This window comes from Bemisia tabaci, chromosome 2 (assembly GCF_918797505.1).
Source record: "Bemisia tabaci chromosome 2, PGI_BMITA_v3".
Taxonomy (NCBI): Eukaryota; Metazoa; Arthropoda; class Insecta; order Hemiptera; family Aleyrodidae; genus Bemisia; species Bemisia tabaci.
The window spans coordinates 62,830,897-62,934,314 of NC_092794.1; the positions used below are offsets into that span (position 1 = coordinate 62,830,897).

Sequence of the window (103,418 nt, forward strand, 5' to 3'; positions counted from 1 at the left end):
ACGTGAAATTTCAATATTTTATTTTTCATGAAATTTTGCCGCCCTGAATAAGCCCCAACGCCGGGGAGGCGCTCAGTACAAGTATTGAACGAGCACTACCTACTCCATAAAGGGAAACTAATGTTCCTGTGAAAAATTGTGAAAACCATGTGTACACATGGAGATCTTGTGAAATTTGCGATCTTGCCAAATTTCACTACGAAATTACGCTAAAAATTAGACAAGAATGACTCATTTTTAAAGTTACGTAGCTCGACGAGCAATTAATTACTGTCACTCAAAGAGGAACACATTCATTTTGCTCGCCACACTAAGAGAAAGAAGTCTTTTCGTTTATTATTTCCACATGATAAACAAAGGACTGAGCGGCATGCTCTGACCTGAGGAAGTTCCTCACTCATAAATTTTAGGGCACTGAACTCTCATAAACTTAAATCCAAGTTTTAATTAGCTCCCCTCATTCCGAGCGTCGATAGAAAATATCACCCTACAAAAAAACTTGGAATTTCAACCGCCGGATTCTGCTGAAGAATGGAGTTGTTATGTCTGTTCATTTTTGTTGCTCCTGCAGCGTTCGCTTAACATTTGATCCGGCAGGTAGTTTTTTCCTCTCTTGTGTTTAGGTCATTCTTCAACCGGTGCATTCTGCAACATTTCGATCTCTAAAATACAGAACCACGTATCTCAATTGGACGTATTTCTATTAAACGGAACTATGTGCATTATGACTTGAGCCCTGTTATGCATATATTCTTATGGGTCTCAGGGCTCATGTCTTACCTAATGCATATAGTTTCGTCTGGTAGAAATACGTCCAATTGTAATGTGTAAAAATTTCCTGTCATTGGGGGAATCAGTAAGCTGATTTTCCCGAAGTTTTCTTCTGATATATTCTTAATTTAATGAAGTTTTTATTACCACCTCCTCCTCGGCCAACAACCGCATTTATCCCAAACCTTCTATACATACATCTAGCTCGGTTTGAAGTAAGGGATCAATGTGGAATTGGACCATACAGGGTGTTTCAGACCACACCCGTAATGGGCTTTTTTCTTGGTTGTTGTAGGTTGTACGAAGTCAGTCCGCAGTTTTGGAGGTGGGGGTCAGGAAAACGATTTTTCACATTATGTTTGACCATCAGGAATCCAAATTTCACAATCCAGAAGTGCCTCAAACATTTTCTTACGTGATATAGAGGGTCCGCAATAGTGTTAATCTTCCAAGTTCAGGGGTCCCCTGTAGCACATCAGAAAATGTTCGGGGGGCTGCGGGACTACCAAATTCGGATTTCTGGTGAACGCAATAAGGCTAGTGAGACATTTTCATCTTAAGCCTCTACGTTAATTCAGTCATACTGAATTTTGGGGAGTGGGCCCTGTTCCTCGCCTTTGGGGGTCAATACTCTGAAAAGAACAAGGTCCCATTTTGGATCTCTTGGTATCGATTTGGGGTGGAATTTTTCTTACTTTGTAAATTCGACGAAATAATTTAAATATTTTGAAGGGAACCCCAACTTTTAAAGTCACGACCGACCCCCCCCCCCTTTTACCCCTCGAGGGTGGCCGGAACCATGAAAATTTAGAATTCTTCTGGTCGATTCCATTTTCTAATTTCGGTGAGGTAAAATGTCTTTCAGGGGTCTAACTCTTCCCTTGTCTAGTGGTGTGTTTTCTGTGTTGTATTCCTTGGCAAATTCTGCTAATTGAATGCTAATTACTTTAATTAATGACTTCAACGTTTGAGGCATCGGTGACGTAGATATGACGTAGCTATGACGTAGCTATGACGTAGCCAAAGCCAGTCTATTGTGAATTTTTGAGGGTCCATGGTGGACTTTCAGGGTTGGCCGGTGAGGCGAAGGGAAGTAAATCATGGAGAGGGGGCCGGGGGGGGAGGCGTAAGGACTCGCAATGTTTACATAATATTTAGACCCGGTGCGGTGCGCGGCGCGGAGCCGTGCCGTGCCGTGCGGCGCTCAGGTGCAGGGAGGAGGTGGGGCGGGGTGGGGTGGAAGGTGGAGAGACGGGGGCCACTCTCTCTGCTGCTAAGTTACAAGTTACATATTCAGCGCTGGCCGCAGTCGTGTATTGCAGCATCGCCATGCTGCAGCTGGGTTCTGTGTTGTGTCAATTGTTCGTTCAATTACTCGCATTTGGATACTTCGTTTCTCAAGGTTTGCTCATAACTCTGTCTCCGTAATTTTTAATTAATTGAAATCGCAATTTTTCGACGATGGATCGAAAAAGCTGCGGAAGGACACGAATCACGTGAAATTTGACGGCAAATGTTGCGAAGGAAATAAGGGTGCTTTTGATACTATACAGGGTGATCCAGGGTTAAACGGCCAGACTGCAGGTGCGCGTTTTATGGGTTGAAATAAGACTTTTTTGTTTTATAAAGTTTTTTCAAAAAGTGCCCCTATTCAGAGCTACAGCCCCCCCCCCCCCCCAAATTTCGGAAATTAAATCGTTTCTCCTAAATTTTGGCAACGATTGTGGTAATCTCATGAAAATTTGTACTCCCCCGTACTTTTGTATGCTCTGAATTCATGAGTGATCTAAAAAAAATCTAAATCTCAATTTAAAGAGAGGATATGGGGGTGTTTTGGCCTCTGCAGTCTGACCGTTTAACCCTGGATCACCCTTTATTTCGGTGGAAAAGTATAAGGTATGGCTCAAGCCTCCAGCGGTGAGCGGATGAAATGGTTGGGTAAGTGAGACAGAAGGAGAAAAAATCCTAACCTCAATTGTGACTAAAGCACGTTTATCCAGTACCACACGTGGGTCAAACAGTGAGCTCAACGATGAAAATAAATACACATGAATCGCGTGAGATAATAACGAACCAAATGTTTTTGCTTTTGTCTACGACATATCTATCATTAATTTCCCGATATTTTTTTGAAATTTTTCGTGCATTGAGTAAATTTTTGCGAAGATTTGGAAAAAATAATCTTGAATAGAAAGTGTGTGGGGCACAGTCGATGTTTGGTTGATGCGTGACAGTGGTGGTAGGAAATAACTGGTTCGATGGTGCAAAATTCCTGAAACTGGTAGATAATATCTTTAGTTAGAAAGACTTTAAATAGTAAAAGTGACGAGTTCGAATCCATCCTGCGGGCTAATTATTGGAACTAATAGAAAAAGCTATAGATAAAAATACAAAGAGAATTTGAAGCAATTCTATTGGTGGGGGCGGGGTGGTATCGATGGATAGTTGAGTAATCGACTGGCAAACGGCAACCCACGAGAGACCCCTCAGTTAGTCCATCATTTTGCCCCTAAGTCTATAAAAACCACCCGTTTTGACGAATAGGATCGCTCCATTTCCCTTTTGTCTTCTTTGTCTATAGCTTTGTATATCGATTCAAATAGTCAGTTCTCTGGACTGTTGTTTTTGTGGCCACGCTTGTGTAGCAGTGCGCAACTGTTAGTGCAGAAAAAAATCTTAATTTTGGGAAATTGTCGATATTTCAACGAATTCCTGACACCGATGCTTTCTTGAGTGCTAAAATTTCATCCTTATATACGAACACACACATAATCGTTTTACTGGCGCTGTAAACAACTCGGTCTGGGCCGAGGAGGAGCATTGTTTTTCCCCGGAGACGGACACCAGTAAAGATAATTTTTGGACTGATCAACTTCATAACAATCGGGAACAGAGCACTGTAATTTTGCGGCATCATCCGCTGTTTTTAATTATTCAAAATGCAGATAAACCATCAGAAAAAAAGAAAAAAATGTAGTTGAGACATTCTAAAAAGTTCTTCATAAAAGCTTCTTTTTATTTACTGATGGCCGATTGTTGAAAGTTTAAGGCAGCATAGTAAGACATCAAAATGATATCTATTGTATAGTTGAAATAGGGATATGTCTTGTGTTGTCGTATCGAAATAAATTCAATAAGTGTTTGCTTTATTGTGACGAGTTGGACTCAAAACGATGGATCATTTAAGAGCCTTCATTGGTATCATAAAGCAATCTTCCAGCTCCATGCCAGTTCCATTCTAAAATAATAATAATTTTTCTAAAATGATTATTTTATTGGGGCATTCGTATTTTTAAGGAAACTCATCTCATCGTAAAAGCATCAAATTCACCTCCACATGGAAAAGTAAAATGTATTCTTTTTTCTTCTAGAATGAGAAAGCTAAAATGTATTAAACTGAAATTTTGAAACGAATGGCAATAGATTCATGAATGAAAATTACAAATCTTTGGACTTTTCGTTCATGAGCTTAACGTCTGCGATACTTCGAATTATAGAAAATTTATTACTTTAAGTACACTTACAAAGTTTTGCAAATGTTCACCCCTCATATAAATAATATCAAATGAAATAAATTTGAAATGAACGTGAGCAGTTCTTAAATTCCTTGCGTGTCCTTTTTCAGCTTAATGTGTTGCATTTTTGCGTCAACTCTCGTAATTTGTCGTTTCTCAGACGAAGGGACATAACTCCATTCCGAGGTTACAAAACTGACTCAATCGATTCAATTTTCTGTAGGAATATAACCCTGCCATTATTGAAAGTAATTAAAAGCAAAATTAGTGCAATTTGCAATTAAAAACGCTCAACGGTTTTCTATCAACGTTATACATAGTTCGCCAGTGGAAATTTGATGACGTTGAAATGCAGTTACGTTTGTTCATCTGGAAAAGACAAATTTTGGATGGGTTTAATGGGATAATAGCCGAGGTCTCTTAACCGGGCGGGGCAATTTGAGGCCATAAATCTTGCAACTCGGCGAGTTTTTTTTTTATGGCGAGTCGCTGGCTGATGAAATTCGCACTTTCCGAATGCATTTAGCAAATTAATCCGAGGCAAATCGTGATGCCGTGCTCTTCACGCTCATTGGAACCTCGCAAAATCCCTCCTCCCATCCCTCTGCCCCTTGCGCTTGAGAGGATGGATTTCAAAAGATTTACACCTCATTGTTCGGAATCGTTGTAAAATTGCCCTGGGACTCCAATAACAAAATAACAGCTATACGCCATGAAAAGTTTAGTGCCTCCGTCTCGTGCTTACTTCTTATTTTCTTTCTTCTTCTCCTTCCCCTCATCCTTCTTCTCCTTCTTCTCCTTCTTCTTCTTCTTCTTCTTCTTCCTCTTTTCCTTCTTTCTTCTTTTCTTCTGGGACCAGTTGGTTCTATTGCTGCCAACCTAAATAAACTTGCTTCAATCTCAATCTAAAATCTCTTTTTCCTCATCTCTTTTTCTTCTTTTTCTTTTTCTCCTTCTTCTGCTCTTTTTCCTGCTCCTTCTTCTACTTTTCCATCCTCTTCTTTTCCTTCTTCTTCTCTTATTTCTTCGTTTCCTTTTCTTCTTTTCCCTCCTCTTCTTTTCCATCTTCTTCTTTTCCATCTTCTTCTTTTGCTTCTTCTTCTTTTGCTTCTTCCTCTTTTCCTTCTTCATCTTCTTCTTCCTCTTCTTTTTCTTCTCCTTCTTCTTCTTCTGTTTCCTCTTCCTTTTCTTCTTCTTTCTCTTCTTTTTCCTCTTCCTCTTCTTCCTCTTCCTCTTTTACTTACTTCTTCCTCTTCTTCTTCTTCTCCTTCTTCTTCCTCTTTCTTTTCTTCTTCCTCCTCTACTTCATCTCCTTCTTCCTTTTCTTCTCCTCCTGCCTCTTCTTGTTTTCCCTTTTTCTTCTTCTTTTCCTCCTTCTTTTCCTCGTCATCCTCATCTTTTCCCTTCTTCTTATTCTTATTCTTCCTCTTCTTCTTCTTCTTCTTCTTCTTATTCTTCTTCTACTTCGTCTTCCTAAAAAAAATCTTGTTTACGATGCCTTTCCGAGCACGTCTTGAGCTGGCTTTTATCTATGCTTAATATAATAAACTTCGTTAGGGGAGAAAGCGAGGCATGTATAATGGTCGAGAGACTTGAACGAACGGATAGGAACGTAGAGACACCGCGGTAATCGCTGAGTTGCCTGTCACTTTTACGTGCTTACTCTTTACATAAGCGCATATGTGCTTCCTGATAACAGCAGAGCATTAAGAACACATCCGCATGGATAAAAGTCATCTGGTCATCTAACTTTAAGCACCAGTGACGTTCGAATGGGAGTATCATAATCAAACTGAGCGGAGAGGATACGAAATCGCGGAACCAGCCTGACCTTTGACGTCAAGTATTAAGTTCGATGGTTCTATCGAATAGGATTGCATTAACAATGAATTAAAATGTCTCATAATCCGTTCAACTCAATTAAATTGGACACAAATCGGCTTCAGATGACTTTTTGCGCCGTAAACTTAGCGGAGGGCACCTCTAATCGGATTTCATGGATCTGTTGCCTATTACGCACTTTTACCTTTCAACACATATATGTTTGTCGTTTAAACACTCTCTGGCGCTCTATGACCCTTTACATCCACAATTTTCCTCGGGGAGCCCTTGGGTGGAGGGGGGGGGGGATGATGTGCAACCCCCCCCCCCTCCTCCTCCACCTGTGACCGGGACATTTTCCCAAAAAGACTTAAATTTCTGTAATTTTCAAGCATTTTTTACCTTTGAACCCCCTCTCCCATCAAAATTTTTTGAACGATGACCCCCTCTGCTTTCATGAACAATTTTTGGCTACGCCACTACTATTCATGAGATCCTAATGCGTTCCGACCAGTCAGAGAGCAGCTCCCTTTTTCTGCAGTGAAATAATTGAAATGGCAATACTGAGCCTTTAAATGTAATTACAGGTTCGCTATTGTATATTTGGACTATTTCTGTCAAATGGAACATTCAGACATGAGCCCTGAGACCCGCATAGGAATATATGCACCAGGGCTAACGTCATAATGAAGATAGTTCCTTTTGGCAGAAATACGTCAAATTTTCCTATTGAATTAGTACTTCTATGGGTTCCATTAACTTGTAAAATATTTCCTAAAAGCGGACGTGCAGTTTGAAAAGTCCGCCAGAGGCTACGGAACAAGCTGGTCGGCTGTGACAGGGTCGTTTAGAATTGTGGTGCTATTTGCTCGGCGAATACCTCTCCGAAGCGTCCCGACGCCACCGTTACAGCTCATCCGGCGCCGCGCCGCCTCGCGCTGTACCTATTTTAACCTTGATGCCCTTCGATGCCGCAGAACCGATACAAATTCGATTGTGGCTCTCTGCTGACTCACCGAAGATTCGATCGCTGCCAAACCATCCGCAAAATCTCGTCGCTCATTTTGGTCTCCGAAACGCCTGATGCTTTGCGAGAGAAATCGGACGAAATTACAGATGATTTCGAATACAGTGAGCACTGAAATTGGTGATATTACCTGGTAATTTGAAAACGGAGATTCCCCCACTTGACACTGTAGAAAGCATGGACCTCCCATATAGAAAAAACGGACCATTGAGTTGGTTCTTCAGCACTTTGGAGAACGATTAGGCAAAGGATCGATCAATTGAATTTCTGAATTTCAGGGTATTGCAGGACACTGTAGGGCATTGCAGGGCAAACAGTTTTAAAAGTACGACTCGAAAGAATATTGCAAATGGAGAGGCCATGCGCTCTGCGATTCTCACTAGGGTCGTACTTTTGGAATGATTTCGGAGTTTTTCTCGGTCAAATTTTGTGCACGAATACCTGCCAGCCTGGTCGTTGAAATTTTGTTTTTGTCGGGTAGACATAAATAACATAGGTTAAAGGGTGGAGCATGATTGGTCAGCTATGTCTTATCGCTGCTTTGTCGTGCCTATGTCGGATGGAACTCACGACAAGCTAAAAGCACCTCTTAAGTTTCCGATAGTATGTCGTCCATTCCACCTGACAAAGGCACGATAAAGCAGCGATAAGGCACAGCCGACCAATCACGCTCCACTTTTTAACCTATGTCATCTATGTCTACCCGACAAACACAACATTTCTACAAGCTGTAGAATCAGTGCCACTGACTATATTGAGATAAATCCGGTTTAAAGGACCAACAAACCGCAAGTGCAAAATAATTGTTCAAACCAGCAAAGCACGTTATTTTTTCGCAAACTCCAATTTAAAACAAAGCCCAGCTCATCTATCTATCTTTGTATGCATATAGTTCGTGATGTAATCTAAAAGTTCTAAAAAAATCAGGTTAATTTATTTTTCTCATCCCTTCTAGTCTTTAACCAGCCTTCTAGTATCTACCTTTAGTGTTTTATCGCTAATCTTTAGCTTGATTGGTAATTTCGATGAATTATCTCAAAACTCGTTGACTCGACTATGACTCGGTGAATGTGCATAACCAACTGAAATCCGGTCATTGTGAACTCAAGGAACCTGCAACGATCGCACTGGGGCCGGGGCTCTATTCCTAAACTGCTCACGGTAACGCTATCGAGCTATTAAAAGAAAGAAAGCTTACGACGCGACGTAATTTGTTACTTCTCAGGATCAACAAAACACATTTTCGTGTGAAAACAAAGTAAATAGTCGCTGCAAAACTGCTGAGCACAGCCTGCCATAAGTAATTGCAACGTAAAGAATCGTTAAAGAAAGTTGAAGTTTGTCATTCTGCAGTGCGCAGCAATTAGAACTGTATAGTCACTGGTTTAAAATGTGGAGAGATTCGACTGCGAGCTGCATAGAAAGGCCGGAGTAGATGCAGTATTTTTGCAACATTTTTGTCCAACGATTATATTGTGATCACGAAATAAAGAACAGAGAATCCCGACTGAATTTTTTATCGGGCGTGTCTCCAGAAACAGTATTCGCGGAATCGGTAATATAACGTAAGTGCAACTTTTAACTCTTTAATCAGTTCCTAAATGGGGGGAAACTATTTTCTTGAACATTCTTTCCAGGAGTTATTTACCTTAACGCACACGCAACAATATCCGACTTACTCTTACGTGCAACGCAGACAGTTCCGTAACGACGCACAACAGAGCCAGTTCGGTAACGACGAGGCTTTGGACGAGATGGGAGGGCACGGAGATGAGAGGAAGAGGTGCGCATGAAATAAATTAAACGTTAAGTCAAGACGAAAACTAGCAACGACGGTGCGGATTTCTTCTTGCGTAAGTTCGGAAGACATGGTCGCTAGTGCCCTCAGATGAGACCCTCGTGTTGCTCCATAGAGGTGTAGCCATAGGGGGTCCACGAATCTGAAACGAAACTGAAATCGAGGAAGTGTTGTCTATGCTTTAAAAAAAAAACTGAAAAGTCGCTTGCATCTAGAGCTTAGACTCTTATAAAAATCGATGACAAGGAAAAAATACTCTTGATTCAATCGAATTTTTGCTTGAGTTAAAAGGAAATCCGGATAAATTAAATCGGGAAAAATTCGGGTTCTCGATTCATGTAAAAATCCGATCAATTCAAGAGTATTTTTCTTGTCAAATTTTGATGAGTCTGGACTCTAGATCTAAGTGACTTTTTTCCCGGTGAGAACAAAAGAGGAAAACGGGTAAAAAGTAAAAACTCATTTAAGAAAAGAAAATCGTCAAAAAATATTTTTTCAAATTTTAAGCGCAAATATTCCTTTGTGAAGTAGTAGAGAAATGATTTTTAACTTAAGGAACTACTCAGTGGCGTGGCGTGTTTTGCAATATATCGATTGATCTGCTATCTAAACCTATGGAAAAAGATCAATAAACAGGGTACTCGCAACGAACACCTTAATAATCGATTCTTTACCACAGCTTCAAATGGGATCATATCGATAACGGATCATTCTCGCCTCGAACTAATTGCACTCTACCTTGGTCGCAAGGACTGAATGCCGGTTCAGACAACAGAAGTTTTCAATTTTAGGAGCCACATTTCGGTTAGCTCTCAGCTGTACTAAAGTTTGGTCTTTGAGACCGAAATTTCGGTTGTCTGCATCAAAAAACTTTGGTGCTCCATATTAACGAACTTCCTTACCGTTCATCTCTATTGGGAAAGTTATGGAAACGCTATTCGAAACGAAGACAATTGGAGAAATGCATAAACTAGAACTAGAGTACATTAGTTCCTTAAGTTAAATATCATGTCAGCAGAGTAAGGAACAAAGGTACATGCAAGCATCCTGTATAAAGGAGAAAGCAACAACAAGAGGATCTTTACATATTGAATGCACTATTCTGCCCTAGTATGAGAGACAACCGTAAGTGCTTCTTCACATGAGCTACGCCTCATAGTGAAATACACTTACTGATGACTCCCGTAGCGAAACAGTATGGTGGTATAATTTATCCTGAGAGAAATAAGTGATAACAATGACGTAATGAGATGTCAATGTTCGAGCCGCATAAATTGAATACCAACTGCTTCAATTAAGATCGAGTGGAGATGTGAAGGGGTTGTTGCAAAATGTGGCAAAAAAGGAATCGTCCAATAAATCATTAACGTCTAGAATATTTCGATGTATTGAAGTGAAAGAGAAACTGGGATTATGGGATGCAGCATTATCAGTAAATTGATGATTTGTGTAATTGTTAACATAGAATGTTTCAAGATTTCTTTGCTACAACTATGATCATGTCTATACCTAATGTCATTAGTTTAAAAATAAATCTGCAAATTTTACCATGCGGTGCAGCTTCGTAATTCGCATTCAAAAAGGAGAGAGGAAATTAAAATCTTCAAGATTATTCGTTTTGTGAGCAATTAAAATTATTGTATTTTTTTTTTTTAATGATCAAACACGGTTGATGAAATAGTCTCAAATGAAATATTAAACAAAAAAATCTCTATTTTTAACTGACATTTTATAACTGCAAAAAAAAAATCAAAAAATGTTTACAAACCACCAAAATTTTTTCTTCTTCTTTTTTTATTTTTCTTTCTTTCCAAAGCGACTTACCAAAATATCCTCTAAGTTAAAAAAAAATTTCATGGAATAATTCAAGCATGATGACATTTTCCGAGGAATGTTTTAAAATGAATATTTTATATTGCCTTCGTAAATTTAAAGAATAACGCCAAAATGTCGTAAAAAATTAAATTTTTCATTTTATTAAAGATATAAAATGTATATAAAACTTATTTATTAAAGGTAATTGATACACCCATCTTTCATATACTTTGTGAAGACATTAATAGCCTAAGTTGCTGAATGCCTTTAAATAAATAAATTAACTAACTAACTAACTAACTTTTAAATTTAAAAAATATACTTTTAATTCTTTTATGAATAAAATGAGCATGGAATTTCCCGAGTAATCTTTCAAGCCTCTTTTGTAATTTTTTGTAAAAAAAGAGAAAATATCATTGAGAACCAAATGTTCCATTTTCCACTGAAGACACACCAAAACTACGTTAAAGAAGATCAGCCCAAGACTCAGTACGTCGTAAAAGCGCCCACTTTTTACATTATATGAGTAGAGAAACCGGCAACCTTGCTGGAAGAGCAAGTTTTTTCGATCGGTGACCGGATAGTAGACGGATGGGGGGGGGGGGGGGGGGACGACGACCGCGGATGGGCTATGGGCATCGCATCACTACCGCATACTATAACCGGTGTTATAATAATTAGGTAACGTTGATCTGCACGGACTCCCGGCTCGGCGCGGCGCTACAACACTCCCATCAGCTCACAATCAGCCACGTGACTCGCAATTTAAAACAAATATTGTGGGAGAGCCACGCATGGGCGCCACAACGCCATGCGCCGCGCCGTGTCTCCTCCGATCCTTTCCGATTCCAGCGGGCTGATCATTGAAATTGATAGACAAAGCTATAGAAAAAGAAGACATAGGAAGTATGGAGCAATCCTATTGTTTGAAACGGGTCGTTGTCATAGACTAAGGGGGAAAATGATGGATTAACTACAGGGTCTCTCGTGGGTTGCCGTTAGTTAGTAGTTAGTATGTAACCTACCTCCTTTGTCCATTGCGACCTCCCGCCTCCACCAATAGAATATCCTCATATCCCTTTTGTCTTCTTTGTCTATCGCTTTGTCTATCAATTTCAATAATCGGTCCGCAGTTCTAACAGCCATTACTTTCATACTCTTGCAGCATTGTCTCTTATGAGGTTTTCAAATATCACTACTGAAATCTGAACAGTGAAAATGGTGGAGACACTGAGTGCTCCTTCATTCAGTCGTTTATGCAATTGCACCGACGTTAAAAATAAGCATATCAAGCATTATGATCCAGCAGCACAAAGCCGCGAGACAACGTTACTAAGATAGTGCGTCGTTTTCTAGACGAGAAAGCGTATGAAACTTCATCCGCATGATGTAAAATCGACTCAAACAATTAATTTTCCTGATAGAATGTGACTGTGCGATTTCGCTCAAAATGTTCCCAATTTTTTCATGTAGTCAAAGGGTAAATCGTTGAAACGCCCATCCGTTTCCTTATGAATACGATTTGCGAGTTGAAATCTTGCAACGTTGAATCATAGCTACGTTATTGCGTCTAAGAAACGACAAGTTGATACGTTGGAGTAGAGAGCTCGAGTATATTATTTTCCTTTTAACACTGTAACAATTTCAGAGAGAGACATCGTACAATATCGGATGAAAAAAATTAATTTTTTGTTTGTTCGGATCCAATACAATTTTGACTAATAGTGGAATTTTGTTTGTGTAACTGTTGCAGGTGAGGCACGCTAACTGGTTAAAATTGAATCCATCTCGGTTTTGACTTACTAACTACCCTTGCCATGGTGTAAGTTATAACCTTTTGAACAGTCACTTCACGTACTCAGTCATGCTATTGATTTTCCAAGATAGTGCATGAATTCTTGTTTCACGGCCGACCTTATCTGAGAAAATGTATAAAGCCATACACATAAATTAATCCGTGTGGCGAAAAGGAGTCATCTCTACTCTTAACTTTGAAATATTTAGGTAAAATAAAATTTTTGAAATTGGGGGGCCAGGAACTTTCTAGGTCAGTTCATATAAAAAACCTATCCTTTTAAGATGATTCTCCAGCATTTAATAGTGCTCCAAAGTGCTGAAGAATTGCCTGAACCTACAACTGAGGGGTTTGCAGAACAAGGCGCATAAGCGCAGTTTTTGCTATTTCGAGGTATACATTGTTTAAAGTTTCAAAATTACAAGGAGTCTTACGGCGAAAGGAAGTTTAAAATCACTTTTTGATGATTTAAAGTTAGATTGCACTTGTGAGTTTCCCTCAGAATGAACTTTCAAACTAGTTTTAGTTGAGTTCATGAATATCTCAATTTTTTTAAACAGCTGCACTTATGCGCCTTGTCCTCCAAGCCCCTCCACCACGAGGGTGCTTATTACTGCTTAACTTAGGATTTTTTATTGTGAAATCTTCAGTGAAACATGTCAGACACTTTTTTCAATTACAAAATCGTCAAATCAGCAATTTCATTTTTCCGTGTTGGACTTTTCAAGACGACGGCGGTAATGATGCGACACCGCGTGGACCGCGGTGCAAGTGAACCTCGGCGTCGTATCGCGACGCGACGCGACGCCACGCCGCGCGCGGTCCTACGATCGGCTCCATTCATCACTCTCAAGGACACTTGGATCACCGCGCGAAGAGCCGAGGAGTAGAGAATCTCAACACCCATTCATGATCTTGCGGCTGCGGCCAATAAAAATGGGACGCGCCTCCCAGCAGGTTGTAAGACGAGGAAGGAGGAATTGAATCATGGAAGCTAATCAGTTATGTCATTCCCTCCGTTGCCGCATCCCGCGTTGTCGCGCGTCGCCGTCGTGAGAAAACTCTGTCGGAAAATCTGGGAGGATCAAAGACAGGAGTCGGAGGCACCGTGAATACTGCCGTGATAGCGAGGGAAGGGAGGGTATGGATTCGATCGACATGAATCGATCGACACCGATTCGATCGACAAATTGTTGAAAAACCGGTGTCGATTCTATCGACATGAAACGATCGAAAAATTAAAACGTGATTCGATCGACACCGATTCGATCGACACCGATTCGATCGACACCGATTCGATCGACAGTTAATTTAAAAGCACCCGTGTCGATTCGATCGACATGAATGGATCGAAAAATGGAAACGTGAATCGATCGACACCGATTCGATCGACAAAATTCGATCGACTCACGGGTTTGTCGATCGACTCACCGATTTGTCGATCGACTCACGGATTTGTCGATTGATTCACGGTTGTCGATCGATTCACGTCGATCGATTCACGTTTTAATTTTTCGATCGATTCATGTCGATCGAATCGACACCGGTTTTTTTAACAATTTGTCGATTGAATCGGCGTCGATCGATTCATGTCAATCGATTCACGTTTTCATTTTTCGATCGATTCATGTCGATCGAATCCATACCCTCCGAGGGAAGCAGTAAGTTCCAAAATGAAGTTTAGCGAAAACGGGCTCAGAAGCTTCTGACCGGAAAATTTTATTGAAAGAAGCCTCCGTCGTCAAACTGCCACTGAGCATCCGAAGGACTCTTAGAAATCGTCTGGATGATTAAAAATCGACTTTTTTTCATCGAAATCAATCGAATTTTACTTCAATTACATAAAAACAAGGCCGGATTAACCTACTTGCCGCCCATGGGCCGCCTGTATTTTGCCGCCCCTTCTCATTTGTTTGGAAACATCAATAAAAACCATTAAGTGAACGCCAATATTCAACAGTTTCACTTTATTTTTCGAATCTAAAACTGCGCCACGCGCCACGTAATTTATGAACGCTCCCTTCCTTCCATTCAATACCTTCTTCCCTCTCCATTCTCCAAATCTCTACAACTTAATTTTATTATTAGTTTAAACGATAATGTTGAAATCACTAGCATGGCCGGATTTACTTATACTTGCCGCCCATGGGCCGCCTAAATTTTTCCGCCCCCTTCTCATTTGTTTTGAAACATCAGTAAAAACCATTAAGTGAACGTGCCGGAGGGAGAGGGGTGCGTAAGACTCGTTTACTCGTGTTGGACACATTTTTTCCGAAAGCCCTGTCAACAGTACTGGCAAAAATTTACGGAACTTGGCGCAAAAGTTAAGTTCCGTGAACATATCTCTGTGTGGACAAGGCTTTCCATTTGGACTGCATTTTGCAATTTGGACCTATAAATTCCGGTCCGGTTTAAAAACAACGTATGTGCCATTAGTATTTCTCTATGCACATAAGTGTTTTTTCACATGAGCCAGACTTTATAGGTCCAAATTGCAAAATGCAGTCCATTTATAAGAAATGAACGAGAAAATTATGAAAGAACAAACATGAATGTGGTTTAGTAATTTTAACTTCCACCGCCGCGCCGCGCTGATCGCACTATGTTTGACGCAATGCGTGAAGTATTCCTCCAGTCTTGTAGGCGCTATGCGTTGCGTTACACGTCGACCGCTGTCAACCGCACTGTGTTTGACGCTATGCGTGAAGTATTCATGCAGTCTCGTAGGCGCTGATATGTGCTACATGCCGACCGCCGCGCCGCACCGAGGGCTTCTCCTTTTCATCTCAAGTCTTCGTCCTCTTTGATCCCTCCAGGCCAAATTGCGAGTTTGATTTCTCTCATAACTCGACTAATTAAAGTTGCTGTTTCTAGTAAACCCGCAAAACGACAAAATTAGAAATTACTACACTCTCAGGAAACGAAAGATTTTGTCGTCTTTTCTCGTTTGTAATTTTGTTTATTCTCTAAAAATTCTTTAAAAACACAAACACAATTTTGTTTATGCATACATTTAAAAAAAATTGCAAAATTTGCCGCTATGGACCGCGGCCCATGTGGCCACCCCCTTAATCCGGCCCTGCATAAAAAGGGTATTTCTCATTTACATGCTAGGTTATTGTTAGGCAAGACAGCCGTAAGTGCTATCTCCTGCATGCTTTCGTGGTTGCGTTTTGGACACACAACAAACACATTTTCAGGTTAGAAATTGGCAGAAGAGAGCGGCACTTTACTTGAAAGCACTGTTTTCATTGACTCTCTGAAGGAATATTGTCACTTACTGTAGTCTTGTAGTACTACGTCATTTTTTGAGGGTTTATATGGCTTTCTCCTTTGCCTCGTTTTCATGAAAATAAGATGAATTTTGCTGTTTTAATATTTCAGTGATTTCATCGAAAAGAGATTAGACGAATTTTGAAGAAAACTCGATTTCAAAAATTTGACCCTTACTGCTCTCTTCGCTATTACGGCAGTAGAGTAGACCTTGGGAAAAATCCTGCACCTCTGGTAGCAGTTTATCTTGTTATTCTTCCACTTCCACCTCCCTGTTTCTTTTTCTTTTAATTTTTTCTTCTCCTTCTTGTTCATCCTTTTCTACTCCTCGTTCCTCTTATCCTTACTCTTGTTCTTTTTCTCCCTCCTTTTTCCTCCTTTTTATTTTCCGTTTCTTACTTCCTTTGCTCTTAGTTTTACCTATTCCTATAACTCATTACCATCTTATATGTGTTATATGAGTCTTAAGACCCAAGTCTATGAAGCTTGGGTCAAGACGGCGTTGACTGTAAGTCTACTGTTGCTCTAAGCAAATGCAAGATTTCAATCATGTAACGTGAAATCTGATCTATTTAAAGGACAGTTGAGTCTTCGAAATGTCACCATAGGGCGTGCACTCATTGTTACTTGTGCCTACACCAAATACAGTACGCCTTTGCCAAATCAGCACACAACTCAACTTTTTCCCAACATGTTTCCAATAGAGAGGTCAGCCTTAGAACACATGCTCTCAGAATTTCGGACGAATTCGTACGTTTCGGGTTGAGGGGCCCTGGAAAAAAATGACTGGCTCACAGTGGATCGAGTCAATGACAGGTCGGACATGATTTAAAAACTCTAAAAGCGTATGACTACATCAATATGTAATGTTGTTGTTTTAAATGTGGTTAAATTGGTTTTCCCGTCAAATTTTCTACACGGAACACCTCTTTTTTGGAATTTGACGAAATAGACATCGAAGTTTGCAGTTTTAAGCCAAAAAAGCATGTTCAAACTCTTCTGTTGACTCGCTCCATTGTGCGGCGCGGCGTTTGAATTGAAATTACCTTGATCAATGTAGTTTTTTTCATAGAGTACACGGAAAAAACGAGCTTAGGGTTGGGACCTACATGTTAGTGCTGGGCACTAACGAGGGTTAGATCAAATGGAGCCAGCAAGTCAGAGGAGTGCTGGGCACTAAACAGCTCGAGGCTGGGTCACTAAGGAAAAAGTAGTGTCAAGCCCTAAAGTGACTTTGGAGCGAGCGTAAAATATGAATCGCCTCCGCCTGGAATCGAACTCGGGTTGCGCCGGTGGAAGACCAGCGCGTTACCACCAGGCTATCGTGACTCCGACGTCTCATGGGTGAATTTACACCTGTTAAGCGCAACTACGTCTCGCGGCATCTGATTAGCACTACTCATGTTCAGTGCCCACCTGAACTGCCTTCCGGTGTTGAGTTGTACAGCGCTTAGACGCCAGCCCTCAACTACTCCCCACTAAACGGCCAGTAGTGCTCAACACTAGTCTTGTTTTTTCCGTGTACATAGAGTCGTAATGTAAGTGTTAGAGCTGGCGCCACTTTTAAGCATTTTCCATGTCCCGAATTCCGAGACTCCTGTGTGACGCTGGGTCACTTTTTCGATACATGATCGATTGTTTTCGATACACGGGCACCTGGCCATCCGAAGTAAACAAAAAAGATAGGAAGCACCAAGTATTCCACACCGCCATTTTGGATCGAAAATATATCGAAAAAGCGACCCGAACTCGGCGCACATCGGGCTCGGAATTCGTCGAGCAGAACATGGCGCCAGCTCTCCCATTTTTACATTACGACTCTATGTACTCTATGTTTTTTTTTTTTTTTTTCAATAATTCGATTTCGGCTCAAAAAATCGATTCCGACTTATAATCGACCTCGAAAAGTCGATTCGATTTCATCGATTTTTCAAAAAATCGATCAAAAAACGCCATCCCTAGTTTCCAGTGTCGTGCCCACTTAGCGGTGGCGTGTTCGCGTGTCACCGCGGTTGGTGGCCAGGACGCTGCCGTTGTCTTATTACCACGAGTAATCGGAATAATTGTTGCGCTTATTGCGCGTTCAATTATTTTAGCAGTTTAGCGGATATTAATTACCCTTCACAAATTATTGAGTTGAAATCATTGCCGCGCCGACGCGACGCGACGGTCGACGACTGCCGGTAATTTCATTCCAATTATCGTTGGGTCATACCTCGACATTGTCGCCTTCAGAGTAGGAATGACAATTGACCAGGTTGCGCACTTCCAAGTGCGATCTACGGTTTTTCGTCGTTACTTTCAAGCTTTCATCTTGTAATTGGAATTGAGGCCAAGATTATTACTATCAGGTCTCGTGGATTACAGGAATTGAAACGTATTTTCCCAACGCATCACCGTGAGTGGCCTACTTTGAACGCAGGAAGAGTAGCAATGACTGTAAGAGAGGGACAGAGACAGAGAGAGAAACACTTTTAGAAACTCATAATGTTTAAAGGAAATATATTTTGAGTTTATGGTTTAGGAACACTTTCTTGGTTAGTTTTCCAGGTATAATTTACCGAGGATAAGTTCAAGTAAAAAAATGCGATAAAAACCATTAAAAAATTGATTCTGGTTTTGTATGTCAATTTTACCATTTGCAAGTTTTGGTGGAAAAAAAAATGAAAAAAAGATTGAATCAAACATCATTATTGTTGACGGGTTTTAAGGTTCGTTGAGGAGGAGCCATGAAGAGTTGGGCCTCTCTGGAATTTGGAATGGTATTTTTTGCTCCCCCTCCCCCCCCCCCAGAAAATTTGGATTTCAAATATAACCCTTGATTTACTTGCTACGCATTGGAAACTGTAATCTTAATGTATGTTGTATCTACATATACGAGGCGAGGACGGCAAGACATACTGCAGGAAGCTTACATAGTTTTCCGCTCCATTTTCAACACTTTTGTTGATTGAATGGCCCGACCGCTTGCCGCTCGCGCCGCACCGCTCCGCACCGTTTCCACGCTGGAGTCCCGGCCTGAGCTAGCGTCCCGACGCACGATGGAACAAACCATTCGGAGAGGTCGGAATATTGGGCTAAATCTGCCAAGTTTCATGTTCACTCCGTCACATTATCAATTTTAAGGGGTGTTATGACACCCCTTAAAATTCGGGGGGGGGGGGCGGCTCCCTCCCCTCCCCCTCGCCAGAAAAAAAGGAGGAATAAGGACGGAAGAAATATAGGAAAGAAGAAAGAAAGACGCTTAAATTTGGTAATTCTCGTATTAATATTAGATGCTCCAAAAATTCAAAAATTTTCTGGAAGAGGCCCTTGGGCCACCCCTCCCCCAGTTGAGGTGTCTGAATCCGTTTATGCTGCCGTGCTAAGGAAAGACGCCGTATGAACCTTCAGGCCTTGCCTAATTTTCTTGGATAAAACACGAATTTGCTAGTTTTATCGATATTTTTCTTTCAGTTTATCAGATAATTTTTTTCGCAATTTTATCTACATTATCTGAAAATTTCATGAAAAAATATTGATAACTTTTCTCAAAAGTAAACATTTTATCGGTGGGAATTTGGCAATTCTCGAATATTCATACGGCGTTTTTCCTTAGCACGGCAGTATGAGTGCTGTTTTCTCCAAAAAAAGAGAAAAATTCGAAAAAATAATTTTCAAACTTCTACTTTCTGTACTAACGAGGAGATAAGTTTTTTGAAGTGTCCACGATTTGTCCATCTCGTCAAATAAACTCGCTTCACTGTGTGGCGCCAGACTGAGACGCGACGTCTGGCAGTGGTAGCGTTGCATAATAACCTAGATTTGCTGAACAAAGTAAGAAACTAGCATAACTGCAAAGAATAGTCCATTGCCGTTCCAATGGCCCATGTCCAGAGGTGCGACAATCCGCTCTGTTTCATTCCCCTCGTGCGCAAGGCGCAACCGTGAACTTTGCCAAGAAAACCACTTAACTGGAGCAAGTGTACTCAAAATTCCCTCCTCCTCAGAGAGACAGCCAAGAATCCACAGCACACCCACGCGCTACCAGTCGGAAACGATCGTACGCAGCGGCGGCGGATCCTGCAGCAATTTGGCAACACCGGATTTCCTCTATTTAAACCTATGTTAATCAATCGATTCTTGTCAGAGCACCTGATCCCTCCAAGAACCGATACATTTCCATTGTTTTAAATGGAGAAAAACAACGTTGCCAATTTGCTGGATCCGCCAATGAATTCATACGGAGGCTTAGGGTCCTTTCGTTGGCAGTTTCGTCAAGTCTGTGGACGGCTGGAGGTTGTTTACTTGTATGTGCACTAATTTCTAGTCGATGCTTTCCATTTGAATATCTCTTTGAGGAGCAGTATAGCCAGTGGGAGATTCATGTCTGATTGGCTCAGCTATATTCGGCCCATTTGAAGCTATGGTAAAGAATCGATTATTTAGGTGTTCGTTGTGAACACCCTGTCTATCGATCCTTTTCCATAGGTTTAAATGGCAGATCAATCGATATATCACAAATCACGCCACGCCACTGCGGGCTGATTATTGAAATTAATAGACAAAGCGATAGAAATAGGAGACAGAGGAAAAATGAAACTATTCTATTGGTTAAAATAGATGGTTGGATTGGACAAAGGAGGTAAGTATATGACTAACTAACGGCAACCCACGAGAGACCCGACTGTTAGTCCGTCATTTCCCCCCTAAGTCTATGAGAAGCACCCGTCTCAACCGATAGGATCGCTCCTTATTCTCTATGTCTTCTTTGTCTATCGCTTTGTCTATCATTCAATAATCAGTCCCTTGCGGGCCGATTATTGAAATTGATAGACAAAGCAATAGACAAAGAAGACATAAGGAGTATAAAGCAATCCTATTGGTTGAAATGAGTGGCTCTTATAGACTAAGGGAGAAAATGATGGACTAACTATCGGGTCTCTGTGGGTTGCTGTGAGTTAGTCTATCACCTAGTCCTTTGTCCATTGCAGCCACCCGCTTCTACCAATAGGATCCCTTAATATCTCTTTTGTCTCCTTTATCTATAGCTTTGTCTATCAATTTCAATACTCAGCCCGCCGGTGTCACGTGGAAGGTGGTGCGAATTTTAACCTGGGTTCGACACGCGGCGTGACGCGCGACGCGACGTTTCGACAGTAATTAATGACGTTAATGGCTTCCCGTTTCGGACTAATAACCCGGTGGCCGGCCCGAATGAATCGGCAAGTTTGTCTCCGCCTTATTAGTCCGGGCCGACACACCGCGGCGCGCTCTCCATCCAGGTTATCCGACGTCAATGCGCAACTCCCGTGCGCAAACACAGACCCGAAAACCCCAAAACTCTTATGGTTCCAACAGGGCCGGATTTACCTACTTGCCGCCCGTGAGCCGCCTGTAGTTTGCCGCCCCCCTCTCAATCGTTTTGAAACATCAATGAAAACCATCAAATGAACGTGCCAGAGGGGGAGGGGTGCATAAGACGCGTTTACTTGTGTTGAACACATTTTTTGGGAAAGCCCTGTCAACACTACTAACAACAGTTCACGGAACTTCCACCGTCGCGGCCGCGCAGACCGCACCGTGTTTGGCGCAGTGCGTGAAGTATTCATGCAGTCTTGTAGGCGCTCTGCGTTTCACGCTGATCGCACTGTGTTTGGCGCAGTGCGTGAAGTATTCACGCAGTCTTGTAGGCGCTCTGCGTTTCACGCTGATCGCACTGTGTTTGCCGCAATGCGTGAAGTATTTGTGCAGTCATGTAGGGACTAATATGTGTTACATGCCGATCGCCGCGCCGAGGGCTTCTCCTTTTTATCTCAAGTCCTCGTCATCGTTTCTCTCTAAGTCGCGCCGTTCCAGGCCAAATTGCGTGTTTGGTTTCTTTCTTAACTCGACCAATTAAAGGTGCTGTCTCTTGTATCACCGAAAGACGACAAAAGTAGAAATTACTATACTCTCAGGAAATTAGAGATTTTGTCGCCTTTTCTCGTTTCGAATTTTCTATACCTACATTTAAAAAAAGTTCAAAATTTGCCACCCCCTTAATCCGGCCCTGGGTTCCAATCAAGAACCTTTTACTTATGGCCCGCAAAGAAAATATGTGACGGAGTCGAGCAAAACAAGCTTCCTCCAAACTTTTCAAATGATTATTCAGTAAATATAGGAAGAACTTTGGGGTAAAGACTATCGATTCACAGTTTTTACCGCTGAACATTCCCGGCCAGAGATAGATTGGACAAATGAGAGTCGGATATTGAAATCTTTTCATATTTCATGGATGTTCTTTTGTCGACGCGGGCCTAAGGGAGCGCGAAGCGCCCTTTGTAGGTTGGGCCACGTAGCGGCCAGGGGGCACGGCACAGCCCCCTAGTTCTCTAATTCTCTGAAGAGCATAAGCCATAAGTTTCATTATTAATGATTCAGTAAATATAGTGAGTAGAATTATTTGTTTTAATGATTTTATTTGCCTCGTCAAAACGGTCGGGTTCCATGAGAATATTGCATGGGTTCCGATGATGATATTTATTGGGAATTGGCCCTGGGCCCCAAGAGGATAGACAATCAAGAAACAAGGTCCCTCTGGGAGCCTTGAGGGTTCCCTTGGGTCACTCTGACTTCTCCATGGGTTCCTCCTGGCCTTATCATCTACCTCATGTAGAGACCCACAGGTGCATCCTGTGGGTTCTAATAGGTCTCCATGAAATCTCCATGAGTCCCCCACAAAGTCCCCATGGGTCCCCTTAAAATCCCTATAAGATCGTTTTGGCACAGTGAGGAGTGTGTCACACGATGGTGGCCATTTTTCCTTGCGAGTGGAGTCGTGAAATCAAGGTGACTTATCTGTGACAAATTACGTCTTCGCCAAGTATTATTTGAGGAAGAAGCTTAAAAATGCGCACTATTTTTTATACTGATTAGGAAGTTAAATGTGAAAGGTAGAGTTTCTCAATGCCTTAATCGTGATTTTTAAGCCAAATTCCTTGAATTACAAGCAAGTCTAATGAGATTCCAGTGAGTTCCCATGAGGATTTTATGGGGACTCATTGAAACCAAATAGATGGAGATCTATGGGTCCCTTGGAAATGAGTGAAAAGACCAAAAGGAACCCATGGGGCAGCCAAAGTTACCTAATGGAACCCTCGAGGTTCCCTGAGGAACCTTGGCTATTGATTTTTTTTTATCCCCATTGAACCGTTTTGAAAAGGAAACCATCTAGTGTTCCGCATAAGCCAAACTAAGGTATGAATAAACGATTTTTTTTCAGTGCACAGTTGAGGTTAGATACATTTTACAATGCTCTTGTACAGCTCAAGTCAGCGTTGAGACATGCGTGATCGGCGGAAGGTCGTTGTCTGGAGGTCTCCGCACCAGTGAGCGAGACAAAAATAATACCTCAGGTCATACACTCTAAACGCACAAAGACGTAACATTTTCACCATATTTTAGCCGCCCAATTACGACTCGATGCGACCCAGCATACGACGCGCATCGACGTGGCATGCCGCTCAACCGCATGCAGAATAAACGAAGGGTGGTGGCTGTTTCAGTTTTGGCAGCCATCGTGAAAATATAGAAATACGCAACGAAAATAAAAAGGGATGGAAGCTGAATGTGGCTTGAATGTGGAAGTCATCGGCCCGATGCCTGAATTTTGCGCGTGACGCGCAAAATTCAGCAACGATTCTCAGCAACCATCGGACCAATTTTGAATTTGTCTGAACTATTCGAGTAGATTTGATACACATCTGGATGAAAATAACTCGAATTTGCTAAATTTCAGCCGTTGGGCGATGACTGTTGACTTCCACATTCAGGTGCTAAATTCAGCGTCTGATTGCGGCACGACGCTCTTTTATCCTCTAGGCAAAGGAACTTAATTTGACGGTGTAAGTCGGCTATCACATAACTCGGTTTGCGACGTCGCATACCTCCTATCATTCTTCATTTTTTAAACAGAAAACTTCTCAACGGCAATTCTTTAAAACTGACGTGATTTATTTTCTCTGCGCGGAGAAAATTCTGCAAAAACTTCAAGGAATGATGTCAATTTGCTCCCTTTTAAAAAAATAACATAGAGGCGGAGATTTTCAGACACCGAAAACGAGTTATGTGATAGCCGACTTAGGTACACCGTCGTTATACTTTCGGCGATCCAACATTTCCTCATGGATAATAATGAGGCAGCAACACATCTACCCTCTTGCTGGCTGTTGACTTTATTGGTATAAAGTGACTTGAGTCAGGGGTCAAAAATATTTCCTCTTGAATCAGAATCGCTTAAATGAAGTAAGTTCGCACTTGAGCTTCCTTTTGATGTAAGCATCTTTTCTTGTTGATTTAAGATGTCAAACTAATTGCAAACAATGAATACACTGAAATGGGTAAAAAAGGCTGACAAAAACTAAGAAATGCTTGGGGCATTCTTCGATGGTCCTTATCCCTTTATCAACCGCAAAATAAAAACAAAAAATGAAATTATGTAATGATAAACAAGACCCTTCAGACCCTGTTTGTGATTACAAGGAAAAACATTGTTCACCCATTTTCTCTTGTTTTTCTTTAAATTATGCAGGCTATTTCTTGCATTTTCCCTGAATAGTTGAACACGTTGCTCAGAGGCCAAAAATAAAATTTTCAGTCGTCAAAATTGAGAGAAGGCGAAATTTGCAGGCGTTCAACCCTGGTTTGTGGCTGGTCGGAGGCAGAGGCGGATCCAGCGAATTGGCAACACCGGATTTTCTCCATTTAAAGCTATGCTAAAAGATCGATTCTTGTCGGAGCACCTGGCCCCTCCAAGAATCGATACATTTCTATAGGTTTAAATGGAGCAAATACATTGTTGCCAAACTGCTCCGACCAATGGTCGGAGGATACCAAAATACTTATTCTGAGGCTTGTTTTAGTGCTTGAATGAAATCCGGCTGTCTGAATCTGCCCCCCAGGATGGTGAACAATTTTCCCGAGACTGAGCCGAATTCTGCACTACCTGCCCACGCAATGACACTGCTGTCTTTAATGGAGCGATGCTTGTTTTGAGAATTATTCGTCTGTGAAATCAAGGTCCGCCATCCACGACGGACGTCGCGACGCTGCGCTGCACTGCCATCGCGGCGCGGCGCGGCGGCCGTCCCAGCCGCACTGAACCAGAGCACCACACCAACTAGATAGCATACTAGATCATTAGTTTTGGGGTAATCATCTCTATTCTAAAGTTTGGGGATAATTATTGACGAAATCTCTTTAAAAAGTGACTTCTAAATTAATTTTCACCGTCGGAAACATAAATAATCAAGAACATGTCAAAATCTTAAGTTACAGGGACATTTCATGGACTTCTTGGATAAATCGTAGGGTAGAAAACATCGTCGTTTTCCACACAAAAGAACGTGACGGCATGTGAACATTGAATATTTCAATTCGAAAATTATGTTCCTAGTGCATCTAACTGAAAATGTCATTATTTTTTCTTCTGATTACACCCAAAAATCAGTAAAATTTTGAACCAAAACTGTACAGTGATGTTTGTGTAGAAATCAATACTTTTAGTCAATTTGGTAACTTTGGAATGGAATTACGTCCCTGCGTATGGGAAACGACGGCCTATCCTTCCCCCCCCCCCCCCGGAATTCTTAAAGCCTCCCTTTCACTTGAAATCTAAATATTTTTGATGCGGTAGATGCATTTCGGACTATCAATTATAGGGGAAAGCCACTTTTTATGGGTTTCGGTCCCAGAGATATCGATGATCCTCTTTCAAATTTTTGAGGGAGGGGGGAGAAGCTCTGAATGGGGTTACTTTTTGAAAATAACTTTGAAGGGGGAAAATTTCTTATGACGCGTGAATCAACACGGAAAAATTGAGGCTGATTTAACAATTTTGTAGTTAAAGTGTCCCACATGTTTCAATGTAGATTATACAATAAAAAAATGCTAATTTAACCACCCCCGTTGTTAAATTAGCTTTCTCTTATTGTAAATTGTACATTTGAAACATGTCGTTTTTTAACAATTTAATTGTTACAGCATTCCCCCTGAAGCTCCGGCATTCTGGCGGTTTGACCCTGAGGCATCATGTATCGTGTCCCTAGGAGGATTTTTTAACTCTCAGTCTTGAACCCACTACTTCTTGTCACGATACATTCAAGTGCTTACTTCATTGTTTGACTGAACTTGGAGAGCATATAATAGGAGCCCAAGATGGTGGGAGTGGAATCATCCCAATGCCCACGGTCACAGCCGCAAACTTACGGCAATGTCAGTCAGTGGCGTGGCGTGCTTTGCGATATATCGATTTTCATGCCATTTAAACCTATGGAAAAGGATCGATAAACAGGGTGTTCGTAGCAAACACCTTAATAATCGATTCTTTGCCATAAGTTTAAATGGCAGAACAATCGATATATCGCAATTCACACCTCGCCACTGATGTCAGTGTCCCGGTGGGAAGGGACACCCGACGCAGCCCTCTATAAATTAAATGCGTCCTGAAGTATCCCACGGTTCAGTCTGATAAGAAAGGGCATTAAAGCATGCACCCAAGATGGCCGGAATACTGCCGCGGTGCGTTTGTATAGGAAGTTGAATAATTGCGAGAAAGGCGCCGAAAAATATTGTCCTTCGCCGAGTTGCGCAAGTTCAAGCTAATTGCTCCGCGCAACGGAATATGGGCCACGCTTTGTAAATGAATTGATCATCGGATACATGCGGTGCTCACCGAGGGCTGCCAAGTACTCTCCCGCGCTAAGCAAAAACGCCGCATTAGCCATCGAGCGTTGCCAAATTTCCCTCGACAAATCGCGAATCTTCAGGGATATTTGTGAATGTTCCTCTTCCGATTTTTCGGAGGATTTCTTTCGTAGTCCGATGTATAAAGTCTGAAAATTTCAAGGGAAAATATTCAGAACTTTCGTCAAAAATAAATATTTTCTGAGAGGAAATTTGGCAAAGTTGGAATGCTCATACGGCGTTTTTGCTTAGCGCGGCGGTACTCCAGCACGAGGAGAACCTTGAGTGTCGCTGTTCAACCGCGCGGCGCCGCGAAGCCACGATATACACAACACTGCGTTCGTCGACTTCTTCGCCTGATTGTCGCGAAACGATCTTTTTTCGTATCTCTGTGGATTTTGCAAAATCTTGATTTCAGTCGCTTTTTTGTTTCATTCCTCACGTACGCACTGAGGTCAGAGATAATATATTTTAGAGACCCTGCGCTGACAATCTGAGCAGTGTAATCGGGCGAGGCGAAAGTAAAATGGGTCAGTTGCGCTAGTCACAGAATCGTGTTTTGATGGTTTAGGCTGACAGATTACCAAGAAATAACAATCTGTTCAAACGCCGTGTTTTTATACGGCCAGCGGGCTGATTATTGAAATTTATAGACAAAGCGATAGACAAAGAAGACACAAGGAGTATGGTGCGATCTCATTGGTTGAAATGGGTGGTTCCTATAGACTAAGCGAGAAAATGATGGACTAACTAAAGGGTCTTTCGTGGGTTGCCGTTAAATTAGTCTATTACCTACCTCCTTTGTCCATTGCAACCATCCGCCTCCAGCAATAGGGTCCCTCCATAACTCACTTGTCTTCTTTGTCTACAGCTTTATCTATCAATTTCAGTAATCAGCCCGCAGGGATGCAGAAGGTTCTTCAGGGTACGCTTTCACTATCACTAACACTAACAAAACACAAAGTCTACCTCCGCATATTGCACCTTGCGGTTACAGTGATCTCCGCAGAAGGGTGGATTTCTGTAGATTTTCATTTTGGGAATTTTTTTTCCTTCAAAAAAAATTTTACAGTAGGTAATCCACAAAGCATTTTTTAGAAGTAGTATACTATGTAGAATCATATTTAAGTGGAGGGGTCAACTTCTGTAGGGCCAATTTTTTTTTTTTTTGCTTGTAAGTGAACGAAAAAAGTCTACTTTGTCAACTCCAGCCAGTCTCATTTCACATCCTGTATTTAGTACTTGCAAGGCTTCTTTCCTTCAACTTAAGGTTTTTTATTGCTTTTTCAAGTAAGAGAAGTCAAGTGAATAAAAAAATGATGAGGATAATACTTTAAAATGACTTACAAATGGTCATTTTTGGAATTTCAGTACGGAAAAGGCTTAATATTCTGAAAAACACACTTTGATTTTAATCCTCCTAAGAAAAAAAACCAATCGAAGATACTGAAAATGCATTAAAACTCTCAATGATACCCTTAATTAAACTAATCTTCTCATAAAACCGATTTGATTCTTAAAAAAATAGTCTTTACAGCCGTTTTTTTCACCGATGGCCGGAGTTGACAGGTAGTACGGAGTTGACATAGATGAAATTACAAAACGAAGTTATTTGAAAAAATAACGAATATTTAACTAAAGACTAAAATCTAATGAACTGGAACAAACAATTGAACAAAAATATTACACGAATGTCAAATAAAGCTCAGTTTTACAACGTTAAACGTCATTGGGCCGGAGTCGACAAGGTCGGAGTTGACATAGACGAAATTACAAAACAAAGTTATTTGAAAAAATAACGAATGTTTAACTAAAGACTGAAATCTAATGAACTGGAACAAACAATTGAGCAAAAATATTACACGAATGTCAAATAAAGCTCAGTTTTACAACGTTAAACGCCATTGGGCCGGAATCGATAAGGTCGGAGTTGACAGAAATGAAATTACAAAAGAAAGTTATTTGAAAAAATAACAAATATTTTACTAAAGACTGAACTCTAATGAACTGGGACAAACAATTGAACAAAAATATTACACGAATGTCAAATAAGAGCTATGTTTTACAATGTTAAACGTCATTGGGCCGGAGTTGACATAGGTGAAATTATAAGACAAAGTTTTTTGAAAAAATAACGAATATTTAACTAAAGACTGAAATCTAATGAACTGGAACAAACAATTGAACAAAAATATTACACGAATGTCGAATAAAGTTCAGCTTAATAACGTTAAACGTCATTGGGCCGGAGTTGACAAGGTCGGAGTTGACGCGGCCGGAGTTGACATTTGAGTGTTTTTCGCGGGAAAGAAAGTGTCCACGATGCAGAATACAAACAAAACCGATTGTTTTGAGGTTCGATCGTGCAGGTACATCATATACTGAATTATATCACTGGCGCCACTTCCCCAGTATGAAATTTTAACATAAATGGAGTTGACAGTTTCAAATTACCATTTTTAGAAATCCAAATATTTGATGCAGAAAAGGTTTACTTATGTTTATCAAAGCAGTGTTTCCGATAGCCCGGGACCTCCAACTCTTGAAAAAACACCATCACGATGGCTACCCTGCGCGCGCACTATCAGCTATTTGCTCCGGAATGCGCGAAAATAGCTCCGCCGGAGTTGACACCAAAGCTAGCGACACAACTTTCTATGTATGGTGCACGTTCCCCTGACTTTTAAATAGTTTTCTAACAATTTTTCAGTAGACCCCATCTATTCAACAATTTAAATAAAGCATCAAAATTGTGCAGGACTCCGCCAAAAAGTCAGCAGAACAGTTCTTGTGTTCGAATTTAGCCTGGCGACATTAGCCGGAGTTGACATTTGCACTATTAAAAAAATTCCCGAAAGTATGCTTCGGCATTTAAAGTAGATTTAACAATTTTTTAAGATTGCCAAGACCTACCGAAGTGTAAAAAAAAATAAGTTAGACATATTCCGTAGATTACCGCCTCGAAATCATCCGGCGACAGCAAAATGAAAATCTACAGAAATCCACCCAGAACAGTTCTTATGGTCGAGGTAATATTGACCAACAAATCAGCGCAGTCGAAGAAACATTAACGAAAAAATAGGTACAGTTTATATCATAAACATTTTTACTATCTAAATCAAAGCCCCTGCAGCGTTCTTAGCGAAAAGGATGAACATCTATCATATGTAATTTTATTTCTCTGACGCCGCATACCTACTTGAACTGTCGTGTGTAATACAAGGCGTGCCTTCGTGAACCGTATGAAGCGCCTTCGACAACGCGAAGATACTTCGAGCGTTACACCGTCGCGCATACGTCCCAATGCGTGGAAATTGCTTATACTGCGCCTGCCAGAGTGTACGCCGTGTTTGGAGTAACTCAAATTGAGTTGAAGATCCTGCCTAAGGAAGAAAGCCAAATTTCCGTTTACAAATTATCGGACAAATTTGCAGATATTATCCATTCAAATTTTCAGATTTTGTTCGTCATTTGATCTAAAGTGTTACAAAATTTCAAGGAAAAATATTCATAAACTTGTTCCACAATAAATATTTTCTTGGTGGATGTTTGGACGTATTTCTATCAAACGGAACTAAACGCCATAGGGGGAGGAAGGGAGAGGGGGGCTTGGATTGGCGGGTGTTGCAGAACGCGATGCTCGTTCCGTCCTATACTCACTATGCTTTTCCATGGCGCTTAGTTCCGTTTGACAGAACGCGCTTCCCGGGATTCTAAAATCCTCAAAAGGAACTCAATTTGGCGCTTAGTTCCGTTTAACAGAAATACGTCCATTTGGCAACATTAGAATGTACATACGGCGTTCTTCCTCAGCACAGCACTGGAAAAAAAAAAACCACATTGGATCTAGAGTCCAGACTCTTGAAAACATTGACAAGAAAAAATTCTCTTGATTCAAACAGATTTGTGCTCAAATCAAAAGGAAATCCGCTCAAATTAAGAGGCTTGCTTCTTGATTGAAGCAAAAATCCAATTGAATCAAGAGTATTTTTTCTTGTCAGTGTTTTTAAGAGTCTGGACTCTAGATCCAATTTGTTTTCTCTTTCCAGTGCAGAAATACGTCTATTTGGCAACATTAGAATGTACATACGGCGTTCTTCCTAAGCACGGCAGCATTCTGCACGCTTTTATGCGTCTATACTAATGGAGATAGCGCTAATGGAGAAACATGGCGTATGGCTTGGTCCGTGAATAATGTGCACCACTCTCTTTCTCTTGAAGAAAATCCCCCGAGATTTTAAGGGCAATTCCAATTTTCAACGACTCGACAACCCTAACCGATTGAAGTTTTCTCCGCTCGTTTTGACACCGATCCTCGTGCCGTCGCCGGCCGCGGCATTCAAGCGGCGTGCAGCGGTCACGAACTGAGCCAATCGAAGCGATTTGACCATCGCGTTCCAGTGCGTGGCGCCAATTCTCCCTCTGTATGACCACTTTCCCACGATTTAATTCACGAACACCAGAGGCTTTTTAATCGAACTGGCAACTGCCGAGAGCTCCAGTTTGTTCTTAAACCTGACGCCGACGTTCGATCCATCCTTTCCTTTCGTATGGACACACGACCTAATACCAACCGTCCGAACAATATATTTTAGAGACCCTCCACTCACAATCTATGTGAGCAATGCAATCAGGTGACGCAAAAGTTAGTCTGAGGTCGACTTTACTCTACTTTGTGGTGCACGGAAAAAAAGTTGCAAATTTAACGATAAATTTTTAAAAAATATGTCCGATCTGTTTCAAAAGTACATTTTACCGTAAAGCTAATTTAACCACGAGGGTGGTTAAATTAGGACTCACAATCTATGTAAGCAATGCAATCGAGTGAGGCAAAATTTAGTCTGAGGTCAACTCTACTTTGTGGTGCACGGAAAAAATAAATTGCCAATTCAACAATTCAATTGTTAAAAAATATGTCCAACCTGTTTTAAATGTACATTTTACTGTAATGGAAAGCTAATTTAATCACGAGGGTGGTTAAAATACTGCAAAATCTACAGTGAAACATGTCGGACACTTTTTACAACAACAAAATTGTTAAATCAGCAATCTCATTTTTTCCGTGTGATGAATGATAAGCCGCTTGTTGAGTAAGCAGGTTAATATTCACGGAAAAAACGAGTTTAGGGCTGGTACCTGCACCGAAGGTCCCAGCCCTAACCGGGTAGGTAAAATTGCTTCACCTCCACCGCCATAGGGGCAGGCCCGGCGCGCATAGAGCCCAAATCTACCTACTTCAGGGTTCAGCCCTACCTGGTAAGAGCTGCACCCTGTCCAGGTAGGGCTGGGCCTTACCCCCGCAGGGCCTGCCCCTGTGGCGGTGGAGGTGAAGCAATTCTAGGGCCCAGCCCTAATCTCGTTTTTTCAGTGTTAATTACTTTTGGCCAGCCACTTGAGAAAGGATCTTAGCGCCGAAAAATTCAAAATTGAGATTTTGCCACCACTGCTTTGAAAGGGGCCGTCCATACACGACATCGGTGCATACATATCTAGTTTGAAAGTAAATTTTCGACGTCATCGACTGACATGTTGTTAAGGTCGTGTTAACAGGAATCGAACCTGCATATTGATGGCTTGCAGCCAAACGACGCTAGCGCTTTTTCTGTGAGGAACTTAGAAACGCCCTATCACTTTTTCCGGGATATGTCACGCTCGCGCGGGCTTTCGAAAGCTCAAGGTTGTAAAGGCCAAATTAATTACGAGAGCGCATGTAAGGAAGTGGGAAAAAATTCAAGTAGCAAAAGTAAACCGATCTGTAACAGATATAGAGTATCTGACTTTGCAGTTCCTTACCCCTAAGCTAACTCGCCCAATTATGAATGGATTACTTGACATGGTATAAGGGCTTTTAAGTAATAAAGTACATTCTTTCTCGTAAAATTTTACGCAGAACACATTGAAAACATCGAATGATTTCAAAGTCAATTCATAAGTCAGGAATTAACGTTCGTTGTTTACATTTTTAACATTAAATTCAAATTTCCCCCTCACGAGAAAACTGTAATCAAGGCAGGCCAAATAAGGATCTCGGAGAACAAGGCGCATAAGTGCAGTTTTTGCTATTTCGAGAAATACGTGTTTGAAGTTTTGAAATTACATGGATCCTTATAGTGGAAAGAGAGTTCAAACTGACTTTTTAGTGCTTGCAAATTAGAGTTTGGGGTTTGGGGGTGAATTTTTCACAGAACACGCATTGAGACTAGTTTTACTTGAAATCATTGATATCGCAATGTTTTCAAAAACTGCACTCATGCGCCTTTTCCATAGGTTTAAATGACATAACAATCGATACATCGCAATTCACGCCACACCACTGAATGTCTCTGGGCGCGAGCATATACAGCGGTGGTAGGACTGATCTAGGTAGGCTAACAATCAGTCGAACAACCTTCACCTGATTCGCTTTTACGAATTGGCTCTCTTTTCGTCGGACGTCGACGCGGAGACGACGTCATCGATGTGTGGCCCAAAAACCGCGCAAGTCCAAGGCACACCCCGTTAGTATAAGCGGTTTCTACCGAGCATGCATTGTTCCTGACCAGCGTCTCTCGGCCGCCGCACCAGCACCATGCCACCCGGACCGCACAGTAGGGTTACTCTCGTGAAAAGAATGGAAAAGACCCAAGACACTAAAAAACATTGCCAAATTTGTCTGAAAAAATACAAATTCTCCAAATCTTGGGGATTTTCATAGTCAAATACGAATAAATTTTATTAATTGTAGGGGGTTTCAAAAGCACGATTTCGACTTAGAGCTTTCATTTTCCCGCGATGTTCTACACTTTGTAGAGGAGTCAGTGAACTGGCATCTTCGATCCAATCCAACTTGGATCACCGAGACTCGAATAAAAATTTTGCGATAAAGGGCTTTAAGAGTGACACGATTTCGGCCTGAAGCGCCTTCATTTCCAGACGATGCCCTCCGCTTTGTCAAGCTGTTAGTTTAGTTACCTATCCGACGTAACCCTACTTTGATCACCGATATTGAAATTAAAGCAGTGGTACACTGGGAAAAAAAACACATTGGATCTAGAGTCCAGACTCTTCAAAACATTGACAAGAAAAAGGACTCTTGATTCAATCAGATTTAAGCTTGAATCAAAAGGAAATCTGCTCAAATTAAGAGGCTTGGTTCTTGATTTAAGCTTATAAGTCTGATTGAATCAAGAGTATTTTTTCTTGTCGATGTTTTTAAGAGTCTGGACTCTTGATCCAATGTGTTTTTTTTCCAGTGTAGGACTAATTTAGGTAGGCTGACAGTAATCAGTCAACCGTTGTAAACATCAACTTGTCACAAGTTAGTTTTGAACTTTTTTTTATTTCAAGTAGGAGCCTTATAATTTATTGTTGAGCCTTTCCCTTGCTTTAAAAATTTTATGGAAAGAGCTACACAAACCTTCAAGAGAGGGGTCCGGTCCCGGGCCCCTTGAGGTCTCCCTCCCGGTCCCCTGCAACCCCCTAGTTCTACTTATGCCTCTTTAAAAGTGCACTGTGCGCCGGGCGTACCGGCGTTACACTTCCTGCCCCTTCACGCAATGCTCCTCGCAACTGCGATATACTCGGACTTGCAGGCGCGGATAGCACGGATTACCGAGCACTCAGACATTCCGACACACAACACTCCTGCATTCGCACCCCAACACATTCATGATGGTAATGCTCATTCTAGTGACGTCACTTTGCGTGTAAACTGCATATTACCGCTGCGCTCAACGCCTAAGGTAGGCGTCTATTATACCTGTCCACCAGACGTCAGCTGATCACTCTTTAAAATCGTCTCCAGACAATTGAACTTAATTGTTCCAGGTATGCTAGTATTCGAGGCAATTTGAGGCACATTCGAGCTTAACGAGAAAAAGAACACTAAGAAGTGGCCCGAATACTGCATGTAACAAGGTGGAGAAATGGTGCTGGGTCCACACCATTTCGCGGGAAAATCAAAGCCAAGAAATTCCAAAAATTATAATTAGAGTCAGAAATAATTTTTTTTTAAACTGCCTGAGCTGTATACTCCCTCCCTCCTCAGTTTTGTACTGCTGCTCATCAGAGTTTAAACAATTTTTTTTTGCTCTAATTATAATTTTTGGAATTTCTTGGCTTTGATTTCCTCGCGAAATGGTGCGGACCATTTCTCCATCGAGCTTAACTATGGGAGTAATTTTGTCATATTCAGGACTATACGGAGGTGAGAAGAGTATCCCCATGGAGGCATGCTATAATGCCTCTCCTTACAAATTTTCATTTTAACCATCCAAAGTCATCAAAGGACGTTAAAACTAAGGTTGTCATGGGACCATATTTCGATCTTGATAAACAATTTGAAATTTTGAAATTTGCGATTTTTCCCGAATTTTAGCCAATATAGAATAGGCTGATTAATTTTAGTTTTAAAGCAAAGGAAACTATAAGGCACCGGTTTTTTCAAAAAGAAAGAGGAGTGAAAAATTTAAATTAGAAAACTACAAGGATATGTATAACTTACTAACTTTCAATACGCCAGAAATATACCTTTGTCTCAAGACTGATCACCTAGGAATTCATTTTTTTTTTTTTGGACATATTTTTCTAAAATGTCAACGGTTATTCAATTTGATAACTTGGAGGTCATACAACTTTTAAAAGGATTGATTTTATTGTTTTTATCTGAAGCTCTTTTCTCGTGCAAAAAAGCAGCATAAGCCCTGAACAGTGAACATTTAAAACATTTTTCGACGAAGAACTTTTTTGTCCCCATAATATACAATATTTTTCTAATTTAACCAAAAATATTGAAAAAGATAAGTGTTTTTCATCCGACCCATACACCCATTTTGACTCTATCTTGGAGGACGAAGATTTTCGATAATTTTTGCTGGTATTATCATCGAAAGACTACCTACTGTTCACCCTTGCGGTTTATTTGACATCCCATCCCTTGCACCCATTTTTGAATCCGTGTTAAAAATTATACCTCGTCTAATAAAGAGAATGAGCAGTTTTCAACTCGTGTAATTGTCTCAAGAGATAGTTGAACTTAATGACTCGAGAGAAAGCTCGCGTCGTGTACTTGTTTAAATGGTGCTACTCATAATCTGCTCCGTTAAGTTGACTTAAAATCACTCGTGGGCATAATATGCTACGTTATGCTCACATTAATCCCACGTGGAGCAGAGGCGTGGCGTGAATTGCGATATATCGATTGTTATGCCATTTAAAAGTATGGAAAAGGATCGATAAACAGGGTGTTCGCTGCGAACACCTTAATAATCGATTCTTTACCAAAGGCTTAAATATCACAACAATCGATATATCGCAATTCACGCCACGCCACTGACGTGGAGCGTGATCCAATGGTCTCGTCTATCCAACCATCGACAAAGAGTCTTGAGGTCCTCGCAGAACTCCTTCATAGAGAGAGGAAAGGTACCACTTTCTAGCAGAGACGTGGCAAGAATTGCGATATATCGATTGTTATGCCATTTAAACCTATAGAAAAGGATCGATAGACAGAATGTTTGCAACGAACATCTTAATAATCGATTCTTTACCAAAGCTTCAAATGGGGAAATATCGATATATATCGAAGCACGTCACGCCACTGGTTTCTAGCTGTTTCAACTTTCTAGTTGTAATGCTTTCTAACAAGCCATGTACTTACATCCCCCAAAGCCAATTAAGAGGCTAATTTTGGTCAGTTTTCAAAATTGACACCGGGACTTATTCTTGAAACTTCCCGTTGCTTCACTTTTGTTCAGCTCTTTTCCAAGGGGTCTGAAAGGATATTTTTCGAGAAAAGTTTGGAACTTTAGGAACGTTTTTCCGAGGATAAAAAGTCAAATTTTAAGCTATTTGATCAGACACTCATTCAGATTGTCAACATTTTTCTGTACTTCGTTATTTCAAAATTCATTGAGCTATTGGAGGTTTTTCTATATTTTAGTATTAGGTAGACAATGTTTTGAAAGTTTTTACAGGCGACTTTTTTGCAGAGGATTTTTATATACACAATCAAGTTATTTTCATTTGAAAAACTAGTAAAAAAAAAAGTATAATTTTAATTTAAGGGAAATAAATAACTGTCTTCTTTGACTTATGACAAAATATCTGATGTAAACTTTTTTGCCGAAAATTACAGATAAAAGAAGGAGTTGGCTCATGAATATGTCGAAGGAAAGTTTTAAAGTTATCGTGCAATTGTCAGGAAAATCTGAATGAGGTCAAGAGGCAGTTTGATTTACTTCGATAAATCTACGATCAAAAAAAGAAAAAACATAAAAATTACGAGGTAACCAGTGTATGGCAACGATCGAATATCTCATTTTCAGAAAAGCTATCGTTTTCAGGGTGCAAAGTGGGCATAATTCAGTTCATGTCTGAGACATGTGTACCGCAATCGGCCCAACCTCTCATACTTGGTTAACGCCGGCAACACCGAAGTCCGTAGCTTTCACCTGGATGCGCAAGCACTGTAACAATACGGCGCAACGATGAAGGACACGGGTCATAAGGAGGACGGAGATGCACTTGCCATGTCTAAATAATTTCCTCTTGGACCACCACTTTGTATGACTTCAGTGCCTCACCACGGTGCGGTGTTTCAGCAGAAGATAATGCGTGCGTTAAGGCGAAGATTCCACCTCAGAGAAGCGCCCTAGTCTGCCGTGCTAAGGAAAAAAGCCGTATAAGCCTTTAGACGTTGCCAAGTTTCTTCCAATAAAAACCGAATTTACTGGGAAAAATGTGAAAATTATTTTCCAAAATTTTTACACAATTTCGTGCGTAATTTCATCTAAAATATCTGAAAATTTCAAGGAAAAATATGCATGAATGTTGTCGAAATTACATGTTTTATCAAGGGAAATTTGGCAACTCTTGAATGTTCATACGGCATTCTTCCTCAGCATGGCAGTAGTGCACTGTTAGAAATAATAATATTCTGCTCGCATATCACACTCAGTAATATAGAATCATAGGAGGAATGCGTAACGTATAAAGCTTGAGATGCGTAGAGCTTCGGAGAGTTGAGCCGCAAAGCGGTCAGGGGGCGTACCACCTAATTGCGTCCGTGCAAATCGCGTCAATTGACTCGTCGATCGAGTCAAATGTGACTCCGAATGAGAGGAATTCAATTTTAAAGTCATTCCGGGTTGAAGATCCTGCCAAAAAATCGCCCCTTTTTTTGGAAACGCGGGGATCAGCTTCAAATCCATCCCTAGCGAAACCCTATGGTGACACAATCTTCCAACTAAAGTTTTAGCTTGAGTTCAAAACTCGTTGTGGCATTGCAAACATTGCACTCTTTACTATTGAAAATGTTATAATTTTGAAGTTGTTCGGTTAAAATATAGCATTAATTTATCTTTTTTTCATTCTCTTCGGCACAAATTCATCACTTTAACATACTTGGGCCATATTTAGACTGTCGGTGAGACTATGATCTGGCAATCAATCATGATACAGCGTTGCAATGTTTATACAAGGTGTCCTAGACAACCCTCTCCAGGCTTGGCGGCCGCCAAAGCAAGTTTGCCGGCAGAGGTTGCCAAATTCCTTCTAATAAACTATTATTTTCTAGGAAAGCTAGGAAAACAGGTTGACAAAATTACCCAGAATATTTTCTAAAACTTTAACTAAGAGCTCACAAGTTGTTCTCGAAGAAAATTTGGCAACACTTGAGTGTTCATAGGACGTTTCCCGTAACGCTACAGTATTGATATCCGAGAAGAGGACAGTTATATCGGGAATGACGCCCTGATGCAACTATTCGTGCTCTATGGACATCCGTGTTGCATGCGAACAATTGAAGGCGCTCCGGTCATGCTAGTCCAGTGCTCACGGCTTACGGCTACGGCGACACGATGCCACAACTCAGTGTGTCCATTGGAATATGGAATTTTGTATCGTGATATGAGGAAATGGTGCGAAAATGTCATTTCCCTTCTTTCTACTTAGTTTTTATTGGAAAATTCAATCTCGCCACATATACTTATGAAAATTATTACATTTCACCGTATTGATACCATGTTAATCCCATATTTGGACCGCGTTAAGCAGAAAGGAACCAAGCCACGGCAGATATTGCTAAAATTAACTGGGCAATTAATTTCTTATAAGAGAATGTTTGAGCGAATTCCTTTGAAAATTTTAAGGAATTTGCTTCGCAACATTTAAGCGAATTCCTTTGAAAATTTTAAGGAATTTACTTCGTAACGTTTGAGCGGATTCCTTTGAAAATTTTAAGGAATCAGCTTCGCACTATGCAGAAAATTTATTGAACTTTGTACATAAATCCACAAAACCTTTTTCATGTAAAAAATTAAATTGCCCGGTTAAATTTGGCGAAAGCTGATGCGGCTTGGTTCCTTTCTGCTGAACGATGTCCACATATACCATGTTGGCATCACCTTGCTATCATGTTCTACTCACCAACACGGTCATTCCCAGCATGGCGTTCCCTTAAAATTCCGATTTGGGTGAGATACCACTATTTGAACACTCCAGGATGGGTGAGGTATCACGCCGCATTTGAACGCGTTTTCAAAACAGCCAAGTTCCGATATCCGGATAACCGTTTTGCATAGTTCATATTATTTTGTTTCATTTCTAACCACTTGTTTATTTTTAATCCTCGTATAAAAACCTCTCATTTGCTAAATACAATTCTAGCTGGAACGCACTTCAGCTATGCATTCACCACTGCAAAAATGTCAAAAGAAATCGACAAGCCCAGTAGCGTGCATGGAGGCTATTTACACTTTAATCTTCCGTCGTATTTCTAAGGCGCAATGATACAACTATTTGAACTCTCCAGAATGCGTGAGGTATCACGCCGTATTTGAAGGCGTTTTCAAAACAGCCAAGTTCCAATATCCGGATTATCGTTTTGCATAGTTTATATTCTTTTGTTTTATTCCGTACCACTTGTTTATTTATAATCCTCGAATACAAATTTCCCATTTGCAATATACAATTCTAACTGAAGCGCACTTCTGGAAGGAAAGTGGGGTCATTTTCGGCTGCAGCGTCAATAAGTTAGTGGGGTTATCTCCACTTGTTGCCTGAGAAAAAATATTTTCCCTCCTTTCTGACGCAAAACAATCGGATTAGTATTACATGCGTTACATGGGCGGAAAGTAGCACTTGTCCGGAATAACCTCGATATTAGGATCAGAATGAAAACGTTAATAGCCATGCAATACACGGTTTGCCATGTAATTTTAGCTGCTGAATCCGAAAATGACCTTAGTTTTCCTCCACCATGCACAGATTTTCCGGGAAAGCTCGATTCTTAAAGAAAATCCTGATTTTTCCGGGGAAAATCGACCTGACCTAGCATAACGGAGGTCATTTTCGGACTCAGCGCTAAAAATTTTACTGGAACAATCGCATTTTAACCCGCGTTGGTCAGTGTTACTTTAGGTCTCTGGTCACTACCAAAAAAGCGTAGTTCATAAAGAGTGTATTTATATTGGAACGTTAAGGGAGGGGGATGGGGGGCTTAAGGTGGAGGATAGGGTGCATTTTCGGTTATGTATTGCCTATTTATGAATACTATCAATTAGAACTCTCCGTGAGACCTGAGAAAATTTGCCAAAATTGATGAAAAAACGCTAAAATTAGCCAAATTTTGCAATTTTGAGGGTCCATCGGGACCTCTAAATGTTGACCAAATGCAAAACTGTTCTACAACGTTTGTTTTTACACTATTAGAAACGTTTTGGCGGAGTCCCTTGTTTATTTCAAAATTCATCATTTTTAATTTCTCGTATAAGCCGCACCCTAGTGAACATCTTTTGCACCAACAGGTTCATTAGTTCGTCACCTTCCAGGCAAAGTATAGCAAGCGCCATGCGACGTTTAAAAATTTCCGCCGCCATTTTATTTTTTTACAGAGAAATTGTTCAACGAAGCTGTCCGAAAATTTCACTGAATTTTCTTTGTGCTGCCGATAAAATTTAGTGAAACTTCCAAACAGATTCAACCAACAATTTCTCTGTAAAGAAATAAAATGGCGGCGGAAATTTTTAAACGTCGCATGGCGCTTGTGATACTTTGCCTGGAAGGTGACGAGTTATGATCTTTGATTTTGATCATTGATTCAACGGTTCATCTTTTGCTTCTTTTCAGGTGACGGCCGATCGGTTCACGATGCGAGCAGCGGGAAGGTAGGGGAGCCTGCGGAGAGGGGGACGGGGGCAAAACTGAGGGACACAATCGCGACGGAGCAGCGCTTCTTCCCGTCCTTCTCACCGATATTCTCGTCGCCGCCGCTGGGACACTCCCGCCCGCAGGCCTTCCACCAGGAGCCGACCTTCCGCCAGCCAGAATACACCCTCCGGGATCTGCCCTTCGCCTACTCCGCCTCTGCCTCCGCCGCTGAGACCGACAACAATGTCCTCGGCTCAGGTAACTCATAGTCCACACTAGTTTCCTCTAGTTTCCTTCACAAATTGCTCAACTTCAAGAATAAAAATGATTAAAAATTGGAATCGGATTTTTTAACCCTCTGGACGTTGTCTTAAGGAAGTGAGGGTATAGGGGGAGGTGGGACCCCATGCTCCCCTCACACTGAAAAAAAATTCTCGGTGTTTTTACCAAGGTCCGTTGGTACCTTTACCATTTCACTTTTTCCCCCCAATTATTGGTAATTCTCCCAAGACAGACAGGTAAGCTTACCTAAAAACCGATATTTTTACTGTTTTTTTCAGGTAAGAATACCACTTTTATTGGTAATCAATTCCCAGTAACTTTGCCATTTTATCTCGGTTATTCTACCACAGTCGATAAAGAATATTGGCGTTTTTACCAAGGTCCAGTAAAATTACCGAGAAAGTTCGATAATTTTACCGAGATTTCTCGGTAAAATTACCAATTCCATAAATTGTAATTTTACCAAGAAAAAACTGGGATCAAATAGAACCCTGAATTCTCGGTAATTTTACCCTCTTCTTAGTATATACACCAAGATTTTTTTTTTCAGTGCATACCCCTTCTAATGCATCCCTAACACAGGTCTGCATCCCCTTGAAGAAGAAGAACACTCGGTTGAACCTCACCGGGGGAGGGGGGTCTAAAAATCCGAAATTCAGCGTCATATTTTATGAGCCCCATCGTTCTTTCAGCATGAGTAAATTCAAGGGAGCTCTTGCATGTGTGAGAGATTTGCGATTTCTGAGTAGTTACTTTTGCTCACGTATGCAATTTCGCGAGAAACATAATGGTGCCACTGGTTATCTTTGAAACAAACCCCAAAACTTTAAAAAAAAAGCTCTAAAAGTTGAGGCCGTGATGGAAGGGATATCCCACTCTACCCCGCGAGTCCACCTCTATATCAAGACAAACTCTTCATGCAAAGATAAGGAGTAAATACATAAACAGGGTTGTCGTGCTTTCAGTTTTGGAGTCCCCGCAAACAAAAGTGGCAACTCTGCTAATGTATTTGTTCCCTATCTTTGCACGGAGAGTTTGACTTGATATAGAGGGGGACTCTCAGGATAGCGTAGGGTACCCCCTCTATTACGGCCTCAACTTTGATAGCTATTTTTGAGCTTTGGAGTTGATTAAGACGTATTTCTGCCAAACGGAACCAGAGACAAGTGGGAAAAAGGGGCGTGCTCGTTAGTCGAGGGCTGTAAGAATGAATGGGAAGTATATCCCTGGTAAAAATTGGCGATAGGAGCTGCGTTTCAAAATACCATAGGAGTTCTTATAGCCGACTGAAGAAGGCGATAAAAAATCATGTAGCTGGCTGTAGAAAGTGGAAAAAATCATACGGCCGGGCTACACGAAGCGATAAAAAATTATACAGCCGGGCTATAGTTCCTATCGCCGGGCTTTACACTTTATCGCCTGGCTGTTGGTTTTTTGCCATCGGCTATAAAAGGCTATAAGAAATTGTGTAGAAATGCATGTGCTTTGTAAATCCTTAAGTTTGTACGGAATCACCTTAATATTTACAAAACGCACATTATATTTTCCTTTACTACCTACATATTTTTTTTCATCAATTAAAATGAGAATAATCCATACATATACAGAGTGTGCAAACATTTCAAAGTCATGAGTTGAAAAACGCTGACTCCACGAGATTAAATATTAGAGCCTAACTCAAAGCGGAGCGGCGGCGCACTGGCGCCTACAAACCTAACAGGGATACTTCACGCATTGCGCAATGCGTGAAGTATCCCTGTTGGGTTTGTAGGCGCCAATGCGCGTTCCGCGCTGGCTGCCCGAGTGCCCGCCCTCCGCGCCGCAGCGTACCACGGCGCTTGAAGCAACTATTTCACACCAGAGGTATTGCACAGTATCACACGAAATTGAAGGCGCTCCAACATATTAGGAATGGCACTATGGCAGGCATCCTTCAAAAGTACGGAGCTTTCCTCGCAAAATAAATCAAGACACTACGGCCCAAAAAGAGAGCGGTAGTCAAAAAACTCACTAAGTCCTAGCATCCGTAATTAGTAACGTTTAGCATACACTTTATCGTCAAGCTGTTACTTAATCGCCATCGGCTATAAACGGCTATAAGAAATTGTGTTGCCGGCTATAGAAGCTATTGGAAATCTTACAGCCGGCTGTAGGTCCATGGTATTTTGGAACACAGATTCTACCGCCAATTTTTACCAGGGTAAAGCGCCAGTGACGTCAGCGGCAACGAACCCGTTTCCGTCGTTGCTCTTGGTTGGCATTGACTCATAACTCATAAGCCATGTACACGACGCTACTTTGCCATACTCACGGCTCATGAGTGACGCATTCAATTGTCACATAGTTCCGTTTGACAGAATGGAAAATCCCGCTTTTCCATTTCTCCAAAAGGAATCACGCCAACTTTAACATTGTTTCTTATGCAGCTTTCTGGAGCTTACCCTAACTTTCCCTTTCGTCTATAGTTCCATTTGGCAGAAATACGTCCATTTGAGACAAAGGCGATGGCACCATCGCGTTCCTTGCGAAATATTACGTAGAAATGCGCTATTGCACCCTCCATTGAGTACATAGAGTCGTAATGTAATTGGGAGAGCTGGCGCCACTTTTAAGCATTTTCCAGATCCCGAATTCCGAGACTCCTGTGTGACGCTGGGTCACTTTTTCGATACATAATCGATTGTTTGCGATACACGGGTACCCGGCCATCCGATGTAAACAAAGAAGATAGGAAGCACCAAGTATTCCACACCGCCATTTTGGATCGAAAATGTATCGAAAAAGCGACCCGAACTCGGCGCACACCGGGCTCGGGATTCGTCGAGCAGAACATGGCGCCAGCTCTCCCATTTACATTACGACTCTATGTACTCTATGGAATTCGTACTTACCTTGTCTAGTGGTCCATTGCACCCTCTGACGTCTGATATGGTGGATGTTTCAGGTAACTTCGGGGTGATCCGCGGCGGGACGTACTACACGGAGGACCGGGACCGGGAGCGCGAGGAGGCGGAGTACTCGGTGGACCAGGACCTGTTCCCGTTCTACTCGGGCAACAACGGGCACGGGCGCCCCTCGCTCTACTCCTCCAACCCGCCGGCCAACTTCCGCCACGGGCCCCCTAACTCCGGCGCCGACTTCTTCGCCAACTTCCGCGACTTCGCCGACATCACCGCCCCGACCAAGTCCTCCTACTCCGAGTACTACGTCGTCTACGTCAACCAGAACTCCACCAAGGACGAGAGCAGCCACGCTCCGCTCCTCCCGCCCGGCGCCGCCGTCCCCAAGAACATCATCGAGCAGCTCAACACCATGGACGAGACCCCGACCAAGGTCTCCAAGGTGAAGCAGAAGCTCTTCGCGCACCAGCAGCAGGAGGCCAAGAAGGACCAGGCCAACAAGAGCAAACTCCACAGGCCTCCCAAAGAGACTAACGAGCCTCTCCTAGCGCTCAGCTAAAATCAGCGCATTCTCCAGTGGCGTGGCGTGCTTTGCGATATATCGATTGTTATGCCGTTTAAACCTATGGGAAAGGATCGATAAACACGATGTTCGCAGCGAACACCTTAATAATCGATTCTTTACCATAGGTTTAAATGGCATAACAATCGATACATCGCAATTCACGCCACGCCACTGGCATTCTCGCATGCACGCCACGTCGCCCCACGCTTCGGCCCAGCATGCTCCACCTACGACGCTGTCAACAATTACTTCCCTCGATATTTGAGCCGATGCACTCTCTCATTGCCACGTCTCCCGTGTTTCCACGATTGTTCTTCCGTCAGAAAAATCTTACCCAGTTCCGTCGAATCCCGTCTACTTTATGAGAGTTAAAACCAGAGACGAGAGACCCTCCACTGGCCTCTTGGCGACAGGTGGAAGCTTTTACTTTCGGGGATTCCACACTTCCTTATGGACAATTATAAGGGAGCGACAGTCGTCACTCTTTTTTCGGCTGTTTACCTACCTGCATGGCGGATGATGAGCTTCGGGTGACGTCATGAGCCAAGCAAGTTCTCCAAACTTCGGCTTGTTCACAAAACGAAACTACCAACACGTTGATAAACATCAACCATGAAGGTAAGTCAACAGTTTAATGTTGAAGTCCCGAGAGTAAAAGCTTCCACCATAGCCAAGACACGAATGGAGGTTCTCTTGTATCTGGTTAAAACCCACTCTGATGCCTAGTGGAAGTGAGTCAGTCTGACTGGGTTGACTGTTTCAAAGAGCATCCCAGTCTGACGTCCATTGAGCGCTCTGACAGCACCAAACCATGTCTGACACGTCAAACCGAGTTATGTCGAAGTCATGCAGAGTCATTTTTTTTCATAAACCATCTGACCCGGTCCGATTCGAGTCGATGTCAGGTTGACGCCACTCTGACCTTAGACCTTTTTCAGTGTGGTCAGGCATATCAATCTAACCGACACGACACCAACAGTAAGCAAAGAGCATGACAGAAATCAGACTGGCTTATAAAAAGCGAATTTCCGTCTGATTTCATTTTTACTTGGGTACTTTAAAGTATTCTTTCCGGGTGATCTAAAAATTACAACGAAATTTTTCAGATATGACGTGACATAGGGAAAGTGGAGTGTGTATCGATTTAAAGTGCTGAGCGGATGTTAATTTGGAATCAGTGTGTCGCGGTGAGAAGATGGGCTCGCAAAAAGAGGTCTCACATACTTACGTAAGTAACGTGGGTTTTAGTCCCCACCTCCCTCCCCTTGTTATGAACCGAGATTAGACCTCCCCCCCCCCCCCCCCAGGCAATGAGACACGTAACGATGAAAGGATCTGGTTTTCAGTTCCTATGATCTTCCTCCTCAATCAAAAGATTTGTTGAAGTTGTCCTAAAAAATTGCCGCTTCGCTGAAGTTCATGGGCGGGTGACGAAGAGGGCGCGGGGAAGGAGGGGAAATTTCAAAAAAAGGTGATCTCTTTCAATTATCGATGAGGAAAGAGAAAGGAGTCTTTGTCAACAACTCATCGGAACGCAAACGATGACGCATGCTAAGGGACATCTGAATGCGACTATTCGTTTTTCGTGTCTGTATGTGTTGCATACCCTAAGACACGAAGGCGCCTTGATGCCGTGCCATGAAGGCGTCCGGATGCAACTAAACGTGCTCCATGGCTGTTGGTCTCGCATATCAAAAAAAATGAAGGCGCCTTACTATCCCTAACGGCGCGCTGGCAACCTACCCAGCGGACGAGCTGCTGTGATGATAGACGAATGACTTTAACTGATGATACCTACTTATTGCCAAGTTTTAACTTGCCATTTTCTAATCTATTTTTATGAATAGAATGTTTTAATTGTTATTTATTTATTGTGTCAAAAAAACAACAGAAAAGATGCATCACGGTAATATGTTCAATTAAATGTGATTGCTGAAATACTTTGTGCATAAAATCTTTAAAATGAGCATACTTACTTACTTATGTATACCTGCAAGTCTCTCATAACTATTCATCACTCTGTCAAATATTCATGTAACATTTATCCTCGAATCGATTGTATTCTGATATGACCATAAGATGAATTACCTATCAACATTTTCTGGTAGAGAAATCGACTTTAATGTCGAATTAAGTAGGTAAAGCCCTCAAAATTGACTTTGATTATCTACTCGTATGTTTCAATGTATGTATATTGTGTCGAGGTTTTTGAGTTTAGGGGTGCATCAACCCATCGATGTGAGGCTGAGTGCATGATGTTTTGGTGTTCTCGAATGTTTGTTAATGCATGGTTTGTACCTTTGTGTGCTGACAATATTTGTTTACTTAGGTACATTACCTACATCTTTACAAGAAGTTGTTCTTGCATCTTTTCAACCCTTTACATAAAAGGAATCTTCATTTGCAGTGAATATTTCAAGAACATTTTCACCTCAAAATGTTCACAGCTTATCAGTACTACGAGTAAAATGATAATTAGTGAATGATTAGGTAACACAGGTACCTATACATATTTTTTTCGGATTATTTTGTGGCTTTCCTTCTGCTCGCAAGATTGAATGAAATTAATTATTTTCATGTTTTACAAGAGCATCATTTAAGTAAATTGTTGTGATCTTATTAATTTTACACACCAAGAATAAAGATGTAAATAATTGGTTCAAAAAAATTTTTGAGAGATGCAATTCGTAAATGATTTTTTTTTTTTTTTTCCAAATCTGTATTATATATGAAACTTGTTTTGTTAAATTGAGAAATATATTTGTCAATAAACTCATAAAATCATTATTTATGGTCTTTTTGTTTTTTTTTTACTTGGAGAGGGAGTGAAAACATATCTTTTAGACCTCCCATCTTAAATGATCAGATGACAGAATTCGGAATTACATATTTTGATAAACTATTTACCTATTTAAATTTCTGAAATTATTTTTGCCTGACCTCGCTGGGCGAGCAATCTAAAAGCTCTTCTTTATTTATGATTCTTTTTTCTTACATTTCCTTTTTTTCTTATGTTTCTTTTTTCTTTATCGGGTTGCACTTGTATTATGGCACTTGCATTTCTTTTTTGCCCAATGTGATTTTTCTTTGGTTGTCAAACTTAAACCACTATAGCCATTTTGGCTGAATCAGCAATCATCAGGTGAATTACAAAGTAAAACGTAGAACGAAAATAAAAACGATAACAGAAGTTAAAACATTAGTACACTATTTTCGGCGGCGCAACGCAAAACTGGCAAGTGAGATATTGGATCAGCTGGTCATATAGCTGCTATATCATATTTGTCATATTCAATTGCCGATAAGAAATGTGATACTGAATGCAACATTTTATAAAATTACGTTTTTCATGCCTTATAAAGTTACCTACTCACTGCTGATTAAAGTTATTTCCTTTTCTCGACTTCTGCTGGTTCTGGACCCATAAAAATTTTGACCAAAAAAACGGGTCAACCAGATAATTAGATCAAATTAAAGATACTAACTCAAAATTAGACAAATATTTCTTAATTTTTTTTTTTTGGGGGGGGGGGGGCGGAGTGAGGGCAGGGGAAGGGATTCATAAATACATGCATACTTTTATCAGCAGTTTTGAAATTTCCACTGGAAACTTAGTATGTTTATGAAAGGGAAATGAATTAAAATTAAAAAGAGAATACTTCAAAATTATACTTTATATATTGTAAAGATTTAATAACATGCCATATACTCATAACATTAAATTAACAATTAGATCAGTATTCATTAAAAAAGAAACAACCATATAAAAAATAGAAAAAAATTGCTTGAGACTTTTGTACTTTTTATGATACATAAAACTTACTTCAATACAATAATTATTCAGCATGGGTATTCAATGACTTGATCACTATCAAATGAAGTTTTGATAATTCTGAAGGAGTCTTTTCTCCGTTTCTTTTAAAGTCTTAAAGAAAATCACATTTCTTGGACTGTTGAATGATTCCTTAAAAATTTATGCGTATCTTCTACAAAAGTAAAGAAAATGCAACATCCCGATGGCAAAAATCGGAAAATCCATTTTTCTGTTGAAGACATTGTAAGTCTCCGCTAATGTTTTATTTCTTTGTATGGAAAATTAACCCAAAGTTTCCATTACAATTTTCTGTGAATTTTCTTCACTTTCTTCCACAAATATCAAACAAAATTGCAAGAAAACATTCTGTTTAATTTTCCTCAAAGAAAATCAAGTATAATTGGAGATTTTTAAATGTTGCATTTGGGATACATATTCTTCGTCTTTAACCATCGATCTGCTTCATCTTGTCTTTGCAGAATGTTTTTTCAGGATTAATGACTCAAATTGAATCATAGGAAGTTTAGACATCATTTAAATGATATTTCAGGCACATTGTTACAAAATAATGACCTAAAACACAATAATTAACTTCTGAGCATAAGTAAAAATATTTATATTTGTGCTACGTTGGTGGAACCAGGACCAAAGTACTAGCATCAGTAGCATCATATTGGTGACAAAACTGGATTAAAACTGACCTCTGTCAACCTTTGCCACACGCCTTGCCACTGGAAAAATTTTAACACATCTAAACTAGAAATCAATTTATGTGGAACTGATGAACCACTTCCATCAAAGGAGAAAATTGGGTTGTATGCCAACCTAACTTGCTTTTCTGGAACTGGGCTGATATTTTTATAATTTTCCGAACCTACAAAAGATAGACTTTCAGACCAGTTTACTTCAAAAGATAACTGATCCCTGGACGAAACAGTGCTAGGAACTTGGAATACAGATAAAAATATAAACTCAAGGAGCTCTTTGATCTTTCTTCTAGTTGCTAATCCACCGCCTGAAAAAGTGTGTCTATTCTTTTAATGTCATTCATTTTGTGCTAGGTGTACTTCTGGTGCTTGTTACAGGTTAAAAAAAAAAAAAAAAATCTATGGATAAAAAAAGTAATCCCTTCCACCAACCCCTCCCCTCACTGTTAATTTCAAGCAAGATAAACTAAAAGGATGTAAAGAGATATTATTTTTGAATGTCAGTTGAATACAAGCCGTACCTCATTCAGGGCAATAAGTATTTTTAATTCTATGATGGAGCCTTTTAAAAAGATTTCAAGATTCAAAACCCTCAATTTAAATTTGGACATGCCCTACATTATTGACATAAATGATTGCATCATGACAGGTTTCAAATGAAGACTTTATTTTTTTGGCCTCCCAAGTTTTCAAAGGTCATCACTGTCAGAGGGGCACACTGTAGTCAGTCCAAATCCACAAAATCGTAAGTCTGGCACTGAATTGCATTTATTAGGTTGAAAAACTTTAAATGTATAATATGACGAGTCAATGAATACACAAATAGCGCAGAAGTATCAAGTACGGTTGTTATCAAATAACATAAACTGAAAGAACAAAAAATACACTTTGGAACCAAACTGTGCCGATGATACAAATTCTAGAGCTTTACCCATCAACCTGGTGAATTTTGGAATTTAACAAGTTTGTCAGAAAACATCCCCAAAATTGTAATACCTGAGTAGAGATAATGCAGCAAGCTGAACTGAACTTAGAACGGAGAAAAAGTAAGACTCAAAAAATGCAAGGGAATCACAGTAAGTAAAAGTACATAGCAACTATTTTTTGGTACAAATTCAGAATGTTATCAAATTAATAAAAATTACAGATTTTCTTCAGAGAGAAATAAATAAATAAAAAAAGAAAATTATCAGCACATATAAAAGTGCATTGAAATAGATGGCACTTAAGGACTGGAGACTTCTTGGACGCTAAAAAAACATATTTCACCTATAGAAGTACGAGTTGACCTGATATAGTCACAAACCCATTTTCCTATTACCTGCAGTCCACCCACACATAAAATTCAAACCACCGACTAAAACCTATATATTTATTTTTATAACTCCTCTCCTTTACGGATTAATGCATTTTGATTGGTAAAATTTACTTTCTGCTGGGAGGAACAAATTATTCCTTTCCTACTGCTTTTTGCAGCTGTATTAAACACTTCTGGCAGCCTTCCCTACGATTGATTTTCTCTACTATTTACCAGACACTTCATTTTTCACTCACCTTGAATCATGGTGATCAGTGGCTGAGAAAACATAGGGACAGTCTGATTTGTAGCATAGGTTGGAACTGACCTTGAAAGATTTATCACAATTATAAAATTATACCTTAAAAAAATTGATCTGGTTGATTTGACCCTCATGATTTTAACTGTCAAACTCAATAAGTTGGTCTTTTTTTTTTTTTACATAGTGGGTGAAAAATAAACGGTAACAACTGAACTACATTTGAGTAACAATCAGAATTTCTGTAGATCTTTGCAAGCAGCGACCAGCAAGTACAGTGCATTTCATTAGAAATTAAATCCATCAATTAACTGAACGTTTTAAAACTGCTCCATACATGAGCACTGAAGACAATCTAGCTTATCAGCTTATTGTTAAAAAAAAATTGCTGACACAACGGTCCATCCAAATACTTTAGATATTTTCAAAAAAATTCTATTTTTTAACCACATCATCATGTGAAAAATTAGTTGAGGATGTTCTGTTTCTGAGAAATTCATAAGTTTCAATTTTAAGAGAAACTAATGATGTAAAATTTGATAGGAATCAATAAATTGAATAGTCCTGTTCACCTTTTGATGGACCATCTCTAAAGCTTAGTGAAAAACCAGTGCAACATGAAAGTTGTCAAGATTTTAATCTGTTTTGAAGGTCGTTCCACGCTGTTTCTACTTGAGTCTGAGTGAACTTAGGGCTCCACAGGGTGCAGAAAACAATGTTGGCACTGTCAACATAATCACTATTTGTTGGCTGTGATTCTAACCTCTTTAATACATCCTCTCTGGATGACTGATAACGCTCCATCATTCGTTTGACGGCCTGATTATCAAAAAATAAAGTTGGCAATTAGTAAACTGAATACAATAGAGAAAAACAGTATTACTTATATTCAAAACACTTGCTCATGAAAATAATTATTACAAAATGTTTTTTTTTTCACATGAAGAGGATTCACATAATTGATTCTTATTGGTCCAGTGCCTTGAAGCTTTTTGGGCCAAAAAATTACAGGACCTATATTGATTTGAGCGGCTTCACATCTGGACCATTCACTTGTTAAGTCAAAATTTTTCACAAAAAGATTGACTTCAGGGTTAGCTGTGCATCCAAAGCCAACACAATCTTGATAAGCAACACATTGAAATTTTTTATTTTTATCGTAATTGGCTTATGAAAACACAGAAATTTTGATAAGATTGATGGTAAATTTTAGTGAAATGGGTATGTTGCACACAAGAGATACAGCCGAAATATACACAATAGAGGGAAATTTTGCCCAAAAACCATTTGGGCACATGAAAAAAGTCTGAAATTCACTTCGCCTCGCACAATCTGCTCAATTCAAAACACGCTTTTTCAAATTTACCACGTATGCGAGCAGTTTTTCTATGCGGCCAGCAGTCAGGTTTGCCCGGAGAGAGACCTTACTCTAAATAAACAAACAACCTCGCGAACTGTTATAAACTTTCTTTGTGTAAGATTTACATCGATTCAAAGCTCTTTTTTTGTGAAATAAAGAAAGACAAAAGAAACAACCACTTGAAAACGATGGAAATCATACAATAGGAAAAGTTATTGAAATTGTTCGTTTACAAAGGTTAATTTCTCTTAATGCGAACCTGGTCAGCAGTGACAAAAAAACTGCCCGCAGGCGCGGGAAACTTGATAAGCCTAATCTAAACTACGCAGATTGCATACTAAGGAGTGAATTTGAGACTTTTTTTACATGCACAACGTTATTTTTGTGCGATTTTACCCATATAGACTATATTTATTTGGCTGTATCTCTTGGGTGCGACAAAAAATTTCAATTATGAAAGAATTCCTACTTAAAATATGATTTCATGGGTGCCTCTCTGACTAACTACTGGCTTTTGTTCTTGTTTCTGAAAATTTTTCTTCGACTTTCTTTGCATTCAAACATCTTAGATTCATCAAAGACGGATGTTTTACATTCCTCACATTCTAGAGGTAAAAAAAGTAGACTCAATTTCTTTTCTGTTTCAATGAAGGTTTGATTTGGCAAGCTTGTACTGTTCTGATATCAACCATTGTCCAGTCAAAATTGAAATAACTATAGTATGGTTTAAACTTTTTCTGCTCTTTTTTAGTTTTTCATTTCTTCCTCACAGGATTCGTCCGGGTATTATGAACCCAAGACAAGTCACGGACCAAAGTCTTTGGCCCTTTACTTACCGTAACCATTAACCATCAAAATGTTAGAAAATAAATCTAAGAACTTGAAAAGAAAAATAAAATCAAAACGAAAAATAGGACTATTCCAAGTTAAGAAAAGCCCTAACTATACTACAAGTACTAAGAATGACCGACTTCTGCATGGTGTGGCGAAGGTGACCTGGGAGTATCAGATCTTATAGATGTTCAATTAGGCTCTCTACTGTGTCCCCCAAGACCGATATGGTGAAAGGTCTGATTTGAACTATGTCCATGTCCCAAATTCTCTTGATTTATGTGCATGTATTTGGATATTATTTCCTCATACTTTGACGACGAATTGTGTCCATTAGGGATGCTGAAGTCTGTGAGCTGCACGACACTCACTGCTTATGTATCAAGATGACGTTAGGTCTATTAGCCATAACCATCCTATTAGTAAGAACTGGGTTGTTATTGATTTTTCTAAGTTTTTATTAATTTTATTTATTTTCTATAAATATAAAAAAAATCCATAATTATCCATTAAAATTTGTTTTTTAAAATTAAAATATTTTCTTAAAATCACTTACAAATTCCTTCCTCCCTCTCTTCGGCACACTTTTAGAGGCAATCACGATACACTTCTGTTACTTACAACAGGGCTATTATTCAACAATTTAAGAAACGAAAACTGTTTAAAGAAAGCAAGAGGAGAAAACTCACTTCTTCTGAGGGAATAATTGAAGTCCAGACTTCATGAACTTCAGTCTTCCAACCAGCTCTGATCAAAACTGCTGCTTCCATCACCACTACTTCAGTCTTGTTTTCCTTATATAATTTCATGGCTTCTTTCTTTGCTTCTTCCAGAATAGCAGGCCACAAAATTGAATTTAACCTATTCAGCTCAATCTGAAATTAATACAAAAATAAAATTCAGGTGCATTGCCGCATGACCATAAGTGTAAACAAAGCAGAGGTAGGTAATTGAGGCACTAGATGCAGAAAGGGCACTTCTCAGTCGCGCTTTATCAGAATCTCCATTAACGTTTCATCCATTATGATCCAAGCAAATGTAAGTAGTTCCTCGAAACTTACTGAGTGTTCTTTATGGTTTGACAATTAACGAGACAAAATAGTTCAGGAAATTAATTTAATAGTTTTTTTTCTAAAATACAAATTAGCAGGGGAAATTCTTAAACACCGCAACCAAGAAAAGCTCTTTCTGCACCCAACACCTCAATTGCTTTGGTTTGAGTTCGAAAAAATAAGCTTTCATCAAACAACAAAGCATGCTATTGTCAGATAGCTTGCTCACGAAATTGAAAGAGGACATCATGAATCTTGGAGGCCATCAAGTTTTTTCTTCTTTGATCTTCTTCTTCTAATTTTTCCACAGATTCTCAGTTTTATAGTTGATTTTCACAGAGATAAACACAAATTGAGAATAATATACAAGAAACAAGATTTATTCTATCGTGAAAAATCAAAGGTAACAACAGAGGCTGAGTGCTCTTGGTTTTCCACTAGAGAGCAACATCAAAAAGACAAGCAAAATTGTAAGAAATATCTTCAATTCAGATATTTGATGCATTGTCATCTAACAGTAAGGGGCTGTTTGAATTTTTGGACTGTGAATGGAAAAAAGCCTATGTTAGGAGTCTAGAGTGAGAATAGCTTACCTCATTGCTAAACACTATTTTTCCTAAAGCTTGTCGATTGATGGATTTGTCTTCATTCAAAATGGCATCTCCAAAAGTTTCAACAATTGACTTGTAAGCAGGTTTGCCCACTTCATACAATTGATGTGCTAAAATATCACAATTCACGTAACCTGCGCCTAATTTAATTAATTTCTGGCCAATAGATGATTTCCCGCTTGCTATTCCTCCTGTCAGACCAATTATGTATGGTCTTGCGGGTAAGTTGGGCCTGGCCTGACAAAATAATAATAAAAAAAATAAAAAACAAAACAAATAAGAAAATTAAAGAAAAAATAAAATAAAAAATAGGGGTGAAGTCAATTTCTGTTTAATTCCCAATGATTGGAATACTATGCATTATATTACAGCTAAATATGACTATCTGACTGAGCTAATTTCTTAAACATCAGAATAATACAATTGAAAACAATCTTTTTTTAATTGTGACAGTCCAAAATCATTTAAAATTTTTGCAATGAACAAAACCAAAATTTTTGTATCCAGTTTTCAGAAAATATCACTGGTGCATAGGAAAATTAAAAAGAAACATTTCAGAAAATAATAATAGTAAGTTTCCCTTTGTGGAAGTGAGAAGTAACTATGAAGTTCCGACATCCTAAAATTTAAGTAGGCAATGGCAGTATTCTACAAAAAAAACCTACTTCATTAAAAATGATTATTATGGAGCTACTTAAAAGTACATGAAATTTTCAATGGCTAGCTGCTCGGAATTAAAATGAGCAGGGTCTTCATTCTTCTGCACAAACAGCAGGAAAAAGTATTGAGCTAATAACATTGTGACAAAGCTGTGGCATTTAAAAGCACAATCGCAAAAGGAAGCTATAATACAATTGTGTGAATATATAAATGAAAACAAAAACTTGTGGGCAGCAACTTTGATTGGAATACTTCAGTTTCTAATCCAATAAAGCTTTAGAGATAGCTGTATCATGAAAATCCTGATAAATGCTTGTAGGAATTTTCCATAATTTGTGATGGCAAGTTGGGACAAAATCTTCCGATTGACATTACCGTAGCTGTAAGTTTGCGAACTAGAAGCTGAAGAAAATACCTAAATACTACTGTTTCGTTTTATGACGACATCGCATAGCAATGGTAACCCATTTAGAAAACTTAACTCATCCCCTTTGATCAGATGAAAAAGCTGACCGTCTGATTGGGGCTTCGTGATCCTCTTCTCTGCGGTGTTATGATGAGAGCAGAGCAAAAAACTTACAGGAAAATTTGTACATAAAACAGACCATAAAAAGCTGTACCTCTGGTGGTTTCAGCAGTGTTCCCAGGAGGCGTATTCTGATATTACTTGAACTAACTTTCGATTCTTCCTCTTCAAAGTAGAAATCATCATTTTCCAGCAAAGGCACATAGTAGACATCTAATTTATTCAGACCATTTTTTTCCCTGATTTCATTGATTTTGTCTCCTCCTCTGGCAGTTTCTGCGCTCACAACCAGCATCTGTAAAAATCAAGCGATGCATTGATGATACCTATTTAACTTATTATCAGTTACAGGTACAACTTTAATAAGCTTCAAACTTAACCATCCTAATATAACAGACAGGTTAAATTATCTGCATCATTGTGTGTGTTGTGAACAACAAACGAGTCAACTTGTGTCACAGCTGCACATGCTCTGGGGGCCCACTTTATCGACCAATAAAGACCTTTGATATGCCCTATTTATTGATTGAAGGGGTAAAAAAGGGACCAGAATAAGACTCAAGAAAATTGCCAGCAGGGCTTAAGATAATTATCCAAAATCATTTAAAATTGCAGATGGCTGAGTTGCCGCCATACAACAATGATTCAGGGTAAAAAGTGGCAAATATTATTCTTTGAGTCTCTGTAGGTGCTTTACAACAAATGACATCACTTCCGTGCGTGTAAATATGTAAAATGGTCTATTGTGAAGACTCGCCAAAAACAAACAACTGGTAACTTCAGTAATAGGAGCTCTGCTAGGTACTATTTATGTTGCTGTTCCTGAGCTACCTCTCCTGCTCTCCTGTACCATACCTTTAAGCTTTGAAATGCCATAAGCAACAAGTCTTCAAATTGCAGCTACCACTGGCTGACAGGAGAATTAAATTGTTGTCTCCTGTAAGAGCAAGGGATCAAATATCCACTTTACATCTAAATCCTGGATTCTGACAATTTAGCGAGTGATAAACAAATGAAACTATCACACTAACCTGAAAAGTAGGATCATCTTTGGTCGGTCCGTACATATCAGTGATAGGAGTGATGTCAAACTGTATATGAGGACTAACATCTTCCAAAAAATTTGATACTTTGTGGATGCGAATTTCAGTTGATTCAATGAGCTCCCATAATTTTTTACCTGAAAAACAAATTAACTTCAGTCGAGAGGAAATCTGATAGACTCTCAGAAAAAACAATAGGTACCTAAGTATTACAGTCTACCTAGGTTTCCACCTTGCCCACCAGTCGTAGCAGGTATTGTTAGGGGATAGACTTTCTGACACATTCCTTGTTGTTAAATGAATGAGTAAATCAAAATACAAGATAGATGGATAACTATCAAGAGGTGGACCTAAAAATATAAGTACCTATCTACCCAAGGGACTCATTACTCAATCAGCACGTTTACCTAAATTTTAGTTACCTGACCTTGCCAAGCTGTCTGGAGATTTCCAAGATCTGGTCCTTTGTTAAGTACCTTATCTATTCTAAACACGGCACAAATCGACGGTGTAAGTCGGTAATCACATAACTCGGTTTGCAACGTCGCAGACTTCCTGTCATACTTTATTTTTTAAACGGAAAACAACTCAATGGCAATTCTTTAGAACTGCTGTGATTTTTCTTCTCGGTGAAAGAAAAATTCTGCAAAAACTTCAAGGAATGATGTCTGTTTGTTCTCCTTTAAAAAAATAACATAGAGGCGGAGATTTTCAGACACCGCAAAAGAGTTATGTGTTTGCCGACGTACACCGTCAAAATATTGGATATATATTTGGATTGCGTTTAGCAGAAAGGAACCAAGTGACATCAGTTACTGCCAAAATTAACTGGGCAAGCTCATTTTTAACAAGAGAAACGCAGATTTGTGGAGGAACAGATTCCTTTAAAAATTATAAAGAATTTGCTTCGTACGTACTATGCAGAAAATTGACTGAAATTAGCACCTAAGTCCACACAACCGTTTTCATGTGAAAAATTAAATTGGCCGATTAAATTTGGCTGTAGCTGATATGGTTTGGTTCCTTTCTGCTTAGCGCGGTCTATTTAATAATTCAAATTGCGCATACCGAGGAAAGAAGAAATTCCTAATGTTTGGGAATACCTTCCATCTAATTCATGCTTAGAACCAAGGCGGATAAAGAAAGGCGGTCAGATTTCGAATTGAGCCACCATTTTAAAGGCTATGACGCACAGAGGGTACATGCTTTGCCATGCAATCAGGATGTACCTGAAACGTACCCGATGCCGTGTGACATCAAGAGGGTACGAAATGCGACCACCATTCTTTACCCGCCTTAGCTCAGAACTGGGGAAAAAAAGAATAGACAAATGTCACATCAGAGAATGGTAGCAATCAACATAACTTTACATGGTAACCAAACGGCCAACTAATGATTGATGTGACATTTGTCTATTCTTTTCTTTCCCCAGTTCTAGTGCTCAGTCGGAAACCTAACATTAAATAAGCACTTAAAAAGATTGATAAACATTACTTACTCTTCAGCATAGGCACATCCGTCACGCCGACAGTTAATTTTTTGCAACAGCGAAGAACAGCTTCGCTCAGCAGAATTTTGTGACCATGATGCAGTCTGTCGAATGTTCCTCCTAACACAACACTGTCATAAAAAGTTTTGACTGATGCATTCACATCCAGCTCGGATGCTGACTTGCTTTCTTCATTAGAACTTGGTGCGGAGACATTGCTGTCATCAAATGGTACACACTTGAAAGACGCTGACTTATTAAGAACAAAATTTTCCACCATTTTAATTTCATCCGGGTTCAACACTCGATCAAAATACATGATGTCAATTGGTGTCTTCGTAATTATTTTGGAAAAGTAAAGTGGATTGGAAAAACTTGCGAGTAAAACCCGCACTTTAAGATGCTTGATACTCAACGTGTTCCTGTAATACTTTTCGACTATCGGGTGACTAGAAACATCGCCTAGGTTACCCGGCAAATTTTGATGTTTTAAAAGAGTTGTCAGCTTACTTTCTGGCAGATACTGGATGTAGAAGGTATTCAGAACTTCTTTTTGAATTTTTGGAAGTAATTTGAAAATTCTAGATGGATTAGATCCTATGAGTAAGCCGGTTTTAGCCATGATGACACTTGATAATCAATCCTGAGTTGCTTCGGGTGTTTACTCTCTAACACTGTGCAGATAGAAGGACCATCAAATTTCTAATCAGTGGGATTGGAAGTAAAAAGCAAACCATTGAGGGTCTTTCATACCTAGAAAATCACACGAGACTTGATTTAACTTTGACCACTGATAATGATTTACTGGCAGACAGGTCACCGGGAACATTAAAGAAGTCGAACTTTAATCTGCTTTTGTTATCACGCTCACGTTATCAATGATCAATAGACTGATGGACTGATTTAGTGACTACGTCATTCGATATAATATCGAACCCTTGGTTCAAGCACCATGGTGGTAAAATGCGTACAATTGTTACTTACTATCAAAATTTTTCGTGTTTAATGAGTCTTTAATGGATTTATGACCGGTCAATGACAAAATTTAATAATCAACTCATGAAGAATTCGTATACGAGGTTATGTTGGTTCATAGAGAAAAAAAAGGAGGTGTTTGCATTTCGGGCATCTTGGAAGTTTTTGATGACTTGATGACGTAGGTGGGTACAGCTGGGTACAGCAACGTCCCCTTCACGCTGTACCCACCTACGTCATCAAGTCATCAAAAAATTCCAAGATGCCCGAAATGCAAACACCTCCTTTTTTTTCTCTATGATGTTGGTTTGTTTTTCTTTTGGTTTGAACCAAGAGTTCGATATTATATCGAATGACGTAATCATTAAATCAGTCTTTTTGACGATACATCAAAAAATAGATGAATTTTGAAACGCAAGATTGACAGTCTATACTTTTCGGGGCCAAGAGGCTTTGTAGCGCTTCTGATTTCTTCTCATCTGATTCTGATTGTTTTGGTTTTTGGTATGTAATCTATGTAATCGTGGGTTCGTGGCATGTAAACAGGGATAATGAAAGACGCAACGCAACCGCTACTTACACCAAGTGACGTCTCAAAAGGGGCGTCAAAACCAAACTCTCATTGGAGGATTGGCGACGATTGATGACGACACGCAGGAATTCAAGATAAAAAATGATAAAAATAAGCGGCCTCTGTCACCTGTGATGACTTCCACCTCGGTGCCTGTGTTCATCCTTTATCAGCACCCAAGTCGCATAGTTTCATAATTTTATTACTTATCAGCGATTTTCTAAGTGTCTTAGTTATTTGTACATGTTTTGACTATTCTTTCAATGTGAAGATTCGATAAGTCTTAATATTTGTTCCAAGGATCGGTTGCAGAATGTGGGAGATTCAGGAGATCCCGGATTCCAACCCACCTGCTTGGTTTGTTTACTACCTACTTACAGCACTTTCATCGTGGTTATTAAGGGTAGCTTCTGAATATGTGTTTTCTAGTTTATCTCATCTTATTACAGCAACCAATATTTTCCTCATCAGCTCTCTCTCAGTCAGTTTATTCCTTTAGACAAAATCCAAGTCTTAAGTTATCTGCATAGCACTTATCGTTTACGTTGCAAAATCGCACTTTTATGCAAGCCGTAGCTAGTATCATTATGATTTATCATAAATCAGGGTATTGATAGTTTTATAACCCGCACACATGTAGTGTCTTCAACAGAAACCATGTATTTCCAATAGATGAGGAACAAAGTTTTGCACCCAATCCCATCAAACTAGAATAAGATGTAATTACCTGCTTGAGATGCACTTTACAATCCATTGGTCATCATGATACTCTCATATTCATATGCCTCTTGTATTAAAATCCCAAAAATTGGTATTGTGATTATTGACTGGGTCTGGTTGTGGTTGAAGTAATGTTAGAGCATCCAACTAATTACGTCCTCAATTTGTCGAAAGAAGGACGTTCTGTAGCCCCTGTCCATGAATTTTAAGGATTAATAGGCAACGAATGTTAAATTAGAGTGAAGAAACCTCGGATATTAAGGAACCTCATTGAAATTTTCATTATGAATGTACATTCATACCTTAGTAAACATTTAATGTACCTAAATGATACTCAAAAGATGATTATCGAATTGAGGAAGACACCTGGGTACTTTTTTTGAACTGGATCTGTAATTATCTATTTGCACTATGTTGCTTCTATCTGTGCATGTGACTTTTTACTCCCAAATGTTAGAACTCGTTGTCTGAATGGTAGCATCAAACAAAGAATTTACCTGAATTTTTGACTTACTCAGAACTATGCATCAAACGTCAATTTGCCCGTGATAAGACTTGGAACAAGCCAGTTTAATCCATACAGGAAGATTGTTTTATATAAATACACTGCCCCCTTCCAAACTTATTTGGCGGATGTATCACTCTCATGTGGTGTAGCTTGTTCTTAATCAAAACATTGTTAAAGACATTTGAGGGCAATAGTTAATGATAAACCATGGTTTATGTTTACTACATTGATAGAAATGCATTTCATTGCAATGTTAGTTCTTACAACTCTATTTTTTTTTCTTCTTCTTCTTCTTACAGATGGGTTTTGTCAGCAATGTACTGAAGAGTGACATTTTTGCGTGAATCAAAGAAACCAATCTGTGACATCATGCATGAATTATTCACACAAGTTTTAAGTAAAAAAGACTTATCCAAGGTACTATTAACTTACTTTATTTTTTCTCTTTACTTATATTCAACTCCTTATTTTTTCATATTAGGAGTTCATTCAGGAAGGTAAAAGAAGAAAAGAACCAATTTAAAATATCATAATTAGGCTGTTAGAACTGGGGAAAAAAAAGACAGGACTAGTCAGATTGGAAAACAACACCATTTTAGAGAAATCACTGTACTAATGAATGCTGATCGTTGCTTGATGCTCTGTAGGTCGATGTGAAATTTGTTCAATCGTTTCTTTCCTCCTCTCCATTCAGTTTTTAACTATAGAAATACCTAAGAAAACTTCTGATATAATTATGAGAAATTCACTCTTTAGCCCTGCTTCTCTTGGAATTGGCATGTGTGAAGCTCAATTTTTAAAGCTTATTAGACTTAGGAAGTCATTAATATCTTGTATAAAAAATGTTCAAAATTCAGCTGGTGCTGAATTTTATCATTCTTTGCACGATCTTCTTCTTAAAGGTCCTTTTTTCTAGATTGCATCAAAGCATGCATGTAGCGAGACATTTTTTTTTGGAGAGGGGGGCACGTACACTCATCACTAGATTGCAGTGCTTTTTAAAGGTTACAGCCTTTTACCCTCCCAGTTATATCCCTGCACATGTTTCTTCTCAATTTTTGCAGCCCTAGTATTTTTAAACTTTTCCGCAGAGATAATATTAGCTCTGGTCAGCAATAATCGTTGAATGGTTGTAGTGGAATCCACCTCTCAAAAAGACCTGCAGAAAGGCTATGGAGGTAAAAAAATTGTCTTTGTGATTAATGAGTTCAATTTTTTTTTTTGTCTTGCACTAGTTTCTTGTTTTGAAATCTATCATGGATACAATGTAATTTTTATTTACAGGCAGGAGAGCTTTTCTCCGTCGCCAACGAGGCAATTGTAGATGACTTGACAGAGGTGTTGAATACTATTCTAGAGATTACCAGTTTGTCGGACTATGCAAACAATGACAATGATCAAAGCGTTGTTGAAATATGTATTACAAGAGTAACTTCATGCATCAGGTACTTTTATTTCAGTTTTGTTCAGTGAACCATGATCAGTGATCTTGTTTTATTTTTCCTGCATCTTATTAACAGATTCTTTTTTTTTACTGAAGTAGCAGTTACGTATTGACAAAGAAACTTTTAGATCACGTATCTCAGTTGGTCATGTTGGAGACTTCCTGTCATACTTATTTTATTTTTTAAATGGAGAAATTTGAATTTAATTTATTTTCGTTTCGTTTTAGTACAAAGGACTAAAACGAAAGTACTTTGTTTTAGTACGGAGAACTACTGAACGTCAATTCTTAAAAACCTCTGTAATTTTCTTTCTCTGTGCAAAGGAAATTCTGAGAAACTTCAAGGAATGATGTTGGTTTACTGGCTTGTAAAAAAATGAAATAGGAACAAAAATTTTTAAGAACTGCAATCGAGATATGTAGTTTGGGAGTTTCACTGATGACATATCTCATATCTTATAATCATAACATCATCTTTTTTATCTGATGATACTAAAGCAACCTCCCATTACCAAGTATAGTTACCTTTCAGAACACCAGTGAATCATACCGAAGGTTCCAAATGGTTTTTTCAAAGGCAGGGAGTGCTGTATTTCGAAAAACACACATGTTGAATATATATATATATTTTTTTTTTACACATGTTCCCTCGGAAACCATACATTTTTAGATTCATTTTGCTTGGTTTGTTACCTTGGAGTCACAATCAGAAGATTAGAAAGTGTTTTTTATTTTTATGATGATTTTAAGTCAAACAATACACCAATAATGAGAGGCACACAATGAAAGATGGACATTAGCCGTTTTCGCACAATTTGGACTACGGCCCTCCCTTAAAAGGGGTTCAAACCTAAAAAACAAACATTTTCACCACTTCAATGAATGTGTCTGACCTTGGAGAGTATTTTAATCCAAAAATCTCAAAATTGAATAAAATGGACTTCAGTGGTTTTCGCACAACAGGATTCAATTCCAATCTTCATTTGTCTTAATTTGCTTTTCAGAGAAACAGGGTCAATGGAACAGCATGCAGAAGCAATGGTTGCCCTTCTTGAGTCGTGTCTCAGTCATAATCTAAAACCATGCACTAAAGATGAAGACCCTCCTCATGCCAAAATATCCTCTGACCTCATTTCTTGCATATTTTTAGTGAGTATTTTTTCTTATTTTGCACCCACCGTTTCATCTTGAAAGTCTTCCATAAAGAAAAAACAATGTAATACAAATTGTAGGTATTTCAAAATTCTCCTTCGGTGGAGATCTTTTAAAGTCTACATCTACCAGCTGCATTTTGCCCCTGATTACATGAGCTCGGTTTACATTAAAAAATTCTGAGAAATTGTGAAAGTTTCCTCTCATTCACAATATCTTGGCGAAAAAAAAATGAACAGAGAAGCCAAGGTTTGTCCTTAATAGCATGAAAGTGGTTTAAGGTGACGGGAGGCTAAATTGTAATCTTTCCTTGCCATTTTGACCCGATAACAAGGGAAACCAAAAAGAAAAGACTTTGTCTGGTTTTGTTGAAGGGACGGAGCAACAAAGAGCGACTCTGTTATCTTCCACTGCCTATAATGTTATACACCACTCTGTGACTTGGCTTTCATGTGGGTCTTTCCTTCTATTATACTCAACCAAATTTTCCAATACAGAGTATCTATTGTACAGAAAAAGTGTAAATGCTCTAAAAAAGCACAAGCACCAATTTTAAAAGTTTAGTTTGGAAGTGAGGAAAACACATTGATCTTCCAAGTTTAGGTACGGAAATTTGAAATGTTTACAATTAACATTAAAAGAAGTTTTGGAGGAATGCAATTTTTATTACAATTTGTTAGATTATGTTCTCATGAAATCTTAGATTCTACTTATTTCAGTTCATTCCCATAAAATTACCACATTCCATGCACCAAATCCTAGTTTATTCATCTTATGCATAAATGTGTCCTTCTCAGAGATCAAAATGCAAGCCAGGAAAAGGCAACGAAAAATTCAGTATTTTTGGAAACCTCTGAAAAGAGAAACTTTTTGGGAAGTATGGAAAAAGGAAAGAAAAGGTGATGAAAAAGCTAGGATTTTAGATGAAGCTGTTCCAGTAGACACCCTATAATATATCCATGTTTTTTTTTCTTCACTTGTGCTTGTGTATTTTTCCCACATCTTAAAGCCTGGGACCCTGAAGTGAGTGAGGTCTATTCAGATTTTTTTCTAAACATCACTGTGAATAAGTCTTTACCAAGTGCGTACTGAAAGATAATTTTTTTAATCGGGCTACCTAAATCTTTTGGAACTCTAGATTCACATGTTCACGCTATACTCAATTTTATGTCAATTCTAGAATTATGGGAAAAAAACTGTAATGAGGAGAGCCTTGCCTGTTGCTGTAAAATTTCTCCACAAAGGCAATAAAGAAATTTCTCGAAACATGGCCTCCTACTTATCGCTTGCAGCCATTGACAATGCTGATCTTCTATCAAAGCACATTCAGTTAATCATCGATTCGGTCATTGCAGGTAAGCCAGCAGATTGCTTTTCTGTTTTTAAATGTTATCTGCCTGAGTCTTAAATCATTTTGGAAAATGTTGAATTCTACCTAATTGGGATGGCCAAGCAGGGAGCTCATCTGAGGTAGCAGGTAATTGTGAGGCCTGCCATTTTCATAATGTATAAAGCCTTTTCTGTTCTCCTAATGCCAAGCCACTGCCGCCAAAAGAGGCCATTGTTGGCCTCCTGTAGTGTAGTGGTTGTAGCGCCAGCCCTATGATCAGGAGGTCCTGGGTTCAATTCCTGCCCAGGTGACATGAGTTTGTTGGTTTTCGGCAAATGTTACCTGGAGCTGGGTGTAAGAGGACTTAGAGATTAAGTGCAGAATTGCCCCCTGGATGCTACTCGGAACATTGGCAAACAAAAAGAGAGAAAAAAAAGACTGGATGGACATCCAAATCAACTGAGATCTGAAATCATCCTTTCTCTCTATGAGGAAGCGGTAACTGTTCATTGATTTCTAATTGTTTTATTCTTGTTGAAAACCCATTTCTGTTGCAGGGAACTATCCACTCTGTCGTGTTCTGCCTCAAATATACGCCATTACAAAAGAACCCATTCACGACCATGCTATGGCATTAGTTTCACTATTACCTCTTTGTGACCTACCAGAGAAACTAGCTTTACTTCAGTTGTGTAGCCTCATAGCAACGCAGAAGCCATCGGTAGCTATTCTTTCATTATTGTTTAGAAATAGGTTTTACCAAGTAGTTTTGAAATTCTTAAAAGAAAATCTCATTTATTTTTTCCCCCTTCTTTTCATCTTTGTAAAATTTAAGTCTTCCATCTCAGTCAAAATTAAATTGTAGAAAACCTACGGATAAGTATCATATGCCAAGTTTTAGCTTGGTAGTTGTTATAAGATGTTTAATATTGTTGATTGATAGCTTGAACTTTTGAAAATCTCCAAGGATACTTTTTTTTATTCACCTCTTTAAAACTATTGAGTTGCAGTGTTTGCAGCCGTATAAAATCAGTTTGACAATTAGGAAATCTTATGCAACCAGCTCCACACTTTAAAGGGAGACCAACAGGTGCCATATAAGGTGTTACAAAAAAACTCTTTCGTTGCCTTTCTCAGTCGTAACAGTGGGTCTACTTTTCTTATCTGTGAATAGCCTCAAAGAATAGAGAATTTCGCAGGACTGTCCTATTGAAATAGTTGCCATTTTTGGTCCTTGCCCATTCTGTATAGCCACAGTCACAGAGAAGTTAGAAGGAATGGAAAACCTGTTCTATCCTAAAACTATTGTTCAGCCACTGAACCCACTTGTCACTCTGCCCTGACAAATGCCAGAGAGCTCAGTAAAGTCAGTTCACATGGGAATGATTTTTCTACTTTTCAGCTTGTGTAATTTTTTGCCTCCTCTGTAGATTTCTGTCTTAAACTCAAATTTGATGTATGGGTCAACATCTTCTTTGAAGAATGACCAAAAACTTAAAAAAAACCATTGAAGCTTTATATGTAGGAACAGTAGAGTAAAAGGCGTTATCCCTAAAAATGGCGGAAGTATAATATCCGCCGTTTTCACTTGCTCTTCTTAATTACTGCTTCAAAATATTGAGATGTGATAAGTAAAGGTATTTAATCAGTAACTGGAAAATTTAAAAATGACACATTGATCGAATCATTCACGTCTGTATCTCTTTCCAGCTGTTAGAAGCTAGTTTACCACAACTGTGCGAGTATTTAGGCGCAGCAACAACAGCCTCTGCAACATTGCAAGTTCTTCTTCACTTGGCTGAGAAGAAACCACAACTGCTCAGTGATTACATGCCAAAAATAAAGCAGGCAGCCAAGTGCAATCCTAAAACGCTGTGCCTAGCTGCCCAAGTTATTTCTGCTGTTGGAAAACTAAGTAAAGTAAGTATTCCATTTAATTAGAACTCAATTCTTTTGTCACGTGACGTGCTCTGAATATGATGTCTTTTCTACTTGTTCAAATTACCGTTTACGCCCGCAGATAACCTGGACCTTTGTTCCCGATTTCAACGCTCAAAAATCAGGGTCATCACTACTTGACAATGCGAGTAAAACAGACCACGGTGGGCGCAAGTGGGTTGTGCAGTAATTTTTTTTTACCCTCTCGAAATCTGGGGTGCAGGTTACCTGCGGGCGTATAAGGTGTATGTTGACTTGATATCTGTCACAACATGAGTCCTCCTTTTTTTCTATCAATCAAGTTTTTGCTCTCAAATGGGTGAGTTGTACTAAATCAAGTATCATACTTTGATTAATTATGATTATTGATCAGCAAAAAATCATATGATCTATTCATACGCCTAGTTTTCAGCGTTTCTGATGATCTGACTTCATTAATTGACATGTGTTTTCTTGGGAGCTCCGTTTTTTGGACCTGAGGATGAGGCAACAGCTAAAAATGGCTATCGTTCAATAATTTTCAAATTGATTTCAGGCTTTGATCCTTAACAAAGTTAGTAACATTTCCCAGTTATGCACTTTGACGGAGTGATAAGAACCCCTAACCTATTTCTCCCCTAATTTTGTTGGCTATTTTTTATTTCACTTACAGGACAAAGCTCAAGAGGCCCTCAATTTTGTACTGGAACATTTGCCAAAAGCTGATCGAGGGAGTCAAACAACTCTACTGCGAGAAGCAACTCTACTCTGTTCATGCTACCCGGTCCTATTCACTGACAAAATGTTAAATGAAGTCCGTCAGTGCAGTAATAAAAATAAAACCAACGATTCTGCTTTACTCAAAATTAGTAGCAACAACAATAGCAGTAATACAAATAATAGTACAATGAATAGAAATAATAACAAAGAAAACTGCACCAAAAATAACAACAGTGGTAACATAAACACGATAAATAGTATGAAAGCCAAAAACATTAATAACAGCAATATCAATAACATCACCAACTCTAAAAGTAGTATCGTCACTAATGTCAGCAACATCAGCAGGTAAGTGCAGCCTTTTCTTTCGTTTCTTTTTGACCAAGATATTTATCTCTCTCTGGTTAGCATTTACGAGGTCTGTTAGATTAGAAACCGGATTTTGGTCATAATTAGCCCACAATGCGTCCAAATTACCCTTTCTTGAGCTTTTCTGATAGCTGAAAATATATTTAAGAACGCTACGTTCACAAATTTGAAAAATCCTAATTAGCTTTGTTGGTATGTGGCTTGAGGTAAGGCAACCTCAAGGGTGTTTTGCGATTTTTATATTTGACCTAACCTGTCTCTCTTTTTTCGGTCTTGCACTACATTTTTCAACCCACAAGGACGATTGGAGTTTCGTCTCCATATCGTAGCCGTGCACTAAAGTATTGTCACCGAAAATTATCCTATCCAAAAATGTAGGATCATTGTTAGAACGTTCAAGCAGCTAAAGGGAAATTGGCATTTGGTTGGATTTTCGTCCAACGGACAACAATCAAGGGGCAAGTGTACCTGAAACTCGATGCGTGTCTACATATTCTATCAAAATTGTTTGTACAGAGCCTTCAGAAATATTACTCTGTTCAACAAGCTCGAAACGACCATTTTCGAGCACTTTTGCCCGCACTCCTTCCACGTGACAAATGTCAGTTGCCGTTGAGGGTCGATTCCCATGCTCCTCATCTTCGACGAACTGCTGACCAGTTTTGAATCGTTTAACCCACTCAAAACAGTGGGAACATCGCATACAATGATCTTGGTAAATTTTAATTAGCATACCAAAAATTTCGGTACAAGGTATACAGAGTTTAAAACAAAATTTAACGTTGAATCTTTACTCTATCAGTGATCGCATGATGAAAATCGCAAAACGCACCTGACTTACTCGTATTCAAGATGACACAGAATAAACACTGATCAAAATGAACAAAATTTGTGAACGTAGCGTTCTTAAGTATATTTCTAGCTATTAGGAAAGCTCAAGAAACCCTAATTCGGACGCATTGTGGGCTAGTTATGACCAAAATCCGGTTTCTAATCTAACAGACCTCGTATTTATTTATTTCACAATTTACGGGCTAAAGACCCAAACTAAAAGAAAAGATTCATCAAGATTCAACAAGATGGCAAACATAACAAAGAATACAATAAGAAAAGATAGTTTGAACATGACTCAATAGACCATCAAGAGAAAAGAGCATACAAAGTAAAAAAAAGGTGATTAAAAATCAATAATACTGTTAAAAAAAGGCATTTATGAAATAAAGGACCTACAACCAGTACGGAATACCAGGAAATTTGCTGCTTGTTAAATTTTGATTTTATTTAATATGGTGTTTCTCACAGCCTCCTGAGCACAACAAGCTTTTAAATTCAATTTTTATATAAATGGCCAAAGTTAGAATCTCCATTGCAATGTTGCAGAATTTTGTGCCTTTACTTTATTTTTCAAAGATAAACAAGCCAATTTTATTGCTTGAACACTATACAAAATATTGTAATAACAGAAGAGGGAAATTAAGGACGTTCTTGAGGAATTATGTTGATTAGTTTTTAAAGAAAAAGTGAATTATGACAAGATGTTTGCAATGTAAACAGAGATATGTGGTTTTGCACGTTGGCCACCAATATGTGCTAATTTTGAGGAAATTTATTTTTTCAGCATTACAGTCATTACAGTACAGTATTACATTGAAACAGTCAGAATTAGCGCTTTTATTTCCTCTCAAAAAGAATTACATATAATAATTTCCAGATTGAGTTATCTAAAAACCTTATTTTGTAAGCTTCCGCAGCATGCAAAAAGTCACAGCTTTTCCTCTCTTACTTTATTAACCATTGGAGTAAAAGCATTTTTTTCTCAACTGTATCCAGTTTATTGCTATGAAAAATTACAATTAACAAAATCAATTTCACATTTTTGATGATTGTATGATTTTAGCTCACAGATCAATCAAACTTCGCACGGTGTCACCATTGTTAAAGTTGGGAGTGGTGGTCATGTAAACCACAACAATAATCTCTTGAACCACTCTATAACTCCGATGTACAAACACAATATTTCCTCGCCAACCTACATTTCAACCAACAACAATCACAGGTATTTAAAATAATATGCTCCTTTCTCTATCAACCTCTTGGTGCTGCCGAAAAATAACAGCATATTCCTAAGTTCTCTCCAATTTTATGTTGTTCAGTATATTTTAAATTTCATTAAAACCTTGAGACAAGAAATAAAATGATTTTATTAGTTGTTCCATTTCAGTACGGATATATTTGGATGTCATCAAAATTCCTTCGTTTTCCAAGGTACAGTTTAGCTCTCTCTAATTCCTTATTGAAAATTGAGAAAATGCATTTATTACATCCAAGATGTTGCCTCAAAGTGTGATATTTAACTTCCTCCCTCGCATAAGTAGACTCCAAAATTGCTGTAAAACTGAAAAAGCGCATTCAGAGATAAGCCCCTTAAGCTTGGTTTCTTTGATCAGAATGAGCCAATCAAAATGAGTCACTGATGCAACTTTTGAGTGTTGCTAATCAGAATGAAAAGGCACTACTACCTTCTGATCTACATAAATCGTGAACAGAGTATCAAAATATGTTTTTTAGCACTCTGTTTGCGATTTATGCTCGGAAAGTTGCGGTGCCTCTTAATTTTGAGCGGTAACACTCAACAGTAGCATGGATTATTTACATGGTTAATTTAAGTATGCAGTGATCGCTTTTTTAGCGCTCTGCAACACGCAACTGCCACTGGAATCTATCAAGGTAGAGATTTGCCAGAAACTGGCATCTCGCTATCTCTTTTTGAGTGTAAATTATACATTTCCTTGCAGGACATTCTCTACAACGCCCTTCCCTGTGTCCATGGTAAATTTAACTCATCAATAATGAACAATTTCCCTGCAAAATTTTTCTCCTCTTATCCATATATTTAATTATTTTTCAGGTTGCATGACGGACCGCAGTCCAACAGACTTGAAGGAAACAGAGTTGTGATTGGTGGGCGATCAAGACTAGTTGGTGGTGATAGTCGTAGCACAGGACGACTTCACTCCTCAGCCACTCACCGATCTATGACAAGATTGAATATAGGTTTGTCTTTTTGTTATTGAAAATTCCAAAAAAGTTATTCCTGAGTAGGTTCTATTTTTTGATATGTTTGATATGCAATTATTTTTAAGGGTATAATTTCCAATAATGGAGGCAAAAAAAGAAATAGGTGGCCCTAGGCAGGGTGCAGATTCTTTACTCTCTAAAAATCTGGGAATCATTATCAGCGGTTGTTGGCTGTGAAAGTACAATGTTGACAAAATTCATTGGAATTTTCATTTGAATGTTAATTTCATGATTTTGCTGTAACACTTATTCTCGCCCTTAAAAGAAGTCAAAATCCAGTCGACAGATTTTACTGAATTTCATATTAATCTATTTTAACCAAACATTCAATGCAGGCTCAAGGGTGCAACATCATTGTGGCGTGCGCTTTTAAAAGTCACATTTTCTGTGAGCACTCTGATTAGTGAGCAACTGTTTTTAAGGGTGTGTAACACACTTATGTAGAGGAAGCAAATTCATTTGCAAAAGGAAACATTTGGAAAGCTAAGTGACTTTTATTTTTGAGGTGTATCAATGGCCAGGTGACCAGGATTCATTCGAAGAACCCTCACTTATTCTAAGGAGTCGTTCATAAAATATGTAACATTAAAAAATCAGATTTTTATTCCCCCCCCCCTTTTAGCGCACCTGTAACACAGATTTATTCCTCTAAAAAAATTACGTATCGCTCAGTTAAAGCCCCTTCCTGCTCAGATTTAGCGCTTTGTCATGAATTTAAGATGAAGAATTGCCAACTTGCGATGATTTTATCCTATATTTTCGATAAAGGGGCACTATGCGCCCCCTCTAGCATCATGTAATACAGCCTTGAATGCTTCTCTCCCCCCCTCCCAAAAAAAAGAGTTCGAATTTTATGATCAACCCTTATATTGCTGGACCACCTATAATATCTTGTAATTGCTTTGATTCATCAAACCAACTCAACTAATTTGTATGATATTGTGCTTTGTCAGTTAAAACTTTAATTTTGTTTTTGTTCCCTCCTTCAGTGAGTAGCAATCGCTTAGGCTCTGTTGGTGGTCTTCATAAAAGTATGACTCGGCTGAGTTCTAGTCAGCAAATCAATCAAGTAGCTTCACAAATGCAGCAGGCGCCTTCGAATCGAGCGGTAACAACGGTATTCAAGCAATCACCTCTAATCAGTGGAGGTGTTACCGTAACAACTCGCAATTCTTTGTAAGTTTAATTTATACAGTTTTCCTTTCAGTTCAACAGGATTAACTGTTCATTTGGTCGATCTCAGAATTGTCTCATCGTTGGCTTTATTTTCAAAAATAGACTTCGAAACAGTGTGAACTTTAAAGTAACACAAGACTTGTCCCTTCAACAAAAATTCATTAAAAAAGTTTGATGTAAGGAATTTCCAAAATCAACACATGATTGAGAGATCAACCTTTTCTTCGTCAGTGCGGACAGATCTTATCTGTTCACGTTTCTTTTTAGTGTTTATAGGGCTACTCTCACATGTTTCTGTATGCAATGAAGAATAAATGTTGTGTTTTTTGATTTCAGAGGAAGTGGGAATGTTCCAAGAGAAGAAAATTCGCTTTATTCATCCTCCTCTCAAACCCAAAATTCTCAAAGTAATAGGGATTCAACAGGTATGCCACTCATTTACATTCATGTTTCATTGTGTTAGTCTCTTTTTATTTTTAGTTTTTTCTGATTCATTCTGCATTCACTATTTATTTTGAAATTTCTATTGTGTTTTATGCCAAATCAAGATGTATTCATGGCAACCTTAGAAAAGTTTAGATGGATTGCATTTAGCAGCTTGATTACAGTGTTTTCAAAATCGGGTAACTTCTCCTTTTCTTTTTAAAATACCTAATATATGTACAGTATTAAAATTTACACAATTATTATTTTACTTTAAAGTTACTAATTTTTTGGTGGGAAGCCAAAACTATTCGCTATTCTGGGAGATTTTTTTGATAACTCTGCAGAAGCAACATTTTTACAACACTGTAATTGCGCTGGTTCCTTTTTGCAAAATGCGATCCAGATAAGTACATTTTTCGATTCTTCAAGAAAAGAAAATCTCCGTCCACCCAACTAAATTAACACTTCTCTGTGAAGATCATTACGAATTTTCAATATTATTCATAAAAAGAATCCATATCAAAAATCCAACCGCCCCCCCTTCCCCCTCCCGCAGGATCAATCCATACCTGAAGAACACTGACCAATCTATGAACAAATTTTGCAAGAAATCTTATATTGAATCACATTTTTACCAGCTAATAAAAAACGTATGCAAATTAGAAGTAAGAATATTTAGTTAATTTAATTATTTTGGTCCAGTAAGGAATTGTAGTTGCTTGAAAAGAACCATTAACAAGCGTTTCACTCTTTTGAATTTAGGCACTTAAAGATCCAACTTCTGCCTATTCTAATTTTTTGACCCATGCACCTAAATTCACAAGTATATTGCTCTCTCGCTGTGGCGAAAATAAGTAAACTTTAGTTTGTTTTTTGTTTTATTTTTTCAAATAGTGTGTAAGGCTCTCCATTGTTCTCAATGTAATCTCTATTTGTCCTCTAATCTACTGGTTGTTATTTTGTGGATTTTTCATCCAACACCCTAAACAAGTTGTTAAACTGTTGATGGTTTTGTTTTTGAACAGCTGGTATCGTCGCCTCTCGGCCCTTAAGTACAGCAGGAAGTTCACCATTGTACCAATCTTTAATTTCTACTTCCCAGCCTCTCAGCCAAATTTCTGTAGGGAACCTTAGCTCACAAATTGGTGAGTAAATTGGATTTTGATCCTTGGTTTCTTTTATTCCAATTATCATTTTATGTTAAGTATTCGCATATTGTTACAATATTTAGAATGGGACCAAAATGGATTTTTTGTGTCACCGGGTACAGATATGGATACGGATATAGATTTTTTGTATCCAGCCGTATTACCTCGGCGAATCATCCAATATCCGGCCATGGCCGGATACCAAAAACTTAAGGAATTAAAGATCACATTGCAATCATTTTAATTTGCGGAAAATGTTCTTAATTCCGGTAATAAAAAGTTTTGAAAAGTTGAACAATTACCATGACTAGTCAGAAGTATTGTAGTATTGAAAGAGAAGAAAAAATACCTAGGGCTGTTCAATCGGTTGTCGGTAAGCCACCGAAACAGTTCCGTTAAGAAAAAGTTACGATAAGAGCGCTCTTGTCGATAGCGATCAGAGTTTTCGGAGCTGGCGAAAATAAGCTGTTGCCAATTGTACATCTATTTTACGCGCCGCCGCGCCAGTCAATCTGATAAACCGACACACGGGGCAACAATGTATTGAGTGCGAGCTCTCAAAACTCCGATAAGGCCGGCTGTTGTCGATATCATGGCCACTGTCGGTACTGCCGCCAGTTTCAATAAGAGACGATGTCGGTAGTGTTCCGGCAAGAATTCGTTTGAACACCCCTAAAAATACCACCAAAAACTTCTCAAAATTTCCACGGCTGAAAAAGCACTATCAGGCGGGATACGGATACCTGCGAAAATCGTATCCGGCCGGATACTCGGCGAATACCCGGCCCAACTCGACAATTTATTTTGTAACCTTCAAACTCCCAAAAACTATAAAGCGTCGTTGTTGCAGTGAGATTTGTTCGGATATCCAGTAGCCTTTGGCTCATCGTCATAAGGTATGCAAGATTTTCACAATGAATTGGACCGCGTTTAACAGAAAAGAACCAAGCCAAATCAGCTATTGCCAAAGTTAACTGGACAATTTAATTTTTTACAAGAGAACGTTTGTGCAGATTCTTTGGAAAATTTTAGGGCATTTGCTTCATACCATGCAGAAAATCCACTGAAATTTGCACGAAAATCCGCACAACCGTTTACATGTAAAAAATTAAATTGCCCAATTAAATTTGGCAATAGCTGGTGTGGCTTGATTCCTTTCTGTTTAACGCGGTCCAATTATGAATTAAGCTTTGACCTCTCAAAACTCATCAATACTCATACTTAATTGTCCTGTTAAATTATCCGATCAGAAAATAATTAGTTACTTTCTTTCTTCCTCTTTTTTTAAATATTAGAAAATCTTACATTGTAGTATAGTGAATTGAGAATAAGCTCTAGCTTTCCCCATTTCTATCTGCATTAACTCAGTGATGGTCACTAAGGTCACTAGAATAAACAAAAAATTCGAATGTAATGAAATCATTTCCCATGTCTTTGAAATAAACAGTCCCTCCAGCAGCAGCAGATTATGAAGATGTGCTGTGCAGGTTGAATGAATGAATGCAAATGTTTCAGGACCTACCGAGGCACCACCCCCTCCTACTCAGCCAGTTGTCACCTCAAGACGACCGCATAACAATACCAGTGTCACAATCATCAATAACCACAGCAATGCAGCTATTCATGCGGCCTCACAACGCATAAGTGTTTTTGAACCATACCCCATGCGAGATACCATTCAACATTTTTGTGAGAAGCATTTGGACAAAATCAAATCATATATGGAAAAGGTCTCTGTTCGTATACCTCCCCCTGCAAAATGTACAATTGAAGGTTAGTTCCCTTGATGTACCTTTGTTTTTTTTGTTTGTTTTAGGCAAAGGTTAAAAATTGTCACCAAATTTATTTTAATTTATTTTATTTTATTTTATTTATTTTCAAATTGACTAAACTGATCACGATTTCACAACTAAACATCAAAAGACTTTCTGAGCTCAACACCATCTGGAAACATGTGTTAAAATTTGAAAACAATGATTTCCTCTTGCTTCCTTAAATTTTAATTCGAAAATAAAATCAAAGAAGCATTGTCAATGTGTAAATCTCCGTGGATAGATTAATGAGTATCATTAAATATGGAGTCAATGAAAAGGGGATTTAAAAAGGAATGCAAAAAAAAACAAATGAGAAGTTTAGATCTGAAAGGAAGAGTCAATTTTACATTATTTGATTCCAAAAATGGCGAAAAGTGCCCTTTGAGAGCTTTTTTAAGTTTGAGAATAAAAAAACTGCATAACAATTGAGCTAATATAAGTCAATATTTGAGACAAATTCCTGGAAAGCCTGTTTCAGCGTTTATTGAGAGGAACTCATAAGCATAAATTTACTATCTTTAAAATTTCACATTGAACTTAATAACACCTGCAAGATGGCAACAGTCAAGGTAAATTTGTAAAAGTTAGGGAGAATTAAGGGAATTTTGCTGGAGGTCGAACAATGTTTCATTTGGATAAAAGCAATGCGATATGCGATTCAAAAATTTTAAAATGCATTCTGAGTCTTGCAGTGAGTTGAACTAAGGCTTAAGTTTCACCGCTTTACATTAATTCTCACTGAAATATAACTAATCAATTTTTAATTAAAAAAATAAATTCATCTGTAAATAATTTTTTTTTTATTTCAGAGAGGCGTGCGAAAAAAGTAGCTAAGTTACATTTTGGATGCCCCGGTCGGGGCGAACATTGCCTGTATAGTCGAACGTTTTTCACGATGCGAACACGAAACCCTCGAGTATGGATTCATCTTATGTTTCTGGCGCTGCAAGCTCGCTCACCATCTGCCTTATCCTCCCGCGATGCATCTGTCAGCTCTTTGAAAAACTGTTGGGATATTCTCAAGTGTGAAACGAAAACATTTTTGACTCTCGTCACATCAGCTTTCCCTTGTGCCAAGGTGAGCACTATTCTCTCGCTTATTTCTCCACTCTTGTCTATGTTTCATTTTTCTTTAAAGGATATTATCCTTCTTCTTCTTCCTTGTCCAAAGTACCAGACACATAACATAATCATTAATAAAATGTGTAAAAAAATTGGATGAAAATTAGATCTGAGAGCTCCAATAATTTGCAACATTAGTTACAATGTCATTTGCTAAAAGTAGGTCATCCCTAGTGCAGACCAATTTCATTTGAGGGCATTCTAGGATATGCTTAAAATCCTGGATTTCCCCACACTCACATCTGTCATCGGTGCCTTATCCCCATTTCACCACGCTTGATTTACAGCGGGTTGTTTCTGTCCGTAGAACAATGTCTCTCCCAGAAGTAACATGAAAAATTATGAAGAGATAGAAAAGAGAGGAAATCTAAAATTTCTGTCAGATAAGAGTCCCTTTCAAATCTCTTTCACTTTGCCACATGATTAATTCATATTCCTAATTCCCGGTGTATTCCAAAACGCCCGCAGGATCAAGAAGCTGTGCTCAGCGAATTAAGAAGCAGTGGTTTCTGTGATGTCTTCGAATATGTAGGCGGCTCAGGGGTGAATTTGTGGGGCTGTTTCCTTTGCAACCACCCTGAGAGAGCTGTTGGGTTTCTACAAGACAGCCAACCAGTCATTGAAGGACAGCTGAAAGAGAAGAAAGGCCGGTGGAAAATTTTCAAACGATGGAGGACTCGCTACTTTACACTTTCAGGCGCTCATCTTTCCTATAAGGGAGCTGTAAGTACTAATAATTCTCTTTTCTCTCTCTCTCTCTCTCCCCCTCTCTTTCTCTCTGTAAAATAAAGCTAACCAAAAACATCAACCTAGTGAATAATGAAGAGATCAAACGGTTTGTGACTTGGTGACTGAGCCATCTTTGTATCTAGACGATAAACATTGATAACGTCGGTTTTATGCAATTTGACGATATCTAAGTGAAAGTAGCCCCAATACAGATAAGCAGCTAGCAGTGAACCTAAGCAGCACTGGCGTGGGCTAAAGTAACTTAGTTTGACAGTTGGTGAGTTAACCCCTATGAGGGGTCATCACTCAGCAACATAGATGAGCTAGTATGACCTTTCAAACCAAATAGCATATACTCATGTCAATGTTGTGAAGATAGTGCAACCTCTGAACCATTTGACTTGGAGAGAGGTATGCATTCTTCTCTAAAACTTGCCTCGAATATTGCATGAGTCCTAATATTTTGTAGCAGAAGCAGACAATGTAGGTACACTTGAATGCCTGAAAAGAATTGTCTAGTCCTGGTTACATCCAATCATGCTCTTTTGTTGGTGGTGTCTTCATACAGCACTGAAATTATCCATGAACGATAACCAGGGTGCCTCCAAAGATAGAAAATTGATAAAATCCAGAAATGAAAAAACAACAAATATCGGTGGCTTGTGTCGAAAATTTTATCTCTGATTGTGACATTGTAAATATCTACTCATTTTTTATATTTTTAAAAATTGTAGAATGATCAGAAATTTTTAAAGGTCATGATTGCAATAATATGTATTTTTGACTAGCCATTTTGTGGAAACGCACTGGAAACTATTAGAGAATTTCATGAGGAAGACTAGAATTTTTGAGATTGTGGAAGTCGTAAAAACTTCCAACTTAGCAGTTTGTTTGAGTCAGGTTCTTTTCTTGAAGATTGTTTGAAGAAATTCCGAATATCATTTGCAGTTTTCATAGCATGGTGGATACTTGCTGGTACTCCCCATTTTAATGGACCCTGTCTGTACCCTTCTCTAAAGTATCAGCTCATTAACAATTGAGCAAGCTCTTGTTTTCCATTCTGTCTTTCATCCTGATTTTTATTTATATGTACTAAAAACTATTGATGCCTTTTTAAGCATTGCTTTATAATTTAAAATTTTTTTGAGATAACTGTGCCCTCAGAATTGAAATATTATCCCTAGTATTCAAACGCTCCGCTATTACAACTTGTGTATCATATCAATTGATCTATCAAATGAGCAAACTTTGGTAGATGAAAGTTTCGTTCGTCAAATCCTGGGTTCCAGAACCTTTTGAAAGGCCTGTTTTAGGTTTAAAAACTCAAAAAAAAATTCCCTCAATTCAAGAATTTTTTTCTCTTTTTCATGAGTTTTATATCACTCTTGAGTCGTTGTCAAACCTTAGAAAAGTTTGCTGAAATGTAATATTGCCATTGTTTACGAGACTGGAGAAGGTATTCAGTGCTTTCTCAAGGTATATGGGCTTAACGTCAGTATTAGCATAACCATTCTTTGTAATTTTCATTAACTTTGAGTGTAAGAAAGCTTCAGGAAGAAAAGAATTTAACAAAAGTTAGATAATTATTTTCCTTTCCTACATGCACAAGTTCATCTTTCATTTTTTCTAACAGGACGATAAAGCTGGGCCACCGATTGATGTCCATCAGATAAGGAGTGTTAAAGTCAGTCGAGGAGCTAGGAATATACCTAAAGCATTTGAAATTTTCACGGGAGATCATTCTCTCATTCTTAAACCAAAGGACGGAAAAAACGCTGAAGAATGGGTGCAGTGCCTATCAGTGGTAGTGGCGCACTCGCAATCAAAGGAAATGCCGACAAGGAGTTCAAGCTTGATACGAACTGCTGTTTAGTTAGTTTATATTTATTTTCTTTGGATAGTTTGTTATTATTCAATGACCTTAGGTGTCCTTAAGTGTTGAAAGTGGAGAGCCCTGCATAATCAATAAGAGAAAACCGCAGCTGTCCCTGCAGGAATTTTAAAGCATTTTCTTTTATCATACTGGGAAAAAATTTTATGGACATCTTCTCCTCTATGTCCCCTAAGTTTTCTAGTTGGCACCTTTAGTGTACAAGAATGTCATGTAGAAAAATGCAAAGTTGGAGAAAATCCTCCGGGTTTTGCTCAATTACCCTCCCACTGTGAAGGGTCCTTTAGTGAGTCAAGGCAGGTCCCAAATATTGCAAAGAACTTGATGGATTTTGAAAGCGCCTTTTCTCTCTTATAATAAAGTGAGCACGAAGTCCAATTCTTAGAAAGATTTATCGAAAATATTTTTCCATAACCTCATATGAGGACTTTCACAGTCTGCCAAAGTGTGAAAATGTAGTTTTTATTCTTTACTTTAGGGAAATTCCTCCAAGTATACCCATGGGACTCAATTATTTTGTCTAATGATTCAGCCTCACCAATATATCTGACTACATGTCTTATTTCTCTTAGGCCTCAGGAGTGAATTGTTATTCTTTCTTTTTTTAGTTTCATTATTCAATGTAAGATAGTGTGTTTTTTTACTTGATCAAGCCTCAATGAAGCTGAGGTAGGATGTTTTCCCCCCTTTTTCTCTGTAGACTTTTTTACCCCATGAAGGGAGGAAGAAAAATTTTCACCCAAAGGGTATTCCTGTAAGAAAACTCCTTCTTTCTATCTATACCTCTGAAAAACTGTCTCTTTTTTTTTGTCATATCGTCCTTTCCCTCATGAAAGAACGTAACTTAATGTCAATGTTGCCAAATTCCCTGTTTCAAATTGCATATTAATGAAGAGCTTCTTGAGAATTTCTAACTGAAAATTTCACAGTTTTTCCCCCAGATTCCATGCAAAAATCAGACAAATTTTACTTAAAAATTGCACACGTACATTTCTGTGAAATAAAAATTAATTTTTTTAGTTAATTTAGCAACCTGAGAATTTAGTCACGTTCCTTCGTCCGGGATACAACGATATGAAGACCATTTGTTAGTGTTAATTATTTCAGCATAGAATCCACTACCAGCCCATAATATTTCCTCTTCTGCTCTACTCCCTCCCTTGAGACTTAGACCCGCATGTGATTCAGTCTAGGCCAATGGTTGACTTTCAAGTATGAACTTAATGAGCTATTGTCAGCAGCTAGGGCAGTTGATTCTTCTATTTCCGTTTTTTATAACTTGTAAAAACTCAAAAAACGTACATCGAAAATTGAAGTAAAAGATCTAAGGTTCAGCGCTGAAAGCGCGTAAATCTGCGTTGCGGGGTCAACAGTGACGGCACTGTTGACCCCGCGACAAGCTGTTAAAGGAGCTTGGTTGAGTTTATTTTGTGAGACTGTTATGCTGCCCTCGGTCGCCGACTTGCGTTCCTCAAATGCCTTAACCTTTATTGACATCAAGCAAAGACACCAAAACTGTGCAATGTTATTTTATGAGTTAGTGTTAGCAGAATTTTTGCAATGTTTCAAAATTGTATTTAATGATCAAAATTTAATGGGCACCATTGGGTGACTTGTTACTTTAAATGTCTCGACAAGTGTATTGCAATTGTACCTAAAGTGTTTTAAGTAGCTCAGAGAGTTATAGTCGAGGCCATCCCAACAAGCGAAAATCGTCGTCACTAAGTTTTTTTTACAGTGACTATGATAATTACAATATCTGAAGTTCAGACAAAGTTCTTCATCCTCTTAATAACGTGAACGTCAATAACTCATTTGGACGTATTTCTATCAAACGGACCTAAGCGCCACAGGGGGAGGAAAGGAGAGGGGGATTTGGATCGGCAGGTGTTACGGAACGCGATGCTCGCTCCTCCTATACTCGCAATGCTTTTCCGTGGCGCTCAGGTCCGTTTGACAGAATGCGCTATCCGGGATTCTAAAATCTTCAAAAGGAACTCAATTTGGTGCTTAGTTCCGTTTGACAGAAATACGTCCATTTAATGAACGTTTAAATGGATTTTCTGGACGTGAATCTTCTATTCACATCCTCTTATGGTTGAGATAGCCTTGGCTAAAGTATGTTCTTGGTGCCAACTGAAGCTGTAATGGTGATATCTTAATAACTTTTATATTTCTTTTAAAAACGAATGTGAATAGTCTGAATCATTGTCCCTTTTGGTCTCCTTTACATTCCTTTGTATGCAATGTGGAAGATTATTTTTTTGGATTGTTTTTTTTTTCCTACCTGAAGAGAATGACTTATCTAATCAACCTGAATGAATTAAATTATTTTTATCTTTAATTAACTAAATTAATTGTTGTAACTTCATAGACATTAATCACATTTTTTACTTCTGTCATGTGGGTGCCTTACCTTTTTGAAAATTTTCTAATTTTTCATAATTATTTCTGCATTACCGTCATGTTTTTTATAATCAGGGGTCTTTAGTTGAAGACTCTGACTTTCAAAAATTAATTATTCAAATAAGTATTGATATCCGCAATCGAAGAAAATATGAGCTTAATTGATGACTTTAGTCAGAAAAGGCACTTCTCATTTTTGAAATTTCCTTTCACGTAGTTTTCTTAATAGAAAAAAAAATGCTCAGAGAGAAGTAGAAATTTAACTGAAATTTCTTCATTATTAAATGATATTCTCAGCATAAATCTCATGTTTGATTATCTGTTAGTTTCCTCGCAAAAAAATAAATTGCTTATGGAGATTCTGCAACACTGTAAAAGGGAAATGCCTCTATGGCATTTCATGAATTTAGTAAAGTTCGATTCAACTTTTTTACTTAAACTAGTTTATTGTCAATGCACTAGTCTCAAATGGCATACATTCTTAAGAGCATCAATATTCACCACTCAGATTCTCTCTATCTCACATTATTTTTCCTTTTTTTTTTCTCTTTCTCGGTTTCTAAGATTTACCTAAGTTCTAATCTCAATATCACTTTTTGAAATGCCTGAGTTGGCTTGAAGTTTTAAAATTCAAACTCAATATTTAAATTGTTTATTTTTGAAAGGTCTCAAAAGTAAACCAACCACAAAACTGATAAAAATATGTGGCTGATAAAATAAGTTGTCTAAAAGTTCTTAAATCAGAATCTTTTTCGCTAATTGATGTCTTACGAAAGAATCTGATTGGTGATTTCACAGGAATTGTCTCCATAGAACATTGTAGAATCATAGAGAATATTCAATAAAATTGCAGTGAAATGCAGGCATTCATTTTCTTACCGTGAATGAAATAATAGCGGAAATTCTGAAACACCTCAACGGAGAAGTGCCTTTCTATCCAGCACCTTTATTGATTTGTCCATAGATTTCTGCTTGAAATTTACTGTCTTGAATGAATCTTATATCCTGAATTGCCTTTTGCTACCCGTGCCTTCCAGATAATGTTTATGATTATGAATCCTTTCCTAGTCTAAGTTCCCTAAAATAGTTTCTTTTATATGTCTCTAGTAGGTACCTATCACAGGCTAAAGTGTTTTTTCCTGTTTCCCTCTACTTTTTCTGTGCTCATGAGAGTAAGTCAGTTCAGTTCACATCCCTTCCTTCCTACTTGGTAATTTTTTGTGGACTTGCCGTTGCTCAATTCATCTATTTAAGGTGCTACCATAATTTCTCAAACCAAATGTAAATAACTCATGAAGTTCAAATCTTCAATTTGAGGAAACTCTGGATTTTTTGTTTTGCCGTCAAACTGTATCAGTGTGTTTTCGCTTCTTTGTTCCATTTATTGGCACTCTGACAGTTGTATTCTAGGACTGAGAAATCTCTGAATATCCTTACCCTAATATTTAATCCCTTTGTCCTAAAGAGATACGTACCAATTAGATCAAATCATACAACTCAGGAATCTATGATGTTCAAAATGACTATAAGAAGGGAAAATGTGATGCATGATGTGCCTTATAGGGTTTTCTATTGAATTCAAGAGTCTTCATCTGCCGTTTTCTCAATGGCTAAGTCTCAATGTATCAAGTCAGAGAGCAGTGGTGAAACTGGCAAAACGCGTATCTCGGTTTGCGATGCTACAGACTTGCATTCATAATTTATTTTTTAAACGGAAAAATTATATACGTCATTCCTTGAAATTTTCCTGATATTTCTTTTCTTTTTGGAGAATATTCTGTGGAAATGTCAACCAACAGTGTTAGTCTTAGTTTATTCTCCTTCGATAAAATAAAATGAAAGTGGAGATTTTGAAACACCGCAAACGAGGTATGAGTTTTTGCAGTCTCACTGTCAATAAAGTTTGACCTAGGCTCTTTCTGAAAAATTCTCTCTTTTTCAAATATATCCGTTTTTTTCTTCGCAAAGAAGGTGTCAGGTCCAACAATAGATATTCTCTCTAAACTTTGCACAGAGAAATATGATGGATCCTCTCACTTATACTTCCCTTATTTTCTATTTCTAAGTTTTTTTTTTTCTCCTAAGATACAAAGCGAAGAAAAATTGATTTCCTTCTTACTTACAAATACCTACTTCCTTACCGGATTTTTTCTGCTCCTAAATTAGTGATCTGCTGTCTGTAGCAAGAATGCTGTAACCCAGTTCTAGATTTTTCAATTATTCTGTAGCTGAACGCTCTGTTTCAAGGAAACCAGCGATCATTTATTCTTTATATTCTCAGGAGGGTTTTACTATATCGTCGAGAACTTATACTAAAAGAATGAAGCAAGAATTTTATTAATCACAGTGTAGAATTCAGCATGAAAAAAATATTCTAAGATAGGATTTCGACGTTCTTGTTGTGGATGGTAGAATTGTCACTAAGTATTCACAGTATCCTTTCTTTTGACGCAAGTAAATGATTTTTTGATTTCATCAGATCCCTGCATAAAGCAATAATATAATAGGTACATAATTGAATGCGGAGTGTTTCAGATAGAAGAATGCCATGAAAACAAGAACCCATGGTAGAAAGCATCCTGCTCTTAGTTCCAGTAAATGTCTATCTCAGCTGAGTATTAGCAGTTGCAGTTGCTCTTTAGAACATAATAAAGAGCCCAATGAAATTTCCATCCTCCCCCCCTCCCCCCAAATCCCTGCGTTGGCATCTGTTACTTTGATTTCCATAGTTACTTAAAAATCGTCGGCCCTCACACAAAGGAACTTTATTTCTATTACCGTGTTTCATACTTACATGTTATTTGTTTATAGGAGAGTTGTTACATGCATTTTCCTTAAGTTTCTAGTAACTTTCCTTAACCCTTGTGAAAAGAGACTCTGCAATTTTCAGAGTCTTTTGTGAATCGATTCTCCCATGAGAAAATAAAATGCGAGCAGAAACACCGCAGACAAGATAAGCTCCCTCGTGCAGGAGATGATAAGAGTGAATTGACTTCCCGTGCTTCAGTGAGCATTTTGTGTCAGGATGAAGTTTTAGACTTTTTCTGGCCCTTGTCTTTTGCTCGTCTTGGTTTGCAAAGATTAATTCACTAATGTGCCTTTGTCCATCCAGTAAGTTGGGCACTTAACGCAGGCGAAAATTGCAAAGTATCTTTTGCTTCTTATTGATTTAGATGTCAAAGTTTTCTATGAAATGTCTACATCGAGTAAATCAGCAGCCCGATTTTTTAAACCGTGTCGGCATGACCAGACTAGTCAAAGCCCTATCTTAACCATGCAATAAATAGCATTTCAATGTCCTATCGTGATGTTTTGAACTTTCAATAATCGGCCATCCGGTCTCTCCATCCCTAATCCCTCCCTCTTTTTGTTCTTCTCTAGCTCAATAATTTTGTATATTTTCCTGTGAAAAGATTAATGTTTTTGAGATTTTATTATGCATTTGTTCGTACCAAAATTTATTGTGACTTAATTATTTTTTCTGTTTACATATCATATTGATTATGTACTTAATGATATTCCTTTTACATTTTCTATATTCTGACCAAATAATAAACATGTTGATCCATGGATGTCATTCTATTAAAGAAAAGTATTTACACATTTATTGACCAGTTTGATTTCGTTTACTCTGACTGCCCTAAATAAAAAGCAGGAAATGATGAGTCAATTTAAGTAAATATGTAATAATTTCATTTGACTTTCAGGCGCTGAACATATTTTTATTTACAAAATACAAATGTGTTGTCATTTACAAAAAATAAAACTCTAAGAATGAAAACAAGATATAGACAAATATCATATGAAGCTAAGATAACAAAAATCTATTTAACAAGAGATTGTCAAAATGGCAGAAGTTATTCATGAGCAATATACATCAATATCAATTAGAATCAACAGGCTAACAATGTAAAATGTAGAAGAAAAATGGCGGCATGCAAAGAATAATTTTTTTACCGTCTACAATCTGAAAGTACAAGAAGGTAAAGAAACAGATTCTTTCTCAGAAGTCTCATCACCCACCCTTTCATGTGTCGAAAAATCAAAAGCAAAATGAGATTCATATGAATAGTTAGATCAACTCATTTATTTCTGAACAAACTTTTGTTGAGGTGATTATTTTTGCTTGCGATAGCTTCTACTGATGTACCTATGGAGTTTTTTGCACAATATGTTAATCAAAACCTTTAAATTTCAATTACTATCAATTTACAAAATCCAATTAAAATGTGTGCCACATTCAGTCATATTGTTCCCTTCGAGACCACAAAGCAACAATACTGCACTTGATGAGGGACCAAAGTATGTTGTTCCCCCGTTCAAACTCATTCAAATCTTCTTTCAACTGAAATCTGTTAAAGGCTTAGACCTTGAGTAAATTCGATCATCCCACAAAAAAACCCTTGGGAGGGTGCCATTCAGACGGCAATAAATTTGAGAACTTGACCGTCCCGATTTTACAGATAAACATGTGTGATATGGGATGGCGATTAATTCTACTAGGGGTTGTCTCATGCTGATTGTCCAGCCGTTTATCTACCCCTCAGAGGTTGCTTCCATTTTTGCTTTGACATTAGAGCTGTATCATCACAACGGAACAGCAAATCAATGAAACTTGGAAAAAAAGGAAAAAATGAACAAATTTGCTGCCATGCCACAAAAGAGGAGCAACTTCTGCAATTATATCAACTATAGACAAACATGTTGACTTCTGCTAAGTCAAAAGCAGATCCCAATAGGTACCCATCAAAGAAATGGTACCCAATGCTAAGTGATTCATCAAACATTTCTGCGGCGTGACGGCAATTTTTTAATTTTTTCCCATTCTTCCAAGCTTCATTGATTTGTTGTTCTGATCTGATGATAACACTTTTTTAATGTCAGAGCAAAAACGGGAGCAACCTTTAAAGGAAAGAAAAACGGCCTGTTAAAGGCTTAGACCTCTGGTAAATTCAATTATCATGGATAAAGCAAACATTTCATCACCTAATTAGCTCTAGAAACCAATGAAATCTTGATCCAACGCACTCTTGATTGAGAGCTAATTAGATGAACTTAACCGGAATCAGCCTGACGACATCAGACGTAGCCTAGTTTTCTCTTAGGTTTCATTCATTAAACAGAAATTCAAGCAACACTGAGTAGTCCAGTTCTCTGCTGAAAAATAAAATGTTATAGAAAATTAGGCAATGAGAAATACAATTAGGCTGATTCCAGTCAAATTTGTTCAATTGGACTACATTTTGCAAGTATCAACTACAATGTCCGGTTCAATCTAGAAAAAACGCATGTAACATAAGCAGCCCTATGCACATGAGTGTTTATCTGGATGAGCTAGAAATTGTAGTTCCTGATTGCAAAATGAAGTCCAATTCTTAATGAGTTACTATAAGAGCCTACCGAATTACATCGGCTGCTTCCAAAAGATCCATGACCAGATTTTAGATACACACACCCTGTGGATACATTCATGGCATTCTTTTTCGGTTTTTCCACCCTTAAGTTTAAATTCTGAATCTTTTATAGAGTTAAGACAAGACAGGCTATATACTTGAAAACTCGGCACTGACATACATATTCAAAATATGGTAAAAATAAAAAAATGTGTGACTACAATTCTTCTTCTCCTACAGGATAATCCAAACAAAATTGAACACAACATTCCATTAAATGACTTCTCACTGATACTGAATCGATGTAAAGTAAAATCTTTTGCATTGCTGCATTTGTCATAACATAAGAAAAAATATAGGAAACAATTCAGGAAATTTAAAGGAAACAAGAAAAATTAACTGCAAGCGACTGAGACCTGCTGATAAAAGGGCGTTGAAATTTTTAATGGAAATTTAACTGTCCCAATAAACTTTTTCTATTCATAATATTGGGTTTTCTCTCCTCCGCAACTTTGAGTCTCTTCACAGCCACAGGACTAAGTGGTGCGGATTTCCTTTTCTGAATCTGAAAAACAGGAACAGCAACTTTTAATAATTCAATTTTCAATAATCTAGCAAAAAATACAAAAAAAAGCATCAATTACATTTCAACCCAATTATGACCTTCCCATTTTTAAAACTTGTGGTTGAGGTCCTCTAATTTTTGCTTGCGATCAATCATAACCTGTCCAGCAGTACGTGGTCAAAAAGTTTTTGCATCCTTGAAAGGAATTTTGCTTTATTCTTCTTCAATTACTTATGGCCACCAAAATATTGATCAGATCACTTTTAAAGGACTTACTAGTCTAGAAAGCATAAAATGCCGAAATCAAGGTGAGTAGAAACAGCTAGTATCGGAACATGTTTACATCAAAGCACCATATCTATTGTAATTTTTACGAGGTCTGATTTTTGCATAATGTAAAAGATTCCTGCATAAATCATGGTTACTAATTTCAAAACCTAATTTAAAGACAAAGCAGGATTTTGCTTTGAAATTCCTTACCAAATTTTGAAACGACAACGCAGGGAAAACCAAGAAATTCAGCGCCGGCTACATTTCAGCACAATTTGATAAAATATTCTTTACAGCTTCCTGCACACAATCAGCATTTAGAAAAGAACTTTTTGGGTAGTACTGGTGAAAAAAGAAAATCTTTTTAAGTGCTGATCATCAGTGATGAATTTTTTGGCCTCACTCCAAACGTTATCATTTGGAGAAATTTGATTCTCTACTTTTGTCTTATCTCCATGGTCTGCAAGGAAATAAAAGCTCTTTTTGATCACCAATCAAGTGCTGCAATGTTTCTATTAAATATTGCATTTGAAAAATGCTAAAAAACTCACTTTATAGCACTGCTTTTCTCGAAATGACACATAAAAATTTCGATTTTCAAAGCTCATTATCCCCAGGAGGCTGTGAGGAATATCATTTTAAATAAATTTAGTCGGCGCCTAATTTCTTGGTATTCCATGCATTGCCCCTCATGCGAATTTAATGTCAGAGGTTCATTTATGGAATCAAGATTACTGGAACAGCATGCCAGCAATGCGGGTATATTCTAAAGCTGTAAACCATATGAGGCACAGTCAGCTGAAGTAAGCAAAGTTAAAAGCGAAATGATACATTAACGGACAAAATAATCACGAAATACTTACTGTGGTCAGATCTTGAGAGTCTTCTGAAACTTCTTTTGGTGGACTTATTGGGGCAAAAATAAAATTTCGACTGTTCTTAGCTTTCTGATTCAATAGGACTTCACTCCCAGTGGCTGCGACTGGGCCTACTCGACTCAGTATTTGGTCGGATCTCAACAAAAATGAGCCTTTGCTCTATAAAAAAAAAAAAATTACGAGTTACACAAATCCAAAGAAGAAAAAAAAACATGCTTTTATGAGTATACAGTACATACATACCTAATGCAATACCTGATTTTAAATAAAAAAAAAGAGCCAGAGGTCTCTGCTGTTCATCAATTATATAATGTTAAGTTGACAATTTTTACAACTTTCATGTACTGTCACATTTCAAACTTATATTCTGATCTAATTTTTTTTAGTTCCATAGTGCTTTTATTCTTTCAATATATTCTTATAAACTTAGTAGACTACACTCGCACAGTTCTTTTTGCCACTGTTACTACAGTTACAATGCTGATTGGATGACGATCTGACATTGGGGCCTGGTTGAATATAAAGTTGCCAAGTGTGTTTCTTTTTTAGAAATTTCACTGGAAACTATTATTGGAGACTATACACCTAGAAAAAAAAATAAGGATGAAAAACCTGTGGGCGGTAGCTTCATTTTCTCCACTCAATTCCTCTTCTTTCTGTCAATTTTTGAGCAAATAAGGTTATTTTGGTTTTAATCAATCAAATATGATGTAAGCTTAATGTTTCAACAGCTGATAGCCTTAATTTTAAAATTTCTACATCAGTCCGAAAACTTTCAAATATTAACTATACTAAACAGCATTTCTGTTTGAAGTCTTTATGACAAGCATGATTGACTTTTAAAGTTATTTTGATTATGATAAGAAAATGCAGGCTCTTTGCGCCCCATGTCTTCCTTCTTTTGTAAAGAATTTTAAGGTGAGAGTTGAGAGGATTAGAGCAAAATAGAAACGTTCCTCTTGTTTAAAATTCATACTTACCAAAATATGAGTGGTTGATTGCAAAAAGAGGGCAGAAGTAACATTCTTCTTTACTATAGGTTCATTGAGATCAATTATTCCCCCAGCAGGTTTCGTATTTACTTCTTTGACTTTTTCGCTACCTGACACCAACTTGGGAGAGTCCTTATCTAAATCATACAGCTGAGTGTCTAAATCATCTAAATCTTTATTCTGAAAAAAGAGAATTTAAAATGAAAAAAATGGGAAAATAAATACATATAATAGAAACAGCATTTTTTCTAGTTTGACGTTGACAATTATTTCATTATGGGACTCCCTGGTTGACTACTATTTTCTATGAATTCATTGTTTCGCGAGAAACGGTTTTATTACAAATTTGTTTTACAACGAACAAATGATCAACCTGAAAGCTGTGTCTTTCATCAAATAATCTTAAAACTAAAAACTTTAATCGTGATGGTAAAGTAAGGCTTCCTCATTTTACAGATCAATTAAATGTAGGTATACGATTGATTTAGCCACTGTCAAATACTAAAATTCTTCATCATTTAGTTAACAATAATTCAACTCAATAATTTCTGAAACGAGTAGAAAAATACATATTATACTACCTTGAATGACTATGCTGATTTGTTGTTGGTTATTTAGTTTTCTTTAAAAAAGTTAGGGATGATTAGTTGAGTGACTGATCTCATATTGAAAGTTCCTGATGGTACAATAGGGATGAATGGATCACCACAAATTTAGGCATTCTGAAACATATTTCCTTTTCAAAATTTTATGAGGAACAAAATTTGTGCAACGAGAATTATTGAAATTAATTCTTGACAAAGATTCAAACATGTTTATCTAGCACCGCTCACAAAAAATTCGAATTTCCTGCTCTCAAGAAAAACCACAGTCTAGTAGAATCAAATAGCACACTACAATGGTTTGGACCAGCATTATGTTGTTCAAATAGTAAAAGGCATGCGATGGCTGAGCTGAAGCGCAGAGATTGAGATTGCAATATTTTCATACCCCAAAAACCGTTGTGGTGAAGTGCGATAATGTGACTCAATTAACTTCAATTCAACTCAAGAGGATTATGGATTTTTTTTTAGGAGCAGGAAGTTTGAATTCATACCACGAAAAACGTTAATATCTTGGCCGTGAGTTACTTTCAATGATTTTTCTTGCACGAATTGTGTTCAAAATGAAATTTTGATTAGGAAACAAATCATGATGTTTAAATTCCGACCTCTTCTGATAGCCCATTGATTCTCCTTCAATTGCTATAATGCAAAACTTGATCAGTGGGCAACATAACAGAGCAATAAGTTCAATAAAAACAGAGCTGCAGGCAAAAGTTTCAGCTTGTTGCATCATTCTCAGTTGTCTCAAATAACCGCTTACCTTCTTCATTTTTTTAAAGAAAGCATCCCTTTCCGCTCTCATTTTCCGCCAAAGTTCTTCACTTTGTTCGTTTCCCTCTTCCTCTTCCTGTGGTTCTTCATCATCTGAATCTCTTCGTTGACTCCAAGCTTCTAGGGCTGCGCTGTTAATGTTTTGCCATCGGAAGTTCTTCTCCCTTCCACCTTCAGCATGCAACTCTCCATCTTCCAAAAACCGCTCTTGAAGCAATTTGATGTCTCTTTGGTCATCATCAAGAAGCTGCCGCCTAAGAAAGAGAATGAAAGTTTCTTTAGTTAATTAGCTTTACACTGAGTCTAATTTCGTATCTCCTTTATTCTCTTTTCTTAATCTTAGTAATTTTTGCCCGTTTTCCACCTCAAGAGTGTTGCGTTGATTAAGTACTTGTACCTATGACTGAGGCATTGCAATATAATGGCATAGGCATAATGTATGTAGATTAAATCATCATTCTACCATAGGTTTTCGAATGACGTATTGGTATATACTCTGCATACTTTTGTTAGCATCAAAAATAATCAATGCTCCATCAAAATAAAAGAAGTCTGAACTTATTCATTCAACCACAAATTTAAAACATATCAATGGTAAAACTGCAGTCATGCATATCTTGGTTTGCCACATTGTAGACTTTCAGTCAAACTTCACTTTCCACAGAGAAAACTACTAAGTGTCATTTCTTGAAAACTTCTCTGATGTTTGTTTCTCTATAAGAAGAATATCCTGTGAAAATTTCAGGCTATGACACTAGTTTGGTTCCCTTTTAAAAAATAAAATAGGAGCGGAGATTCAGAAACATCGCAACCAAGATACCCATTTCTGAAGTTTCACTGTCAATTTACTATGTGTTCAAATAATACAGCTAGTGCACAGCCCTCCTTTGCGAGCATCAAACATTTAATTTTACAAACACAAAAATAGGTGTGTGACCAGCTATAGGGCATAATCTGGTCCGATTCTTCATTGTGGCAGAGAAAACACCTAAGAATTCTTCATCATTAAATGTACATTGTGTCATTTCCGTGGAAAAATTTTGCAGCTGCTCATCCTTGAAGACATGCCTCTCTGTTCTCAATGATCATCTTATCTTACTTACCGTAAATTTCTCAAGCTTCCTTGTGCTTTAATTTTCCACAAATTTGATCATGATATTATTTTGTTGACCTTGAGGTTTCCCAAAACAATTTTCAACAAAAGTAAGTAAGGCGAGATATCATGAAATTGTGAAAATTACATGCTCTTTACATCTCCTCCCTAACATTCATTCAATAAAATCTTGCTTAATTCCATAGAATTACACCATATAATCCCAGGTAACTCGTACATTAATACTACATGATGTGCACCAACAGCACTTACTTCATTGACTTTTTTGGGAGAGATATAAACGAGACTCCCACAAAAATTGTGTAAGTCTAACTGTGCATTTAATTCTTTCTGCTTCTTATTCTCTTAGGTCCGTTCAACATTTTTTAATCCTCAGGGTTAGGATGGCGTAATTAAAGAGACATATTGGACGTATTTCTGTCAAACGGAACTAAGCACCAATTTGAGTTCCTTTGGAGGAATTTAGAATGCCGGATGATAGCGTGTTCAGTCAAACGGAACTAAGCGCCGTGGAAAAGCATTGCGAGTATAGGACGGAATGAACTCGAAGCCCGATTCCGCCGCCAATCCAAGCCCCCCTCTACCTTCCTCCCCCTATGGCGCTTACTTCCGCTTGACAGAAATACGTCCTATTATAAATGGCATACAAATTTTAAAAAAGTGATTTCCATTTACTCCCAACTACCTCAACGAGACCCTTACTTTTGGTAGAAAGTAAGGTTCATAAATATTCATGAAAAAGACTAATTAAATATGAAATACTTACATGTGGATTTTTCCCAGTTGTTTCTGTACCTCATCCTCATCAATGTGCTCTCGGTCTCCAAGTTCTTCGTCCATTCTATCTAGTCCTTTTTCATCCTCATCTTCCGAATCCCACTCTGATTCTGAAAGTTCAGCCTCTTTATCGAAAAACTGCCCAACATCTTTTTTGGATACTTTGATCTCGTTTTCTTCAGAATCATACATGACGCTTCGGTTATCATCTTCCTCATCTAACACAGAGATGGAGTCTGGGTCTTCTTTGTCGCTTTCTTCATTCAAACTTTCTTCAGCTTCTTCTTCTTTTGTGTCCAATGTATCATCTTCATCATCTGAAAATTTTAGGGTATTCTTCTTCTTTTTCACAGTCAAGCCTGGTTCTTCTTCGTCATCACTTGAAAGAAGTGGGGAGATTTTTTTTATCCCAAGATTCTGAAAATATGAGAAATAATTTAACGTTCACATCCATGGTGCAAATTTTTTTTGAAAAGTAAAATAGAAATTTGGGCACCATCCATTTGGAATAGGTGCAGTTTGCAAAATGCACACACATACCATTAGAGTTTTACCAAACAATGCACAGACCCTATACAAGCCTTTTCTGAGGGATCGTTTACATCATACTTTCATTGTTTGAAATACAATTTTCAAGGTGAATATGTATTGAGTAACTATTAAGGTGCAGAAAATGAACCGAGTAAAGGAGATTCAGAAACAGAGATTTAAAGAACGCAGGACCACTCCTTTGTCAGGCATCCCATTCCTGGAAAAATAATCTTTTGCTTTCATAGAATGCAGATGTTTGAACTTTGTTCTCCAGGATGGTGAATTTTTTGTTGTAAAAGGGTTTACCTAAACCATGTTAGAAAGAAATTACTGAGAGGGAATTTTTTTTCTTAGCAAGCAAAGAAAGTTATTGCAGCAGTTTCATTTCTAGTATTACATACAAACAAACTTCGAGAAACTATAAGTTTGTGACGTTTTAATGCTTGGGTACTAAAAGAAATTAAGCAAATTTACGTGTGAGGAGCTGTAAAGTCGCTTGACTTTAGGATTTTCAAGTGCGATTACAGAAAGAATGTGATACTACTGTAATATCTGTTGAGGTGCAAAGTAAATGTTGGAAATACTCACCTGAGAATCTTGGGTTTGAGTGCTTGCTGGAGTTGGAGACATGACAAAATTAAGATCTTCCTCCTCATTATCAATTGTTGATGGCTGTGGTGGTTGCGTCTGAAAAGCACCTGAGCAAAGACCGAGGACCTGGCTTTCAGTGACAAGTTCCGAGTTCTTTACATTGATCAAATCTTCAATGCCAGAGATTTCATGATTTGAAGTTCTGTTCAACTCAGTCTCATCAAGGCATCCAAATTTGCTTGTCTCAAATGACATGTCAAACTTTGAATCGTTTAATCTAGCTTCAGCTACTTCAGGGGTGTGTGTAGCCGTCAGAACCTGCTGAGTAATCTGTGATCGAAATTTGGTTTGACCAAGCATCCAGTTATCATCTTCATTAACATCGGTTTCCTTTTCATCATCGTCTCCATCATCATCATCCCCCTCATACTCTTCCTCCTCTATGAAGACTTTTTGTTTCCGTATTTTACTTGCCTTTTTATCTTTAATTTTACTGCTATCCTCATCTTCTTCTTTTTCATCATTTTCTTTGCTTTCATCATCTTCTTCATCACCTTCATCTTTATCATCTTCATCCTCATCTGAATCTTCCTCAGCTTCATCATCAACAAAAGCACTTTTCTTCTTCTTCTTCTCGGACAAATCAATATCATTCTCCTCTAGATCCGAGTCTTCACTCTCCGTCACACGATGGTTAAAATCATCGTAATCATGATCATCGTCAAGCAATGCTTCACATTCCGATTTCTCGCCATCTTCGATCTCTTCTTCATCCACTTGATGTGTTTTGAGCCGTTTCTGCCATTCCTCTTGTCTTCGTTTCTTCATCAATTCGTTTAACTGTAATCGAAGTCTAGTATATTTTGCACCTGGTTTCTCATTTTGAGAATCTACAGGTGATTCATCCTCAGCTGAGATAGTCAAAGTCTCAGAGTAAACTCCATTGATTTTATTGTCTTGGTTTTTTGAGGTGGTAACCACATTTAAACGAACAGGCTGCTTTGGTTTCATGCAAGTTTTGAAGGAGGAGTGTTTGAGATATTTTTGCATCAATTCTTCAATTCCTGGATTTTTACGAGGGGTTGGCACATCCAAAACAATTACACCCTCTGGGTTAGGCTTGAGAGTGATCATCGGAATTGGTTCATCCATTTCATCATCTAAGAGCACTTTAAAGTTAGCCCAGTTTATTTTCTTGGAGGCATCTTCTACAACTTTTTCTGAGCGTTCATCGACACCCTTGTTTTCTTCCTCCTTCTTGGTGCTACCATCGACTTCAGACTTGGGAATGTCTTCAGCTGTGATTTTAGGACAATCTTGAGAGTCTTCAAGATGCAAACTGAACACAGGATCAGAGTCGAGTAACACATCATTGTCTTTGCGATCACTTTTGGATTTGTCTTGAACCTGCTCACTATAACCAGTGGGTGGGACTTCCTGCTGATTACTGAGTGGCTCATCTTTTTTGACTTCAACAAACGCAGATTCTTTTAGAGATGCCTCATTCTGATTTTGTGGTAAAGGACGATTCATCCCTACATCTCCTGACATGATCGCATCTTTTCCTCCTTCAGTAATTTCTCTTTCCTCATTACTGACGGATTTCACTGTCAAGTTACAAGAGATTGAATCTGCACAATCTGTGCCTGCATTGTTGGTATTTGGCAATATCTTGGAGGCAGTGCAGCTGGTGACAGAGGACTCAGGTAAGTGGAGAGAAAAATTGGTTGAATCCTCCTGTTGAGAGCATTTTTTACTACTGTCATCAGAGAGCTTTTCAGCTGTCTCAGAGGAAAACTCAACAGTATTTTGCACAACATCACACTGTTTAGTGCTTTCGTCTACATTAGATTCGAGAGGACTACTTTTTTCAGTGCAAGGCTCATCACTTACAGCAGAGTCTGAAATTATTGTTGATTGCTCTCCTTCACTTGATGCGTTACATTGATTTTTGTCATTTTCGTCAGAAAATTTTGTGCATCCAGCCTCTGATGTTTCTTTGGTTTCTTCTGTTGCATTTTTTTCTTTTTCAGGACAATAGTCCTCATCACTTGTATCGTCTTCTGATTCATCCTCAGATTTATAAAATACTTCTGCTTCTTTTTCCTTTTCTTCTAACTGCTTCCTGATAATAAAAACAAACAAAACTCTCATAATTGTTTATGTTCTAGTGCGGACTGTTAGTATGGCTGTTAATGTATCCTAGGTTGAAAGGAGTATTTTAGGTAGAGAGGAAAAACCTGATTATGCATATTGAGAGTTAGGTTGAGAGAGTTACACATCTCAATTAGCAAAAATTGCAAACTTGTAGTCACAACTGCTTTGAATGAAATGAAACATTTAATTAAATGTTCATAGTTTGAAAATCCATAGAATGGTCCTTCCTGATTATATGTTTTAAGTTGACAAGAAAGAGTCTTGCCGTATTTCCCTTGAAAAAAATGGCGGAGTAAAAGTTTGGAAATGAAACAAGAGACAAGGTTTTCTATATTTTCTGTCCATAAAATTTTCCCAAAGAGAGATATAAGGAGCCGCATTACTGACTTAAAACCGACCAAGGTCATAATTAAGAACTTATTTAAAGATTGCTAGCTCTTTCATAAGTAGAGGTCACACCAAATAAGTTTACGCACTTTTAGACAGCAATAAAAGATCATCTGACGTCATTTTAGCATGGAAAGTTAATGCAAGAATCAAGATGGCGGACGTTTAGACTCAGTCTAAAAGTGCAGAAACATATTTGGTGTGGACTTTACATTGCAATGCACTATGAAAACAAACTTTGAAACTGATCCTCAGAGCTCCCTTGACCATTTGTCATCAGTCTTAAAAACCAAGATTATTTCCAACTGTATGACCTAGTTTAGTCAAAACTTTTCTCAGGTTAAACTGAGATTTGTGATAAAAAGCATCTAGAACAAACAACAAGAGAAGAAAAGCTTACCAAACTTCTTTCATTTCATCTTCAGATGTCCGGAGAGGGATAGCTTTCATCGAGCCCCGCCTCTGTAGAAAGTCATCTAGAGATCGCTGTTTTGGACGATGATATGGTAAACTTATATGTTTTTCGCGTACTCTGCGCTGACCCTCACTATAAATTTCTTCCTGCAACAGGAGATTCACATTTACCTCATTTTCTCATTTGAGTTGCAGCCAAAATAAGGATAAAGAATAAAAATGGCAAGTGACTTTTTTAAGTCTTTCTGAATAAAAATGGCTTATAAATTCTGAAAATTACAGCGGGTAAAAATCTGGAGGCACAACAAAGCTACGTTTCTTAAAACTTGCAACAGATAAGTTAGCAGAGTGTTTCCCGCAGCAGACCCTGATCGTATCGTCGTCCACGCCTTGCGCAGTGATTTCCCACCGTTGATCCTCAGTCGCCACTGGATTACAGCGGAGCAGTTGCAATTAAAGGAAAGATAAGCACGTATCAACTTATCTAATACAAGTTCTACATGTGTAATGATACTTCATCTTTCTTCTTGAGAATCACATCATGAACAAGGAATCTACAAAAGTAAACAAAAAAATTCTAAAACATACTTTGCTTTCGCTTCTCTTTTTCTCACATGCTTATATAACCAGTGGCAGTGCATGGGCTGAAACTTTGGGGAGATACAAGTTAGAACAATAAAAGGGAGGTATGGAAAGTTTCTCTTAAGCTGAGAATTCTCCGCGGGCAAAAATGTTAAAAATAGAGTGCTCCTATCACAAAATTTTGAGTTCTTTTCACCGTAAAATATTACCTTTCCTTAAGACAAAAAACTCTCAGAATTTAAGGGGGTAAGAGGGCAGCCACCGCCTTGCAGCCACTACTAGCAATAGTCGTTCATTACAAAGAAGTCAGTGCAATTCGTCAGCTTTTATGCAACTCCCTGCCAGCACACATCGCCCGGAAAACCAGAAAAACCATCCCTCAGAGACAAAGCCTCAGTTGCAGCTGTGCTTTTGGATGAAATGATGAGGAAAATTGCAAAATCTTAAAGATAAGGTGGTGGCTTACCATGCCTCTGAGTGCGTTAAACCTTCAATACAACTAAATCTATCGAAATACGATGGTAGACTTTGGGCGAAGGGAGGAAACAAAAATGATTCCGATACGAGCCATTCACTTTAATTGTAATTACGATATTAATCACAGAATCAACGCCATAGGTAAGTGATGATAACTAAGCTGCATCTAAGCTGCGAAACGTAACTACTGTCATGAAATTAAATCAGCACTACAGTACGAAGTGTCGAAATGATTAGAGTTAAGTAAATAAATAACCGAATCGACCGTTTCAAGGCACAATGAATGAGTACTTGAACAAAACTGGTACTAAATGCAAGGCACAATGAATAAATACTTGCACAAAATACTCGTACAATGATATTTGCTCGACATGTATTCCAATTATAACCTCAAACCATCGCATTTTAGCGCCAAAAGCCAAAACACAAAAAACTCCAGACTGATTTTTTAGATGTTGTCAAATTAGTCAACATCAAGAATTTGCAGTTGTCGCGTCATGAACCAAAACAACAACCTAACCTAACCTGCTAGAAAACATGCTTCACTAAAAGTCTCTAGTTCACTCTCCCCCTCTCTCGCCTCTCAGATATTCAGCTGCTTTCGAACAATCCATGAAAATTTTGTAAGATTTTCAATCCTTTTGATATCGTGTTGTATGATAATATCTTTTCCCTTGTGCAAAGCTCAGTGTTTTTTTTCTGGAAACCCAAGCAATTCATTCCAAGTTGATGACTTAGATGATGTGAGCTTGTCGAATACTCTAATTGGATGTTCTTAGTGATTCCTATTATATATCCCTGGAAAAACTCTACGTTCGTGTGCAATACCATATTTTTCAATAGTTATAACCATGATGTTTCGCTCAGTGTTTGTTGTTCTAAACCCTGTTTCTCGAACTGCTGTTAATCATCTGTCAAAACGTATTGTTACTCGTAGATCATTTCAATCTCTGGTAATCTCTCAAAGTTCTCACAGTCATATCCTTGCATTGGGTGATGCCGTCTCAAATAGGATGACATACTGTTCCCTGCACAGTGCTGAGGACCCTACTGAGCAAACGTCAAAGGAGAACCTTAATGAGGAGGCACTCCAAGACCAGCAGTATCCAATTTTCAACAATATCAACTATGAAGAAATAGCAGGAAATGATGAAGATTTGTTAGACAGACTGAATGATGTAGTAGCTCAGATGCGTTCCATGGCTAGTCAAAATCAACCCTTACCCACTCAGCTGAAACGTCAACAATGGCTTGAATTAGTAAAACTCAGATCTTTCTCAAGTAGATTAAAACTTGTAAGATTTTTTTTCATTAATGAAATGAAAAGACTAAATAAGCGGATTAGAAAAGAAAAACGCCGAAAACTGCTTGAGGAAAGAGCGGCTAACATAAATGTATCAAATGACGAGACTGGTGTTTTGCGTTATGGACTATCACATAACTCATTGTTTCTCAGAATCTATGACACTACCATTGATAAAGTGGCAAATTGGGCTGTATTACAGGCTATGATGTTTGAACCTAAGATCATAATAGACTGTTCATATGATCAATACATGGTTCAGCATGAAAAAAGAAGCTGCTTAAAACAATTAGTATATCTGTTCAGTAAAAATCGGACCAAGCCAAATCCTGTTGATATTCATTTTGTAAACTTTAATCCTGAGTCAGATCTTGCAAAGGGCTTACAAAATCTTATGCCAACTCTGTACGAGCCTCATTTTCCATTTAACTGGTCCTCCGAAAGCTATGATGATCTCTTTCCAAAAGAGAAACTGGTCTATTTAACGCCTCATTGTGAAGAGACATTGGAGACTATCAGTCATGATGATATTTACATTATTGGTGAGTCAATTTCGATATAAATATGGAAGTTTCTGCCATAGCTGCTGCCTATATACTAAAATCAATAGTACCATGTACAAGCCAAATATATGAGTGAATTCAACCAAAATAAGTCGAACTACGCCAGACATTGCCTGATTTTCCCTGATGTTTTAATTTTTTTATAGAAAACCAAGCAACAATATCTCCTGAAATTGTTTTTATTCTTCATAATATAAGGAAAATTCACACTAAGTTTGAAAGCATTATGTAATCTAGTTCTCTGCCTAAAAACAGAAAAAAAGAAGGAAAAAAAGAGAGGGGGGGCTTCGCCATGTAGGTAAAATGCAGTCAGGCTGATTCTGGATGGATCCTATAATAGGTCCGTCCATATGTTAAGACACTTTAGGGGGAAAAAAACTTAGAATTGGGTTCTGGTATTTATACTCAAAAGATATTTTCATGAACATTTTGATACGCATAACACGAATAATTTCGAACAAAAGTGGATGCACCACAGTTAAAAATGTGTAATATCCTGTAAGTTTCAAGCCTAAAGTATTCAAAATTTCAATCTTTCATGTTCAGGGCAGAAAATCATCGGAACATTATGCATCTTTACATCCACTTCATGATCGATTAATTATTTATGATAGTATAATGATCAACTTATTTTTAGGAGTTCTTAGTTCCAAAAGCAACAAATTAAAATACTTGCTGAACTGCTTAGCTATCATTTCCGAATTCTCTATTTCTTTCTCTCTGTAAATGCACTTTTTTTGTTATTAGCCGACTCTGATGTTTTCAGGTGCAATGGTTGATAGGGGTGTCTCAGAACCACTTTCATTAACCAAGGCACGTAGGAGTGGAGTACGATATGCAAAATTACCCTTAGATGATTTCGTGGATTGGGGGACTGGAGGAAAATCACTTACAGTCGATCAGGTTCGTTCATTTATCAACTAATTATTTCTGATCATTGAATTCATCTTGTGTCTCAGTTTTTTAAGGAAACAATTTTTAAACTATTTCACCTCAAAAAAAGAAACTCAAAACTTAACAACTTTGACACTGAATGCTCCTTTTTGGGATATCTAACATTTCTGAAGTCTCTCTCTAGGAAAGGAACAGGCACCAGAGGTCAGTGCTGAATTTTCGGTAACCCCTCTTCTCCACCTCAATGTTCCTGAGGGCCGTGCCATGCCAATCAACCTGTAATAACTGTGTAATGCTGTCCCAGCCCCCCCCCTTCCACTCAATACTGATGCTATCAGTGAAGCTTGGTGATTCTGACTGCATCGTATGCACCAAAATCGAATTCTGTTTGCGTTTCTTCATTGCCAGAAGTGACAGAATCTTCGCATTTTTAAGGACATAAATTTTGGTCCTTTTGCCCCTATGATCTCTTTCTTTACAACATTAATTCCTTAAAATCTCTGGAGATGACAGTCGAAAAATACTGAAACATGTATATAAAATCTTTTAAGATTGTTACCCATTGCTTCACTTACCTTCCCTCCCACCTTATAACACTGCAAAACACAGGCAAATACCTCTATTCACCTCTTAGTCATAGTGGTGTGATCCATGGTCATGCAGGAGAGTATCAGGATACCTTTTATGCCAACTTTTTTTTTTCAAGTAGCTCCAAGGGGGTGGTTTCGGACTCACTGGTAATATCCAATTCCCCCTCAGTCCCAAATCAACAACCAGCCCCAGGCAACTGGTGTCTGAGACTTTCAAACTCAGGTTGCCTGGCCAGGAATTGAACCTGGGACCTCCTGTTCGCAGAGTCAGCACTACAACCACTACACCTCTACCTGCAAATTGCATGTCTTGTAGACTTTTACTTCAGCAAAGTCATGAAGCAAGTCTGAAAACACCTATTTACAAAAATTCAATAAAAAGTCTTACTTTAATAATTACATGGACCTCTTCACATAGGATTTCGATTACTCAGCAAGGTAGGCTTTTGGTGAAAGTCGGGGTAGCTCGTTCGTCATTTTTGAAATAAATTTCACCAAATTTCTTTAGAAAAAACTTAAAATTACTTCCGAGACGTCTCAGTTTTGAAGAAGAAATATCCTAAGAGAACCTCCCTCAGGGCTAGGGAAGTGTCCCCAGAATTTCTCGATGAGATGTCTGCCCGTGCTCCCCTCCACCAAAAATTTCCTTGCTCCATCCATGCTCAGCGTTGAAAATACTGGAAGCAATTTTTTTTTTCTTTTTTTTCATTTCCATATAGCTTGATTTAAAGCAAGTTTTGAACATTTCAGTTTTGTAAAATGTCATTCTTCTTTCTTTTTTGTGGTCCTATTTTTGATAGTTGGCCTCAGATAGATTGATTTTGTAAAGAAATTCAAAGGTAGGTTAAGGTACGGAAAAATGCTCTTTTTTTCAGCCCTTCAGATAGAGAGGGGGTGAATTTCCGAAGTGTAACTTTTTATGATTTTTGGTTACACTCTTGATAAGAGAGAGGTTTTGAGTAACAGTGAAGTTAGGTGTATTTTGAAATTGAGTTGATCCAAATGAAGATGCTGCTACATGTAAATTGATATGTAGTGTGGAAAGGCTCATCAAAACAGAATCTAGGGATAGCCAAAGACTGATTTAAATGCTGTTCGAAGTAACACTTATTCAGCCGAAGCTAATTTTATCTATCAATTTTCTTTTTGAAGTGTGTGAACATCATTGCGGATACTTTACATCATGGTTCATGGGAGAAGTCTTTGAAAACTTGGATCCCACCTCGAAAATTGAAAAAATCAACCATCGAGGAAGCAGAATGCGAAATTAGAAAGAAACACAGTGCATTTCACCTGAAAGATTCTCATCGGCGGAATATGTTGTTGTATGAAGTCTTACATGCTGAATTAGAAGGAGAGAAAGGTAAAAAATTCAAAGGACAGTGGCCTCAGCAATGAAATCTTTTACTTGCATCAAATGAGTATTTACCTAAGACAAGTAGGCCCTTAGATATGAAATATTTTTGTCTTTGATCTGTAAATTTTACCAATAAACTTTGTTTAAAAAATGAAGTGGTTTTGTATGCATGTGTCTATAACACAAGAAAAATAATCATAATAATTGATTTATTGGCATGCGTGCATCATATGCACAGCCTGCCCAGACCCAGTCACTAAGTATTTATTTTTGAAGGTACCTAAGATCCCTTGTTTTCCATGAGTCTCTGAACAAGGCATAGGTACATCATAGCTTTACGCAACTTGTTTTCCCTTCAAAATTTCACCATAAAAGCGAATCACACAATGGCAAGTCTGGAAATCCACCCCTAAACAAGATGTAAAATTTTAAAATTAACATTGGTTAAACAGCAAAAATACAAATGACGTCATTTGTATTATCTAACTTCCATTAGATCTATGTTAAAGACACTTGTTAATATCTCATTCAGAAGTTGATGCCCAAACTTCCCATTGTGTGAATCGTTTTCCTCATAACAGTTTGAAGGGATGGAAAGTGACGACTATTTCTAGTTCAGGCCTCACCTCGTGGCCCATTAAAATAGCATGCATCAATCTCCAAAATATT

General features: G+C 38.3%; 5 protein-coding genes across 5 annotated transcripts; 3 read left to right on the forward strand and 2 right to left on the reverse strand.

Annotated features, from left to right (window-relative positions):
* The first annotated feature begins 2,048 nt into the window (after window positions 1–2,048).
* On the forward strand, window positions 2,049–47,711 carry LOC109039659 (uncharacterized). The gene is made up of 3 exons (XM_019055250.2): window positions 2,049–2,173; window positions 40,626–40,904; window positions 43,873–47,711. The coding sequence occupies exons 1-3, from the start codon at window positions 2,101–2,103 to the stop codon at window positions 44,385–44,387; spliced, it is 867 nt and encodes a 288-aa protein (XP_018910795.2). The 5' UTR covers window positions 2,049–2,100; the 3' UTR covers window positions 44,388–47,711.
* Window positions 47,712–48,052: 341 nt separating this feature from the next.
* Ppat-Dpck (Bifunctional Phosphopantetheine adenylyltransferase - Dephospho-CoA kinase) lies at window positions 48,053–59,073 on the reverse strand. The gene is made up of 6 exons (XM_019055194.2): window positions 58,052–59,073; window positions 56,542–56,690; window positions 55,605–55,805; window positions 54,307–54,561; window positions 53,351–53,536; window positions 48,053–51,289 (listed from the first exon to the last, which is right to left on the reverse strand). Exons 1-6 carry the CDS (start codon window positions 58,662–58,664, stop codon window positions 51,098–51,100), a joined length of 1,596 nt encoding a protein of 531 aa, XP_018910739.2. The 5' UTR covers window positions 58,665–59,073; the 3' UTR covers window positions 48,053–51,097.
* A 647-nt stretch (window positions 59,074–59,720) lies between these two features.
* Window positions 59,721–85,145, forward strand: melt (ventricular zone expressed PH domain-containing protein melted). Its single transcript, XM_019055111.2, has 17 exons — window positions 59,721–59,945; window positions 61,116–61,233; window positions 62,101–62,261; window positions 63,265–63,409; window positions 64,593–64,767; window positions 65,300–65,463; window positions 66,453–66,662; window positions 67,333–67,727; window positions 69,646–69,804; window positions 70,657–70,802; window positions 71,816–72,002; window positions 72,339–72,427; window positions 73,454–73,573; window positions 75,092–75,349; window positions 76,200–76,468; window positions 76,981–77,235; window positions 78,875–85,145. The coding sequence occupies exons 2-17, from the start codon at window positions 61,186–61,188 to the stop codon at window positions 79,112–79,114; spliced, it is 3,021 nt and encodes a 1,006-aa protein (XP_018910656.2). The 5' UTR covers window positions 59,721–59,945; window positions 61,116–61,185; the 3' UTR covers window positions 79,115–85,145.
* A 666-nt stretch (window positions 85,146–85,811) lies between these two features.
* Window positions 85,812–98,451, reverse strand: LOC109039576 (uncharacterized). The gene is made up of 8 exons (XM_019055110.2): window positions 98,032–98,451; window positions 96,970–97,130; window positions 94,023–96,150; window positions 92,893–93,320; window positions 91,002–91,266; window positions 89,625–89,816; window positions 88,630–88,803; window positions 85,812–87,496 (listed from the first exon to the last, which is right to left on the reverse strand). The coding sequence occupies exons 1-8, from the start codon at window positions 98,032–98,034 to the stop codon at window positions 87,374–87,376; spliced, it is 3,474 nt and encodes a 1,157-aa protein (XP_018910655.2). The 5' UTR covers window positions 98,035–98,451; the 3' UTR covers window positions 85,812–87,373.
* Window positions 98,452–98,565: 114 nt separating this feature from the next.
* On the forward strand, window positions 98,566–102,904 carry LOC109039578 (tRNA methyltransferase 10 homolog C). Its single transcript, XM_019055112.2, has 3 exons — window positions 98,566–99,887; window positions 100,675–100,811; window positions 102,545–102,904. Exons 1-3 carry the CDS (start codon window positions 98,894–98,896, stop codon window positions 102,788–102,790), a joined length of 1,377 nt encoding a protein of 458 aa, XP_018910657.2. The 5' UTR covers window positions 98,566–98,893; the 3' UTR covers window positions 102,791–102,904.
* Window positions 102,905–103,418: the final 514 nt, after the last annotated feature.

Excerpts from the sequence above, each read along its gene's own strand:
- LOC109039659 (XM_019055250.2), top strand. The coding sequence starts at position 2,101 with ATGCTGCAGCTGGGTTCTGTGTTGTGTCAATTGTTCGTTCAATTACTC. Across the intron at positions 2,174-40,625 it reads TGGATACTTCGTTTCTCAAG|GTGACGGCCGATCGGTTCAC; the intron begins GTTTGCTCATAA and ends GCTTCTTTTCAG. Across the intron at positions 40,905-43,872 it reads CAACAATGTCCTCGGCTCAG|GTAACTTCGGGGTGATCCGC; the intron begins GTAACTCATAGT and ends TGGATGTTTCAG.
- LOC109039576 (XM_019055110.2), bottom strand. Across the intron at positions 93,321-94,022 it reads CTCAAACCCAAGATTCTCAG|AATCTTGGGATAAAAAAAAT; the intron begins GTGAGTATTTCC and ends TCATATTTTCAG. Across the intron at positions 91,267-92,892 it reads CAACTGGGAAAAATCCACAT|GCGGCAGCTTCTTGATGATG; the intron begins GTAAGTATTTCA and ends TCTCTTTCTTAG.
- melt (XM_019055111.2), top strand. The coding sequence starts at position 61,186 with ATGCATGAATTATTCACACAAGTTTTAAGTAAAAAAGACTTATCCAAG. Across the intron at positions 61,234-62,100 it reads GTAAAAAAGACTTATCCAAG|GCAGGAGAGCTTTTCTCCGT; the intron begins GTACTATTAACT and ends TTTTATTTACAG. Across the intron at positions 70,803-71,815 it reads TATGACAAGATTGAATATAG|TGAGTAGCAATCGCTTAGGC; the intron begins GTTTGTCTTTTT and ends TCCCTCCTTCAG.
- Ppat-Dpck (XM_019055194.2), bottom strand. The coding sequence starts at position 58,664 with ATGGCTAAAACCGGCTTACTCATAGGATCTAATCCATCTAGAATTTTC. Across the intron at positions 56,691-58,051 it reads GGATGTGCCTATGCTGAAGA|GTAAAAAATTATGGGAGCTC; the intron begins GTAAGTAATGTT and ends TTTGTTTTTCAG. Across the intron at positions 54,562-55,604 it reads CACTGCTGAAACCACCAGAG|GCCAGGCCCAACTTACCCGC; the intron begins GTACAGCTTTTT and ends TTATTTTGTCAG.
- LOC109039578 (XM_019055112.2), top strand. The coding sequence starts at position 98,894 with ATGATGTTTCGCTCAGTGTTTGTTGTTCTAAACCCTGTTTCTCGAACT. Across the intron at positions 99,888-100,674 it reads TGATGATATTTACATTATTG|GTGCAATGGTTGATAGGGGT; the intron begins GTGAGTCAATTT and ends TGATGTTTTCAG. Across the intron at positions 100,812-102,544 it reads AATCACTTACAGTCGATCAG|TGTGTGAACATCATTGCGGA; the intron begins GTTCGTTCATTT and ends TTCTTTTTGAAG.